Consider the following 121896-nt stretch of genomic DNA (forward strand, 5'->3'; position numbering starts at 1 on the left):
GTCTCTGAGAAAATGGTTTGTGGGTGTTACCCAGAACTACAAATATTTCAGTAACAATCATACAGCAAAATCTTATAATTTTACATGCAGTGATGTTATACACATTTCAACAGAATAATAATATTCAGCAGATTGGGTTTTCAAAAGATACCTCCCAAGGTGTACTTTGTACAAACTATATTGTAACCTTACAAAAGTGGTGAACATGAGGTATTGAGTGTCATATGAGGCAGCGGTTCTCAACCAGGGATCCATGGCCCCCTGGGCTCTGTGAGTCCTTTCAGGAGGGCCGTGGGGCCCCGTGGCAGAAACACGAGTCCCCTGGCACCCTCCTGCAGGCCTGAAGCTGGGAGCCTTGGCGCTCCCTCCCGTCTCAAGCTGGGAGCGGTGCAGGGCCCCCCCCCGGCCCTGGAGTTTTTATAGCATGTTGAGAGAGGCCTCAACAAGAAAAATGTTGAGAACCCCTGATATGGGGTATAGGGTGTCACATACATTTCCTAATATAGATACATCCTAGCTTGGGAGCCCTATTATTAATAAAATTTCCTTATACGGATGCAGGAATTGCCAGACTGGATCAGATCCATGGTCCATCTAGTCCAATACCTGTTGCCAAAAGCAGATGCTTGCAACAAACCCTACAGTGGACAGATTATCCAATATCTAATAGTTAGAGACTGGCATAAACCCAGAAGCATAAGAGATTTTATATCCATTCCAAAACATTGTAAATATTTGCTGTTGTTGTTCTGGGTATTCTTGTTACCCATATAAGTGCGAATTCCCTCTTTTAATTTTGCTAAATTTTTGGCTTCAACTTCCTGGATTAATAAATTCTAACGGCAAAAGAGACCACTGTGATCATCTTTCTAGTCTGATTTCCTGCGTAACACAGGCCACAGAATGCTCTAAAATAATTGCTGTTGCAATGAATTCCATGGTTTAATCAAGCATTGCGTGAGCAGTATTTCTTTTTATCATTTGAATTCCCTGCCTTTCAATTGAATTGAATGTCCCTTGGTTCTTGTCTCATGAGACAAGGAGAACAGAAATTCCTGATCCACTTTTATCACACCTCTTTTTATTTATCTTGGGAGTTTTTCAAATGTGTCAAAGGGATTTAGGAGCACAAATCCCATTGACTTTCTAACGTAAACAATTCCAATTTTTTCCAGTCTCGTCATATGAGAGTTTTTCCATACCCCTACTCATTCTCTTTGCCTGTGTCACAATCCTCTCAAATTCTACAATATCGTTGCAGAGATGGAGTGACTAGTACTGAACACAGTACTGCAATGATTTATATAATAGCATTATAACATTTTCCACATTATTCTCCCTCCTATTCCTGATGCATCATAAACTTTTCTTTAATTTTTTGAAGTTTTTGTTTTTTACAGCAGCTGCACATTGAGCTATCAATAATGATGCTCAGATCCTTTTTCTGAGTTGATAATTTGTTTAGAACTCATTAACGTGTATATTCAATACAGTGTTTTTCCTGAAGTGTGCCTTATCTTACATTTATCAATATTTAATTTCATCTGCCATCATGTTGCCCATTCACCTAACTTGGCTAGTTCCTTCTGACGTTCCTTATAATCCTTTCTGGACTTGACTTAATTAAATAATTTTGTGCTATCTGCAAATTTGCCACTTCTCTGCTCACCCACTTTTCTATATAGTTAATAAATATATTAAACAAAACCAGCTCTAGCACAGAACATTATGGAACCATTCTCTTGATTTTCTGCCATGATGAAAATTAACCATTTATACCTACATTACATTTTCAGGCTCTTAGCCAGTTTTTGATTCAAGGCAATATTTTGCATCTAGCCTCCTGACTACTTAGTTTATTTAATGGACTCTTGTAAGGGACTTGTCAACAACAGCCTTTTGAAAGTCTAAATAAATTATTGTGTGCCATCTTGTTGTAGCCATGTCAGTCCCAGGCTATTAGAGAGATGAGGTGGGTGAGGAAGTATCTTTTATTGGACCAACTTCTTGTGAGAGAGAGAAGCTTTCAAGCTTACACAGATCTTCTTCAGGTCTGGGAAACGTACTGAAAGCGTCACAGCTAAACACAAGGTGGAACAGATTGTTTTAGGATAAGTAGTTAACCCATAGTTCAAGGACCATTTAAGGTGAAATGGACCATTTACTCCCCTGCAGTCATAGGAGGGAAAGGAAAGCAGGAGGGAAAGGCAATTGGGGGCTTGTTAGTGGGTTATATATTGTAATAAGCCATAAATCCAGTGTCTCTATGCAGTCCATTACTTTTAGTGTTTAGCAGGGTAATGAATTGAAGCTCCCAGGCTTGTCTTTTGAAAGTGATGTGCAGGTTTTCTTTGAGGGTGAGGACCAGTAAGTCAGCTATAGCATGAGTTTTTGTGAGAAGTGTTCACCCACAGGTGATGTGGTGTTTCTGTCTTTTTATCATTTTTCTGTGTGAGTTCATTTGAGAGCATCGTGATTGTCTGGTTTCACCCGTATAGTTGCTAGGGCATTTAGTGCACTGGATGAGGTGGACCACATACTGTGATAAGCATGTGAAAAACTGTTCCACCTCGTATTTAGCTGTGGCATCCTCAGTATGTTTCCCAGACCCAAAGAAGAACTCTGTGTAAGCTCAAAAGCTTGTCTCTCTCACCAACAGAAGTTGGTCCTATAAAAGATATTACTTCACCCACCTTGTCTCTAAATAAATCATGTCAGTTTTCCTTTATCCTCTCCTTTATTTAGATATTCAAAAATGCTAATAGGCATGAATTTCCTTTGCAGGTGCTTCTGAGGTGTTCTATTATTCTATTTTTAACCAAAACTTATATTAATAAACCAGGTACAGATGTCAGACTTATTGATCTGTAATTCCTAGGATCACTCCTAGGACTTTTTTTAAAAAATAGGTACAATATTTAGTATCCTCACATCAGCCAATATAGTAGCTGTTTTTAATGAGATTGCATATTTTTTTCTAGCAGCAAAGTCACTTCATCCTTAAGTTCCTTCAGAATTTAATAGCTCTTCTTCGGAAACCTGAGTGTCTGATAGTGCCTTTTGACTTGAAGAATCTCCAAATGATGTATAAGCTATATATAGGGATGGCTACACAAAGAATTTGCACAGACATAACTAAACTGGTTTGTACAAAAAGTAGTTAAATCAGTCCAACCCCCTTGTACAGATACTCTTAAATCAGTGAAAAGAAAAGGAGTCCTTGTGGCACCTTAGAGACTAACCAATTTATTTGAGCATGAGCTTTTGTGCTCATGCTCAAATAAATTGGTTAGTCTCTAAGGTGCCACAAGGACTCCTTTTCTTTTTGCGAATACAGACTAACACGGCTGTTACTCTGAAATCTTAAATCAGTGTAGGCTAATATTGATTTAGCTTAATTTGGCTATCTAATTTCAGTTCCCAACCTGGGGTGGACAGGGCAAGGTGGTTAGTATCCTTTATGAATCCAACTGTAATTTTCACAGCCACTTCCAGTTTATGCAAGGTGTTCTTTCCCATGTTCACCCAGTTTCCAAACCATAGCTCTTGGTACGCTGCCATTAGAAAGAAGTAGGTTTCCTTCTTTTTTTATCCTTTGAATATTTGTGTACACTTGCATTGTTGCTGTCCTACAACCTCAGCAGGTTTCCCGTATATTGCAAGTCTGAATGAGTTTTTTATTTTCAACTAAAAGAAAATAACAAAATAAAGAACAAAACTGAAGCCTCATGAGAACAGTGTTTCCTATGTAACTTTCTGCCGCAATTTGTCTTACAAAATGGCAGCTCACCCTGGAGCAGGCAGATTCCTAAGAAAAGGATGAATCCAAATTATAGCTTTGAGGGATATGCACAATACAATGACGTGGACATTCTGTTTCTGAGGGGTTGGCATATACAGACACACTGCTTATTGTCACAGCAGTTCCAGTGTACTCTATTTACATCATTCCTTTCTTTGTGAGCCATTCTGGATGGTAGCACCGTTAACTTTCATGCGTCTTTTGCTGCACTGCCACGTTGGTGCACAGAGTGATTCCATGGTATGCAGGCTATGGGCGGGCGGGCATCCCTGCGTACCACTTGTGCTGGCTGTACCTGAGGGCTGAATTTCACCTTAAGGTCCCAATTCTGCAAATAATGAATGTGCTTAGTTTTAAGTATGTGAGTAGTTCTAGTGACTTAATTGTGAATGCCACCCCATATTCTTAAAGATATTTAGGCACCTAATTTCAATTGAAATCAGTGGGTGTTAAGTGCCTAAACACTTTTGTGAATCACACGCAAACTTATTTGCTGGAGTTCAGTTGTTACCTCGCCAAGTATCTTAGTCTCACAGTCCCCTCCCTTAAACATGAACAATAACTAGGCTTTAGTCATTTTTATATGAAATAGAGACTATGCTGCTACACCAAGTATATTGTAATAATGATTTTCTTTAATACAGCATCTTACAGGACTAGCTTGCAACACTCTCAATTCAATAAAAGTGAAAAATTACTCTGCTAACTTTCACTATAATTTCAAACAATAAATCTCTAACACCAGAGTGCTATAGGCTCTAATGCTGTGAATGGTTCCATTGTCAGTCTCACACAGCATTGAGATACTTATTTGAAATAAGTATAAGTAAGAAATACTTAGTTTTTAAGAGTAACAGCCGTGTTAGTCTGTATTCGCAAAAAGATAAGGAGTACTTGTGGCATCTTAGAGACTAACCAATTTATTTGAGCATAAGCTTAGGGTTAGGATGCATCCAATGAAGTGAGCTGTAGCTCACGAAAGCTTATGCTCAAATAAATTGGTTAGTCTCTAAGGTGCCACAAGTACTCCTTTTCTTTTTACTTAGTTTTTAAGAGACTTACTTTGCTAGGGTCTAGGGTGCCAGTCCTCAACTGCTTTTAAGGTCAATGGAAATATTCCCATTTTCTTTTGTAGGAGTTGGTGGAGGCTGGAAATGGCATGGACAATGTGGGGAGAGAAGGTTAATTTTAACTTCAACATTTTGTTGAAATCTGGCCCAGGTCACCAGCAAATGAAAGTGACCATCTTGGGCATGCTGCATCTGTAGGGGTTTGTGGTCAGAAACAGAACAGGTGTCTGCACCAAAAAAAGCACATGACAACCAGATCCTTGTTGGCAATATCAGTAAAGAGCCAAAGACTTAAGATGATCAAAAGAAGGTATAAGTCCACTGAAGAAACTGTCTATATAGTATTTAGGAAACATTATTCAATATAAGGTCATAGTTTTGCCAAATTTAAAGAGAAAAAAATTCTGTTTTCTGATCTTGCTCATGCTTCCCTTGGGAGAGTTTAGAACTCCGCACAGAAGTCAGCATTCCACGTAAAACATACAGCTCTGTGATGGCTTCCGTCAATAAATATGGGAAACAAGAAACTGTTCAATGTCCCTTTGTAGCATCTAAAACCATTCTTATGCTAGTGAGTAAAGGGATTAGGAATACAGAGGTGCTGGGAACTGCCAAATGATGCCTAGCAGGTAAAACTAAATGAAACTTCAGGAAGAGGCCCAGACAATCCTAGCAGTTTGCCCCCAGCAACTCCAAACGCTTCAAACAACATCCAGAATGAAGAAATCTGCACCCAGGAATGTAAGAAACCTGCAGATGACAAAGCTAATAGTGCCTGCTTCTTAAAAGTATATCACAATAAACTGCCATTGGCCTATTAGAAGCAAATAATTTATATAATTTGGCCCTGTTTCTGTTCATGTATTGCCTCTGACTAGATTATGAGTTCAGTGCTTTTTGTTCAAAATGATTTGATGAAACTTTAATGTAAAGTTTTCAGCCTGGGGCTTGCTCATTAACTGCTTGCTGCAAACACTGTTCTGGGTGTGGAAAAACAAACAACTTGAACTGTCTCTTGATTAGATGAGCATAAATTCTAGAGCCTCATTTCTGATGCAATGCTTGCAAATATGAGTTTATATTTGCATTTTGTGAATATTCTGCAGGAGTTGCTTTTTTCAAAGTGAACACAGGCTTTGATGAAGCAGATACCTCATACCAGCATGAAAAGGGTTAAAGAGAGCCCATGGGGCCTGCTAGCACAGCCCTGCAGCTAGTGCCAGGCCTGGAGGCGAAAGAAAAGGAAAGAGAATGTAGACTCCTGAGAGACGCAGGAGGTAACTTGGCCCCTCTACATGAAGGGAGCATCACAAGTCAGGCAGCCACCTGCAGAGAAACAGCATGTCCAAAACTGAGAGAGACAACCGGGGAGCATTCAGCGGTGTGTGAACTTTAATGTAACCCTTCTGCCAGGCCAAGTTGATAGCAGCAAGGGCCGGGTTCAGTACACAGGGGTTCCCCCTCATCAAAGCAAATGCAAAACTGGCTCGAGCCCCCACCCAGTGACCTGGGAAAATCTTACACACCCCCTGGGCGCCTCAAAGAGGCAATACTTCCCCTCCCGCAAGCACAGAGTCTTGGTGTAGCAGAGAATCTTTAATAACATGAGGTGAATGACATCAGCATTAAATTGGGGAAACACCACAACTAGTGTTCATTAACCAAACCATGAGCAAAGACCCACCCCAGCAAATTGGGCCACATCCTTTCCCTCGGGTTCTTGAGTCCCAGAACCCAAACGTCTCTTGAGTCCAGCAATCCACAAATCACCCAAAGTCCAAAAAGTCCAGTCCCAGAGTTCAAAAGTTCATCTGCAGAATGTTACTCCCCAGTCTGGCTAAAATGTGCCTGTGTGCGGGGGAAAGAGGTAAGGGGCACCTTACGTGTCCTGAAGCTGACTGCCCCACAGGGCTCCGCTCCGCTGTCTCACAAACGGCTCCACTCTGCACAGCTCGCCGTCTCACGAACGCTCAACTCCGCCGTCTCACGAACAGCTCCGTTCTGCACAGCTCGCCTCGCCGTCTCACAAACGCTCCGCCGTCTCACAAACGGCTCCGCTCTGCACAGCTCGCCTCCTCACGAACGCTCCACCAGCCTATCCACAAACAGCACCACTGCACCCTAGATCTTCCAGCTCCCCACTACTTGACAGTGCTCAGTGATTTCAGCTCATAGTAGTGGGAGCCTTAGTACTGGTGCACCATAAGGCCAAAGTGAATTCAGCACAGTACCTGTAGCAAGACTCTTAACAGACCCAAAATTAGCTCTGATATTCCACAGTGGAGAGATACAGAGATGCAATTGGTGTTTCAGGCCCTCACAAAGGGACCCACACCCCCAGGTACTAATACCCATCTCAAGCCTCTCTCAATTCACAGAGTTTTGGAACCCATGTCCCTTGCCTAGCGAGTGCTACTTAGTTGATGGTGAGTCCCTCCATCATAACAAAAGGCCAAGTGCAGTTCCAAGCACAGTTCCCATAATCAGGGTAATAACAATTTATTCTTCCCGCCCCAATAACAGAGACACTGGGGTTCCCAGAACAGCCAAAGTGACCATTTGGGCAGTTATGGCCTCATTCTAGGTGGGGTGGGTGTGCCTATGCAAATGAGATCGGCCCCTGAAGTTCTTTTCCACAACTTGCCACACCTCACCACCAGATGTCAGGGTGGAGCTCATCCTGACTCTGCTTACAGTAGTATTTGATTATAAAGACACAGTGGGGCTAAACCCCTCCTACCTTACATCCACCTTGCCCAGTGCGTCCTGAGCCCATGGCAGAATGCCACAAAAAGTTCACAAGCAGGAGCTACTTCTGGAGAGCCACTACGGGACTGTTTGGACTATAAGGGCGGCCATGCCACAAACTGAAGGGACATGGGTAGGAAGTAGATCAAGGCAGTGGTAGGGTAACAACCCATCCCGAATTGGGCGGGTCCTTCCCGAAATGAAGAGTTGAAGTCCTGGTCCAGGGCTGAATGACTCGAGGACTGCATTTGTCCCAGCCTGCCCCAGGCTCCGGGGCAGTGCTAACATCTTCCCGCTGGATGGGGGGGGCTGAGGTGGGCCTTAGCCGCCACCTTGCCACGAGGCCCTGACCCCTGATACCCTGGGAGGTGGGGACACAGGCTGGGAGCTGCTTTCAGGCACCCCAGCCCCCCACCCAAGGCAGATGGAGGGTCCAGGGCTCCCCACAGTGGCCTGGGCTCCCTTGATGGCTCTGACCATGGCCCAGCTCCAGCTTCCAGACTAACCAGGGGCCGGGACCTTGGGGGAAGAGGAGGGGCACAGCGTGGGGCCACAGAGGTGGGTGGGGCTCCTGCATGTGTCCTGCTTTTGCCTTTTGAAAAGGTGGTCACCCTAAGCAGTGGACTTAGACTCTCTGCTGGGAGGACTTTGGGCATTGCTTTGCACAGGGCCCTGTGCTGGGACTTGGTGGAGAGGGAGGGCATGGGTCACTCTACCCCACTGCTTTAAGGGCTGAGGCCCGGATGCAAGTGGAGGCCAGAAGGTTCCCAGCCTAAGGTCAGGAACCAGGCACTGCTGCCAGAGAAGCATGAGGGCCGGAAGTGAGGTGCACTAACCACTAGACTGCCTGGCCCTCTAAGCATCCTATCACACAGGCAAAGTGAATTTGTTTTCAAAAGTCCAATAACTGTGAATATTTTTTCACATGATCTCCTATCCATGTTGCCCCTGAAGTTTAACTATCTGTCCCAACTTGTATTTAGCTCAGACAGTCCGATTTCTTTCCCCAGACCTGAAGAGTTCTGTGTAGTTTGAAAGCTTGTACGTTCCACCAGCAGAAGTTGGTCCAATAATAGATATTACCTCACCTACCTTCTCTCTTTACATATATATATATATATATATATATATATTATAGTGTAATATTTGTCTAATTCTAGTGATATCATCACCCCGGGGGAGCTCCAGCTACGTGATTCAGATCATCTTCATTTGCATACTTAATATAAGAAGAAAGGAACACACACTTGGAGGAAAAGGCAGAACATTTTAAATTGACAAAAGAAAACTGTGTTAACACAATGAGTAATTAATCCATATAACTCAGTACTGAGGGAAATAATTTAACAGAAATGAAAAAGGAATAGATGTACTAGGATAAGAGAAAATATCCAGAGTTACTCATAAGATAAAATTTTACATGGTAAATCAATCTTTATACTGCAGGATTTACAACACATTGTCATTGGCTGAGACTTAGAAGAAATTTCCCTTTAGCCATATTACTGTATAAATATCCATTATGAAGATCTTACATCCTTCTCTAAAGCTCTGTTTCCGACCACTGTTGAAGACAGGATAGGGCATTAGATATGCTATTGACACTTCCTTTGTTCTGAGAAATTTTCTGCTTCTACTTTCTCTCTGTCCTCAGTTCCAAGTAAAAAGCAATTTATAACAAAGGATATCCCTGGAAAACTAAAATTAAAATACTGATACAGCCTGTATCTGGCTGATACTTTGGATGGAAGTTTGGTCTCCGTATCTGTTCCATTCCTGAGTCTATCGGTATGACTTCTTTTCTGGCTCATACCACTCAAGGACAGCTGCTAAAAACCTCATGCTGCTACAGTGTGTGCTATATTAAATATGGATGCCAGGTGTGAGCATTCCTCCACTGAACATGCTCCCTGGAACTCTAATTGACCTTCCTTTGATGGTCACAGTATTTTTGTCTTTGCTCTAAAGCAGAGGCGGGCAAACTTTTTGGCCTGAGGGCTGCATTGGGTTCAAAAAATTGTATGGAAGGCCAGTTAGGGGAGGCTGTGCCTCCCCAAAAAGCCAGGCGTGGCCTGGCCCCTGCCCTCCCAACGTCCTGCTTCTCGCCCCCTGATGGTCCCCACTGGGACTCCTGCGCCATCCAACCCCCCCCGATCCCTGACGGCCCCCCTGGGACCCATGCCCCATCCACACACACCCCTGCTCCCTGTCCCCTGACCGCCCCCGGAACCCTCATCCCTGACTGCCCCCCGCCACCCCATCCAACCCCTCCTTTCATTCCTGACTGCCCCCCTGGGATCCCTGCCCCATCCAACCACCCCTTCTCTCCGTCCCCTGACTGCCCCCTGCCACCCCATCCAACCCCCCCCTCATTCCTGACTACCCCCTGGGACCCCTGCCCCCATTCAACCCCCCGTTCCCTGCCCTCTGACCGCCCTGAACCCTATCCACACCCCCGCCCCCTGACCACCACCACCACCACCCTGAACTCTCCTGCTCTCTATCCGAGCCCCCCGTTCCCTGCCCCCTTACCGCGCTGCCTGGAACACCAGTGGCTGGCGGTGCTATAGCTGCGCCACCTGCCTGGAGCCAGTCATGCACTGCGCAGCACAGAGCACCGGCTCAGGCCCAGGAGCCGCAGCCCCCCCGCCCAGAGCATTGCGCCGCTGGTGCAGTGAGCTGAGGCTGCGGGGGAGCGGGAACAGTGGGGGAGGGGCTGGGGGCTATGCTCCTGGGCCAGGAGCTCAGGGGCCGGGCAGGAGGGTCCTGCGGGCTGGATGTGGCCCGCAGGCTGTAGTTTGCCCACCTCTGCTCTAAAGAATATGCTCACTGCAATTTGGGCTGACCACCAGACTGCCAATTAGTATAGTCTGTCTGGAAATAGACTATATCCTTACAACTGGCCTGATGAGTTCTAATTTAGAAATAACTGTTCAAAAGTGTACCCCCAGACCACAGGGAGATGGGGTACACTGTGTTATCATGACTGAACTTGGTACCAAGAGTCAAATATACATAACAGACACATGTGAACAAAACATGTCTTAAATAGCTAACAAAAAATCCTTACGGATTTGTAGTAAAAAGAAAAATTGAGTGTGTGTGTGTGTGTATATATATGTATATATGTAAATGGGATGCCAAACAAAAATAGTTTCAGGAGTGCGGTACCAAATTCTTTTGGGTCACTCTTAGTTTTATGAGGATATTGATATAAAAGGCATCATAGAAACTTGGTGGAATTAGGATAATCAATGGGACGCAGTAATACCAGGGTACAAAATATATTGGAAGGACAGAACAGGTTGTGCTGGTGGGGAAATGGCACTATATCATATATATCAAATGAAACAAAAATCTTAAATGAACCAAACTGTACCATAGAATCTCTATGGATAGTAATTCCATGCTCTAATAATATATAGCAGTAGGGATACATTACCAACCACCTGACCAGGATGATGATAGTGACTGTGAAATGCCCAGGGAGATTAGAGGGTCTATAAAAAAAAACAAAACTCAATAGTAATGGGGGATTTCAACTATCCCCATATTGATTGGGTACATGTACATGTCACCTCAGGACAGGATGCAGAGATAAAGTTTCTTGAGACCTTAAATGATTGCTTCTTGGAGCATCTGGAGCTGCAGCTAGCGAGAGATGTCAAGAGTAACAAGAAGGGTTTTTTCAGGTATGTTGGCAACAAGAAGAAAGCCAAGGAAAGTGTGGGCCCCTTACTGAATGAGGGAGGCAACCTAGTGACAGAGGATGTGGAAAAAGCTAATGTACTCAATGCTTTTTTTGCCTCTGTTTTCACTAACAAGGTCAGCTCCCAGACTGCTGCACTGGGCATCACAAAATGGGGAAGAGATGGCCAGCCCTCTGTGGAGATAGAGGTGGTTAGGGACTATTTAGAAAAGCTGGACGTGCACAAGTCCATGGGGCCGGACGAGTTGCGTCCGAGAGTGCTGAAGGAATTGGCGGCTGTGATTGCAGAGCCATTGGCCATTATCTTTGAAAACTCGTGGCGAACCGGGGAAGTCCCAGATGACTGGAAAAAGGCTAATGTAGTGCCAATCTTTAAAAAAGGGAAGAAGGAGGATCCTGGGAACTACAGGCCAGTCAGCCTCACCTCAGTCCCTGGAAAAATCATGGAGCAGGTCCTCAAAGAATCAATCCTGATGCACTTGCATGAGAGGAAAGTGATCAGGAACAGCCAGCATGGATTCACCAAGGGAAGGTCATGCCTGACTAATCTAATCGCCTTTTATGATGAGATTACTGGTTCTGCGGATGAAGGGAAAGCAGTGGATGTATTGTTTCTTGACTTTAGCAAAGCTTTTGACACGGTCTCCCACAGTATTCTTGTCAGCAAGTTAAGGAAGTATGAGCTGGATGAATGCACTATAAGGTGGGTAGAAAGCTGGCTAGATTGTTGGGCTCAACGGGTAGTGATCAATGGCTCCATGTCTAGTTGGCAGCCGGTATCAAGTGGAGTGCCCCAAGGGTCGGTCCTGGGGCCGGTTTTGTTCAATATCTTCATAAATGATCTGGAGGATGGTGTGGATTGCACTCTCAGCAAATTTGCGGATGATACTAAACTGGGAGGAGTGGTAGATACGCTGGAGGGGAGGGATAGGATACAGAAGGACCTAGACGAATTGGAGGATTGGGCCAAAAGAAATCTGATGAGGTTCAATAAGGATAAGTGCAGGGTCCTGCACTTAGGACTGAAGAACCCAATGCACAGCTACAGACTAGGGACCGAATGGCTAGGCAGCAGTTCTGCAGAAAAGGACCTAGGGGTGACAGTGGACGAGAAGCTGGATATGAGTCAGCAGTGTGCCCTTGTTGCCAAGAAGGCCAATGGCATTTTGGGATGTATAAGTAGGGGCATAGCGAGCAGATCGAGGGACGTGATCGTTCCCCTCTATTCGACATTGGTGAGGCCTCATCTGGAGTACTGTGTCCAGTTTTGGGCCCCACACTACAAGAAGGATGTGGATAAATTGGAGAGAGTCCAGCGAAGGGCAACAAAAATGATTAGGGGTCTAGAACACATGACTTATGAGGAGAGGCTGAGGGAGCTGGGATTGTTTAGCCTGCAGAAGAGAAGAATGAGGGGGGATTTGATAGCTGCTTTCAACTACCTGAAAGGGGGTTCCAAAGAGGATGGCTCTAGACTGTTCTCAATGGTAGCAGATGACAGAACGAGGAGTAATGGTCTCAAGTTGCAGTGGGGGAGGTTTAGATTGGATATTAGGAAAAACTTTTTCACTAAGAGGGTGGTGAAACACTGGAATGCGTTACCTAGGGAGGTGGTAGAATCTCCTTCCTTAGAGGTTTTTAAGGTCAGGCTTGACAAAGCCCTGGCTGGGATGATTTAACTGGGAATTGGTCCTGCTTCGAGCAGGGGGTTGGACTAGATGACCTTCAGGGGTCCCTTCCAACCCTGATATTCTATGATTCTATGATCTAGTCCTGGAACCCACAAGAGGAGAGGAAACTCTTGATTTAGTCCAGAGGTCAGCAACCTTTCAGAAGTGGTGTGCTGAGTCTTCATTTATTCACTCTAATTTAAGGTTTCACGTGCCAGTAATACATTTTAACGTTTTTAGAAGGTCTCTTTCTATAAGTCTATAATATGTAACTAAACTATTGTTGTATGTAAGGTAAATAAGGTTTTTAAAGTGTTTAAGAAGCTTCATTTAAAATTAAATTAAAATGCAGAGCCCCCTGGACTGGTGGCCAGGACCTGGGCAGTGTGAGTGCCACTGAAAATTAGCTCCCGTGCCACCTTGGCGCACATACCATAGGTTGCCTACCCCCGATTTAGTCCTAAGTGGATGACCGGATCTGGTCTAAGAAGTGATTCTAGCTGGATTGCTTGGTAATAGTGACTATAATATAATTAAATTAAACATCCCTGTGGTGGAGAAAACACCACAGCAACCCAACACTGTAGCATCTAATTTCAGAAAGGGGGATTAGACAAAAATGAAGACGTTAATTAAACAGAAATTAAAAGGTACAGTGCCAAAAGTGAAATCCCTGCAAGCCGCATGGAAACTTTTAAAAGAGACCATAATAGAGGCTCAACTTAAATGTATACCCCAAATGAAAAAACATGGAGAATCAAAAAAGTGCCACCGTGGCTAAACAACAAAGTAAAAGAAGCAGTGAGAGACAGAAAGGCATCCTTTAAAAAGTGGAATTTAAATCCTAGTGAGGAAAAGAGAAAGTAGTATAAACTCTGGCATATGAAGTGTAAAAATATAATTAGGAACGCCATAAAAGGATTTGAAGAACAACTAGCCAAAGACTCAAAAAGTAATAGCAATTTTTTTTAAGTACATCAGAAGCAGGAAGCTTGCTAAACAACCAGTGGGGCCACTGGACGATCGAGATGCTAAAGGAGCACTCAAGGACGATAAGGCCATTGAGGAGAAACTAAATGAATCATTTGCATTGGTCTTCACAGCTGAGGATGTAAGGGAGATTCCCAAACCTGAGCCATTCTTTTTAGGTGACAAATCTGAGGAACTGTTCCAGATTGAGGTATCATTAGAAGAAGTTTGGGAACAAATTGATAAACTAAACAGTAATAAGTCACCAGGACCAGATGGTATTCTCACAAGAGTTCTCAAGGAAATCAAATGTGAAACTGCAGAACTACTAACTGTAGGTTGTAACTTATCATTTAAATCAGCTTCTGTACCAAATGACTGGAGGACAGCTAATGTGACACCAATATTTTAAAGCGGCTCCAGAGGTGATCCCGGCAATTACAGGCCGGTTAAGCCTGACTTCAGTACCAGGCAAACTGGTTGAAGCAAAATTGTCAAATACATAGATGAACATAATTTGTTGGGGAAAAGTCAACATGTTTTTTGTAAAAGGAAATCATGCCTCACCAATCTACTAGAATTTTTGAGGGGGTCAGCAAGTATGTGGACAAGGGGGATCAGAAAGCTCTCACCAAAGGCTCTAAAGCTAAGTAAGCTGTCGTGGGATAAGAGGGAAGGTCCTCTCACGGATTGGTAACTGGTTAAAAGATAGGAAACAAAGCATAGGAATAAACGGTCAGTTTTCAGAATTAAGAGAGGTAAATAGTGGTGTCTCCCAAGGTCTGTACTGGGACCAGCACTATTCAACATATTTATAAATGATCTGCAAAAAGGGGTAAACAATGAGGTGGCAAAATTTGCAGATGATACAAAACTACTCAAGATAGTTAGGTCCCAAGCAGATTGGGAAGAGCTACAAAAGAATCTCACAAAACTGGGTGACTGGGCAACAAAATGGCAGATGAAATTCAATGTTGATAAATGCAAAGTAACACACATTGGAAAACATAATTCCAACTATACATATAAAATGATGAGATCTAAATTAGTGGTTACCACTCAAGAAAGAGATCTTGGAGTCATTGTGGATAGTTCTCTGAAAACATTCACTCAATGTGCAGCGGCAATCAAAAAAGCAAACAGAATGTTCGGAATCATTCAGAAAGGAATAGATAATAAGACAGAAAATATCATATTGCCTCTATATAAATCCATGGTATGCCCACATCTTGACTGCTGCGTGCAGATGTGGTTGCCCCATCGCAAAAAAGATATATTGGAATTGGAAAAGGTTCAGAAAAGGGCAACAAAAATTATTAGGGGTATGGAACGGCTTCCATAAGAGGAGAGACTAATAAAACTGGGACTTTTCAGCTTGGGAAAGAGATGACTAAAGGGGGATCTGATAGAGGTCTATTAAACCATGACTCTTGTCGAGAAAGTAAATAAGGAAGTGTTATTCACTCCTTCTCATAACACATGAACTAGGGGTCACCAAATGAAACGTATAGGCAGCAGGTTTAAAACAAACAAAAGGAAGTATTTTTTCACTCAACGCCGTCAACCTGTGGAACTCTTTGCCAGAGGATGTTGTGAAGGCCAAGACTATAACAGGGTTAAAAAAAGAACTAGATAAGTTCATGGAGGATAGGTTCATCAATACTATTAGCCAGGATGGGCTGGGCTGGTGTCCCTAGCGTCTGTTTGCCAGAAGCTGGGAATGGGAGACAAGGAATGGATCACTTGATGACTACCTGTTCTGTTCATTCCCTCTGGGGCACCTGGCATTGGCCACTGTTGGAAGACAGGATTCTGGGCTAGATGGACCTTTGGTCTGACCCAGTATGGCTGTTCTTATGTTCTTATTTCCCTGCAAACCAATGGGTAGTGAACGTTTTGTTTCAATGTAAGGCTTTAACATACAGAAGTGGAATGTTGATGTACTTAAAATTCCATTCCATTTTAAGTGACTTAAAATTAAGCAGCTAGAGCATATAGTGCAGATATTATGAAAATATAACAATGCAGAGAAAATTATTATCCCTTAAACTGTATCTATTTTTCAGTTTATTCCAGAGGCAAATCATCTTTCAACATGTGCACATTTCATTGCTGTCAAATCAAATTTGGTCTGGATTGTAAAATTCAATAAGAGTGGAAAATATGTCTTTAATAGCTATTAATTTCAGTCATGACTAATTTGAGAATATAATTTCTGTTCATTCTGTAAAATCACTAGGGTGGAGGATTTCATTTGGCTGTATTTTTCTATTCTCAGGTAAGTTTTGTCTGACTAAGGTAATATGAAAGAGAATAGTGTGTGTATCTGCACCACAGTGGATTCAGAACTGTTTAGCTGGATGTCGTAGCCTCGACAGTGCTACCAGTTAATGGAAAATTTTCTTTAGTGGTAAGACCTGAACGCACACAAGGAGTTAAGCATTGTGACATTGAGCATCATAACATCTAAGTTTTAGGTGCCTAGAAAATCACTGATTCACAATGCCTGAGTTCAGTGCCTAAACTCCTATGCAATCATAGAATCATAGAATATCAGGGTTGGAAGGGACCTCAGGAGGTCATCTAGTCCAACCCCCTGCTCAAAGCAGACCAATCCCCAATTAAATCATCCCAGCCAGGGCTTTCTCAAGCCTGACCTTAAAAACTTCTAAGGAAGGAGATTCTACCACCTCCCTAGGTAACGCATTCCAGTGTTTCACCACCCTCCTAGTGAAAAAGTTTTTCCTAATATCCAACCTAAACCTCCCCCACTGAAACTTGAGACCATTACTCCTTGTCCTGTCCTCTTCTACCACTGAGAATAGTCTAGAACCATCCTCTCTGGAACCACCTCTCAGGTAGTTGAAAGCAGCTATCAAATCCCCCCTCATTCTTCTCTTCTGCAGGCTAAACAATCCCAGTTCCCTCAGCCTCTCCTCATAACTCATGTGTTCCAGACCCCTAATCATTTTTGTTGCCCTTCGCTGGACTCTCTCCAATTTATCCACATCCTTCTCGTAGTGTGGGGCCCAAAATTGGACACAGTACTCCAGATGAGGCCTCACCAATGTCGAATAGAGGGGAACGATCACATCCCTCCATCTGCTCGCTATGCCCCTACTTATACATCCCAAAATGCCATTGGCCTTCTTGGCAACAAGGGCACACTGCTGACTCATATCCAGCTTCTCGTCCACTGTCACCCCTAGGTCCTTTTCCGCAGAACTGCTGCCTAGCCATTCGGTCCCTAGTCTGTAGCTGTGCATTGGGTTCTTCCGTCCTAAGTGCAGGACCCTGCACTTATCCTTATTGAATCTCATCAGATTTCTTTTGGCCCAATCCTCCAATTCGTCTAGGTCCCTCTGTATCCTATCCCTGCCCTCCAGTGTATCTACCACTCCTCCCAGTTTAGTATCATCCGCAAATTTGCTGAGAGTGCAATCCACACCATCCTCCAGATCATTTATAAAGATATTGAACAAAACCGACCCCAGGACCGACCCCTGGGGCACTCCACTTGACACCGGCTGCCAACTAGACATGGAGCCATTGATCACTACCCGTTGAGCCCGACAATCTAGCCAGCTTTCTACCCACCTTATAGTGCATTCATCCAGCCCATACTTCCTTAACTTGCTGACAAGATTACTATGGGAGACCGTGTCAAAAGCTTTGCTAAAGTCAAGAAACAATACATCCACTGCTTTCCCTTCATCCACAGAACCAGTAATCTCATCATAGAAGGCGATTAGATTAGTCAGGCATGACCTTCCCTTGGTGAATCCATGCTGACTGTTCCTGATCACTTTCCTCTCATGTAAGTGCTTCAGGATTGATTCCTTGAGGACCTGCTCCATGATTCCTGCAATGAATGGAAAGAAATTGGCACCATAGGGTATGTCTACATGTTCAGACTTGTGCTGCAGCCTGGGTTTCAGAGCCTGGGCTCCAGCCTGAACCTGAATGTCTACACTACTAATTTTAGCCCAGCAGTGTGAGCCCTGCAAGCCTGAGTCATTTCACGAGGCGGGCTCTGAGCAGTACCGGCTTTATAATGGCACAATGGTGGCGGGCCCACACTCAGAATGGTGTCTTCTTGGCCTCTTCGCCCTGAGGCCACACCCACTTCTCGCTCCTCTCTGCCCCTTCTCCCCTGTGTAAGTGGTGGGTGGGATCTCAGAGGGAAGAGACCGAGTAGGGTGGGGCCTTGGAGCAGGGAGCAGGGCCACTGTTGGGTACCAGAGCCCACAAAAGATTAATCTGTCCCTGGCTCTGAGACTTGCAGCTACAGCTGTTTTTTTTATTTTCTTTTTCTTTCTTTTTGTACCCTTAGTCTGCAATTCACAAAAGCCAGCATGCTAGGCAGGGAGCTGCCTAAGCTAGCCAATGGGAGATGGTGACAAGAGGGGTATGTGATAAGCCCTGCCCCTCTCTCAGCTGCAGGGAGGCATCAATCTGTTTTTGGGATTCTCAGCTATAAACACTCTCTTGGCATTAGGTGCTTATGCTTTTTAACAAGCAGCGGAGATGAGGAGGAAGAGAAGTTATTTGAGAGAAACGATAGGTATGAGATTGACTCTGTAGCCTGATAGTTTGAGCACTCAGCTGAGAAGGAGACCCAGGATCTGATCCCCCTGCTCCAATGCCTCTTTAATTAGCTATCCAGAGTGCAACAGCTTCAACAGGAGATTGAGGAAACCTCACAACAGAATATCCCATAGCTCAACAGTTAAAGCAGGCATGTGAGTGGTGATACTCATCTTAGGTGGATGGGGCGACTTGACCTGGGTGTCTCCCACATCCCAGGTGAGTATCCTACCCACTGTGCTAAAAGTTATAAGGGAGGTCCACCTTGGGCTGTTTTGTGTGAACTCACCTGAAGGACCTAATCAAACAGATGGCCTCTAAGCATGCCTATTGAATTAGGCCATGCATGCTGCTTAGGTGACTGAATACTTATCTTCCTCTGGTTTATGAATCACTCTGGGACTTAGGTGGGAGACAGGCACCTAGAGGGAGGCAGCAGTATGTGTGCTCAGGAGCCGAAACAAAGTCAGATAGGGAATTTTTATTGCAAAAACCTAGGTGTGTACAAGTTCAGAGGGAGTTTTGTGCATCAGAGTGGTTCCAAAACTGGGACTTGGGGACTTAGGTGCCTAACCCCTTTTGTGCATACAGGCCTAGGTGCTTATGATTTTGAAGCTAGAGAATCTGAGTTCTATCCCTGGTACTCCTATGAAGCTCCAAGCTGCCATGATCTGCAACATAGTGATAATCACAAAATCATATGTGGCTATGGATTTGTTTGCCTGTGAGCCATGTGGAAAAGCACATTTTGTAAGTTAATAAATAAACAAATTGTAAATACTTATTTGTATTGTCTGTGTAATGTTTTTATAGTAATTATGCTTTATAAGACTAAATTGTTTGATAGCACTGACTGAAAGTTGTACGTATTGGAAGACTACTCATTGGTTTTTGTGAAATGATTTGGGTATCTCAGTCAATTTCATAATGGACAGGTGGCCATATTCCAAAAAAATCTTTCATAACTTACATTTGTTGTCAATCTTGGCAAGAAAGCCAAGGAGACTGAATTTCTCTCTCATGCCTACTGATGGTCCTTCAAAACAGGGTTGAGATATATTACCCACTGTTTTAATGATCCCAGTAGAAGTTTTACTATGGGGAACTTTGAAAATTAATATATTTCACAATTTACACCCCCTCTTTTATCCCAAAGCTCTTCCCAAACCATATATATAAAATATCACCGAAGTGCAGCCATCTCTGAAGTGGAGCATAGAAGCCAACCAACACACAGAATGCTGCAATAGTATCCCTAAACTGCCATGTTGGTTTATATTTATGCAGATCAGCCACAACTTTGTTTTTTGAAGTCTTATCTGCAAGATCACCGCACAGTAAACTGCATGGTGCTAAAATTATCCACCTTGCAAAAATGAAGATTTAAATCGCATAAGTTGGACTGCACTCTATGCTTCTCTGGAGTCTAGGTATATCAAAAATGATGCTTAGAGCAACAACTTCTCCCTCTGGTTTTAAAGCATTGTCAATGACATGAAACAGAGGATTTCAGTCCCCTAGGGTATTAACCTAGAACATTTCATGAAACCTACATTTATAGTGGTCATCATTAAAAACTTTCTGATTTTGTCCTGTTTAATAAATAGTGTTTGAAATATTCTCCAAATACTCTCTACAGTAAGTGCCGGGAATACTGTAAATATTGAGATCAAATAATCTAAGGAAAACTGGAAAGTTTTTAAGGGAGCTCACTTAATTTTTTTTAAAAAGTGTAACGCTTACAAAAAATTACATATCTTCAAGTTTCCTTTAGAAATGCCTTTACAAATTGCAAAACAGAAAAATCTGTTTTTAAAATAATATTTTATAACTGTGCTACTACTGTAAATAAAGCTGGGACTGAAACTAGATTGTAATGTGAAATCAACAAATATAAAGGGATATAGAGTCTGATGGCTAACTCTATTGAAGCCCAAAGAGTTGCACCAGCAGAGAATTTGATCCAGGGTAATTTCTGTCTGTTACTAAAACTACCCTTCATTTTTTGCTGTATATAATATGCAAAAGACGTTAAAAGCAGACAGCTCTAGTTGATTCTAAAGAATCCTTGAAGATGTCAAAGCATAGTATTATGTGCATTTGAGACAAGTTTCCAAAAACCTTCATGTTTTCTAAACCAGTGAGAATAAAGAATCAACCTTCATTCAAGTTATTTAAAGACAAATATCAAGATATGTGCGTGACTTAATAACCATGACACTATATGAGGGAAAAAACAGGTGGAAAATGTAAGTATTGCCTTGAAATATATTACAAAATCAAATTTTCAGAGAAATAATTGCTCTTTCTCCCCTAAATGTGGAATTTCCTCTAGTTTTGGAAACAGGAGCTTTATTGTACTCAGAAGGGGAGATTTCCTGCTTCAATGAAATCTAATACTCTGTTCTAGACCAGTAAAGGCCTGAGATAACTGTACTTTAAAAGGAGAGTATTTTTATATGCATAAACTATTTTAGCCTATTTTTTTAAACTTTTTTTTAAATTACTTTCTCTTAGCCCCGTACAACTGAACTCATGACCTAGCTTTACAAGCAGAGATACAAAAATGGTTCCTGTAATAATCTGAAAAAACTAGTTTTTTCCTGTAACATGTGGAGGCAATCTTTCTCTGGTAGGTTGTTTTTATAGGTTGTGGCTATATGAAGCTGCTCCAGGGTTTGGAATATCAAAGTAAGTCCTGGGGAGATGGATTAAGGGGTGGAAAAGAAGATGAGGCAGTCAGAAACATGAAAAATACATGTAACACATGGTTCTGCAATTTGTCACATGTGTAAACACACAGAGCAATTAAGAAACAACAGGAACTGATTAAGCTGCATAGATAATTAACTGAGCATTATTATTAATAAAATAGTGGCATATCTATGAATAGTACTATATAAAAGATGAAGTACGCCAAATATATAATAGGTCCCTGTCTCAAGGGCTTGTAGATCTTCCTAAGCAGAAGAAAGGTGATTTTTTTTAGCAGTTTTTCTGAAGGATTTTGTGAAAGGCTGTTGCATATGAGACAACATCAGTAAGTCATGAATATATTGACCAAGTGGGGAGGGAAATAATAGATTTTCCCATTTATTTTAACTATTTTATTTCTGTATTGCATAAGTTAATATAAATCTTACTTTTTTAAATCCATGTTTGTTGCTATTTTGTTTTTTTATATGTCAACACCATCCTTTCTGAACAGATACTTCTCTTATGACTCTGTCACCACTGTTTACTCTCTTTCTAGCTCACTAATTATGCCGCCCTATTAGCCCTTAAAGAAAATGACTGAGCTTTGTATGACAGGGATAGGCAGGAAATGTGTCATATGCTGTGACCCAAATCCTGCTCATGGAATAAATTCCATTGGAGGTGATGGGGCCGCTCCTATGAAGTTAAAAAAACAAGATTTGGTCTTCGGGTTACATATCATGTGCATGTTTAGTACCATAAAAACAACAATACTTTTATTAAGAGGGAAGGTTCTCTCATGGATTGGTAAAAAGGTAGGAAACAAAGGGTAGGAATAAATGGTCAGTTTTCAGAATGGAGAGAGGTAAATAGTGGCGTCATCCAGGGGTCGGTACTGGGCCCAGTCCTATTTAACATATTCATAAACAATCTGGAAAAAGGGGTAAACAGTGAGGTGGCAAAATTTGCAGATGATACAAAACTACTCAAGATCATTAAGTCCCAGGCAGACTGTGAAGAGCTACAAAAGGATCTCACAAAACTGGGTGACTGGGCAACAAAACAGCAGATGAAATTTAATGTTGATAAATGCAAAGTAATGCACAGTGGAAAACATAATCCTAACTATACATATACAATGATGGGATCTAAGTTAGCTGTTACTACTCAAGAAAGAGATCTTGGAGTCATTGTGCATAGTTCTCTGAAATCATCCACTCAGTGTGCAGCGGCAGCCAAAAAAGCGAACAGAATGTTGGGAATCATCAAGAAAATGATAGATAATAAGACAGAATATATCATATTGCCTCTATACAAATCCATGGTATGCCCACACCTTGAATACTGCATGCAGATGTGGTCGCCCCATCTCAAAAAGGATATATTGGAATTGGAAAAGGTTCAGAAAAGGGCAACAAAAATTATTAGGGGTATAGAACGGCTTCCATATGAGGAGAGATTAATAAGACTGGGACTTTTCAATTTGGAAAAGAGGCAACTAAGGGGGAATACGATAGAGATCTATAAAATCATGAGTGGTATAGAGGAAGTAAATAAGGAAGTGTTATTTACTCCTTCTCATAATACAAGAACAAGGGGCCACCAAATGAAATGAATAGGTAGCAGTTTTAAAACAAACACAAGTAAGTATTTTTTCATGCAACACGCTGTCAACCTCTGGAACTCCTTGCCAGAGGGTGTTGTGAAGGCCAATATTATAACGGGGCTCAAAAGGGAGCTAGATAGATTCATGGAAGATAGGTCGATTAATGGCTATTAGCCAGGATGGGCAAGAATGGTGTCCCTAGCCTCTGTTTGCCAGAAGCTGGGATTGGGTGACAGGGCATGGATGACTTGATGATAACCTGTCAGTTCATTCCCTTTGGGGCACCATCCATTGGCCACTGTCAAAGGACAGGATACTGGGCTTGATGGACGTTTGGTCTGACCCCAGTATGGCTGTTCTTATGAATAATGTGTATTTACATATAAATCCACATGGATAACTGGCGAATCCAGGTTTATTTATAAATACATACTGTATTGAGGAATAATCTATCAGTGTCACCACCCTGAAACCCATCCTTAATTTCCTCATTTATTTCAAAGATGTGAGAGAGTTAACAGCAGTAGTGTTAGATCAGCCCAATCCACAGGGAAACCTTGAAAATTAAAGACAGAAAACATACCAGTCTGGGCATGAAACTGACTCACTCACCATTTGGGGCAGCAGCAAAGAAAGGGGGAACGAGGATGTTACTTTTAATATTTTACTTGCTCCTTGCCCCTACAACACTGAATTGCTTGCCCTGGGGTAGACAGAATTGGATGAAGTTGGGGGACTTAATCAGAGCCGCCAAGTTTGGTGCAGCTCCGCAGATGCCATTCTTCACAGTGAGAAAAAGTCCGTGATCTCTCTCACATCGCCCCCCCTCTCGCCCCCCCCAGCAGAGGGAGCAGATGGGGATGCTGGCAGGCACGGAGCAGGTAGAAGCCATTTTGGGGCAGGGACGGTGGAGCAGCGGGGTCCGAAGCCAGGCAGCGTGGGGAGCGGAGCTCAGGGGCTGAGGCTTCCTGGGGCCCCTCATCTGCCAGGCCCTCGGCTCTGGGGCTGCTGCTCCCTCCCCCCACAGCACGCGGCGGCGGCGGCCCACGCAGCCATGTGGTACAAAGGGCAGGGCCCGGTCCAGCCTCGTGCCCCCATCCCCATCCCTCGTGCAAATCAGGTCAGCATCAGCAGTCACGGGGCCGCCGCCGTGCTCCCTACGATGCGGGGCTGAGATGCGCGAGCTGCCCCCCTGGACACGCGGGGCCTGGGAGCAGGTGCTGCGGGGGACGCCGCAGGGCCCGGGAGCCGCTAGTGCGGAGGGGACGAGCCCCTCTCCCTCCCGACGCCTTATAGGGACAGCACCCCGCGCGTGGGACTGTCCCGCTGGAAGGCGCCCCTGCCGGGGCCACTTGCCAGCAGGTGCAAAGTCCCGGCTCCCACTTGCTCCAGTCTGACGGGGGAGCGGGGTGTCAGTCACCGACGGTCAGGGGCATAGCTGCCCTGAGAGCGCCGGAGGGGCCTCCTCTGCTGGCTGACCCACCGCCCCATCCAGCAACCCATCCTGGGGAGGCAGGGGCAGTGAAAGCACCGCGGTTATCACACAGCGGGAGGGCAGAGCCGCTCCCAGCCCTTTGTGTCTGCGCTGAGGGGCGTCTTCGGGTCAGGCATTGGAGTGGGCATCCCTGTTTTTCCCGGCATGCTCTGCGAGCACGGAGGGGTGGCTCCCGAGCTATGCCCTGACAGGGAGGAGGAGCTGAGGCCGCCACAGAGAGTCCCCTTCCCCCGCCCCTCCATCGCACTCGCACGCCACACACCGTACCCCGCGACCGGGAGGGGAGGGAGAGGCTGTTCCCCACCCCCAGCGCGCGGACCCGAGATGCCGCTCTTCGCCACCAACCCCTTTGACCAGGATGTGGGTAAGTGGCACAGACACGAGCGGCCCGGCCCGGCCCCTGCTGCCGGGCGCCCAGCCCCCCGCCCGGCCCTTGCTGTCTGGTACCCAACGCTCTCCCCGCCTGCCCCCTGGCGTCGGGCACTCCCCACTCCGCTGTCCGTCTGTGCTGCCTGCCCGCGGGTCTGCCACCATCCGCCCTGGTGCGCCCCTTCCCCACGCTCTGAGTTGCCCCCCGCTCCTCGCCTCAAACTTGTTTTGCCAGCCCACCCCGCGCGAGCCCCTGCTGTTCACGGCTTTGTTTTCTGGGGGAGGGGCAGAGACAGCTGGGACCAAGGGGCAGGCACGAGGGTGGGCTGTGCTGAGCCTTGCTGGCAGTGCCGCTGCGCTCTCAGGGGCCGCACTCCGTCACGAGGGACAGAGACACGCACACAAAGGGGACGGAAATGCTCACTGGTGAGAGCGCTGTGGACAGCGAGGCGTTGGTATCTGCCTGACGTGACTCAAAGGGCTCATCGGATGCATGTAGTGAGCTGTAGCTCGGGAAAGCTTATGCTCAAATAAATTTGTTAGTCTCTAAGGTGTCACAAGTACTCCTTTTTCTTTTTCCAAAATGTAAAGTTACATATACATGATCTGAAGTTATTTTCTGCCTGCCCATTTGATTTTTTGTGTAGTTGGTTTCTTATCAGTGGTTAGCTTCAAATTTTTCAGTACTATGTTACACAGATAAGTTAACGTAAAGGCAATTACACTTTTAAAGACAATGACACTGTCAGTGATCTAGCTGCTTTAAAGGTAGAGATCTCTGGTTCATCTTCTTTTGATAAGCAAGTAAAGCCACTCATGATCTAAAAAACCTGTGCTATTAAATATGAAATATATTTCAGGGATCAAGTTTCTTCAGTACTCATCACTTTTTGTGTTTAGGACTTATAAACTACAAATTAATGATTCATTTTGTATATATTAGTATGACTTCAAAATTCAAGGCTCCCATTAACTCTCCCACTTCCCCAGACACCTCCACCTTATAATCGGTCAGCTTTCTGGCAACCACAAGCAAATGTTCCACAGACTTCGGTTTTAGAACTAGAGAACTGAATTATTGATAAATGAATCGGTACCTTTATTGGTACTATTGTACTAACGGTTCAGTGTGATCACAGTCGTCACATTATTTCAGGTGCGATTTTTGCCCCACATCCACAGAGGCACTATACTCCATCATTACAGTTCACTTCCTTTCTAGGTACCTACTGGCACAGCATTGTCTTCTGGGAAGCTTTGAAAGGCCTTCTGGAATCAAGGGGGAATTATGGGAAAATGTAATTTTTTGGAAGGCAGTACGGTGAGACCAATTATTGTGTTTAGAAAATGAGCTTGGCGGGGCACTACATGCTCTCTGCAGATTTATATAACCAATAGCCTGAGAGACATGTTAAAAGTTCTCCCCAAGAAACCCTGGATTTTTCTGTCATGGCGTGTCCAAAGTTACAATTTGACACTATACTGACAAAGGGTTCTTGTCCATAACTTCATTAGTATTTGTCCTTTAAAGGCTCAAGTTGGCTGAAAACGATTGTAATGTATATGGAAATGGTATTAAAGGCAGAACTGAATGGACAGAGAAACTTAGAAGTCATACACAAGAAAAAAATATTGCAAACAGCCAATTTGAGTGAAAATTATTTATTTATGGGCAATAAAATATATGAAAGAACTAAAAATTCTTGCCCTGCTGGGATGTTTTATGCATCAATATTTTCTACAATTATCAGTCTACCAGATAATGTGCAATCAATTACCATGTCTATCTTTTGGTAGCAAGTATTACCCGACCCCCATAATTTGTTTTTCATGGCAATACTAACCTTTTACTGTAGGCTGGACCATTTTGCTATTTTCCCTTAAGAGAAGTGTTTGTATACCAACCTCACTGATACATTTAATGATAAATTATAAATTTAATACATTTGATGCATTTTTTCTATGCAAATACCTAAAATATTACTATTTTATTTGACAGCCAGTATATTTTTCTCAGCAACAGCACTGAGAAAAGAAAAACACAAACCTTTTTACTGGAATCCTCTTGTATATAACATTTGTTTCTTACATATTTTTAAGACAGTGACAGCTCATCTGGATTGGTATGAATTGATGTGATTATCTATATAAATCAACATTTTATTTTCTTATTCAAATCTAGTGTTCATTTTGAACTATGTATTGCTCTTGGCACTGTAGTGCTTATTCCCTGAGTAAAATACATTTTTATTTCCCACTCTGACAGTCTACTTACAAAATCTCTCTCGTTGGACACATCATCATTGTGAATGACAGGTTCAGCAGCATTTTTGTGAGTGTTCTCACACTTCTGACACTTACACAAGTCTGTGCAGGAAAACACAGCAGCAAGACAGGAATACCTCCCTGTTTGACTTTTCTCATGCCTGCAACATATTATCTGGTGCTGGACTTTTGTCATCCAGGTGCTTGCTGGCAAGCTCCTTGTTTTCTAAATGCCATCCATGATCAACTGGAAGAAACATACATCCTGTTAACAAAAGAGTGCCTCATTATAGCAGCCTTGTTATTTGCCCGCTTGCTCTGTTGGTGTAGCACAGACGTTCTAAAACTTCATTACATTGTGATCCCTATCTGGCAACAAAAATTACTACATGACCCGAGGAAGGGAGACCGCAGCCTGACCACACCCGAGCCCCACTGCTCCGGATTTGGGGGCAAAAGCCCAAGCTCCACGGGCCTGGGTGGTGGGGCTTGGGCTTCAGCCCCAGAGCTGTGGGTCTCGGGCTTTGGCCCCGGGCAGTGGGGCTTCAGCTCCAGGCCCCAGCAAGTCTAAGGCCAGCCCTGGCGACCCCATTAAAATGGGTTCACAACCGACTTTGGGGTCCTGACCCACAGTTTGAGAACCGCTGGTGTAGAGCATCTCATGTTTGTGGCATGCTCCTTTCAGGTAGTGAAGATGCTGCTAGGCAGCACACCTTGTGTCAGGCATGACTGACATACTGTGATGAAGTTTGGCCACACAGGTGACACACAAATTTACTTAAGCACAAGGAATCATCCAAAGCACAGGTCTTGGTGGTGATGGGGGACTTCAACTACCAAGGCTACTCATACACTTTAAGACCAGAAGGGACCATCATAATCCTCTAACTTGACCTCCTATGCATTGCAGGCCACAGAACCTCACCCACCCACTCCTGTAATAGACCCATAACCTCTGGCTGAGTTACTGAAATGCTCAAATCATGATTTAAAGACTTCGAGTTACAGAGAATTCACTTTTGTCCACTAGTTTAACCTGCAAGTGACCCATACCCCATGCTGCAGAGAAGGGTGAAACCCCCCCAGGGTTTCTGCCAATCTGACCTGGGAGGAAATTCCTTTCCAACCCCAAATATGTTGATCAGTTAGACCCTGAGCATGTAGGCAAGACCCAGCAGCCAGACACCTGGGAAAGAATTCTCTGTAGTAACTCAGAGCCCTCCCCAGCTAGTGTCCCATCATTGGCCGTTGGAGATATTGCTACTAGCAGATGCAGATTGGCTGCATGCTGTTGTAGGTAGTCTCATCATACCTTCGTCTCCATGAACTTATCAAGCTCAGTCTTAAAGCCAGTTAGGTTTTTTGCCTCCACTACTCCGCTTGGAAGGCTGTTCCAGAACTTCACTCCTCTGATGGTCAAAAACCATCTTATTTCAAGCCTAAAATTATTGATGGCAAGTTTATAGCCATTTGTTCTTGTGTCAACATTGGTGATTAACTTAAATAATTACTTTCCCTCCCTGGTATTTATCCGTCTCATGTATGTATACAGAGCAGTTGTTTCTCCCCTCAACATTCTTTTGGTCAGGCTAAACAAGCCAAGCGCTTTGAGTTTCCTCTCAAAGGTAGGTTTTCCATTCCTCTGATCATCCTAGTAGCCCCTTCTCTGCACCTCTTCCAGGTTGAATTCATCTTTCTTAAACATGAAGACCAGAATTGCACATAGTATTTCAGATGAGGTATCACCAGTGCCTTGTACAATGGAACTAACACTTCCCTGTCTCTCTACTGGAAATATCTCACATGATGTATCCTAGGACTGCATTAGCCTTTTACACAGTTGCATCACATTGACAGCTCATAGTCTTCCTGTGATCATCCAATACACCTTGGTCTTTCTCCTTCTTTGTCACTTCCAATTGATAAATCCTCATCTTATAGCAAAAGTTCTTCTTGTTAATCCCAAAGTGCATGGCCTTGCACTTTGCACTATTACATTTCATCCCATCTCTATTACTCTAGTTTTCAAAGTCATCCAGATCTTCTTATATGATATTCCAGTCCTCCTTCATATTTGCAATACCTCTCAATTTTGGGTAATCCACAGATTTTATTAACATACTCCACTTTTGTGCCAAAGTCATTAATAAAAATGTTAAATAAGATAGGTTCCAAGACCGATCCCTGAAGAACTCTACTAGTAACCTCCATCCAGCCCGACAGTTCACCTTTAGTACAACTTGTCTCCCCTTTAACCAGTTCCTTATCCACCTTTCAGTTCTCATATTAATCCTCATCTTCTCCTATTTAACAAATAATTTCCCATGTGGAACTGTATCAAATGCCTTACTGATATCCCGGCAGATGTCTGTTGGGAAATAATACAGCAGGGCACAGACTATTCAGTAAGTTCTTGGAATGTACTAGAGACAATTTTTTATTACAGAAGGTGAAAATGCAATGTGGAGAGACTGTTCTAGATTTGATTTTGACAAAGAGGGAGAAACTGGTTGAAAATTTGAAGGTGGAAGGCAGCTTGGGTGAAAATGATCATGAAATAATAGCGTTGGTGATTCTAAGAAATGGTAGGAGGAAAAACAGCAGAATAAGGACAATAGACTTCAGGAAGGCAGACATTTGCAAATTCAGGGAATTGGGAGGTAAGATCCCATGGGAAGCAAGTCTAAGGGAAAAAAGCGAGCCGGAGAATTGGCAATTTTTAAAAATATATTAAGGGCACAAGAACCAACTATCCCAATGCGAAGGAAAGATAGAAAGTATGGTAAGTGATCACCCTGGTTAATGAAGATATCTTCAGTGACCTGAAACTCAAAAAGAGTCATACAAAAGTGGAAACTAGGTCAAATTACAAGGAATTAATATAAAAACAATAACACAAGCATATAGGAAAGAAATTAGAAAGGCTAAGGACAAAAACAGACACCCCCCCCCAAAAGCACCCCACCCCCAATTAAATTAGCTAGGGACATAAAGGGTAACAAGAAAACATTTTACAAATATATTGGAAGCAAGAGGAAGACCAAGGACAGAGTAGGCCCATTACTTAACGGGGAGGGAAAGACAATAAGAGAAAACACAGCAGTGGCCAATGTATTAAAAGCCCCTTTTTTGTTTCAGTTTTCACCAAAAAGGTTAGCAGTGATCGAATGACTAACATAGCAAACATCTGTGTAAATGGGGTCTGAAACTAACTAGGGAAAGAACAAGTTAAGAATTATTTAGATAAGTTAGATGTCTGCAAATCAGCAAGGCCTGATGAAATACATTCTAGAATACTTAAGGAGCTAGCTGAAGAGATCTTTGAGCCATTAGCAATTATCTTTGAGAACTCATGGAGGATGGAAGATATACCTGAGGGCCAGAAAGGGGCAAATATAGTACCTAGCTATAAAAAGCGGAATAAGGACAACCCAGGGAATTAGAGACCAGTCAGCTTAATTTTGGTACCTGGAAAGATAATGGAGCAAATAATAGGTCAGTTTGTAAACAACGAGAAGAAAATAAGGTGATAAGTAACAGCATGGATTTCTCAAGAACCAATCATGTCAAACCAACCTAATATCCTGCTTTGACAGGGTAATGGGCCTTTTGGATAGGGCAGGGGTGGCCAACCTGTGGCTCCGGAGCCACATGCGGCTCTTTAGAAGTTTGTATGCGGCTCCTTTTATAGGCACTGACTCTGGGGTTGGAGCTACAGGCGCCAACTTTCCAGTGTGCCGGGGGCTGCTCACTGCTCAACCGTGGCTCTGCCACAGACCCTGCCCCCACTCCACCCCTTCACGCTCTCTTCCCTGAGCCTGCCATGCCCTCGCTTCTCCCCCTCTCCCCCAGAGCCTTCTGCGTGCCACGAAACAGCTGATCAGGAGGTGAAGTGAGGGAGGGGAAGGTGCTGATTGGCGGGGCTGCCAGTGGGCAGGAGGCGCTGGGAGGGGAGCTGATGGGGGGCTGCTGATATATTACTGTGGCTCTTTGGCAATGTACATTGATAAATTTTGGCTCCTTCTTGCGCTCAGGTTGGCCACCCCTGGGATAGGGGGAAGCAGCAGATATCTTGATTCTAGTAAGGCTTCTGATACTCTCTCACATGACCTTCTCACAACCAAACTGGGGAAATATAGCGTAGGCACACCTACTATAAGGTGGGAGAGGAGGGGAGACCACTGGTTGTAAAGCTCTGAGAGTATCAGTGATTCACAGTCATGTTGAAAGGGCATATTGAGGGGGCTCCCTCAGGGAGCTGTCCTGGGTCTGATTCTTTTCAGTATCTTCATAAATGATTTGGGTAATGGCATAGAGGGTACACTAGTAAAGTCTGCAGACAATACCAAGCCAAGAGGGATTGCAGGCACTTAAGAAGACAGCATTAGAATTCAAAATGATCTTGACAAACTGGAGAAACGGTCTGAAATAAATAGGATAAAATTCAATAAGGATAAATACAAAATACTATGCTTAGGAAGGAATAATCAATTGTATAAATACAAAATGGAAATGGCTACTGAGGAAGGAGTACCGCAGAAAAAGGATCTAGAGGTTATAGTGGATCATAAACTAAATATGAATCAACAATGTATTGCTGTTGCAAAAAAAGCAAACATCATTCTGGATATATTAGCAGGAGTGTTGTAAGCAAGACATGAGAAGTAATTCTTCCACTCTACTCAGCACTGATAAGATTTCAGCTGAAGTACTGTGTCCAGTTCTGAGTACCACATTTTGTGAGGGATGTGGACAAATTGGAGAAAGTCCAGAGGAGAGAAAAAAATTAAAGGTCTAGAAAACATGGTTTATAAGGAAAGATTGAAACACCTGCGTTTGTTTAGTCTGTAAAAGGGACCGCTGAAAGGGGACATAAGACTTCAAGTACTGAAAAGGTTTTTATAAAGAGAGGGTGATATACTGTTCTCCTTACCCACCGAGGACAGGACAAGTTAGTAATGGGGTTAAATTGCAGCAAGGGAGATTTAGGTTAGACATTAGGAAAAACCTCCTAACTGCCATCACTGGAGGTTTTTAAGAACAAGTTAGACCAGCACCTGTGGGGTATGGTCTAGAGATAATCCTTAGCCCTGCCTCAGTGCAGAGGACTGGACACGATGACCTAATGAGGTCCCTTGCTGCCCTACATTTCTATGATTTAATCAGTTCTGATTCCCAAAATGTGCAGTATCTCTTGATAGAATCTAAATGCTCATTTTTTGATCTGTCTGTACCTGCACCACCAACAAATTCAGGAGTATGTTAACAGAAACGGGTACTACTCAGTGCAGATGCAAGCCTTAGTAAATCATTGTGGGAGATTCCTGTATGAGTACACAGGGTGGCTAGGCAAAGTGCATGATGCCAGAATTTAAGGAAACAAAATTCTGGACTTGTACAGTGGGGGACTCTATCCCAATGAAAAATATTGACATTTATGTCTTTATGCTTACTAATTTTCTGAAGGATCTTAATATCAATTTTTGCTCCATTCCTGAGAGATGCAGATTCAGCTGTACATTTGGTATCTGCAAGACGGTAGTGGAGTGTGGTTTTTGGGAGATTGAAAGCAAGATGGTGATATCCAATTCAGCATGACAGTTTGGTTACTAGTGCAGCAACTATATCGATGTGCTGCATTTTGCTTAATAGATGGATGCAAAAGTGAGGTCCTTAGTGAACAATAGAGTGAGGAGCCAGTAGTTTGGACAAGGTGTTGCACTTGAGGCTGCTAACTTAAATTCGTATAGCATACTAGTGTGCTTGCTGCCCAAACTACAACTGCTCTTTGCTCTAATGTATGTTACTAGAGAAATTTCATGTTGTTTTGGTGGTTTTATGGCAAGGAGTTCTTAGAGGCTTTTTTACAGTTGTGGTGGGATTTTAGTATTGATGATCGCAGGCATTTATTTTTATCATGATTAAGTAATGACTTGTATTAGTTATGGTGAGTAAGTTTATGGATGAGTGAATTGATGATTTATTGACATTAAACAGTATGCTTGAAGTGTTAATTGTCCTTTTTCCAGAGTCTGATTTATAAACAAACATTCAGACCAGCTGCAGTTGCAAATCTAGATTATATATTCTCAATGAAAAGGCCAATAGAATGTTGTACTGTTTTACAAAGTACATTTATTGGGAAGTCATCCAGAAGTGAGTGTGTATATAATATATATATGACTGCAAAGTTTTAGCTGGTAAGTTTTTGAATCTCCATTCAGGAATTGTAGCATTTGAACCTCGCCAGCTCCTTTCCTTCACTTTCTACTTTTTAGTGCTCTTTCTAGTTCCCACAATGAAAGATCCATCTTCATTCCTCTACCAAAGATTAACAATGGTAGAGAATGTGAACACTGTCAGACTGTAAGCTTGATCGCACTGAACAATTATTGAAAATCGTTGGCACATGGATGCATCGACAACTAAAGACAAGAATTAGCAGAAGTTGGTTTGGTTTCCACTCAGGAATAGGCACAAGGAAGGCAGTTTTTGCCCTGAGGTTCATATATGAGTGTGCAATAGATGTGTAAAGGGAAATGTATATGTGCACTATAGATTTTGAGTAGGCATTTGATAAAATGGAGCTTGACAAGTTGATACATATTCTTGAAGAACGTAATATTGATTTCTGAGATCTATAGCTAATAAAAAGCCAGACAGAAAGCAGCAGTGTGAACAAACTGAAATATCTGAGTATTGCAGCATCAATAAATCTGTACACCAGCATTGCATCCAATCTTCGTAGCTATTCAACGTATGCGTAGAAGGTATGAGGGAAAGTTTAGAAGATGCCAAGTGGGGCAAACAGGTCAATGGCATATACATCAACAACATAAGATACGCTGATGACCTAGTTTGCATAGCTCTGAGTAGGGAAGAACTTTAGAAAATGCTTATTGCTGTGAATAATGCGAGGAAGAAACGTGAAATGATGATCAATGTTAGGAAGATAAGTATGATAATAAGTAAACACAGAAGTGTACAAGATAGGTAGCACCTATCGTGGTCAGGTGGTGAAACAACTGTATAGTTCTTCCTATTTCAGGAGTTTAAATAAAGTTGGACCAATGATACGTGAAGAAATCAAGAGAAGGCTATAGGTTGCAGAAAATACATTCAGCAACTTTCAAAGTCTTCTGTGAGGTTGAAAGAAAAATGTTCAAATTAGCTGGATAACCAAAAGTATGAATGATGAGGTGATGAGAAGGATGAATTTAAAAAAGAACACAATTACTTGAGACCCTAAGTAAGAGAATAACATCTTTCTGTGGACACATTGCTCACCAATCACAGAGTGACTCGATTCCACCACTCATGTTATCAGGCATGTTCACAGGCAAAGCAAGAAGAGGGAGGAGGAGAGCCGCTACATTGGAAACATCACCAGATGGATTGGTAGCCACAGGAGAGTGGAAATTTTACACATCTGATGCAACTGCAAAAGATGATGTGATGGTTGACAACCTCCATATCAGAGATGTCACTTGAAGGTATATTGGGAGGGATGGAATGCATGGGACATGGATGAGGGACCTGGAGAGTAGGGTCCAGTAAATAGTATTGTATTATGATTATTTGCAGGCATAGGAGCATGCACTCGACTTGATTCTTCTGTCTGTTGAAATTTTAAAATTATAACTTTTTTTCATTTCCCTCTTGTTCAGAAATAGTGCTGTGTTGGCTCCCTGTTCTTCTGCCTGAACCAGTCCAGTGTTTGAATCTTGCCCCTTAATTTGTGCTTCTTATTCTCAGTATTCCTCTAATTTTTTCCAGTCATGTGTGGAATACATTTTATTATGTGCACGAAGGTAATGTGCGGCTGTGCGCCACTAGCAGAAAGAAAAAAAACTAGATATAATATATATTTTTATAAAGTTACCAATAGGGATAATTACTCCAGCCAGGACAAGTTAGGCATTTTAGAACTCACTACCCAAAGAATTAAATTTAAGTGTAAGAGAAATAAAAATTATGAAATGCATAGACTAGAAAAAAATTAAAATAAAACACGTTGAAAGAATAAAATTACAGAGAATATGTGTGCATTGCAGGAAGTACCAAGAAGTAACAACAATAACTCTGTGTGCGCGTGTGTGTGAGTGAGACATAGACACTGTGTGTGCTGGCTGCTGGGGAAGTGGGAGATGCCCGTCTGCTGTCTCTTTAAGGCACTCACTGAAAGCTCTCCTCTTCCTGAACCATGTCCCCCCTCCCCCAGTCTGCGGAGATGTGATACATGGGAGGGGGGAAGGGGAGAGATTGTGTGTGTTTGTGTGTGTGAGAGAGAGAGGCAGAGGTTGTGTGCTGTCTGCTGAGGAAGTTTCTGAGAGACCATGTGCTGTCTCTTTAAGACACCATGTGCTGTCTCACCTGAAGGCTCGTTCAGACCTCAGAGCTGCTGAGAGTCCTGAGCCCTGTCCGCTCTACCCTGCTCTGTGGAGATGGGGTACAGGGGCTCTGGGAGGGGAAGGGGGACACCCTGATATCAGCACCCTCCTTCCCATCACCCCCACGCTTTGCACAGCCAGCAGGTCCTGGGAGCAGCTGTAGGAGCAACATGGCCGCAAAGCAACGGCGGGGGGGCGGGCACCTAAACACACGTGGCTCTGCTAATCAACTGCACAGCACTTGAATCTCTCCTGGGCGGCCGCCCAACCCCGCAGCTTACAGGGAACACAGCCTATACTGTATGTTCAGTCCAAGTCCCCATTCATATCTTTATGTCCAGGAATAAGTCGTAATTGATTTTTTCTCTTACTGGAGCTCAGGCATGTAAGAGTTTCTGTCACTGCATTCTGACTGCTGGTCTCTTGTCTGTTTTGGAATGTCCTTGGTGCTGCAATGATCCATACAGTGACAGAGAAGAAATGATAGTTAACCACAGTGACAGTCCTAGAGTTCAATTTTGAATTCCAGTGCTTTCTTGCAAGACACTTACTCTGTGGACTAGAGTTGGTAAAGACATCTAATTAGAACAACACGGTGAATGGGTGTGCTAGATTATTGTGAAAATGGGGTTTAAAAAAGGTTAAAGGGATCTGTTAGTGGTCAGTGTAACTGGGTTAAATAAGGTTGTTTATTGAGACAAACAGGATCCTTGAAAAACATTTAGTTATGGAAGGAAGGAGAAACATTATTCAAAAGGTAGGAGAGAGGCTTATACTAGCGTATTTAATGTGGATGGTACCAACAGTCAGCTGCATGAGTAGATAGGTTGTGTGACCTTCTGTGGGGGTTGTTGGAAATATGTAGTGACCTATACTTTGATACCACAACTCCCACTTGCTTTACTGAAAGGTTTTTGGACATTGTTATTATAGTGCCCAGTGGCCATCTGAGAATGGGACTCCATTGTGCTAGGCACCATACAAATACAGAGTAATACAGTCCTTGTCCTAAAATACTTATACTTACATAGACAAGACAAAGGGAAAGGACACCATACAAGTATAGTGATAGTTTGCAAACACTTGGTACCAAAATGTTGTGAGATCTTATCTTGGTAGCCAATAGCCTGATGATGATTTCATAACAATGACAGTACAGGGGATATGAGTAGCAGTGAAGAGGTCACATTGCTTTGACAGATAATTTGCAATCACAGAAGCAGAAGACAAACAAGTTGAATTCAAAAGTGACTTTGGATACTTTCTCTTTACTCCTCCATTTCCCACCCAAGACTTCAAAAGATTTATAATTACAACATCAGAGGCCTTTTTGGTGTCAAGATATCACAGTGGTTTATAGCAATGGCGGTATTCCCAGGTTGTCTTGAGTGTCAGCTGCTGTTAAACTGAGATTAATTTAGATTTAATCTAATGAGGGAACTTGAGTTGTCTTAGCTGTAAACATTTATAACTTTTTTGAAATGTGGAATAAGTGAAGACATTGTTTTAAGTGAGTTTAGTACAAATCATATCTTCTATACACAGAACCCATGCAGCATTAGCAGCTGCCCTCCAAGCTGCTTTATATTGCCAATGTCTCTAAATTCTACCCCTCCCCCAAGTTATGGAGGTAATTCAGTCATTGGTGCTGTGTTGACTGAGATACCATCCTTGTTTTAAAATGACCAGTGATAGGGAGTCTACTCTGAACAACCACAATATGGTGTTGGTCTGTAGTCTCTACTCATCGGAACAATTTAATTGAAGATGATTCTGTATTTCATTGCCAGTCCCTTGCTGTAAATATTTTGCAGGTTGGTTAGTGCTAGGAAAAACAACTAGTGTGACTTTTATTAACAAGGGGTCTCCTAGAAATACTGGCAGACAAATCTGCAAGTAAGTTTGTTCTGTGCTATATTTTGTTTATCACTTGGCCAGTCTGAAACTGTTTTTGCTTCATAAATTAAAATTAGCTGTGGCCTTGCAACTGTGTAGTTACCCCTTTGACTTGCTAATAAATGGCGCTGATGGATTCTGGAATGAGCTGGTGAGAAAAATAAGTAATTATGTAACATGCTGAAGAATTTTTAGTGGTCTCAAACTATTGGGTGTAAGGGCTGGTGTAAGGGAAAAATATATTGTTTCACTTAATAAAGCAACTGGAAGAGCAAATGTGTTGCCCTAAACTTTATAAACCCAAACACCCAGTTTATATTTTTGTATTATCGAGTATGTTAATCTTATGTTACTCCAAAGTGTATATATTTCAAAAGTGTGTGTGTATTTATATATATAAATAAGATAAATAGCTTTCATAAGAACTAATCTTTCTCTTATGTAGACATAGAGAGAGCGAGATTGGTTCTTGTGAAAGCTTTCAGATAGCACTGAAAGCTCTATCCAGAAAAATAATAGCATCGGCAAATGATGGACATAGTCTTCTTTGCATTAATCACATCAAATGGGATCTGCAAGTGCTCTGTTCAGTGCTGTATCCTCTATACCACCACATGCTAACATGTGTTTCTGTATGATATCCCACTGCTGCTTCTGGGTTGGACTCTGTCTTTTTCCTTCCATCTTGATGTGTTGTACTTTTACTCACATGGTTGTCAAGTCTGCACTTTATCTGTCCAAACCATCTGAGCCAGCACTCCTTCATTTTTTTCATTAATGGGTATTACTTGGAGCATGTGTCTAACATACGTGTTCCTCATGTGGTCTTTCTTGCTTACTCATCCATCTCAGCATTTGCATGTCTGTGGAACAGATAGCTTGTTCACGTTTGTTCCTTGTTGCCCAACATTCAGTGTCCTACGTTAAAACTGGACAGGCCACCATTACATAGGAAGATATCAGTAAGATTAAAAGAGAGAGTCTGTCACATACCTCTCACTTAATTCTCTCCATTTGAGCCAGACATTTATAATCCAAATTCTAATTTCATCCTTCACTTTTCCAGGATTCTGGAACCCAGATACTTGAAACTTTGCATTTTTATTATTGTCTGCCCATGTAGTTTCAAAGATGATTCTTCAGGGTTCACATTATTGATCTTACATACCATAAACTCTGTTTTTCCTCTGCTTATTTTGAACCTATGTCTCTCCAACACATCTCTCCATTTATCAAGATCCTTTTCTAGACTATCTTTCTCCTACTGCATATAATGATATCATCTGCAACCGGCATGCACCAAGATGTTTTCTTCTGTATATTCCTTGTGGCGGTATCCAGGATGAGGATATATAAGAAAGACCTCATTGCTGATATTTGATGCACTCTTTTACTGATAGTTCATTTGTTTCACCACTGGAAGTTCTGACTGTTGATGTTGTACCTACGTAGTTGGCTTGAACAAGCCGCACATAAGGTTTTGGTACCATTTTCTCCCTCATCCACCACCAGATGACTGCCCTTGGAACTCGATCAAAGACCTTGTCCACATGAATCAGCGCCAAGTGAATATTTTTCCTTTTCTCTCTTCATCTTTCCACTAGCTGCCTCAGTGTAACACCAGCATCTATTGTTGACCCTCCTCGCATAAATCCATATTGTTTTGCGCTAATATCTACTTCACTTCTTAATGTCTTATCAATGACTCTGTCCCCCAGTTCCATTGTATAACTCACCAGCTTTATACCTCTATAACTTGTACATTTGCCAGCACCACCTTTTCTCTTATATATTGCCAACAAGATACTTTTCCTTCACGCGTTTGATATCTTTTTCCCATCTCATGGTTGAAGACGGATGTCAGCAGATGGATGCTTTCTTTTCCAAAGTTTCTCCATGCATCAGTAGGGATTCCATCTGGGCCTAGGTCCTTTATTATTTGTCATTTCTTTTACAGCATTTGCCACTTCCATCTGATGTAATAGGCTCTACTACACCAATGTTCATTTTGAAGTCATAGATTCCAAGTCCAGGAGGGATCATTGTGATAATCTAGTCTGACCTCCTGTATAACACAGGCCATTAGAACTTCCCCCAAATACTTTCTAGGGCACAACTTTTAGAAAAAAAATTCAATTTTGATTTAAAAATGGCCAGTGATGGAGGATCCACCACAACCTTGGTAAATTGTTCCAATGGTTAATTATTCTCACTGTTAAAAATTTATACCTTATTTCCCATCTGAATTTATCTAGTTTCAGCTTCCAGCCAAAGGATTGTATTTATATCTTTCTCTTCTAGACTGACAAGCCCATTATTAAATATTTGTTACCCATCTAGATACTTACAGACTGTAATCAAGTCACCAGTTCTCTTTGTTAAGCTAAATAGATTGAGCTCTTTGAGTTGATTGCTGTAAGGCATGTTTTCTAATCCTTTAATTGTTCTTGTGGCTCTTCTCTGAGCCCTCTCCAGTTTATCAACAGCTTTCTTGAATTGTGAATATCAGAACTAGACATAGTATTCCAATGGTGGTTGCACCAATGCCAGATAGAGAGGTAAAATAACCTCTCTACTACTGTTTGGATTCCCCTGTTTATGCATCCCAGGGTTGTATTAGCTCTTTTGGCCACAGTGTCACTCTGGATGCTCATGTTCAGCTGATTATCTACCACAACCCCCAAATCTCTTTCAGAGTTTCTGCTTTCCAGGATGGAGTCCCCCATACTGTAAACATAACCTATGTTCTTTGTTCCTAGATGTATACATTGAATTTAAGCATATTAAAACTCGTATTGTTTGCGTGTGTGAAGTTTACCAAGCAATCCAGTTTACAACTGCATTAATCGCTTCTTATAATTACTAGAGCATAACTGTTATCGGTCTGCATTTTTGTGTCATGTCTGTACAGATCCACTCACTGACACATCACTAGTATGTATTTTCTCTCTCATAAATGTTCTCGATCAATTTACTAATTCCGGGATATCCTACGTGTCTGTAAGGATTGGCTTTTTAATACTGTGGTACGAACTTAATTATCCAAAATAAAATTATTGATCCCAGCATCTGGTAATTACATTGAAGATTCTCTAGATTGTCAGAAACCTGTCTCCCTTGACATTTGGGTAGTCAAGTTTGTACTCTGTGATTTAAAAGTATTGTAATGGGTGTTTGTTTGCACTATGCATAAAAATGAAATGCCTTTATGTGCATATTGAGCTTGGAGGCATCTGATAATTATTAAATCATACTTCCTAGTGAGGTGTTTTGATGCTGAACATTTGAGTGGTTTTGGTTTTACATGTTTGGGATTTATTTTTCATATATGTTGTCCCTCAGAAGGTTTGAAAACACTTGTCCAGTGTATAGGACATTGGTGCCTCTACTTTCTTCAAGATGTAATTATATGCATGAGATCCTGGATGGAGGGTTTTTTTGTTTTGTTTTTATCTTGGGTATGTTTAACAGTGTGTTTGGGGAAGCTGGTGGTGATGGAAAGAGTAGGTTTAAGTTGTCTATCCTTTTGCTTTTCTGAAATTTTCTATGGTTTGCTTAGCCTTAATATTGAGGATTATGGAGTATATAATGGGAGTATAAATATATATAGTGCTTTTCAGAAGGATAAAAATACTAAACAAATACCCTGAAGAGTTGGCAGTCCAAAGACTCAATGATTTCTTTAACTGTGTGTGGATTTTTTCACTAATAACCTTAAGGGTGTCAAGTAGTTTTGGAAAAATGACTTTAAGGAGATAAGGGAGGATGTTTGGCACATGTTAATTAGGAAACTTCTAAAGAAGCAACAAAGTTGGGAATGGTAAAAGTCAGAACAAGAAGGAGAGAAGTTTGGGAAGACCATAGGGTGTATGAAGAGTTAATAAGGGCAATTGTACAGTGCTTTGAAAACAGGGAGAATCCTAAGCTGTATATGAAAGAAGAGTAAAATATGCGAGAAGGGAGGAAACAGTGCTGTAGGGGCAGTGTGGAGGAGAATGATACACAGACTGAGAGTCTGTTTTCTCATTTGTAAAAGAAATAGCGATACAAGTATTTGTGTCGTGTTTGTTGCAGTTTCAATATAGTGGTAATATGCATATCTCCAATCTGTACGAGTACATCTAATAACTGGTTGAATTAAGTGATGGAGGTATGTTTATGGTACAGTCTTTATAATCCTTTGAATTAATTCCAAATGTAAGAGAGATACTGGCAGGCCGGGATTCATTTATGTCAGTTACCTTGTGTTAGGGTGCCATGTTCTATTTGTAACATTGGCATCCAAATTACCATGCATTCGTGTTTTTGATTGGGCTTTGTCTTAAGTTTATAAAGACATTTTTACAATGGTACATTAGGTATTGAAGGAGATGATATGTTTTCTTATTTTTTTTCTTTTGTTGGCAGGAATAATGGAAATTTGGAGGAAATTTCTGGAGTGGGATTGACTTGTATATTTCTAACAGGAGTCAAATCTTTTCTCTGAGGACATAGAATAGATTACTTTTCCTAAAAGCTTATATAAAGGGAGATTGTCAACTTGAAATCTCAGTGATAAAAATTGGATACTAATCTTGTCCTTGTGTGTTCCTGGCTGTTCCTTGTGTTACATTTCTCTCCCCTTTTGCTAAGATAAACAAGATAAAAAAATAGAGCAAATATTTTCTCTAATCTTCCAACTGTAGGAATCTTAGGCGATATCTATAACAGTAGCAGCTTTTTTCCCCCCCAGAAGGCTGATTTTTAGGTGGGCTGGTATAGTTTAATGGTCTGCCAGCATTTCTTAGTTCTGGAACTATAAAAGATTTTGGATATCTGTGTGGCACTGGCAGCCATAACTTATTAATTTTTTTCATAATTTTGTTGAACTTTATAAGTTTGTCAACAGGCCTACAAGACATGTCAAATAAGTTTCTGTGTTGTTGTCTGAGACAGCACAGATCTTGGGTCCCTTCTTCTTACTTGATCTGACGGGCACAATGATGAGCAGTTGCCATCTAGGATTTTTCTATATTCTCTTCCATTGCCGTTTGATTCTTGCCTTGTGGAGTGCAGCATGCAGAAAAGTGACTTCCACAGCCACATCTCGCACTATTTTGTTTGTCCTTAGACTATTCTATTTGAGAGCATAATACAGCCCAAGAAGGCTAAATTAAAAGAGGTGGTGTCACAGGGTGGATTTAATTTAAATCAAATTGATTTAAATCACTAGTCAGGAAGACGCGGTTTAATCATGGATTTCCACATAAAAGTGCGTTCTTGTTGGTTGTTATAACCTTCATACATATTCTTCACAACTCAGAGATAGATGTAGGTTTCATTTTTAGAAGATACACGCTATACATTTTTAAAGTGATTTTTTTTGAAAACTTTTCAGATTAGTTTTACAGCTATATCACAAAATGAATGATTGTTTGGTTATTTCATTTACCAAAGGGAATTGAAGCAGATATTTATGAAGTCATTGGGAGGTGAACTATCTCCAATTCAACAGGTTAATCATTAATATTTCGAGGATTTTTTTGCCATGCTGTATTACGAGGAGAACATCACCAGCCATTTACATTGTTTTATTTAACTAAAACAACAACAATATGTATTCTGGATTTTTTTTCTTCAACAGCAAACATATAATATTTTTACAAAACAAGCATATGAATTTTTGAATTTAGTTAAACGTTCAAGTTTTTTAAAATCAGGTTTGTTTTTGTTAAAACTTTTTTTAACTAAAATAGTTAAATGAAATATTTTAAAAAAACAACAACAACAAAAATTAAATAGACTATTTTAGCTAGGTCAACATGAGAAACTTAAAATATTGGCTTCTGCAGCTAACTCAGTCGTCTTCACCTTCATTTTCCTGTTTGTTCATAATCTGGAAAAGAAAAAGAAGCTTTTCTGCTTTTTCAGGTCTCAAATGATTTCTCAATTTGGAATGAATTGGTCCAAAGGAAGAAAATATTCTTTCTACACCAGCAGAAGAAGCTACTGCTGTTAAAAGTGAGATTATCACTTCAACAGTCTCCAAATCCAAGTGCTTAAGTGACTTCCACCAGTTCACTGGTGTGGCTTTCTTTAAAACATCATCAGCAAACATATTTCTTGGATGGTTCACCTGTAGGTCTGAAGTTTATTATAGTTGGCATTACGGAGGGATGATTGCTGAATGTCCATGTCATAGCCAACTCCTCTTTTTCAGCAGTTAAGATTTGACCCTGGAACCAAGCATTGAGAATATTTGCAAGAAAATAAACTGGAGATAGTGCTTGTCCCATTGATTTTTTGTTTTAATGCTTGTAATTTAACACTGTCATTGCATATTTCTCTTTTTAAGATCTCACTCAGTTCCTTCCAAATTTCAACAGCGTCAGCAATAAAACAGCGATTTCCCTGCATTTTGTTCAAGGCTACAGAAATAGACTTCAGGATACTCAGCATGCGTTCAACGTTTCTCTTAAGCCCAATGTTGAGAACTTTGGCTGTGACACAGCTATGGCACATCTATTTTTTCACGATTTAGTTCACAAACTGTCATCAGATTAGGCCAGTTCTTGATACAGTGCTCAAAACAGTCCACTACTGAGTTCCATCGCATGTCTTGTGGGAGAGTTAGCTTGGTTCCTCCCACTTTTTTCAGAACAGCTGCTGCAAAGTGGTTGTTACGGAAGTATTTTGCAATTTCAACACCATTAGCCTCTATTTCTGGAACACTGAAGTCTTTGGCTAGGAGGTGCATCAAATGAGCACTGCAACCGTATATTATTAGCTTGGGACTCTCTTCTAAATTTCTTCTCATCTTGGATACATTTGCAGCATTGTCTATGACCAAGCTGCGTACTAGACATTTGAATTTTTTTTCAGTTTGTTATAGCTTTTACTGCTACTTCTTGTAAGTATTCTGATGTGCGTGCATTTCCTGATGTATTATTTCTATAAGAGACATTCCTTTCTTTTGTTGTCACACAAGCACATACAACAGGTTTGTTGTGAACATTGCTCCACCCATCAAGACTCAGGTTCACAATTTTACCCTCTATACGTTTTGCACACTGCTCAATTTCTCTTTCATATACTTTATCCAGCAATTTGCCTGTGACATCTGCTCTGTTGGGTGGACTGTATCCTGGTTTTAATGACTGAACCATGTTAATGAAGTGTGCATTCTCAGTCATACAGAAAGGAGAGTTTGTTGCATGACCAAACCGGGCAATTTTTTCATCCATTACCTCTTTTTGTAATCTGCTGGTTCTTATCACAAACGTATCTATGGTTGTTTCTGGATGATGGAGATTTTTTTTTTCTTTTTGCTACAGGTGATATACTATGGTTATGTGACATACATGATGTGACTGAAACACTGTCATTGGCAGATAACTCTGAAACTATAGAAAATGATGGTGAACTTGAAGATGGATAGTCTTCAGTATCCTGTATGTTGAGGATGAATTCTCCTAAACAAAATAAGTCAATGCAGTTATTTAATTATTATTACCATACTGATCATTTAGTATTACTCATTGCATTCACTGGCACTCAGTACTACTTTAAAGGTTTCAGAGTAGCAGCTGTGTTAGTCTGTATTCGCAAAAAGAAAAGGAGTACTTGTGGCACCTTAGAGAGTGAGCTGTAGCTTATGAAAGCTTATGCTCAAATAAATTTGTTAGTCTCTAAGGTGCCACAAGTACTCCTTCTCTTTTTACTTTAAAGGTGAAATTGTAAAAGTAAGATCTGCCTATTTCAGCTATTTATTTTTTTATCACAACTGCATCTAAAATTATAGTACCATAGAGTAACAACTATATTTTTTGCTCAAACATGAGAACTCAAGAATAGTCCAGAAGGAAGACAGGAAGTTCTTAAGAAAGAAGTATGAAATAGAAAAGTTTACCAACCTGAAGATCCTGCATGTTCATACATGTTCCTTTCATCGTCTTCGACTTCAGTGCAGCTTCCTCCTGAGAAGGAACACTTCTCATGATGTTGTTTCATTCAGACAACCAGGCATTGCATTTATTTGTTGCACTGTTTGCATTTTGCACATGTGCCTGTCTTACCCACAGGTAGAGGAACTTCATTAAAATATTCGCAAACTGGGTCTCTTTTATGGCCTGCTGTCATTATAGATTTTCCCTTCTAGTGAGAGAATGGTATGGTAGATCTCAAATCAATGAAGGCTACACTCAGAAAGATCTCATGGCTTCTGGAATATATTCCTTAAACAGTTTCATTTTTCTTTCTACTGCCTGTCCCTCCCCTCTCACATTTATTTCCAGACTTCTTCTCCTTGTCCAGATCTGTTCTGCCCCCAACAATCTTCTATTCATTGAACTTTTTGAAATGTTGCACTTTTAGAGAGAGGTAAGGGATTGACTCTATGTACACAAATTTGCGGAGGGCCAATAGGGTTGAGGTCTGTTATTTCTCACCTCTCTCTCTCTCTCTTTATTTATTTATTTAAAAACATTTTTGCTGTTAACAAGCATGTTATCCCTGGAGACACAAATCCACAGTTCTCAAATTGCAAAACTAAGCATCTCTGGTGGTATCTTCTAGACTGAGCACTGAGTTCCATTGGGTAGATAGAAAGATTAACGTAAATAATCTATACAGAAGCCCCTGGAACTGCATTAAATCAGGTCCCTAATCCATGAACTAATGGAACTCGTTTACAAAACTTTTCTTAAACATTACATGAATATATTGTCTCATACTATAGAATTAGAATTTATAATCCCTATTCCATAATGAGATATCTTTAAGCTATAATGTATCTTAATTAAAACTATCTTTAGATAGGATTTTTCCTCAAAAAGCATTTTATCAAAAAAATCCGACAAATAAAAAAAATCCGTTTTTTTTAATTTTTTTTTTAAAAAATCATTACTTTTTATTTACTCTGGGTGGTGAGTGACGGGACCCTCAGTTGTTTTTCTTGCAGTAGAGCTTTATTCGGGTGTGTTATTTTTTTCTTTAAGAAACTTTTGCTCCCCTAGCAGAGTGAGACAACAACTGGCTTGCTCAGCTTGCATGCAGGACAGAGAAACTCACTTGCAGAAATTAGGCCCACAGCTTTGGGCTCAAAGATGGATATTCTACGTGACTTTTGGGAGACAGGAGGTTTCACTGACGCAGTCTCTCCGCTCTGTAGCCACTGAATTGCTAGAATAGATTAATGAGTCTTTCCCGGAAAAACTTTGCTTCCCTTCAGAAAATTATCTAGAAAGCCTCCCTGGGGCGTGGGATTATTTGCTGAGGCAGCTATTAAATTAAAAGACCAGAAATAAAGTTGGATGAGGCAGGGCCAGGAAGGGGGAACCAAGAAACCCTCTCCTAGTCTACTCTTCTGTTCACAGAATCATGGAAACTGTGCCTTCCCTGACTGCAAGCTAGGTTTTTTAGTGTCATCCATTGATGACATAAACTCCCTTAGGATTCAAATCGATTCCTCAATTCAGAATTAGAGGGAAAAACTCAGTTTCCTTGTTTCTCTTTTATGGTGTCGTTATCCACCGGCCGCCTAAGCCTGAACATGACCTGCTGTGGAGGGAGATGTCGATTTGTTGCTCCTGCTTGTCTGGCAGCTGAATCTGCTTCCTGCTTGCTCAGCCTCTTTGTTATTCCTCTCTGCTGCTGCTGCTTGGTGGTGTGGCCTAATCAGAGAGATGGATAAACTGGGAGGAAAGAGAAGGCTGAGCTATTGGACTCCTGCCTGGCTATCATGGGATTAGCAGACTTCTGTGGCTGGAAAGAGGCCACTAAAGAAATCAGCCAGGGCAGAGCTGAGGTTGGGGAGCTAAAAGTTGGGGTGACTTTTCTCTTTTTTAACCCATCCTTGAACCCATTGTGGATCCATTGCAGTCTAATGGAGGTCACAACCTACAGATTGTGAAAGTGCAGAAAACTATATTTACAAACAAGCATCAGGCAAGCACAAGACACTGCAGCATATTAGAATCATCGGACTGGAAGGGACCTCAAGAGGTCATCTAGTCCAGTCCCCTGCACCCATGGCAGGACTAAGTATTATCTAGACCATTCCTGACAGGTGTTTGTTTAACTTTGTCTTACTGAATATGTTGTGGCTGAATTGCTGAGGCACAAGGATGTATTGATGTGGCAAACAGTATACTAATGTCCTGGGAAGTGGTAGCCTTTGGAATTCATTTGCAGACCAAGAACTAAGAGTGCACAAAATTTTCTTGAAAGCTGATATATTTCTTTGAATATAAAAATAATTCTGAGTATGTATTGTTTGAAATGCAAACAGAAAAAGTAAAATGCTCATTAGCTTATTAATTCAAATACTAGGGCACCAAGTGAATGTTTGAATATTTTAATGTTTGATACAACAGTAAAAAATACATGTGTGTAAAATGCAAATTTGTAAGAACTACTTCAAGAAATTAATTAAAAGCAAGGTATGTCAAACATTGGCATTTAACAGCAATCTTACAGCATTAAATCTTGGTAGTTCTATGTTAAACTTTCACATATATGAGAACAAGAAGTTTATTCTGGTCTATTTACTCTCTCTCTCTCTCTTTTTTTTTTTTTAACCAGAGAAAGCAACTAGTGAGATGAATACTGCAGAGGACTGGGGCCTCATCTTAGATATATGTGATAAAGTTGGACAGTCGCGCACAGGGTAAGTGTTATGAACTGGGAGGATTTGCTTTTAAACTATGAATCTTTCATTTTTATCCTCGTAGATCACTCTTCATTATATTGATGTTGAGGGGGAGAGATGATGAAAATTTTGAGTTCAGACATTGTTTTGTCTTCTGTAGTTTAATTAACTTGGTTTAGAATGTACTTGCTATAGGAAGCAAAGGAGGGATATTTATTTTCACACACTATTTAAAAATCTGGGGTCTTGATTTTAGGACTTGCATTTGTGCATACAGCAGTTACTTTAAGGGTATGTCTACACTACGAAATTAGGTCGAATTTATAGAAGTTGGTTTTTTAGAAATCGGTTTTATATATTCGAGTGTGGGTGTCCCCACAGAAAATGCTCTAAGTGCATTAAGTGCATTAACTCGGCGGAATGCTTCCACAGTACCAAGGCAAGCGTCGACTTCCGGAGTGTTGCACTGTGGGTAGCTATCCCACAGTTCCCGCAGTGTTCGCTGCCCATTGGAATTCTGGGTTGAGATCCCAATGCCTGATGGGGCTAAAACATTGTCGCGGGTGGTTCTGGGTACATATCGTCAGGCCCCTGTTCCCTCACTCCCTCCGTGAAAGCAGCAGCAGACAATCGTTTCGCGCCTTTTTTCGTGAGTTACCTGTGCAGACGCCATACCACGGCAAGCATGGAGCCCGCTCAGGTAACCGTCACCGTATGTCTCCTGGTTGCTGGCAGATGCGGTACTGCATTGCTACACAGCAGCAGCAACCCATTGCCTTCTGGCAGCAGACGGTACAATAGGACTGGTAGCTGTCATCGTCATGTCCGAGGTGCTCCTGGCCACATCGGCCAGGAGCGCCTGGGCAGACATGGGTGCAGGGACTACATTAGAAGTGACTTGACCAGGTCATTCTCTTTAGTCCTGCAGTCAGTCCTGTTGAACCATCTTATGGTGAGCAGGCAGGCGATATGGATTGCTAGCCGTCCTATTGTACCATCTTCTGCCGAGCAGCCGTGAGATGTGGTTGGCTTGCAGTCCTTCTGCACCGTCTGCTGCCAGCCAAAGATGTAAAACATAGATGGAGTGGATCAAAACAAGAAATAGACCAGATTTGTTTTGTACTCATTTGCTTCCCCGTCTAGGGGACTCATTCCTCTAGGTCACACTGCAGTCACTCACAGAGAAGGTGCAGCGAGGTAAATCTAGCCATGTATCAATCAGAGGCCAGACCAACCTGCTTGTTCCAATAAGAACAATTACTTAGGTGCACCATTTCTTATTGGAACCCTCTGTGAAGTCCTGCCTGAAATACTCATTGATGTAAAGCCACCCCGTTTGTTGATTTTAATTCCCTGTAAGCCAACCCTGTAAGCCATGTCATCAGTCGCCCCTCCCTCCGTCAGAGCAACGGCAGACAATCGTTCCGCGCCTTTTTTCTGTGCGGACGCCATACCAAAGCAAGCATGGAGGCCGCTCAGCTCACTTTGGCAATCAGGAGCACATTAAACACCACACGCATTATCCAGCAGTATATGCAGCACCGGAACCTGGCAGAGCGATACCAGGCAAGGAGGCGACGTCAGCGCGGTCACGTGAGTGATCAGGACATGGACACAGATTTCTCTGAAAGCATGGGCCCTGCCAAGCATGCATCATGGTGCTAATGGGGCAGGTTCATGCTGTGGAACGCCGATTCTGGGCTCGGGAAACAAGCACAGACTGGTGGGACCACATAGTGTTGCAGGTCTGGGACGATTCCCAGTGGCTGCGAAACTTTTGCATGCGTAAGGGCACTTTCATGGAACTTTGTGACTTGCTTTCCCCTGCCCTGAAGCGCATGAATACCAAGATGAGAGCAGCCCTCACAGTTGAGAAGCAAGTGGCGATAGCCCTGTGGAAGCTTGCAACGCCAGACAGCTACCGGTCAGTTGGGAATCAATTTGGAGTGGGCAAATCTACTGTTGGGGCTGCTGTGATGCAAGTAGCCCACTCAATCAAAGATCTGCTGATATCAAGGGTAGTGATCCTGGGAAATGTGCAGATCATAGTGGATGGCTTTGCTGCAATGGGATTCCCTAACTGTGGTGGGGCCATAGACGGAACCCATATCCCTATCTTGGCACCGGAGCACCAAGCCGGCGAGTACATAAACCGCAAGGGGTTCTTTTCAATAGTGCTGCAAGCTCTGGTGGATCACAAGGGACGTTTCACCAACATCAACGTGGGATGGCCGGGAAAGGTACATGACGCTCGCATCTTCAGGAACTCTGGTCTGTTTCAAAAGCTGCAGGAAGGGACTTTATTCCCAGACCAGAAAATAACTGTTAGGGATGTTGAAATGCCTATATGTATCCTTGGGGACCCAGCCTACCCCTTAATGCCATGGCTCATGAAGCCGTACACAGGCAGCCTGGACAGTAGTCAGGAGCTGTTCAACTACAGGCTGAGCAAGTGCAGAATGGTGGTAGAATGTGCATTTGGACGTTTAAAGGCGCGCTGGCGCAGTTTACTGACTCGCTTAGACCTCAGCGAAACCAATATTCCCACTGTTATTACTTGTTGCTGTGCGCTCCACAATATCTGTGAGAGTAAGGGGGAGACGTTTATGGCGGGGTGGGAGGTTGAGGCAAATCGCCTGGCTGCTGGTTACATGCAGCCAGACACCAAGGCGGTTAGAAGAGCACAGGAGGGCGCGGTACGCATCAGAGAAGCTTTGAAAACCAGTTTCATGACTGGCCAGGCTACGGTGTGAAAGTTCTGTTTGTTTCTCCTTGATGAAACCCCCTGCGCCTTGGTTCACTCTACTTCCCTGTAAGCTAACCACCCTCCCCTCCTCCCTTTGATCACCGCTTGCAGAGGCAATAAAGTCATTGTTGCTTCACATTCATGCATTCTTTATTCATTCATCACACAAATAGGGGGATGACTACCAAGGTAGCCCAGGAGGGGTGGTGGAGGAGGGAAGGAAAATGCCACACAGCACTTTAAAAGTTTGCAACTTTAAAATTTATTGAATGACAGCCTTCTGTTTTTTGGGCAATCCTCTGTGGTGGAGTGGCTGGTTGGCCGGAGGCCCCCCCCCCATCGCGTTCTTGGGCGTCTGGGTGTGGAGGCTATGGAACTTGGGGAGAAGGGCGGTTGGTTACACAGGGGCTGTAGTGGCAGTCAGTGCTCCAGCTGCCTTTGCTGCAGCTCAACCATACACTGGAGCATACTGGTTTGATCCTCCAGCAGCCTCAGCATTGAATCCTGCCTCCTCTCATCACGCTGCCGCCACATTTGAGCTTCAGCCCGCCACTTACTCTCTTCAGCCCGCCACCTCTCCTCCCGGTCATTTTGTGCTTTCCTGCACTCTGACATTATTTGCCTCCATGCATTCGTCTGTGCTCTGTCAGTATGGGAGGACAACATGAGCTCAGAGAACATTTCATCACGAGTGCGTTTTTTTTTTTCTTTCTAATCTTCACTAGCCTCTGGGAAGGAGAAGGAGAATGCTTTGTTGTACAGTGATTCCCGAGTACGTGTTACTGGCCTGGAGTGGTAAAGTGTTCTACCATGGAGGATCCAATAAGGCTGCCCTCCCCAAAAACCTTTTGCAAAGGCTTTGGGAGTACATCCAGGAGAGCCGCAAATGCCAGGGCAAATTAATCCTTTCACATGCTTGCTTTTAAACCATGTATAGTATTTTAAAAGGTACACTCACCGGAGGTCCCTTCTCCGCCTGCCGGGTCCAGGAGGCAGCCTTGGGTGGGTTCGGGGGGTACTGGCTCCAGGTCCAGGGTGAGAAACAGTTCCTGGCTGTCGGGAAAAGCGATTTCTCCGCTTGCTTGCTGTGAGCTATCTACAACCTCGTCATCATCATCTTGTTCGTCCCTAAAACCTGCTTCCGTGTTGCCTCCATCTCCATTGAAGGAGTCAGACAACACGGCTGGGGTAGTGGTGGCTGAACCCCCTAAAATGGCATGCAGCTCATCATAGAAGCGGCATGTTTGGGGCTCTGACCCGGAGCGGCCATTCGCCTCTCTGGTTTTCTGGTAGGCTTGCCTCAGCTCCTTAAGTTTCATGCGGCACTGCTTCGGGTCCCTGTTATGGCCTCTCCTTCATGCCCAGGAGATTTTGACAAAGGTTTTGGCATTTCAAAAACTGGAACTGAGTTCTGATAGCACGGATTCCTCTCCCCATACAGTGATCAGATCCCGTACCTCCCGTTCAGTCCATGCTGAAGCTCTTTTGCAATTCTGGGACTCCATCATGGTCACCTCTGCTGATGAGCTCTGCATGGTCACCTGCAGCTTGCCACGCTGGCCAAACAGGAAATGAGATTCAAAAGTTCGCGGTTCTTTTCCTGTCTACCTGGCCAGTGCATCTGAGTTGAGAGTGCTGTCCAGAGCGGTCACAATGGAGCACTCTGGGATAGCTCCCAGAGGCCAATACGGTCGAATTGTGTCCACCATACCCCAAATTCGAGCCAGCAAGGCCAATTTAAGCGCTAATCCACTTGTTAGGGGTGGAGTAAGGAAATCGATTTTAAGAGCCCTTTAAGTCGAAATGAAGGGCTTCATCGTGTGGACGGGTGCAGGTTTACATCGATTTAACACTGCTGAATTTGACCTAAAGTCCTAGTGTAGACCAGGGCTAAGTGTGAGAGAACAGGAGATTTGATGTGTGTTTTAAACACTGTCATTATGAATCCAGTATGAAGTATATAGCATTCTAAATGTGATAAATGGTCATCTTGAATAGGGGATTAATATTTAAATTTTACACGTGTTAGCATAGGCTGTTCAATCTACTTTCCCAATACACAGTAGCTGAATTGCCTCTCAGTTACGTTTTATTCAGGGATCTACTATCAAGATGAAAAGCTGGATCCAAATCTGAGATGGTTTTTGTGGAGGGAAATCATGCCTCACCAATCTACTAGAATTCTTTGAGGAGATCAACAAGCATGTGGCCAAGGGTGATCCAGTGTACTTAGATTTTCAGAAAGCTTTTGACAAGGTCCCTCCCCAAAGGCTCTTAAGCAAAGTTAGCTGCCACTGGATAAGAGGGAAGGTCCTCTCATGGATTGGTAACTGGTTAAAAGATAGGAAACAAAGGGTAGGAATAAATGGTCAGTTTTCAGAATGGAGAGAGGTATATAGTGGTGTCGTCCAGGGGTCTGTATTGCGACCAGTCCTATTTAACATATTCATAAATGATCTGGAAAAAGGGGTAAACAGTGAGGTGGCAAAATATGCAGATGATACAAAACTACTCAAGATAGTTAAGTCCCAGGCAGACTGTGAAGAGCTACAGAAGGTTCTCACAAAACTGGGGGACTGGGCAACACAATGGCGGATGAAATTAAATGTTGATAAATGCAAAGTAATGCACATTGGAAAACAAAATTCCAACTATACATATAAAATGGTGGAGTCTAAATTAGCCGTTACCATTCAAGAAAGAGTTCTTGGAGTCATTGTGGATAGTTCTCTGAAAACAGCCACTCAGTGTACAGCGGCAGTCAAAAAAGTGAACAGAATGTTGGGAATCATCAAGAAAGGGATAGCTAAGAAGACAGAAAATATCATGTTGCCTTTATACAAATCCATGGTACGCCCACACCTTGAATACTGCATGCAGATGTGGTCACCCTATCTCAAAAAAGATATATTGGAATTGGAAAAGGTTCAGAAAAGGGCAAGAAAAATAATTAAGCATCTGGAATGGCTTCTGCATGAGGAGAAATTAATAAGAGTGGGACTTTTTAGCTTGGAAAAGAGATGATTAAAGGGGGATGGGATAGAGATCTATTAAACCATGACTGGTGTGGAGAAAGTAAATAAGGAAGTGTTATTTACTCCTCATAACAGAAGAACTAGGGGTCACCAAATGAAATGAATAGGCAGCAGGTTTAAAACAAACAAAAGGAAGTATTTTTTCACACAAAGCAGAGCCAACCTGTGGAACTCTTTGCCAGAGGACGTTGTGGAGGCCAAGACTCAGGGTGGATTTGATTTAAATCATGATTTAAATCACTAGTCAGGAAATATCGATTTAATCATGGTTTTCTACATAAAAGTGCAATCTTGTTGGTTGTTATAACCTTAATACATATTCTTCACAACTCAGAGATAAATGTAGGTTTCATTTTTAGAAGGTACACACGATACATTTTTAAAGTGATTTATTTTGAAAACTTTTCAGATTAGTTTTTACAGCTGTATCAGAAAAATGAATGATTGTTTGGTTATTTCATTTACCAAAGGTAATTGAAGTAGTTCACCTCCCAATGACTTCATAAATATTTATCTCCAATTCAACAGGTTAATCATTAAGGATTTTCCTTGCCATGCTGTATTAAGAAGAGAACATCACCAGACAGACATTTACACTGTTTTATTTAACTAAAACAACAACGTTAAGTATTCTGGATTTTTTTCTTCAACAGCAAACATATAATATTTTAACAAAACAAGCATATGTCGCTTGCTTCTCACATTTATCTCCAGACTTCTTCTCCTTGTCCAGATCGATTCCGCCCCAACGATCTTCTATTCATTGGACTTTTTGAAACTTTGCAGTTTTAGAGAGAGGTAAGGGATTGACTCTGTGTACACAAATTTGCAGAGGGCCAATAGAGTTGAGGTCTGTTGTTTCTCACCACTATATATTATTTATTTATTTAAAAACATTTTTGCTGTTAACAAGTATGTTACCTCTGGAGACACAAATTCACAGTTCTCAAACTGCAAAACTAAGCTTCTCTGATGATATCTTCTAGACTGAGCACTGAGTCCCATTGGGTAGATAGAAAGAGTAACCTAAATAATCTATATAGAAGCCTGTGGAAGCCCATAAGATTGGGTCCCTTATCCATGAACTATTGGAACTCATTTACAAAACTTTTCTTAAACATTACATGAATATATTGTCTCATACTATAGAATTAGTATTTATAATCACTATTCCACGATGAGATATCTTTAAGCTATAAAGTATCTTAATTAAAACTATCTTTAGATAGGTTTTTTCCTCAAAAAGCATGTTATCAAAAAAATCTAATTTAAATAAAAAAAAACTATTTTTTTTTTAATTAAAAAAAACATCATTGATTTTTATCCACCCTACCAAGACTATAACAGGGTTCAAAAAAGAACTAGATAAATTCATGGAGGATAGGTCCATCAATGGCTATTAGCCAGAATAGGCAGGGATGGTGTTCCTAGCTTCTGTTTGCCAGAATCTGGGAATGGGCGACAGGGGATGGATCACTTGATGATTACCTGTTCTGTTTATTCCCTCTGGGGCACCTGGCATTGGCCACTGTCAGAAGACAGGTTATTGGGCTAGATGGACCTTTGGTCTGACCTGGTATGGCTGCCCTTATGTTCTTATGAGATGGGTTTCACATAACTGAATATTCTGGAGAAATCTGTAATAGAAATAGTAGTTAGTGTGATGGAGTTTGGAGCTGTGTGCTGTGAAAAATGGAATGTGGTGACATAGCAATGTATTTTAGAAGTTGGAAATGCATGATCTGAATGTATCTTTTTACAAGCCCACTTAGCTGACAGTTCAGAATGGAGTGGCAAACTGAGACTCCTCATGCTGTTGTGTATGGTTCTGCTATAGATTATGGTCAGTAAGCAGGTATTAACTTTTCATATTTTTTTCTATATGTAAAACTGTATTCCTTCTAAAATAAGTGTGGTGGTGCTGCTCTTTACAGCTGCTGTTAATTTGGAGAGTTAAATGGTATTGCTTCTTTCCGCATAACTTGTGACATGAGTAATATCATTATAAGGAATTATCTGGGAAGATTTAGCCTAACAATTCACCATCAACAGAAAATGCTATGTAGCAAAAAGGGATCAGGGAGACAATCCTTAGTCCTGAGAGTTACACAGGCAAAGTTAGGGTCTATGCTGGTAATATAAGCTTAAATTTCTCTCAGGAGAACCTTCAAATTCTTTTACAATAGGAGCCAGCTAGAACAGTGGATTTGTTCTGTCTGTAGTGTAGACATGCCCGTAAACTTAAGTCAACCTATGTTAGATCGACTTACAGCCACTGCAGTAATTTAGTGCAATTTTTTGTGGCCACACTACACTCCTTTGTCGGTGGTGTGCATCCTCACTAAGAGTGCTTCCACTGACTTAAGAGGGGCAGTGTGGGAGCTGAGAGCCCCCCTCTGAGATCCAGTCTTAATGTACATACTTCATTGGATCAAACACCGTTACACCTTTAAGGAACTGCTATACTCGCTGGGTGAAATACGGTTTTCTTTCATTAATATTGTCATAGTTGGAAAGCTTATCTGAAATTTCAATAGAAGTTTTAATCCATGGGTTTTGAATCCCTGTGTCACTGCTGTGTTGCTAACATTTGAGTGCTCAATATGTGTTAAGTCAACTTTGATTGTACATTTGATGAATATGGATTTTACAGGATTACAGCCAACCTAACCCCTGATGTAGATATCGTTGGGTCGATGGAAGAATTCTTCTGTCAACTTAGCTACCTCCTCTTGGGGAGGTGGATTAACTACACTGATGGGAGAACCTCTTCCATCGTTGTACTGAGTGTCTATATTGAAGTGCTACAGCAGTGCAGCTGCAGCATTTCAGGTGTAGGCAAGCGCTCAATTCATCTCACCTGCAATGCTCACATAATAGACCTTGCTAATAACGTTGGGATGACCAATTTCCCATGTGCTGATACGCTAGCAGCAAGTCAAAAAGGTTTTTAAACATTGAGGAAAAAATTGCATTTTAAATCAACAAGCTCTTTGCCATGCCTTGTGATGAAGTCAAGTTTTATCTGTAAAATTTCTGATTTTTCCACCAGATGTTTCAGCTCTTCAATGCTTCCATGTCTGGTGTAATTTTCTTTTCTCCTCCACAAAACCGGAGTAAAAAGTAATAGACTGTATGATATTCAATAGCAACATACTGGCTTCCCCATCTCATTTTAAGTGGTTCAGGGTGCAATTTTACAGGAAAACTGGAACCCACAGCCTGGACTACGCTTTGCAGATACTGTTTAAAACACAATTTTCTGCTCAGACAACGTTGAAAATCCTTTTGACTATTACTGTTAGCTTGTCAGCGTGTGGGAAATTGGTCATCCCAATGTCTCGAGAAAGGTCTATTGTGTGAGCATTGCAGGTAAGATGAACTGTGCACTTGTCTACACTTGAAATGCTGCAGCTGCACTGCTGTAGCGCTTCAGTGTATACACTCAATACAGTGATGGAAGAAGTTCTCCCGTCAGTTAATCCACCTCCCCAAGAGTAGGTAGAAGAATTCTTCCATCAGCCCAGTGCTGTCTACTCCAGGAGTTAGGTTGGCTTAACTATGTTGCTCAGGTGTGTCTTAAATTTTGAGTGTAGACCTGGCCTGAGTTAGGCTGTAAGCCCTGAAGCACTTGCTTGTAAGCTTTTGACATGTAGGATGTGTTTTCAGATATAAATGCACTTACATAATCAAAATCCATTCCAAAGGTATTCATATACTTAACTACAATACCATTGCACAAGCTATTGCAAGCCTGTGAATAAATTGTATCAGCAATGACAGCTTTCAGGTCCGAGTCAGGTGTGTCTTCACCATTTAGGCCTTGCAAAACAAATAAATTATGTGACACATACTCATCTTGGCCACCAGTTGATTCATCTGTGTCCACAGACAACCTGACTGCTTCATGAGTTCCATAATCCTGCTTGTGACACCTCATCAGCTTCAAGTAAATATTCATCAATCCAGTTAAGATGTGAAGAAATCTCTCTACCTTTTGCTATATTCCATCCAAAGAATTCCCTTAGCTTGGGTTGTCCAGTTTTTCAAGAGGGATATTTGCGTAAACATACATCTCTGGTGGATCAATATTTATAGTTACACGTTTCACGTTTTTTGGTGCAGTTTTGAAACAAGGAAATCACGGGTGTTGTTTCTTAGCAAGTAAAGCAGCTGCCCATACTGCTTTGTATTCCTGACTTTCTCTTTTGGTGAATACGTGATTCAAGAGGTGTATTAGACTCTCTTTTTCTGTAATGACAACAATAATATTGCAGGAGGTACAGAAGAGCTTAACTCTATCACTATGTAAGATTCTTTGATAAATACTGCTTTTGTGTGATCATCTGCAGACACCGTTTTAACTTTTTTGGATGCATCATTCTGTTGTTGTCAGTGAGCAGTGTTTCCCACCTAGATTGCCTTTTCAGATTTCTGTAGTGCACCTCTGCTGCGCATGTGCATAACACTGTTCTTGCGCACATGGGTGCAACACTGTAAGCTAAAGGTCATTTTTCATATTAAATACTTTATTACAGACATTTTTTCCTTTTTAAAAAAAAATTGAAAATCATGGTTTTGGGGTATCTTCATGATTTCTGTGCCCTCCATGGACTCATGATTTATATAGGGCCCTAATCATAATAAATTCCAGATAAATAGATTTTGTACCTGGGCTGGCAAACTAATGACAATTTTTCAGAGTTGGCCAAACTCTTAATTGCCATCTCTCTAAATATTTGTCCTTGTAATGTTACTTTCTTGGGTCTACATACATCTTAACTTTAATGTTAATAACAGTTGTTATTAAAAGTTACCTATGCCTTTTCTCAGTTACATTGAAGCTTAACAAATTAATGTGTAATGTTTGTATGGACAACATTTATTCCAAAATGTGTGTATGTTTGTATTGCAATAACAATACAATAGGGCAGAAAAGTTTGACTTTGTTTATCTTATACTGATATATACTCAATCTGTTTTATGAAGACATGTACTCAGTAAAATAGCCATACCGTGTAGCAGCCTTTTCTATAATTAGTAGTACTACATATGAGAGAGAGGTTTATGTAAAACATGGACACAGCCAAATATAGTTTAGCCAAGCAGTAGTGTAACTTATACCAGAGTTTCATTTTAGTTGTCAGATATCTATGCACATTGTAAAACTATTTTAGGTGTTAGAGGGGAAAAAACGCACTGTAAAGTCATTTGAGAAGAAAGAAAAAAGCAATTTGGTATTAAGGGAACACAGCTAAGATTTGTTCAATGGAATATTCAAAAATTGTATGAGGGATGATACTTTTTCCAACCCCCATTCTTTCAGATAGAAACCACTTAGTTGTATAACAGGCCCACAGCATATGTTTGAAAATTCCAATGGAACTGCAGCATTTTCTCTTAACTTCAGTTTCTACATTATTGATACCTGCTACGATGCAAGTAAAACCTTTAAAATGTAAGGTCTGTGTTCAGATATCTCATCTGTTTGAAACTCAGACCTGGAAGATATAGCCATTGTTTAGCAGTTTGTTGCTGATTCACATCTTTTCTTCATACAAGTGGGGTAGGACTAGAATGGGATCTGTTTGAGAGGAAGATAATTAAAGCACTATGAAAAATGTGTTTAAGTGACTAAGTGATGAGTGGTGTTAGAAGTGCAGGAGAAATAGACTGTTGCATATTAAACTGTTTTAAAATCTGACAAGAAATTACCCGAAATTACTAAACAAGCATTAATTACAACTGTAGCTGTTCTTATATAGTGTACTACTTACTGTATTTTATTATTAGGGCCCTCCCAAATTCACGGTCCATTTTGGTCAATTTCACAGTCGTAGGATTTTTAAAATAGTAAATTTCATGATTTCAGCTATTTAAATCTGAAATTTCACAGCGTTGTTAACTGTAGGAGTCCAGACTCAAAAAGGATTTGCGGGGGGTGGTTAGTCAAAGGTTATTGTAGGAGGGGTTACGGTACTGCTACCCTTTCTTTTGCGCTGCTGCTGGCGGCAGCGCTGCCTTCAGAGCTGGGCAGCTGGAGAGTGGCGGCTGCTGGCCAGGAGCCCAACTCTGAAGACAGAGCTGCCACTAGCAGCAGCAGCGCAGAAGTAAGGGTTCCAATACCATGACCCCTAAAATAATCTTGCAACTCCCTTTTGGATCAGGACCTCCAATTTGAGAAAAGCTGGTCTCCCCCAAGAAATCTGTATAGTATAGGGTAAAAGCACACAAAAGACCAGATTTCACGGTCTGTGACACATTTTTCATGGCTGTGAATTTGGTGGGACCCTATTTATGATACAGGCACAGTGCTTAAAGTGGTATGAAAAGTGTGTATGGGAGTGTGTGTGTGTGTGTGTGTGTATGTGCCTGGCATCACCCCCATATCAGCCCGTACCCCTGCTCAACAATTCTGGCCTCCAAGTCAGTGCTGCCCACAATCCCCCATCCAGGCCCTGGGGTGGTGCAGTGGGTTCCCCTTCTCTTCCATGCTGGGGGAGGAGCAGCTGCAGGAGTTCTTAACTCCCTCTGCTCCTTTACAAGCCTGGTGCTGCTGAGGGGAAGAGGTGAGGAGGAGCAGAGGAGTCAACTCATTGGTCACAGGGCAGGAGGGGGGGAGTGGAGCTGAGCTGCTGCGCTCTTCTTCTTCAAGTACTTGCACATGTCCATTCCAATGTAGGTGTGTGCTTGCCCCAAGCACAGCTGCCAGAAATTTTTTCCCTCGGTGCTGTCTGTTGGGTCAGCTCTGGTCCCCCTGGAGTCGCGTGCTCCTAGTGCCAGTATGTATAAACAGTCGTGCTGATGCGTACCCTCTCACTTCCTTCTTACTGCCTGTGATGGTCGCTGGCAGTACTTTGTCTTTGCAATTCTGCAAGTACTCTCCCAGTGGACTTTTCTCTTTTTATTGTATGTAGTTAACTTTTACATAATAGTTAAGTTTTCTGTTAGTAGTTCTCCATTTAGCAGAGTTCATCTCTGCTCCGATGCCGGGGCATACCCCGGTCTCGGGTTTTAAGCCTTATGACTGGTGTCACAAGTCTATGCCTGTGAGCGACCCCCATTCCAGCTGGCTTAAGTGCCTGGGGGAAGCTCATGTTTGGGAGCACCGTAAGATCTATAAGGACTTCAGGCCCCTCACCAGAAAAGACAGGGACACTAGATTGGAGTTCATCCTAATGGAGGCAGTACTAATACCTTCCTCGGAGCCTGGTCACTCAGACTCTGCACCAAATATTTCAGCTTCGGCGAGGAGCGCCCTGATGGCTGTTTGGAATCCTCGGCGCTGTTCCTCATCACCAGTACTGAGGACCAAAACTTTGTCCACCTCACGAGTATCTCAGCATCATCTCCAGTGCCTAGGAAAAAGCAGAGGAAGACTGACAGAGGACACTCCCCGATCCTGAGGTTGACAGGGCATGGAGAGACTAGCAGAGTGTGACCTGCGTCGGACTACTCCATAGCCCTGGTGATCTGTGCAGCACCGTTGACTCTGGCCCCAGAGAGGGTACCACTGAGTCCGGCACCGATGGACTTGCCAATGCAAGAGAGCCACCAGAGGTACCAATGCTTTGGCATTACCATCTATTCCAGAGGCGTTCGCCACACCAAGAGACATCCTCTCAATGCTGGTCCCAGCATCCCTGGCTGTGTAGGAGCCTGCAGATTCCTTGCTGGTGGGGAGAACCTCTGTGGTGCCAAGACCCCTTGTGCCTTCCAAGGGGAAACCTGCTATGATGGTCCAATACCAATCTTCTTCCTCTCTGCACTGATCACCGGCACCGGTGAGCACCACTCCTCCCAAGTCTTCTGACAGGGAGTCTTTGGAGTCTGATTCAGAGGCAGAGTCATATACCTCACGCAGAAGCTGGTACCATCACTCCAGCCTGCACTATCCTACTATGGACCTGGCCCAGGGAATCCCACCCACGGCATAACCCCTGGGGCAATGGCAGATGCCAGTACAGTGGCACTTCTGGAACCCCTGGGCTTTTCCACTGATGCAGGGGCCCCAATCTGGAAGGTCGGACTCTGTGGCATCTGAGGCCAGAGCTCTGCCTCCATTCCGATCCGATCTACATCCTGGCTTTGGTACTGAAGTCTGTACCGAATACCCAGAGCCAGCTCCGCGAGACCCGTCTGGTGTTGAGGTAGAAATACAGTGCCCCCTACTGATACAGACTTCCTCTTCTGATTGAGGCAATGGCAGGAATGGACATAGTGCCCTCTCAGGATGACTATAGGGTTCATCAAGAGCTCCTTAAGAGAGTGGCTAAAAACCTGGGCATCCAGGTGGAGGAGGTCTGGGAATCCTCCTATGTCTTAGTGGACATCATAACATCAACGGGCCCATGAAGACTAGCACTGCCCTTAATGAAGGCATTATGGACGCCATAGAGGCATTGTGGCAGACCCCAGTGTCCCTTCAGTCGATGGCAAAGAAAACTGAAAAGAAATACTTTGTTCCAGGTCTAAGGGATATGAATGTTTGTATACAACCCCCACCCCGGGCTCTTTGGTGGTGTCAGCAGCCAACAGGTAGGAGCAACAGGGGCTACAAGGGGCAACCCCCAAGGCCGAGGATGCCAAAAAGTTAGACCTTTTTGGCAGAAAGGTCTATTCGACAGGCAGCCTACAGCTCAGGATCCCGAACCAACAAGTGCTCCTGAGCAGATACAATTTTAATTCCTGGGACTCCATGCTGAAATTTAAGGAACTGTTGTCCCTGGAGTCCAGATGAGAGTTTGCATCTCTCCTGGAGGAAGGGAAGTCTGTGGCAAAGGTGTCCCAACAAGCAGCCTTGGATGCGGTGGATGCGGCAGCGCAATCTATGTGCCCCGCAGTAGCAATGCGCAGAAGCTCATGGCTTCAATCCTTCAGCCTACCACACGAGGTCCAACAGACTTTGCCCTTTTGAGGGCATGTCGCTCTTTTCCAAGCAAACAGACTCTAGGCTGCACAGTGTAAAGGACTCCAGGGCTACCTTGAAGTCCCGATGCGTCTAAACACTGGCGCCCATGAGGAAGTATTATAAACTTCAACTGGCCTCTTGATTTTTCTCACCGCCTGCCAGGCAGGACTCTCACAGGAAGAGGAGCAGGGGCTTTAGGAGAAGATCTCCAGAATCCTCTTCCATGTCTGTCTACTCCCCCCAAACACTGGGTGGGGGGTGGGGGAAGGAGGGTCCAAGCAGGCCTTTTGATGGGATGCTTGGGGATGACATACCAGGACAGGACTCTGATCCAACCTACTCCGTATTTGCAAATCATTTCTCCCATTTCTGTCAGGCTTGGGCCCATATTATGACAGACCGCTGGGTGTTAAGCTCGATAGCAGTAGGACATACCCTTCAATTCAGTTTTTCCCCCCCTTCCCAGCCTCCCTCTCTGTCCCTCTTCGGGAACCCTTCTCACAAGAAAATTCTAGCCCAAGAGTTGTAGTCGCTCCTAAGGTTGGGAGCCGTGGAAGAGTTCCACCTGAGTTGAGGGGCCAAGGGTTCTACTCCTGATATTTCCTAATCCTGAAAGCCATTGGTGGTCTCAGACTTCTTCTGGACCTCCAAAACCTCAACAGATACATGAAAAAGCTAAAGTTCTGCGTGGTCTCCTTGGCTTCCATCATCTCCTACCTCCAGGGGATTGTTATGCAGCCCTCGATTTGAAGGAAGCTTACTTCCATTTTTCAATTTTATTTCACAGAAGATTCCTCAGATTCATGGTGAACCACATACAATACCAATTCACAATTCTATCTTTTGGCCTGTCAGCGGCCCTTGGGTGTTCACGAAGTGCCTGGCAGTCGTTGCAGTGTTCTTGAGGAGGCAGGGGATTCAGCTTTACCCTTACCTCGATAACTGGCCTGAGACTGCCTCCGAGCAGGGTGACTCCAGGCAATAGTGATGCTTATAGAGAGCCTCAGAGATCATCCCATCGCGACAGCAAGAAACTGCTTGAAGCTCCTGGGCCACATGGCCTCGTGCATCTGTGTGGTGCAGCATGCAAGACTTGGACTCCAACCTCTCCAATCATAGCTGGCGTTGGTATACTTGCTAAGCCAATACCATTTGGACACAGTGATCACAGTTCCCCTGTCAGTGCTTTCCTCCCTCAACTGGTGGCTAGACCCCCTGATGGTGCATGCAGGAGTCCTGTTCTCAAGGCTCCAACCATCAGTATCTCTCATTACAGAAGCTTCAGCGAGGGGCTGGTGTGCTCACTTGGATTCCCTCAGAATGCAGGGCCTCTGGTCTCAGGAAGAGTGCTCGCTGCATCATCAACGTCAGGGAGCTTAGGACAGTGCACTTGGCTTCCCAGGCATTCCAGCCTCAGGTGGCAGGCAAGAATGTGTCAATTCTCACAGACAACACAACGGCGATGTTTTTTATGAACAGGCAGGGAGGAGCACGTTCCTCTCCCCTATGTCAAGAAGCGCCACGCTTGCGGGAATTTTGCATAGTCCGTTCAATCCACCTCAAGGCCTCCTATCTGCCAGGATTGCAGAACAGTCTAGTGGATCACCTCAGCAGATCCTTCTACAACCACCACGAGTGATTCATTCACCCAGATGTCATGAAAACCATTTTCCAAGGTGGGGAACACCCAAGATACACCTGTTCGCGACAAAGCACAACAAGAAGCGTCTGCAGTTCTCCTCCCTCCTGTGCCACAGCCCCTAGATCTGTCGTAGATGCCTTCCTCCTCTCTTGGATAGTTCATCTCTTCTATGTGTTTCCTCCTATTCCTCTCATACCCAGGGTCTTGCTGAGAATCAGAAGAGACAAAGCGTGAGTCATCCCGGTAGCCCCTGCCTGGCCCCGCCAGTATTGGTTCACCACACTTCTAGGCCTCTCGGTGGACGCCAGTCCTTCTGCCTCTGCATCCAGACCTGATCTCGCAGGACCACGGCTGCCTGTATCACCTGATCCTCAAGTCCCTCCATCTGACGGCCTGGAAACTCTGTGGCTGAACCCCACAGAGCTAGCAGGCTCGGACCAGGTCCATGAGAACATAAGAACATAAGAATGGCCATACTGGGTCAGTCCAAAGGTCCATCCACCCCAGTATCCTGTCTGCCGACAGTGGCCAATGCCAGGTGCCCCAGAGGGAGTGAACCTAACAGTTAATGACCAAATGATCTCTCTCCTGCCATCCATCTCCACCCTCTGACAAACAGAGGCTAGGGACACCATTCCTTACCCATCCTGGCTAATAGCCAGGAATGGACTTAACCTCCATGAATTTACGCAGTTCTCTTTTAAACCCTGTTATAGTCCTAGCCTTCACAACCTCCTCAGGCAAGGAGTTCCACAGGTTGACTGTGCCCTGTGTGAAGAACTTCCTTTTATTTGTTTTAAACCTGCTGCCTGTTCATTTCATTTGGTGGTCCCTAGTTCTTCTATTATGGGAACAAGTAAATAACTATTCCTTATTCACTTTCTCCACACCACTCATGATTTTATATACCTCTATCATATCCCCCCTTTTCCAAGCTGAAAAGTCCTAGTCTCTTTAATCTCTCCTCATATGGGACCCGTTCCAGCCCCCTAATCATTTTAGTTGCCCTTCTCTGAACCTTTTCTAATGCCAGTATATCTTTTTTGAGATGAGGAGACGACATCTGTACGCAGTATTCAAGATGTGGACGTACCATGGATTTATACGAGGGCAATAAAATATTCTCCGTCTTATTCTCTATCCCCTTTTTAATGATTCCTAACATCCTGTTTGCTTTTTTGACTGCTGCTGCACACTGCATGGACGTCTTCAGAGAATTATCCATGATGACTCCAAGATCTCTTTCCTGATTAGTTGTAGCTAAATTAGCCCCCATCACATTGTATGTATAGTTGGGCTTATTTTTTCCAGTGTGCATTGCTTTACATTTATCCACATTAAATTTCATTTGCCATTTTTGTTGCCCAATCACTTAGTTTTGTGAGATCTTTTTGAAGTTCTTCACAGTCTGCTTTGGTCTTAACTATTTTGAGCAGTTTAGTATCTCCTGCAAACTTTGCCACCTCACTGTTTACCCCTTTCTCCAGATCATTTATGAATAAGTTGAATAGGATTGGTCCTAGGACTGACCCTTGGGGAACACCACTAGTTACCCTCTCCATTCTGAAAATTTACCATTTATTCCTACCCTTTGTTCCCTGTTTTTTAACTAGTTCTCAGTCCATGAAAGGATCTTCCCTCTTATCCCATGACAACTTAACTTACGTAAGAGCCTTTGGTGAGGGACCTTGTCAAAGGCTTTCTGGAAATCTAAGTACACTATGTCCGCTGGATCCCACTTGTCCACATGTTTGTTGACCCCTTCAGAGAACTCTAATAGATTAGTAAGACATGATTTCCCTTTACAGAAACTATGTTGACTTTTGCGCAACAATTTATGTTCTTCCATGTGTCTGACAATTTTATTCTTTACTATTGTTTCCACTAATTTGCCCGGTACTGACGTTCGACTTACTGGTCTGTAATTGCTGGGATCACCTCTCGCTCCCTTTTTAAATATTGGCATTATATTAGCTATCTTCCAGTCACTGGGTACAGAAACTGATTTAAAGGACAGGTTACAAATCATAGTTAATAGTTCTGCAATTTCACATTTGAGTTCTTTCAGAACTCTTGGGTGAATGCCATCTGGTCCCGGTGACTTGTTACTGTTATGTTTATCAATTAATTCCAAAACCTCCTCTAATGACACTTTAATCTGTGTCAATTCCTCAGATTCATCACCTACAAAGGACGGTTCAGGTTTGGGAATCTCCCTAACATCCTCAGCTGTGAAGACTGAAGCAAAGAATTCATTTAGTTTCTCCACAATGACTTCATTTAGTTTCTCGTCTTTAAGTGCTCCTTTTGTATTTGGATCGTACAGGGGCCCCTTAGCAGGCTTTCTGCTTCTGGTGTACTTAAAAAACGTTTTGTTATTACCTTTTGAGTTTTTGACTAGCTGTTCTTCAAACTCCTTTTTGGCTTTTCTTCTTACATTTTTACAATTAATTTGGCAGTGTTTATGCTCCTTTCTATTTACCTCACTAGGATTTGACTTCCACTTTTGAAAAGATGCCTTTTTATCTCTCACTGCTTCTTTTACATGGTTGTTAAGCCATGGTGGCTCTTTTTTAGTTCTTTTACTGTGTTTTTTTAATTTGGGGTATACATGCAAGTTGGTCCTCTGTTATGGTGTCTTTGAAAAGTGTCTATGCAGCTTGCAGGGATTTCACTCTAGTCACTGTACCTTTTAATTTCTGTTTAACTAACCTCCTCATTTGTGCATAGTTCCCCTTTCTGAAATTAAATGCCACAGTGTTGGGCTGCTGAGGTGTTCTTCCCACCACAGGAATGTTAAATGTTATTATATTATGGTCACTATTTCCAAGCGGTCCTGTTATAGTTACCTCTTGGACCAGATCCTGCACTCCACTCAGGAATAGATCGAGAATTGCCTCTCCCCTTGTGGGTTCCTGTACCAGCTGCTCCAAGAAGCAGTCATTTAAAGTATCGAGAAATTGTGTGTCTGCATTTCGTCCTGAGGTGACATGTACCCAATCAATATGGGGATAATTGAAATCCCCCACTATTATTGAGTTCTTTATTTTGATAGCCTCTCTAATCTCCCTTAGCATTTCATAATCACTATCACTGTCCTGGTCAGGTGATTGATCCATACTGTTATATTCTTATTAAAGCATGCAATTATTATCCATAGAGATTCTATGGAACATGTGGATTCATTTAAGATTTTTGCTTCATTTGATTCTACATTTTCTTTCCCATATAGTGCCACTCTCCTCCCCCCGCGCAGCACAACCTGTTCTGCGCTTCTGATATATTTTGTACGCCGGAATGATTGGGTCCTATTGATTGTCCTCACTCCACCAGGTTTCTGTGATGCCTATTATATCAATATCCTCCTTTAACATGAGGCACTCTAGTTCACCCATCTTATTATTTAGACTTCTAGCATTTGTGTACAAGCACTTTAAAAACTTGTCACTGTTTATTTGTCTGCCCTTTTTGTGATGTGTCAGATTCTTTTTTATGTGAACATTTCTTTCTGATCTGGCCCATACTTTATCCTCTTCCATCCTCTCCTCCTGACTAAAACCTAGATAATCTCTATCAATAGACTCTCCTCTAAGAGAAGTCTGTCCAATCCACGTGCTCCTCTGCAGCAATCAGCTTTCCCCCATCTCTTAGTTTAAAAACTGCTCTGCAACTTTTTTAATGTTAAGTGCCAGCAGTCTGGATCCACTTTGGTTAAGGTGGAGCCCATCCTTCCTGTATAGGCTCCTACTAGGGAGCAGGAAGCCATCCACCAGAGCTACTTACCTGGCAAAGTGGAAGAGGTTCTCTATCTGGTCCATGCAGAAGACAGTATCGCCTGCGCAATCATCGATACTATTCATTTTGGACTACTTACTGCACCTGAAACAACAAGGTCTAACTGTGGCATCTATTAGAGTCCATCTGGCCGCAATCTCAGCTTTTCACCCATGGGCTAATGGCTGATCTGTGTTCTTGAACATCATCTCTAATTGGATTCTTAAGGTTTGAGAGATTGTATGACAACCAATCTCTCTCTCGGACCTCAACCCTGGTATTATCAAAACTGACAGAACCCCCATTTGATCTGCTGGCAACACGCTCTCTCTTCTCAGTGTGTCCTGGAGGGTGACCACCAGGCCATTACTTTTGCCAAAAGGGTCTCGGAGATCCATGCCCTAACATGAGAACTACCATACACAGTGTTCTTCAAGGACAAAGTTCAATTGTGTCCTTATCCAGCCTTCCTTCCGAAAGTGGTTTTGTAGTTCCATAGTAAACAGGCTATCTTCCTGATGGTCTTTTATCTGAAACCACATACCCACAGGGAAGAACAAAGCCTCCACTTGCTAGATATTAGATGTGCACTGGCCTTCTACATCAAGGACTAAACCATTTTGGAAAACTACTCAACTATTCATAGCCATTGCAGACAAGATGAAAGGTCTTCCTGTCTCAGCCCAGAGAATTTCATCATGGATCACATCCTGCATCCACATATGCTATGACCTGGCAAAGGTTCCTGCTCCACCTGCCCTGACAGTACATTCCACAAAGGCCCGAGCATCTTGGGTAGCATTTGTAGCACAAGTTCCTATCCAGGACATTTGTAGATCGGCGATGTGGTTGTCAGTTCGCACTTTTGCTTCTCATTACACCATCACCCAACAGGCTAGGGACAATGCTGGATTTGGTCAAGTGATGTTGCAGTCAGCGTGTCGGTAGACTCTGAACTCTTCACTTGGACAACATCTTGGGAATCACCTACATTGGAATGGACATGTGCAAACACTCGAAGGAAAAATGGTTATTAACCTTTCCATAACTGTTGTTCTTTGAGGTGTGTTGCACATGTTCTTTCCAAGACCCGCCCTCGTACCCGTCTTCAGAGTGAGCCTGAAAGAAGGAACTGAGGGGGCATGGGTCAGTAGGACCCTTTTATACTGGTGCTATGAGCGTGCAACTCCAGGGGGGAGTAGAGCCGACCCAACAGATATCACTGAGGGGAAAATTTCTGGCATCTGTGCTTGGGGCGAGCATACGCATACATAGGAATGGACACGTGCAACACATCTTGAACAACAACAACAGTTATGGAAAGGTTAGTAACAGTTTTTTCCTCCTCCCTCTTTGGTGGAAATAGTATCAGCTCTTCAGGGGAGAGGGAGAGAGCTCTGCCTGTCTCTTGCAGCAGCCCGGATTGCTGTTGTTTCAGGAGGTGGGAAAATCAGCCAGTTTTCCCCAAGTGCTACTAAAAATGTGTGCCCCTCAGCAACCCAGTTCCCTTCTTGGAAATTTGATTTTACAGGTCTATGACCTGTATGTTTTATACACTTAAGAGTCCCCAAGAAAAATGGTGATTTAAAGTGACTATAGATTTACTGAAAGGCTTACTCTTGTCAATAGTGAATGAATTCACTATTGCTTAAAAAGTATAGGGAACTATCTTCTTTGCTTTGTTGTAGGTATTAGTGATAGGTGTAAAAAAAGCTAAAGATATATAAAACAGAACCCTAAACATTCAAATCTTCTTTTCACTTTTTTTGGGAGTATGGAGGTGTGTTTATTATGGAGTACTAGTACCTTCACCACAACCAATTTCTTATACCAATAATATATATACAGTATATATTCCAAACCACTGCTCCTCTTTCCCCGGTTTCATAAAAACCAAGGCAATCCATCTCAAAATTCATATATCAGATGTCATGCCAGAGTAGAATTTTTCTCAGAAGTATGGGGCAAATTGAGGGCATGTGGGGGTTACAAATTGTATTCTTTACTTTTAAAGAACACTTTCTAAACCTCTTTTGGCTTGGAATATCTCCAACAGAGATGTGAATAGAAATTTCATCTTCATTTCTCCAAAATCCCTAACAAATAGAATAGCCTAACATATGTTTTGAGTGGTTGCATATAAGAATTACAAAGACATGGTGTGAGAATCCAAAAACAGACATATATTCACTTAAAAATAATGTGCAATACATGATTATCTTTAGATGTATATACAAGGTGTTTCTTTTAAGATGTGTTATAATATAATATACCAGTGTTATGCACACGAAGCCCTTGGGTACTGTGCAAAGCTTACATTGTGCAGATATGGATCACCATGTTAGGAAGAGTGGCCAGATTGGGACCTGTGGGGTGCAGATGAGTCTAGTCTGTCAAGAGTGTGCGGAAGAGTATTTGCCTTTTGAGGAGAGGTGGTAGAGAGTCTAATAGATGAAATGGGTGGAGAGGAGGCAAGCACAAATGAATGTGTGACCCTGTTTGGGAAAGAATTAAGGTCCGTTCCTGCAGTGTGTAACACTGCAGGACTCCTGTCTGCAGGAAACTGTCACTGAGCAATTCTCTTACATTTTTAAAAAACAGACAAAACACTTGTAAGCGTTTTTAGGTTGGCTAATAAGATTTTTTTTTTCTTTCTGAAATATAGCTGTTAGCCTGGAAGTTCTAATTGTAGTTTCTATCTGAGACAAAAGCCATAAATGGACAAAATGAACAATTGCATTTGACCTGCAATATTCCATTCATATTACACCATGAAGTACCCAGGTACAGAATATGTAGCCAGCTATATATTATCATCAGATTATAATAACAGTTTTTGTTCATCTTTCTGTTTTGTGTAGATGTACACAAAGAAAGCTATTCCAAACTAAAATTGGATATTGATGTGTTTCCTGCTCAGACAGAAAATCTGAATATGCAGAGACAAATTAGATCTTGCTCGAAATTGGTCTTCACAGAAATTGTGCCATGTGTTTTACACAGTATATGCAATAGACAATGTTTGCTACTTTATGAATGTTTTTTAAAAAACAGGAAGTTTTTTTTCATAAAGGTAGATGAACTATACAAAACTATAATTCAAAAGATAAAATAAATTTAGCCTAATGGGAGCTCCTCCTAATTCAGAAATCTAACAATCTTTCATATAGAAATGTTTGGGAAGGTAGAACAGCTAAAGGTACAGTTCTTAAAATTGCAACATTGACAAAATGTTTTTTGTCCTTGAAGCTAACAAAAAATTATTTTCCTGATATTTATGTAAAGTTATTTATGTAAAGCTTGCGTTACTTCTGCCTTTTCCCTCAAAATGAGATGTGGTTTATGGACTGTAATATTTCAAAGTTGTGATTTTCCCCCTTAATTATTAGGCCTAAGGATTGCCTTCGGTCTGTTATGAAGAGAGTGAACCATAAGGATCCTCATGTTGCTATGCAAGCACTGACAGTAGGTGGCCTTTTGCTTCCTTCCTTTTTCCTCCTGCAAAGCTATGTTGTACAAATGCATGGCTGTTTTTTAATTTCTTTTTCTCTTCAGCTTCTAGGAGCATGCGTATCAAACTGTGGTAAAATCTTTCATTTAGAAGTGTGTTCAAGAGATTTTGCTAGTGAAGTAAGCAACGTATTGAATAAGGTAATGTATTGTGTTCCTTTGTAGGATTTCATGATAGAATCTGAATTAGATGTGGGAAATACCTTTCTGAGAGGTGGAATGGAATCTGTGCTATTGAGGATTGTGTGGGGATGTGAATTTTAACGGAGATGTGAGGGATGGCTGAGGCTATAGTGAGTGAGGGTTGGTAAGGAAATGGTTGCTTGCCAGGTTGTGGTGGGAACAGAATGTGTGCATTAGAACTCTTTTTAAAAAAAAGATTAGAGGGACTTATTTATGCATTTAGACTTCTATAGTAGCTATGAGCGTGATTCTCTCTTTCTTTAGATACTTAAGATGACGCATCTCATAGTAGTACATGTTTTTCTTGTGTATGTGAAACAGCAAATAGTAGGACTCCATTGCTAGATCTCTTAAAATTTTGACACAGAACTGAAAAATTGGTAAGAGATCAGTTACATTTGAATAAGTTCCTAAGGCTATGGCAGTGGTCGTCTTCTTCAACACTTAGCCAAATGGTCGGCCGTAGCAATCGTTCACCATTTGGTACGTTCTTGTGCGGATGCAGGGGGCTTGTTGGGCCGAAAGTCTAACGTTGAAACAGACTTGATGCACCCATGTACTAGGGGGGTCTTCCTCTGGGCCATCGCCACTCCTCAGTTGGTGGAATTTTAACTTGGATGTGGGATATGGCAATAACAAAATATGACCAGCACCTCCTTTTCAGTAACCTTGCATCTTTCCTTTCTCCTTACTCAAGCAGCAAGGAGTTTGTGTTATTCATAAGCCCCTACGCAAGTTGTACACCTTAAAGGTTCTTAAAGTACTATTTTAATGCTGATAGAGTCCTTACTAATTGTGATTATGTCACGGTTCTTCAGTATGCTCTTGTTATCAGACAACTTATAAGACAATACTAATGGTTAAACATTTGAAGAAACTTTCCACCTTAATTTTTCCTGTGTGCACCTTCGTCGGGATAGGAAATGAAGAGAATTAAGAGTGCATCAATTTGATTATTTTGTGTACTTCTTCAGATACTAAATTTAATTTAATAAGAAATTATTAGGAGCAGATTCCTAAATTATAGAACTTAACTTCTGCCGTTTCCAGGGTCATCCGAAAGTCTGTGAAAAGCTAAAAGCCCTAATGGTGGAATGGACAGATGAATTCAAGAACGACCCACAGCTTAGTCTAATATCTGCCATGATAAAAAATCTTAAGGAGCAAGGAGTTACATTTCCAGCTGTTGGTTCACAGGTATAATTCATATAATAATATGCAAAAGCTTGTGAATTTAAGTGATGAATGAATTCCTGGAATTTCATACAAATTCTGTTTATCTTCGATGTCTACAGTTTTGTAGGTTTATGTTTAAAAGTTATGTAATGCATTTTAGAAACAAAATGTCAACTTATAGAAACGTTAAGAATTCCTCTGTTTTAGACAAAATTTGAATGCTCCTTTAAAGAGCGCATGCTGTGATTTGCATTGTATTTTAAAATAAATGGCCTCAAGAAATTTGGCTGAGACAATGACAGAACAAAATAGTGTGTTTAATGTACTGCCATAAAGGCCATTGTAATTAACTTTCACTTTTGTGGTGTTTGGCTAGGCTGCAGAACAAGCAAAAGCAAGCCCAGCTCTAGTAGCCAAAGATCCTGGTACAGCAGTTAACAAAAAGGAAGAGGAAGATTTAGCAAAAGGTGACTATTTATTTTCTGATCTATATACTTTATGATATAGTTGTTAATATCTACTAAATATATACTGCTTAAGGGATAGCTTTGTTTTGCCTCTTTTCCTGTGTGTAGTAGTATATTTGTGAACTGCAGTGATGATTATTCAATTTTAAATATTTAAAAAACATGGAAAAGATTTTAAAAAAACCCTTTGTTTTACTTATAGGTATTAAAAATCCTTTTCTGCTTTTTACTTATAGGTATTTAAAAAAATCATTCTCTGCTTTTTTAATTATCCTCTGAAAAAGTGAAGTGACATTGTAATAGCCTGCTAGTCAAATGTGATCTCAAGGAGAGCTTCACTTTGAAAGACTTAGCGGAAATCCTTTACTTGGATTTCTCCCTCATTTGGGGGTAGATGAGGTACCTTAGTTGTCTGGAGTATCAAAATTTGATGGGATCAGCAATGCACACAGTGCAAGTGGTATGCAAAGCTGGCTTAAATTTCTTGCTTGCACTATCCCAATCATAGTGCTACTTTGTGCACTTCTCTTCACCATGCATTTAGAGCAGTCTAGAGGCTGCTCTAATTTACACTGGATGATAATTGCCATGATGGGCCCAAAAATCTAGTCCAGAATTGTGATAGTATAGTGGGGTCCTGACCAGCACCTCCTTTTCAGTAACCTTGCATCTTTCCTTTCTCCTTACTCAGGCAGCAAGGAGTTTGTGTTATTCAGTTGCCAGTTGTACACCTCAGCAGGATCATTCTTATGCTGGGCTGATCCTATCTGGGCCAATTATCAGTTTTTTAAACCAAAACATGCTAGCAGTGACAATACACCCAAAGATCTGGCCCTATATATTTTTAGCAAGAAGAATGGACTTTTGATTGAAGTCTGTAGCAGGATCTATTGACAAGTCACTATGGGTGTATCTACACTGCATTGTAAGCCCAGAGTTAGTGGCATTTGAGTCAGCAGACCTGTGTAAGAAAACCTGTGCTTGAGCATCTATACTGTTTCTTAACTCTGTGCCAAGACTTTTCTGACCCAGGCTCAAACCTGGGGCTCTGGTGTCCACACTGCAGTGCACAGACAAACCGACTATATCCTGGAGTCCTGAGCTTCCTTCTGAAATATGGCTGTTCTAGCCTTTGGACCATTATGTGCTGAGGGAGAACTTTAGTGCCCATCCAGCACATTACAGGAATTTTGAACAGCTTGCCAACACATCCTGCCAAGCAGCCTTTTTTATCCATGCATTCCCAGTGCCAGCAACATGGAGGCGACCACATTGTCATGCAGACCTGTGATGATGAGCAGTGGGTCCAAAACTTTCTCATGAAGAAAGCTACATTTCTGAAGCTTTGCGAGAAGCTAACCCCAACCCTCCAGCATAAAGAGAAACAACTGAGATCACCCTTGCCAGTCCAGAAGCGGGTTGCTATGACAGTCTGGAAGCTGACTATCCCAGATTGCTATAGGTCGGTTAACAATAAATTTGGTGTTGGAAAATCGACTGTTGCTAAAGTGGTGGCGGAGGTTTCTGAGGCAATCAGGCGTGTGGTTTACTCCAGGGTGGCGGACATTAAAGATATTCCGGAGGTAATTGCGGTCTTTGAGAGAATGGGATTTCCTAACTGCTCTGGGGCAATTGATGGAACTCATGTGCCATAGTTTGTCCTCCTCAAGGAGCACATGAATACATAAATCATAAAGAGTGGTACTCCTCACGTACCACAGAGGTCAATTTATCAATGTCAACATGGGCTGTACTGGAAAAGGTCACAATGCCAGAGTTTTTCACTACTTTGGAGTCTACATTCATGGACAGACTGTGATACTATTCCCACCAAATGACATTGACATAAGCGGAGTTACTGTCCCCACCATTTTTCTGAAGGATCCCATGTGTCCCCTTTTGCCTTGGCTTATGAAACTCCCGATTTCAGAGGCCCTGGCAAAAGAAGGTTTAATTACACTTTCAACAGGTGCAGAATGGTTGTTGAATGTGCTTTTCGCAGGTTGAAATTCTGTTAGAGATCTTTACAAACCCGTTTGGATGCCAATGTCATCAATGCTGTCAGCATGACTGTGGCATGCTTTGGCCTTCACAATCTTTGTGAAGCCAGAGGTGAGCTATTTCCCTCTGAATGGACCTATGACAGCAAGGGGCCGCTGAATTGGTGCCTTCAGCCAGGAAGTGCCGCCACCTGCGGGAGCTGGTTGCATCTGGACAACAGAAATCAGGGGTGCTTTGTGTTCTTACATTATGGACTTGCGTGGCCAGTGGAAGAGGGGGAATAGTACCTGTATGAATATGTTTGTAGGGGAAAAGTGGCTAATTTTTGCTGGATTGGGGGGTTCAGTTCTTGGGAGGGGTTTTGGATTGGTTGTCATGCATTATAGTTATGAAAGACATGATGAATTGAAGGGAGGTAGCATGGGTTTATATATGAAATTTATTGTAATGTGAATTGCTGTACCTGGCTAAATAGAAGAATAGTGTTTGCTTACTAATATATAATTGCTCCTGAATGTTTTTTTTATCTTTATCATCTCAAATCGTGATTGTATCATGTGACACAGTGATAGCAATAAAATTTCTCGATGACATAAAAGGGTTTAGTTATAAACATGTATTAAAACACTACAACAGTCACCAGTTGCTTGGCAGGCCAGCTGATATTACAACAACCCAAAAAAAAGACCAGAAGAATCATTTTTTTTAAAGTGCCAGAAACGGTGCAAACCCAACACAGACCCTCTACTATTACATGTTCTCTGGCCCCACATTCTCCTTTTCCTTTCTTTTCCTGTGTTCCATTGATTTAGTCCCAGAGAGAGGTGGCAAAGGTATTCACAGGGAATGGGTTGAATAAGGAAGGCTTCATGGGATTCAGTTGCTCTGCCCAGCTGCCCATGGTGCCTGACTGCATGGACTGCCCTGATATGAAGTTGTCCAAACTAGTGCTGGACTGTGGTTAACTTGCAGGGAGATCAGGCCATGGTGAGGGGGAGGCAGCAGGAGACAGTGCTCTTGCAGTCATGATAGAGATGACTTGCTGAAACAGTTCTCTGTTGAGCTCTGTCTTCCACTCTTAGCTGCTCTTCCTGTTCCAGGAACTGTTTTGCAATTGCCTGCTCCCTTGCTGAAACTTTGTCCTCCACCTGGGTGGCGAGCTTCAGTCTTCCCTCCTGCCTCTCAGCATACTGTTGCTCCAGTCTTGTGTCCCTCACCTTCGGGTACTGGACTTGCTGGTCTGCTGTGTCAAGAACTTAAACCATAACTTCATCACGAAATGCTTTCTTTTGAACAGTCCATGAAGGTGCTTGCCCCAGGGATTGAGTTTTTGATGAACAGAAGGCAATAGAGGTTGAGGGCCCAGAAATAGGAACAGAAACAGGATTATTGTCTAATGTAGCTCAATGGAGGAGCATAGAATTAATTCTTGTGGAATCTCCATGAGACAAATGTTGTTTAAAACTGAACCAATATATTTCATGATCGGGATGCTTCAGTCTACATTCTCTGGACACAGCCTGGTTAATTGCAGTTACAGAAGTGCAGAGACAATTGTAAGTGTAAAATTACATCTTTTTCTGTTTTACTAGAATTGCGTAACTGCTTGGCTAGAGAGGGGGTGGAGTGGTGGCAGATAGTGCCCTTGGTGCAAAAGACTTTTTTTTTTTTTAAATGATTTCAGGCCTTTCACATTTTGGAGGACATAACTTTTCTTATGGTGCCATATTGCTAAAGGGAGATGTTATTCCAGGTAGTTGGTGGGAAACCTGCAGTGTATGCAGTAGAAATATTCAAACATATAGTGATTGAACAGCACATCTGTGAGTGCAGTGGGCTAGTCAGCTACTGAGGTGGCCCTTGGAAATATGCCCTTTCCTGCAATGTAACTGCATATCTGGAGTTCCAGCTTCAGGAAAAGTTTGCAGCTATCAATAATCAGGATGGGGTCAGAATCCATGAGAGAATTAACAGGATGCAGCATTAGTTCACACATGGTTTACCCTGTTGTTGCTGCATGCAGACTTCTACAACCTTCCTCTTCCCCATTCTCGGCACAGTTCTATGCAAAAAATGTCATCCTACTTGTACTTTGGGAGAAATAATTTTGTGACCCAATGACAGCATGAACTATCTCTAACTGAAATGGACTAGATTTGGAAATAGAAGACAGTTTCTGAAAAACACACACACAGTTCACTCTTTCCAGATGGCTCCATAGATGGTTCAGTGATTTACAGAGTGGCAAATTTCAAGCTCTTACTACTGAAAGGAAAACATGAATGACCCTGGCAAACATCTGTGACATTACAGTTAAAAAACTGTTTAAAGCAGGTTTTTTTTACTGTTTTCAATTCCCGATTGCCATTTTGAACTCCATGTGATGGTGTGGGGGAGTGGAGGGAGGAAGGCGGCTTCCAAAGTGCTCTGAAACAATCTGCCATTAGTAGATACATGCTGCCTGCCAGGGCTTCTCATAACTTGTGCATTGGTTCACAGAGCGGAAATCCCTTCCATTATTGTAGTAATAAACTTTTACTTGGAGTCAGAAACGTAACAGGCTCTGGGGAGGCTTCCGTCTCTACCACCTTTTCTGCAGGCTCGCAGTGGGATGTTCCTCGGTGTGGGGGAGGATAAAAAAAGCTGTTCTGAGTAGGGACCTAGAATTTGCTGTTAATCCCGTTCCACAGCCTTCTTTGTGATTGGTTTCATAAACAGAATCACCTGCTGCTGGCTCCCATCAGTCCCCATGCTGGATTCAGGGACCAGCAGGGCACCATTCTGGCTGACCAGATCGTCATGCACCATGGTTGACTCCTTGCTGGGTACAGTGCCCAGCACTTGGTCAAACTCCTGATAAAACAGCCATGACATTGGTGAATTGCCCAAGATGTGGTTCTTGTCTCTCGTCTTCTCGTACTCACTCTTCATTCAGTCTCTTAAATGCTTTCTGCACTGATCACATGTCTGGAAAAATCTGCAAAGCTGCCAGCTTTTTAGCTCTTTGCTGGTACACATGGTTATTCCTGGTACTTTTGCTGAGGTCCACAGTTTTAGTGGCCTTGCACTAGAGAGTCACCAAAATCAGGCTATGCTTCCATGGCCATGAAGCAGCACAATTTACAAAAGGCTTGTTCTGTTCGGTATCCATTTGAAACTCAGGAGTCTGTCCGATGGTGTGCTTGCCGCTCAGTGATCAGAAGAGAATGGGTTAACGCTGACTCACTGAGCTGGTGTTGTATGTTAAGAAAGAGGGGGTGGGGTGGGGTGGCTTCTGTTTTCAGTTGAGTCGATTGGAGATTGTTGAGATAGAGAGGACAGAGGAAGTCGGCCCTTGGAATTGTGGGATACTTCTGGAGGACTCCAGGACACGAGTCAAGCAAGGCTGCGTCTACACTGTAAAACAATAGTGTTCAAACTCTGAGTGTCCCATCTTGACTTGGGCTGGGACCCTGGGTCCGAGCCCTGGGTTAGCATAATTTCAGTGAAGATAGAAGGGGGGTTAGTCTTGAACCTGAATTTAAGCCTTGGTTTATGTTGCAATGTAGACATATGCTGTATGACTTAGCAGGTTAGCAATGGATATATAGATTCTTTGTATTAATTATATGTATAAAGTTTTTGCACTAGTAGTTGGTGGGCATTTCTGACCTTTGACAGATGACAGCTTCAAGGATTTTTGTATTATCAAATGTAACTTGTAACCATAAACTGTTAAAAGTGGATTTTTTACAATAGCAATGTTTTTTTTCCTTTTTAACACTTCAAGCAGCTTTTAGTAAGAATTTAAATTACATTTGCATATGTCCAAAGAAAAATATTCATTGAGTTGCAAATGTTTGGATCAAACCCACAGGTACATAAACCTATGGGAAAAACTTCCCCTGACTTCTTTGGACCGGGGGCGTTTATGTTAAAGTATTAAGTACTGATCCTGTTCCCACTGAATGCTATAGTAAAGCTCTCATTGACTTTACCTCAAGCAAGATTTTAAGATGATGGAAGTTAGTATTTTTGCTCAGTGTAGTTATTTCTAAACGAAGGGAAGAAATTGTGTATTGTGCAACAAATGCAGAATTATACTACAAAACTTTCATAGAGTAAAATTTACAAATTGTTACATCTGCCCCTTTTTGTATCTGTGAATTTTAAAGGAAATTATTTACTTTTTGTAGCCATTGAATTGTCCCTAAAAGAACAAAGGCCACAGCAAACAACACTTTCCAGTTTGTATCCGAGCACGTCAAGCCTCTTAACAAATCACAAACATGAGGGCCGAAAGGTTCGCGCGATCTATGATTTTGAAGCTGCTGAAGATAATGAATTAACATTTAAAGCTGGAGAACTTATAACTGTACTTGATGACAGGTAACTTACATAGATGTTCACAAGTAGTGCATGCTAGAAGTACATTTCTCAGACAAATGTTAGAGATTAAAATACATACTAAATCCTCAAACTCTATACTAACTAGTGTTGTCAAAAATATAGTAACTATAATCTACATTATGATCATGTATAATGTTGTGATCTTGTGTTGCACTACTCCAATGCTGGTATCTTTTATTCCTCTTTTGGAGGTTTATTGTTTCTCAGGATTGGATTTTATTTTCCTTAATTAGCTTCTTGTACGCAGGTTGCTTTAATTATAACGTTTGTAGACCTGCTTCTGAGGAAGAAATAGATCCAGGATTTAGCTATTTCAAAGTTCTTAGATATCTTCCAGTTTGTTTAGCAAAAAGGTTTTTATTATACACAAATTTAAATTTTCCAAGAGCAATGTCAGTGCTAATGAATAGTAATTATTAGAATTGTTTGACTACTTCATATTTATACTATGGTAGCATCTAGAGGTCCCAAGCAGGTTCAGTGCTCCACTGTGCTATGTGCAGTATAAACGTAACAAGTTCCTGTTCTAAACAGCTTATTCTCTCGGCGTTAAAATTTAAATGTCCACAATTAAGTACTGTAGTTCTATCGATGAGCAGCATTTATCTTTAATTCTTACTTTAACTCATAGAGAAAAAAGTAACCCTTCTTCTTCTTCTCCAGGGATCATTTGCTTTCTAAGCAGAGTGTCTGGTTTCTTTTTTGTTTATCCAAACAAAAACACATACACTTATCCTCAAAACTCTTTGGATTACTGTCCTTCTGCTTCCCTTCTGTTTATTTCGCATTTCTACTACTGATCTAACTAGTAGGATTTTCACAGTTTTCAGCTGTACTACGGTTTCTGGCTTTTTAGGTTCACAAATTGCACAATTTGCATAATTCACAAATTATGATCACATTCCATTCTCCCTTAGACATCCTATCTGTTTTATATGGTCTGTTGTATGCCACCACTGAAAAGTGAAGGAGCATATAGGATTCCTAGGGAGAAGGTAAATCTGTTTCTGTTAAATTTTGAGCTGTGTTCTAAGATTTTTCTTTTATTCTTGATATAGTAAGGCCTTATCTACACTTAAAAGTTTTGCTGATGTGGCTACACCAGCACAACGCCTTTTAGTGCTGAGTAGCAAAAAAGTGCTTTTGTGGTAGAGCTTATTTTGCTCACCAATCCAAATAAGGTATACCAGCAAAAGTACTTTTTTGCTGATATAACTGCCTGTACACTCTGTCTTTTGCTGGTCTAGCTATGTTGTGTGTGTTTAGGTTTGTTCGGGTTTTTTTTTTTTTTTTTTGGTTCGTTTGTTTATTTTTTAAACAACACTAATCCACGTAGCTATGCTGCTAAATCTTTTAAGTATAGAGCAAGCCTAAATTGAATGGGATGATGAGATTTTAAAATCTGGCTAATATGCACAGCACAAATTTTCTAAAAATGCCATGTATATATCACTGAAATGGTATTGCCCATTTTTTAAAAAAGCATACACTTCACTCTCTAGACATTTATGTTAGAAACAATAAATGAGACACTAATGGTTGGCTGTCTAATTCATATTTTAAAAAATTGTCTCACCTACATTCTCTAAGCACATGTACAGCTTTTAAACTGGTAACGAAACAAAAGCATTTTACAGATTGGTTTAGCGCCAACAAGAACTCTGCCTCGAATGGTCTAGTTTTTCTAGCCAGTTGTTAATCACAGTAAATCCCCTGTGCCTCTGTTGGTACTATGAAAGTAGTAAAACTTAACTAACAGCTCAATATTAAATAATATTAAATAAAAACAGACATAACTTTCTATCTCAAGTGACTGTGCTGGAATCTCTCAGCAATGCAGGAAGTCTGTCATTGTGAGGATGAAATATGGAGAGTAAAAAAAACTTAAACAGTACGTTGGGATTTCCTCTGAGACCTTTTCCACTTGGCTTATCCAGAACGCCTTGTCCAGTTCTGGGAGAACACTTGGTCCAGTTCTCTGGGATCCAGAACCCTCTGTTTGACTTTGGATTTCGTCATTCAGGTTCTTTTGTTTGTCATACAGCAAAGCTATGTTGAGTTGATCAGACTCAAGCGCACGGGGTGGGTATATGGCATACCATACATCCAAAGTTACACAAACAACTTCTTCCTATACGTACATTTATACATTCCATTCCATTTGCTGTACATTAAATCTCACGTTTTTGGATTGGCTTGGTTACTTTGCGGGAACTAATCCCTGTACAGCATGCTCTGTCCATGTGCTGTTCATGTGGAACCTGATCTTTACATTCCAGGTTTATTTTGTCTATAGTTTATCTTGTCTAGCATCAGGGTGTTGTTGCTTATCCTAGCTATCACAAACATCCTGATTCCAGTATACTGTTTGCCAAGCCCCTGTTTACAATTTAACCTTCCATTCACCTTCCCTATGGTATGATTCCTGATGTCAGAGTTGTGTCCATTTATTCTTTTGCGTAAAAGAATAAATGGACACAAATCTGACATCAGGAATCATAACATTCAAAAACTGGTAGGAGAACACTTCGACCTCTCTGGCCACTCAGTGAAAGATTTAAGGGTGGCAATTTTGCAACAGAAAAGCTTCAAAAACAGACTCCAACAAGAAACTGCTGAGCTTGAATTAATATGCAAGCTAGATACCATTAACTTGGGTTCGAACAGGGACTGGGAGTGACTGGGTCATTGCACATATTAAATCTATTTCCCTGTGTTGAGTATCCTCACACCTTCTGATCAATTGTCTAAATGGGCCATCTTGATTATCACTACAAAAGTTTTTTTCTCCTGCTGATAATAGCTCATCTTAATTAATTAGCCTCTTGCAGTTTGTATGGCAACTTCCACCTTCTCTGTATGTGTGTGTATATATATATATATCTTCTTACTATATGTTCCATTCTATGCATCCGATGAAGTGAGCTGTAGCCCACGAAAGCTTATGCTCTAATAAATTTGTTAGTCTCTAAGGTGCCACAAGTACTCCTGTTCTTTTTCCGGATATAGACTAACACAGCTGCTACTCTGAAACCTGTCATTATATAAACATAGCCTTTCCAGAAAGAAGAAATAGTGGAATGCACAAAGATTTAGCTAATTAACTAATATGAATATACAGTGTGGACCAAAGACTACTTTTGGCTTCTGCAATACTCGGCAAAATACCTGGCTTCCTGCCTATCTATTTAAGGTCTGATCCTGCGAGGTGCCAATTGCCTTCTGTTCCAGCACTTTCTGTCTAGCACTTTGCAGGATCCAAGCCCTTAATGCAGAAGCTTAAAATCAATAGAGAAATGTTAAATTGTCATACCAGGTTAGATCAGCGGCCCTTTCAGTCTAATATCCTGTCTCCAGCGTTGTCCATGACCAGCTGATTCAGAGGAAGGTGCAAGAAATCCTGCATCAAGCAGTTAAGGAATAACTTGTCCATAGGAAAAGTTTCTTACTAATCTATATCAGTTGGGGGTTGACTTCCATCTTTTAGAGGGAGAGAAACCTTCATGTTCTTAAACTCTTCTAAGCCTTTAATCCTTACGATAATTATGGATGTATTTATATAAATATTTAGTCCTTTTTGGATTCTTGCTAAGTTCTTATCTTAAAGTTTCTAACAGGATACTGTGAAAAAAGAGAGGCACACAAAGTCCATAAAAAGCTTTTGGAAATATCAGGCTGCTCATACTCAATATTTGGACACATACGTTAGAACTCCATGTTTAAATTAACTTATTTGCATGTTGAATGTTTTTATTTAAATGTCTCACATTTTTACTTGAATTATGCTGTAATGTAGAACATTTTATATGAAAACTATTTTTTAATCTTCAGTGATCCAAATTGGTGGAAAGGTGAAACTCACCAAGGAACAGGATTATTTCCCTCTAATTTTGTAACAGCTGACCTTACTGCTGAACCGGAAATGAGTGAGTAACACTATGTTCATTCTGAAGAATATTTATGCAACACAATGCACCCAATATTTGTTTTGGTATTTTTAGTTTGGGCATACAGTGGTAAAAGCATCATTAAAAAAGAGAAATAAACTGTTCTGAATCTATTCCAAGCAAAAGAATAATAATCTCAATAAAGTTCAACATACAGCCTCCAATCCTAATGTTCTTGTCTGCATCTAGGTCAGTGTAGATATGACTGTTCATATTATCTGTCACTTCACTAAGGGACTTATAAGTTCTTGTCCACTGAGGATCCTGCTACCAGAGCGTTCTGCTCTGAGACACAAGAAGGCAATTCTAGCAGTTAGCATGGAATGCCCATCTGTCAAAGAGGGACTGCTAAACTATAAGATGCAGATACTAGCACCAGGGGACCCTACAGAGAAGAAGATAGGAGTCAGGATCCTACAGCCAATAATATGGACAACCCTTCCTTCCCAGATACTCTGCAGAGATGGGTACAGCTATGATGCTATACCTGGGCTTGGGGTTTATTCTTGAATAAGGGATCTCCCAATCAAAGGACTGTGTCTTCTTGATCTGCTTATGAGCATGTGTGTCACGCTCTGGACTTCAGAGTCACTCTAGAATCCACTCTAGTCCTTTGAGCAAAAGAGAGCATGAAAACGTCATTGTCGAACCAACGAACTTGTGAAGAAGAAGGGTTCTCCCAGATAGACTGTTTCCCTTCAGACATTTTCATTAAAGGATACCCACATTATTCTACTTTGTAGCTCATTTACAAGGTTAGAGATACAGCAGTGCTTTTAGTGGAACCAAGGATCCTCTGCTGCATCCTTACAAACAGTAGTGGTATCTGCCTGTCTTAGAGAAATATTCTGTAAAGGATCCTTGATCCTACAAAAAGACATAAAAATAAAAATTAAAGCTTACCAGGGCAGTGACTGGGATGAAAGTAGAAAAGGCTAGAGCTCCAGCAGAAGAAATCTCTAAATTGGCCGTTGCATCCACCTTTCCTAACTTCAAACTTTTTACCTCCAAGAATCCTAATGTGCAGCTTTCAGTTGGAAACAATTCAATGCTATGGCTGAAGTTAAAGTTAAAAGCAAACCAACCGTAACACTCTTATTTGTGAAGGTGCTTTTTTCATTTTTTTTGCCCTATTAGTTCTGCTCTGACTCCTTCAGAAAAGTATAGGATTGGTGGACATGTACTGAATGAAAGGAACAGTTTGCTATGTTAATTGCTTTTAACAGAAATAACATCCTTCAGTCTGACCTTCTTTGAGCACTTAAGTAAAAAGGATAAATGTTAAATATTCAATAAGGCTTTCAGGGTGACAAATAATACATTTAAATCTGATTTAATTTTTCATTAGACTTATTGGTGGGTTTATTAGGTTGGGTACTTTTGTTACCTTTGACAAATTTATGTTGAGATGGGAGTGGATGCAACCAAGAAATGTTTTTTAAAGTACGCATGTGCGCGCGCATGTTCGTGGTCACACACACGTCAACAACCTTAATAGGTGGTGCGTCCAACTTATTTTATATATCTGTAGATCAATCTATATATAAAATTACAAAATATGGCTTATTTCTAAGTAGTTATTGATAATGAAAGAATTTTCCTCTGCACTTTAACCTCAGGGTATCTGTTTGTTTACTTCCGCTTGGAGGACGTTCCAGCTCCTAAGAGAGGCTTTGGGTAAAATTTTCAGAAGCACCTAAGTCCTGTCTTCAAAAGTGATCAACCCTTGTCTTTAAGAGCTTCGTAATAAGATTACAAATATAAATATATGCCAGAAGGTTCAGTTTTGTTTTTCAGAAAACAAATATTTCAATTGCTTAAACTTTTTCTTTTTTCAGTTTCAAGTTTACAGTTTGTTTCGACCGCCAAATAATTTAAATGGCAGACAAAATGTTTTCAGCGTAACATTTTATTTTTGCAGTTGAGATTTACTTTTTTTTAAAAAGTCCATGTGTTTTACAGTGAAAACGGAGAAGAAAACAGTACAGTTCAGTGATGAAGTTCAAGTAGAGACAATAGAACCTGAGCCTGAACCAGTTTATATTGATGAAGTACGTACAATAAAAATATTGATTTCAGCATTTAGTACAACTAAACCAGTGGTGTCCAACCTCCTCAGTACAAGGGCCAAAAATATTCCGAAATATCAAGGGGACCACAGTCTAGAAGGGGAGGCACTTCAGACTTGCCATTTTTTTAAATTATTTTTTTACACTTCTGCAGACCTTTTTTCCTACTCACTTCTCTCATATGTTCTTATTAAATTGAATTGGGAGCAGCTTCCAACTTGGGTTCTGAGCCCCAAACTGTAGGTTCAGACTGCAAATCCACTTTCAGAGCACCAGCTGGACATGGAGTAGTGGCTTTCTTTTCCCAACTCTACTTTTATTGTCCCATCTCTCAGAAACACCGTATCTTGGCCCTCTTCTCCAACATGTCCCCTGTGTAAACACTGCCTTCTGCCCCAGTCCCTGAAGGAACTTTTTCTTTCATTACCCAGGAATCTCAGCCTTGCCTCATCATAAGCAGCCTCAAGGATTCAGGCCATCTTTCCTTCAGTACCTTCTCATTGTTTCCAAGAACACACACTGGCCCCAGATCTTTCCTGCCTTCTCTCTGTTCTTCAGGAATACCCTCACTTTCCCAAATCCCTCCCTTCTGCCCATGACCTGCCCCTTCCCAAAATTTAAGTTACTGAGGCCCTACAACTCTTCTAATATCAATTGCACCTCTCCCTAATTCTGTGAGACCCCTGGCTCTGCTGCCCCCTTCGTAGTGTTCTCTTTTCTGGGAGCCCCCGCTGCTATTGCATTTGTGGTGTGCTGCTGTTGAGCTGCTTGCTTGTTCCCTTTCCCTCCTGCTCTTTGGAAGACTGTGTGGTTCCCCGTGCTGTCTCACTACATGCTGCTTTCCTCTTAAAATGTGCCTTGATGGGCAAAAGGGGTGTGTGTTTAAACTGAATTAGCTTAACACAGTTGACATGGCTTCCAGCATGTTAGACTACATCTTAGTGGGGCTTTTCAGCTGTACCAAGCTAACACGATTGAAAAGCATACCTTTTTGCCCATCAAAACAAGACTATAAAGGCCAAGCCACTCAGAACCTGCTTTGCTCTTAGCTTTCTCCTTCCCTTCCGGCAGTGGAGGTGGCGGTGGGGGTGGAGGAGGGGAAAGAAGCTGTTAGAGAGACACATTTTCAATTTGTATTCAAATACAAATTTCTGTAGCACTGACACCTTGAGTGCCACTAATTAGACACCACTGAGCGAAACTGTAGTTTTAATTTTTTTCAAAGACTTTGTGCCCAGTCTTCTCTTTTAGGTGCCCATATAAATGGTTTGCATCTGAAATCAGTTAAAAGTAATTAGGCCCAAGTACTCTGAGGCTAACCATATGAAAACGTCATGTCTTCCTGCGTGTTAATAAATACTTTATTTAGGTGCTTATGGACTGCTAGTTATACTTTCAAAATATGGCTTATTTTTTAATACATATATAGTTGGAGCTATATTTATGCATTTCTTTTAGCATACTTACTATGTGCACTTTGTAGATACTTACATATCCCACTGGGTGGTAGCATTGCTTATGTATTTGAAGTAGAATGAAACGTAGAAGCTGCTTATAAAATAAAATTCTGAGGAATGACTTTTATATACGAGGGACAGTCTACATTTCACATGTTATTAAACCATTTTTGTCATATTCATTGCTTATCCTTTTTAATTTTCTCCTGACTTTCTTTTAAAGTTACATTTGCTTTGTGTGCAGTTGAAACTTTCAGGTGGATAACTGTCTCCTAGGAAATAAGAAATTCAATAGAAACGTCTTAAAATAACACTTTTTCAGGAGAGTAAATGGAGCATTCTTGCTCTTTTTGTGTGGAGGGGATGTGTTTGGCCCTGTGATAATTACCATTATTAGCGAGGAAAATCTTAAATAAAGGCTCATACTGTTGTTCATATCTGCTGAAACTAAGTGTGTTAATGCTGGTAGAATCCCTATCTTAGAGGATCAGAAAGTTAGTGTATATTGTGTGTGTGGGGGGTGGGGTGGCGAAGAGGGTAAAAAGGAATATTGCATTACAGTAATCTTACGGAATCCAATGTAAAACCCAGCTATTTTTCCCCATACTAATTCTCTTATTTTCATTATAGGATAAAATGGACCAACTGTTACAGATGTTACAAAGTGCAGATCCAACTGATGATCAGCCGGACCTTCCAGAGCTGCTTCATCTTGAAGGTAATGAAACTTTGTACTTTTTTGAATGATTGTCCACATGAATTCCATTGTGGTGCACTTTAGGCTCAGCCTCCTAAGCGCCAGAAGCCTGAAAAGGCCAGGCCACCTGAGGTTCCCTGCTACTGATTGCCAAGACAGCTCCCCATAATTCTCAGATTGCACCTGGACTCCTGCGTGCCCCAACACCCAAAGCAAATACTGCACTGAGTGACTTAACTGTGGACCCGGTACTGGAGTCACCTCTTCTTTGCAGGATTCAGGGTGGTGATAACCATTCAACCAGCTTCTGAGATATTGGTACATCAAGTTGAGGTGGTATCCCCAGTACCACCATCTCCTCTCCAAATGCAGGGCACTCCCAGTAGACTGGCTTTTGTGATACACTTCCTCCTTTTCTTTCTCATCTCCCACCCATCCACTTTCCCCTTCTTGGGTAGCACAATGGGAATCAGAAAGGGATTCTAGAGAAGATTTCATGAGGTAGCAGGAAGAGGCCTAGGACTCGTAGGACACCACTCTGTTGGTAGCCCCCCTCCTCCATCCCTCAACTAGTGCAGCCTTAGATCCTAGAAAATGAAGAAGAGCATCAAATGCCAAGGAGAAGAACAACTACTCCCCTATGCGACTTTCCTCCACAGGTAAGGCAGTGAACCCCTCTACATCTGCCTCAGTGGATGACTTCACAGTATTCCAGGACCTCATTAGGCACATAACAGAGACCCAGGATTTTTTCAGATAGATAGATATACATCTATGTGGGTCAAGCAAAACACAAACTTTTGTACATCTTACACCCTTCCACACACGGCAGGCTCTCCATGCCAAAAAACGTGTGGCATGCAACAGCGTCCATTCCAGCCTCAAAGCAAACTGATGGGGCTATCAGTTCCCTCCTAAGGGATCAGAATATTTGTACTCCCATCCGGTTCTGAGTTCTCTTGTAGTGGTGGCTGGTCAAGAAAGGTCAAAAAAAGGGACCTTCCAAATCCATGTTGAGAGAGAAGAACCTAAACAAATTAGACTTATGTGGGCATAAGGTATTTTTGTAAGCCATCTTCCAGATGCAGATGTCTAACTGTCAGGCCCTTCTTTCAGAGTATTGCTTCTTAAGCTGGGTTACTTCATCTCAGTTAGTACGCTGTCTTCCAAAGAAATATCAAAAGAAGATGAAGACCATCACGCAGAGGGACAGTTGGTTGCCTGCATTTCCTTACAATCTGATGAATCTGACATCACAGCATGTAATACGGCCATAGTATTGGTAATGGTGGGGGGACCTTCCTGACTCCATTACTCAGGTATCCCCAGGGAGGTCCAGACAGCAATTAAGGATCTTCCCTTTGAAGGAAATGAACTTTTTAATTCTAGGTCTGATGTGGCCCTCCAAGAGTGACTTTTTTTGTTTGGGCCTCTAAGTTCCAGCCCTATGAAGGGAACAAGCACATCAACAATCTTAGTTCAAGAAATCTTCTTTTTGTACCTGATACTATCGTCAGTCCCCTGAGGACCTTGTTGCTGCCAAGGAGAAGACGCAGAGACTCAACCAGACATAACCCTCTGCCTTATCCTCTTCTGCCCCATAATCTGTGGCTTCCACCAGACAGCAGGTTTGATGCCAAGGTCAAGAGCCTGACAGAACCAGTCAAGGATCTTTTTCTTTCTATCCCTCTTGGTAGCTGCCTCTTATTTTCAGGAAGCCGGGACTGCGATCACCTCAGACCAGTGGGTCCTGGAGATTGTAAAGGAGTATTCTGTCCAGTTCCAGTCCCCTTCTACCGTTTTATCCCTACTTTCCTTTCTTTTTACAGGGGCTCTTCTCAAAAGATACTATTAAAGCTAGAAGTAGATTCCCTTCTACAACTGGGAGCAGTGGAGGAGGTGCCCTTAAAATTTAAGGATGGAGGGTTTTATTCCCATTTTCTCATCCCAGAGAAGAAAGGGAGATGACATTCCTTCACAGACCTTTAATGTCCCAGATTCATCCACTGTTTTAAGTTCAGGATGTTGACTAGTCTCCATAATTCCATTGTAAGGTTCTCAAGACTGTTCATGGCTCTTGACCTGCAAGATGCTTATCTCCACATTCGTTCATCCAGCCTGCGGAAAATACCTCATATTTCACATAAGAACATGTTCCCTACAGTGGGTCCTGCCCAAAGATCTTTCCACTGCACCAAGATTATACACCAAGTGTTCGGCCATTGTGGGAGCTCATTTAAGGAGACCAGAGATCCAGGTGTAACAATACCTCAACAACTGGCTGATATCATGAGGAAGATCACACCAACAGGTGACCAACTTGGTTCAAAAAGCTCTTCTCTCTTCCCTCAATACCCTACATACTTACTCCGACTAGAAGCATAGAGTTCATAGGAGCAGTGTTAGATTCTAGGTCAGCAAGAGTTTACCTTCCACAGGAAAGATTCCAAACTATAGTGAACCTCATCAACTAACTTCAGGCTCATCCAAGAACATCAGTGAAATCAGGCCTCAGACTGCTGAGACTCATGGCCTCATGCACTTACATGATGCACGTCACCTACATTGCATGCAAGGGTGGTTGAAACTGACATATATACCCAGCAGGTAACACATGGACATGATCACAGTTCCACAAGAAGTCCTCTCTTCGTTCTGTTGGTGGCAAAAATATTTCTCTACACCTCTACTTACCATGAGTGGTGATGAGGGTTCATGTAGATCACCTTCATATTCAGGGTCTCTTCAATATACTTGACTCCACATAAATGCCCTAGAATTCAGAGCCATCTGCCTGGGCAAAGCATTCCTTTCTCTTCTCCTGGGATCCACAAACCAATTATTGACCGACACCACCACAACTATGCTTCATGTTATCTGAAAAGGGGGAGTGAGATCATCCCCACTCTGTCAGGAAGTCATGCAACTCTGGAGTTGGTGCATTCCAAATCAGATCACACCAGTGGCTCTACACCTTCCTAGCGTTCCCAACACCTTTCAAGATCAAATCAGTAGACAGTTTTCAGACAGCCACAAGGGGTCTCTGAAAGGCTAAGTCCTGTAGAAAATTTTCACAAGTGGGGTTGCAAAGAAATAGGTTTGTTTTCCCCTACACCAGTAAAACAAGTAAGGCAAGACCCAGCACTGATGATTGATAGTCCCAGCATCAACTAAGCAGTTCTGGCACTTGGATCTGATGGCTCTTTCAGCACAGCCACCTTACCTGCTCTGCTGGACATAGTCTCACAGAACAATGGCTGTATCCAGATGCAAAATCTGACCTCCTTAGCCTGGATGCTGGCTAGATGACATTCGTTGTAGGAAGCTGTTCAGCTGAAATTCAGAACATTGTGCTCCAAAGCAGGAAAGCATCAATCCAAATGATTTATAAAGCTAAGTAGAAGAGGTTTCCTATTTGTACATCTCAGCACCAGCTGTCTCCCTTGACAGCACCCATTTCAGCAATATTGGAATGCTTATTAGCCCTGAAACTATACAGGTCCATCTAGCAGAAATGTCTGTACATCACCCTTCCATCCAAGGGTTATACTGTGCTTTTCCCTCCCTTCACTGGTAAGGTTCTTTAAGGACCCCATTCATGTTTTTTCTCCCCGTTTGGGAGATCCATCGCTAATAGTTGATGGATGTCCCCCCTCCTCCCCCCCCCACACACACTTTGAACTCTTAGTAATATGTGTCTGTTTCACTTATCTATGGAGACAGTTTTTTTAGTGGCCATTAAATCAGGTTAGAGGGTAGGGGAAATTCAGGCCCTCGTGGTAGGTACTCCTTGCCGTATTTCATAAGAACAAGGTTTCTCTCTGTCCTCATCCCAAGTTCCTGCCCAAGAATATTTCAGAATTCTATGTGAACCCACATGCTTGTCTCCCAGTTTTCTTCCCCAGCCTCGTTCAGTGTTGGGGAAACTAAACTTCAGGCACTTGGTATAGTAAGGTCACTGTCTTTTTACAGCGACAGGACAAAATTATTCAGGAACGCATCCAGACTGTTTATGGCCTTTGTAGAAAGGCTTATGAGTCAGACCAGTGGTGGGCAACCTGCGGCCCACGGTTCACACGTGGCCCGTCAGGGTAATCCACTGGTGGGCCACGAGACCGTTTGTTTACATTGACCATCCGCAGGCACGGCCTCCCGCAACTCCCGTTCGCCATTCCCGGACAGTGGGAGCTATGGGAAGCAACAGCCAGCATGTCCCTGTGGCCCACGCCACTTCCCACAGCTCCCAATGGCCGGGAACAGCGAACCGCGGCCACTAGGAGCTGTGGGCAGCCATGCCCATGGATGGTCAATGTAAACAAGCTGTCTTGCGGCCCGCCAGCAGATTACTCTGGTGGGCCACAGGTTGCCCACCACTGAGTCAGATAGTATCCTCTGAGATTATCTATGAGGGGTCCCCAGCTATATAAGGGCACATCATGAATTAGCCAGATTAGATCCACCTAGTCAAGCAGCCCCTGCTGCCTTTTTGAAGAATGTCCCTGTTTCTGAAATCTGTAGCACAGCAACATGGAGCATAGTCCACACTTTTACAAGACATTGTTCTTTAATAGAGGTTTCCAGATCAGATGCCCACTTTGGTTGGGCTTGTTCTGTAGTCGCTGTTTAAGTAGGACTCCTACTGTCTACCTCCAAGCAAACAGATACCTGCTGGTTAGTCACCAAGAATGGACAACCACTTGAAGAAAGAACAATTACTTTCCTGACAGTGACTATGGTTCTTTGAGACATGTTGTCCACATAAATTCCATGACTCGCCCTCCTTCCCCACTACTTATGGGTTTGTACTCCTCTGGGATTCTGTATGGGTGGAGAAACTCAGGGACTGGGCCTGCCCTGCTTTATGCCCTCAGTTTGGGGGAGGAATAGGCTTGAGCCACACAGGATGCAGGCCTGGCGCCAGTGAACACTGCTAGCCAAGATCCCAGTCTTGTGCATAAAGGGCTCGTTTGCACCAAGAGTGGAATCCATACGTACAACACATCTTGAAGAACCACAGTTACTGTAGGTAGCCATTCTTTTTTAAACTTGCAAAAATAACTTGGTATATTTATAGAAGTCAGAGGCTAGAGGTTAATGACTAATTTTTTTCTGTCACTGGCCTGCTCGGTTACCTTGGGCAAGTGACTTCACCTCTCTGTTCCTCATTTTCTTCATTTCTAAAATGATGATAATGATATTTACCTTCTGTGTAAACTGCTTTTGAGATCTAGTGAAAAATAAGAGCTGTGGCAGTTCAATGATGAGACAGAACACAGCTTTATGCAAGCAAGCAGGCTGGTCAGCTGAGATGGGCTGTTCTGCCCCCCGCCTTCCACCTTCTCCTTTTATTATATTTCTCCCCCCTAAGCATTACACACTGCTACCGCAAAAAGATACACAAAGGAATGTATGACGTTGATTAATATACTTATTTACCATCTTTTATCTACTACAATCCTGGTTCTCAGGCCTTGAGCCCAGGCTAAGAAAGCTTCCCACAGTCACTGTCCCAACAATCAAGTTCTCATGGTTCATATCTAGCCCTTGTCCTTGGATAGAGCAATGTGTGCATTGCTTCTACAAAACAGTCAGGGTGTACCCTGCCTGCTTCCAGGTGGAATAACTAAACATGAACCCTTCAAAGAGCTAGGTTTTGTTTTTGTTTTTTTGCAACAGTCTACTAATATCTATTGACCATCATCAGAATTGCTTTATTGATACAAATTCCAAGATTGCAGTACTTTGAAGGAACAGTGAGAACTGCAAAAGCTTCTTGAGTTATTCCACTTCCTCAGAAATGTAAGGGGAAGTGGGGGATTTATGCTGGGTTCTGTTGCTTCCCAGTTTGCAAAATCTAACTTGGAGAAGCTAGGCCTTAATCTGTAATAAAAAATACATAACCAACTTTTACTCTAGCTTTTATGAATCACAAGTTAAATTGTATTTATGATCTTAAAAATTTCTTTTGATGTTTAAATATTTCAGGTACCTTTTTTTTTTTTTTTTTTAAAGCACTTACAACCATGATTACTTTCTGATTTTCAGTACAAACAACTGATACCTTCGTGATTCTGATTATATATATTTAATTCTTTCCTAGCAATATGCCACCAAATGGGACCTCTCATTGATGAAAAGCTGGAAGATATTGACAGGTAAGAAAGTACATATATATGCTGATACTGATTATTAAGGCTCAGACTCTTTTGAAATAATAGCAAAAGTACCAATCATTTACATTATAGTTTGCCATCAATAATTTCAATATAGTACGTGCCAGAGAAAGTACAAGTAGTTAATAAAGTCCTGCTCCATGTTTATGGCTCCTGGGCAGTATGGTAATATAAATAAAAGCGGTGTCCCTCATGGGAAGATGACTGAGGGGTTTTCTCTCAAAGAAGTGCTAGTACTTTTAGTGTGAATGATTTCTTTTGCTAACTTTAGAATGCTGAAATATTGTATCTCCTGCCTATACTCAGGAGTAACATTAAAATGTCTTGCTTGTCTATTTGATGAAGAATTAATATTTCTGACTACTAATCATAGTTATGACACTTGATCAGTCTGTCTAGGCATCACTTCCCATGTAGTAAGAGTAGTTTGCTATGGTACCTCATCATGTACAGATCCACTGTATTACACAGTTCATTATAAATATCTAAAATGTACAGTAAGCCATATGATATAATAGATGATATATGAAGATATTTCTATAAAAGGGAACTTCAGTTTATATTAAAATATTATTAATTATTCCAGGAAACATTCAGAACTTTCAGAGCTCAATGTTAAGGTCATGGAGGCTCTTTCATTATATACCAAGTTGATGAACGAAGACCCAATGTATTCCATGTATGCAAAACTACCAAACCAACATTATTATATGCAATCTTCTGGTGTTTCTGGCTCTCAGGTACATATTTGATTTTAAAGACCTGGAAGATATTGAGTTTTTATTGAGCTGATTATGGCTAAGTTGCCTTGTAAGTTATCAGTGATGCACTATGATTAATCATTGTACAAAGTTCGCCGCTATGAGAAAAAATTGTCTTACAGCAGTAAAATGACTATACAGTAACTTTTTAAAGCAGCAGATCACAGAATCTTGGAAGCCCTATTGTTTGAGTGTATATTCTATGCAAGCAAGTGACCCTTATCTATATTCTTTGGTACCTTCTATGGCTGCAGCCTCTCCCTTATTTTCCCTAGTTACCTTTAGACCAGTTAACTTAATCTCATCTTTTTTTCCTGAGGTGAGGATGTTTTGTTGTCTCCAGATCTAAACCGTACTACGTTTCCAGCATTAGCAGTCAAATACAAATTATAGTTGTATTTAAACAAAACACTGTTTATGTAAAAGACAAAAATAAAGAGACTCTTGAAACTTGTTCATGTTCAGTTGCAGGCTTTGAAAAGATTTTCTAGCACAGACTCTGACTTAATTTAGCTCTGTTTTGTTTGTTTCAATTTATAAAATTTACAAAAAAAGTGCTTATCCTGTGCCCTTGGTGCCGGTGTGAAAAGAAAATGAGCAAAAGGAAAGCCAGCAGTTCCTTCACACATTCAAGCCAAAAAGTAATTAGCCACAGTAAAGTTTAAGTTCAACCATATGTTCTTTCCATCACAAACAACCTCTTCTATTATCTTCCTTACCCAAAACCCTGTATAGGAGTTGTTCTTAAATTACAGAAGTACATGGGTTGCAGTACGCTTAAGGTACATCTGCATGCTTCTTGGCAGTAGCATCTAGTCTTGATATAAGGACATCAAGAGATGGAGAACCTAATATTTGGTAAACTGTTCTGTTGGCTAATTATACTCGGTAAAGCTATGCTTATTTCCAGATTGAATTTTCTGTAGCAGACCACCTTCCCTCCCATTCACATAACATCCCAATGACAGCCTCAGCAGTTACTTACATGAAAATGTTAGCTAAAAATATTATCTTTGAATTTTCGATTAGCAGCTGGATACAAAGGAAAGCCAGCACCATATTGCTAGACCACAATTCCCCTACACTGTCTGTTCTCTGATAGTTGAAATTTTGAACTTTTATTCAGAAGGAAAAAACTACAGTAATATTTTGAATTACTACAACTAAAACTATATATTTTTTAAATTTAATGACTGTCCTGTTTGGTATACAGTGTCTCAAACAATTCCTAGAGTATTTGAAATTCCTAGAGTATTGGAGTCTTTTTCCTTTTGAGAAAGAGAAAATTTATGGTACAATCCTAGTACTCTCCACTGTTTATTAGAACATCATGGCACAGTGCAAATTAGCCAAGTTGCTTTTAAATACACAGCTTTTTGTGGGCAAAGGCTTGAGAGACTTTTCTTTAGATTCTGAACTTAGCAATTAACTAAGTAGCAATAACATGTTCTGGTATTTTATCTATGACCATCTTTTGTTTATTTTTTTAAGGTTTACCCAGGGCAGCCTCAAAGTAGTACATATCTGGTGGCAGGGAGTGTGCAGATGGGCCATATTCAAGGCTATAATCTTCCCCAAGAGCAACTTCCTTCTCTCAACCAAGGCACAGTTCCTCAATCGGCAAGCTCAGGACTGCCTAGTCAGCCAGCTCAGACATCTTATGCTAAGTAATTTTAATATTTACCTATTCTAAATAAACTTAAATTTCATCCTAAATAACTAGGACTGACTTTTAAGGGGAAATCTGGTTCTGGACAACCTTTATTTTAGTCATAATTGACTGAACTCCACAGTGCTGTTGCTTCCAGTGTGTATTTACTGATGTTTAGATAACAAAAGTATTTTTAGCAATTGTATGAAATTTGTACACAAAACATTCTTTGATTGTGAAACACCTATTGTATCTTGTGCTCTTTACACAAGAACAATATGAAGAAACCATGGGCATGGCTGGGTTCCAAATAACCATGTTCACTGAATATATACAACATGCAAGGCAGCTTCATGCACGTATCCTGCTGCTCTGACTGGTTTCTAGTACTTTCTAAAACATGAAGTATGATGAGTGCCATTAAGGATGATTGCCCTTCCTTTGCTTCAAATACCTTGCTATGTTGGCAGGTACTGATCATATTGGAAAAGGGTTACATAGATTTCTCAGACTCAGCGAAGCTTGTACGTTTACCCAGATACAAGGGGATTGGGAGTGGGTCTCTGTAGAGAAAGTATCTAGGGAGCCGCCTATAAGGTCAAAAGTTTCAGCTGGACTTAAATTAACTTCAAGAAAAGGATGAATTTTTGGCTTTCTGCAGTGACTTTGTTTTAAAGTAGGTTGGGAAAGATGTCTGCCATGAGTTATTTTAAAGTATTCATTTTTCCTTAGTTAAATTACTTATTATTAGAAGATGTGGTGTGAAAAATATATGTGTTGGTAAAGCTTTTGCATTCTTTGCATAATGTATATTACCAGTTACAATATGTAACTTTTTGTTAACAGAATAGAAATAGGACTTGAATCATGTGTTTATATACAGTTGAAAATAAAAGCATAGATTTATAATCCAGAGTTAAATTTATGAATATGAAGCTTGGGGGTGTGGCACATCTTCAAGATTTTCTTTGAAATTGAGCCCAGGAGAGGTGCTTTTCATGCATATATATAATACATCTAAAAAAACTTGCATTAATTTTGCAGTCCTATTGACTTGTTTCCTACCTTCTTTCTTATACAACTTTTCATTTCCCTTTCTCTCAGTGCAATGGTCAGCTCTGTTCCTGGAAACACATATTCCAACCAGGCTTCAATGTACAGTCCACCTCCTGCTGCTGTTGATGTTGCTGCTTACCAGAATGCTGGAACTAATGTGTCCCAGGTGCCAAACTATAACTTAGCATCTTCAACTCTGCCTCCACCAGCAGGCAGTCAACAACCACCGCCACCACAACCACATACTTACTCCCAGAAGGCACTACTATAGGACCCAGAACTTCTGATTCCTAATCTCCTCTCATCTCTGCTAAATGCAGTTGACAACGTTATAAGCTTCTTCCTTTAATCTCTTAAACATTGTTTATCCTCAGTTTAATAGGAATCTACCCTGGTGAACAGGTTCAATGATTCAATTTGCACTGACTTTTTAGGATTTTTTTTAATTTTGCAGAGGAGCAAAAATATTTAGGACACTTAATTCATTTTAAAAGGCCTAAAATTGGTACAAGATTATTTATGTCTGGTAAAATTGGCTAGTCTGTGAAAACTCAATTTGCAAACTTTTGTGGCATAAACGTTATGTACATAATAGTGTGTGATTGCAATAGTGGCCATTTGAAATAGCGCTGGTGATCATGTGAATATATTTAACACACTGTTAAAATATTTTACATTACTATTTTATTTTAATCATGAACAGATGACCATGTTTCATAGTTGTACTTAGTTTTGTGAAGGATGTGATATCCTTTTGCAATGCAGGAAAAGGCTTAAATCTGCATTTCATGGTTAATATTTATGTGCTAAGGTCTACATGTTAATTTCCAAACGTAACTACATCTAGGTGTCATTCATTGTGAATTGAACTTAAGTATATCATGGCTTCCTGTAGTCTGCAGACACTATTAGCTGGCATTATCTACCAAAGTAAATTAGTTAACCTTTTAAATGGTCTGGCGAGGTCACAGCAAATGATGATTCTGTTTTAGAATAATAATTATTTAAAACACCTATTTACAGGCTGCTAAACATATCATGGGACCATGAAACTGATCAGAATCTTACAACTTATTGTTTAAAGCCTATAATGATGTACTTTTCCATACTAGCGTTGTATAACTAGGGTTCTGACCTGTATTGTGTGTTTATTGGTGAAGATTACACCAAAGACAGAGAAACTGAGTTTGAGTTGAGGGAATGAATGGAATTTTTAAACTGGAACAAAAACATGAATACACTACATTATTCATGACTCTTGTAATTATTTAGCTCACACATGAAGAATTGTGGACAGATATAGTCACTTGGCTGAGCAAACCTTTACATTTTTATTTTAACTCTTCTGGCCCTGCTTAGCAAAATTGTTCTGTGTACTATTATTACACAAAACACTTCAGCCTTAATCCAACATCTCTTCTTAATTTCCTGATTTTTAGTTGTCTGATGCCTTGTTGTTTTTTTAATACCTTCTCTAGTATGAATAGTTTCTCATTTCACTTTCTCAAAACTCTTCATAATTTGGTTAAAATTTTAGATCATTTTACATTCTGTTCTGTAGTGATGTGAACTTACACAGGTTGTCCTGTCTCTCACTCTTTGGGGCACGAAACTCTCTGTATGCCTCTCATAAACTCAGTGAAAGGGTAACAATAACTGAATGAATCATTTTAGAGTGGTCTAATCAATGCATCTTATACAAAAGAATGTTTCTTTTGATTTGTATTCTATTTCTGTTGTTGCACGCTAGCATCCCGTTTGCCTTTTTTTTAATTCAGCCCATTTTTAGTAGGTAGCTTTACAGATCTCTGAGTATAAAACCCACATTCTGGTTTTGGTTAGCATACATGCCATAATTGGTCAATTTAATATTTATTTTCCATTTTAATGTATTGCTTCTTATGTATCATTCTTGTACACGTGTTATTGCTCAGTTACCTTGACTATCCAATACTTTCTGAATCTGTTTGCAGTGTTTATAGTTATTTGCCATGTCTTTAGGTTTGCTATCATTCGCAAACATTGGTCGATATTTTGCCTGTGAATGCTGTCAACCAAATAGATTGCATAAATACTAAAAAATAGGGTTGCAAACCCCAATGTACTGCATTGCAGCATAGTGATATTCTTTTCAGCTAGTGAAAGTACTATCTTTTGCTGTTTCTTATATTTTCTCTCCAACAATCTGATTATCCTCATAAGTCATGACTTCTTAGTATAGCCAGTTACATTTGTGGGATTTAAGGGGGAACATAAAACAATGTCTTGGAATCTTTTGTACCTTTAAGTGGTTTATGTCTTGATGAAGGCATGCAACTAGGATTATGGGCTATCCTCTGTGTGTATTGGATAATTTATTCCAAAAGGAGAGAAATGACTTTGATGGAGAAGAGTAGAATTTCTACACAAACAAAAAACCCCTTCTAATTCATGTTTCCTTAGGCCCTGATTCAGGAATATACTTAAGTAAGCCTATGCCTAACTTTAACCATGAAGATAGTTCCACTGACTTCAGTGGAACTACTCATTTGCTTAAAGTTAGGCACATGCTTAAGTACATTCCCAAATAAAGGCCTAAGGCTTTTGTAACTACTAAGCATCAGTGGCATTCTGTATGGTCCAGTAAAACTCAATTTTTATTATGCCTCTTGCTAATAACTGATACTATTCTATTTTCATAAAATCTGTAAGTACATCTGGCATCTTTTGTCTTTTTTCTATTCTCAATTTAAATTTGGCCATTTTTGTCTAAGATTGAAGATTCTCTAAAATCATGTTTTGCATTAGAATTTTCAGACATTGGAAAATCTAGACAAATCTATTCTGAAAACTTTTAGTGCAAGTCTGCATTTTGTTCTTTGTATTTACTGAGCATTTAAAATCTATTATATGCATCTAAGATGGTCCCATCTTCCACCTTATGTATCATGCATATTTATTCACTTTTAAGGTTTAAAACTAAAATAGCTTCTGGCCAAGTGTACACTTTGTCCCCTCCAGGTGCAAAACTGTTTCCAAAATGGGATCTTTCAGATCTGTCACTCTAAACTCTACCAGTGTCTGCTCCTTAACTGCTAAGTTCCTATCTTTCTCCATTTCTTTTACTGTTAACATCATTGTCCTTATCTATGTTTTGTAATGACAAGTTTTGTGAACAACTTAGAATCATATATTTTGTCCTAAATTGCAGCACAGATTGTGGAGTAAAACTGCGGTACATTAGATGACTGATTCAGCAGGATCAATGTCATTCTTTACCAACATTCCTATTGCCTCATGCCCCTTTTCATGTCACTTGCCAGTATTCTTAAGTAGAATTCTAAGCTTTTCACTTGCCTGTCAAACTTAGTAATATCCGTAAACATTTCCTGTTAAGAATAACTGGTACACTTCCAGCTCAGACCTCTTTACAAACATGATTGTCTGTTAAGCTCACATCACACTTCTTATGTTTACCACTACTTCTTGCTTCTCTCCACAGTGTCCTAAATTGGTTATATTTTCTCTTCCTCAGGATAGACTTTTCAGTGATAGCTAATATCTGTAACATGTTGGACACCTTAATTACACTAACTCTCTTATTCAACCTCTTTTCCTTTCCTACAAATTACTTGGCCACTGCCCTTCAGTTCAAACTACTTCCCGCTAGTTATTTTTAGTGTATTCCGTCTATGAATCCCACTACTGATACTTTGTTGCTGTCACTCCTTCAGAGTCCTAAACCTGCCTTGTACTATATGGAGAGCAGTTTCACATTTCTTGGTTTGTCTTCCTGTGTGAAATGTGAATGAAAAGAGTGTATCTCTCTACAGTTTCTCTAACAAACAGTTAAAGCTGAGATTTTAAATGCCAACAAGTCAGGCTGTTCAAAAGTTTGTTTCCTTCAAAAATACTATCTACCATATTACACTATAGAAAGCTCATTCTTTGAACGTCTTGATTTCTTTGCGTGTAAATTTTGAATGTAATACGAAAGTGTTTTTAAAAAAATCTTTCTGTATCCATGAAGGACTAGAAAAACTGTTATCTGACTTTAGATAGGGTGTTGTAGTGCTTTGCTTTCTGTGACCAACAGGCGCAAGTTCTCCTAAATGATTTCTGTTCACTTAATTTTATAGACATTTTGTCCGTGTTTATCAGTTCAATGCATATAGGCACAACAAAGATAGCAAGTATTATGGTGAAGCATCCCAAGGAAATTGATTTTTCCAGAGACGAAAACTAAGGTGTAGTCCAAACTGAAAAGATTGCTACATTGATGTTCTGGAGGAGACTGCTACCAGAGTTTGCCACCATCTAGCTTTAGGATTGGAAAAATGTGTGCCCTGGCCATTCTTGCTATTGGTGCTTCTGTATATAAGTGTTTAGTGTTACCAGCTGGAATATGCCTACTGTAGCATTATACATTATTAATATAGTGTAATTAAGCCCAAATAAAGTACAAAGGAGGCTTAGAAGACAACAATATAAGGATCACTGAATGTTTTTCGAAAGTCTTACAGCAGTGTACTGTCTTCCACAACGTAGTTTCTTTGTGGCTATTACCTTTGATTTCTGAAACGAAAATGAGTTTGGGTCATCAGAACTTCAGAGAATTCTATCTGTAATTGCAAATATTGAAACTTATGTGCAAAATAGAGAACTCTGCTTCTAATGAGAGCTATCTTTGATTATCTGACTGAGGTTGACCCATGGTTCTCAGATTTCATCCAGGTGGTAGGAACGTTGATTTTAGGCTGGAGAGCTGATATCTTATTCTGCAGCCTAAAATCAATGGTCCTACCACAATGTTTAAAAAAAACCTGGGTTTCTTTAAGTTCGTTCACTTGACTCTTAACTACTTTCACTTGGCTTTCAAAGATTTCTGTGTAATCTTCACTTATATTGGTTTTAACCTCCTTCCCCAGTCTGCTGGGTTTTACAGGCAGATGGGCAATAACAGTATGTATTACAGCAGCTGCCTGGCTTCAGTTTGGTACTTACCTTCAGCGAAAGCAGCATGTATCCATTTTTAGGAGCAGAGAAGGAAAATGTCTCCTTTAAGTTTTTCTTGAGTTTTATTTCACTCTAAGTTTTTTTTTTTTTTTTCACCTCATGCTAATTTTGCTATGAATAGCAGCAGGCAGAATCATTTTTTCTTTTGTTCAGTCTTCATACAACTGACCAACTTCACAACAGAGTTGTCCCTATTGCCCCTGTTGCAACTATTAAAAATACTGGTCACTTCAATATGTATATTATAAAGTACAATGTCCACAGTCAGACACCTAAAAAGGCCTTGATATGAAAAACACAAGAAAATTGTTTTAAAAAATTCATTCATATCTTATATTAGGCTCTCTTTGTGTCTGAGAAACATTCAACTGGCTGGATTCAGAAAATATATATATATATATAGCTGCAGGTCCAAAGCTCATTTTCTTCCTGATGCCTCAGCCTGAAGGTGGCAGGAGATTTCTTTTCTATTCCTCTCTCCTGCATGTACTTCTGGAAAGCTGAATAACTTGTCTCTCATAGAAAAGAGAATGTTAAAGTCTGTCTTGGTTTTAATGGCGTATATGCGGTAGTCAAGTACTCTTTTATTTTTGAAATTCCATTTAATGTTGGCATATGTACATGGATTCCACTGTTGTAGAAGAGTGTAATTTAGTAAATAACACTATTTGTAAAAACTGTTAATTGTTTTTGGTATGAATGTAGAATATTAAATTCGAAGCATTTAGTACATTATGTTGCAAAGTTATTTTATGCATTTCATAGTATAAAATGATCAAGAAAGGAAATACTTTGAAATGAACTAGAGGTCTTGTGGACACACGCTAACTTAAATTTCCAGACTCAATTTTTTGCATATTGCATATAGGGAAGAATAGTATTGTTACACTACATTTTTCAGCTGTGATCAAATTCCCTGAGTTAAAATCCAAGTAACTAATTGTATGCTGTTACCATATTTCAAGTATGTTGCATACTATTTGTTTTCTGTAAGGCATACAGTATAAATATTTTGTGGTGATAAAGTGCAAATGAAAGCGACTGTATTTCTGGACATTCTGTTCATACACCACACATCAGTTTACAAGTCAATAACCAATACTACTCACAGTTTAACAATCAGAAATGTTTTCTTGCCTTTATTCATGTGAAACTGTTTTTTAAAAGGAAGAAAATGTCTGGGAATACAGGAGTGATTGTTTGGTAACAATGTTTATAGCAAGCAAAATGTGATAGGAATATGATTTTCTGCTTTTTGTGTCTAGGTCACTGGAGGGTTGTATATCTACACTATGTTTTCTTGCCAACTTTTCTCACTGTTAGTACTCTCAAGTCAGCTTCACCTTCTGGTAGCAATGGTCAGAGCTTTTATAGATATGGCTTCAGGCACTATTCGTGTTTTCTAAACATAATCTAATCCTGCTCAGAGCAGGTCCACATAATACAATACTTAAAATGCTTCAGGGGGCCAGTGCATTGTCTACACTAGCACTCCCACCGCTGCTGCCAAAGTAGTAAATTTATTATTAGATAAATGCCTACTGTGGAAAAAGCTATTTCGATTCCAGCCTAGGATGGCAGTGGCCCACAGTAATTCACAATTTAGAGGCTGTGCGTTCTATGTGAAATGAGTTTGTCAGTCTAATTCTAGTGGACAAGTGTCTACATTGTCACAGTTGATGTTAATTGGGACCCCTCTTGGAAGTCTCAGCAGAGATACTAAATTTTGGAAGGGATACTAAACTTCATGCTTTCAGGGCTTAAGCCAATCTATCTGTTGGAGATTGGGGAGACCTAATGTGGGCAACATCCTGCATTTGCCTACTCTAGGTCTCATACACCTTTCCTCTGAACATCAGTAAGTGGTCACTGTTGGAGACGGGATGGGCTAGATGGACCTCGGGTCTGATCCAGTCTGGTGATTCTTTTGTTCCTATGAATTTAATTGACATGAAGAGTGAATACAAGTCCACCCAGTTTAGAGATGAAACATGTTGGAAGGTCTCTGGAGAAGGAGGAAGAGGTTTATTATACAGCACAACATGTGTTAGTGTGTATATTTTGTTCATTTTTATATACAGAGAACATTTCAGCTAAGTTCTATGTAGGAAGCGTGGTTTGAATAGCATTAAATGAAAGTGTGTTCCACATCTTTTAGGGTCTAAAGAAGATCTGCCAGTGAGAGTCTGCACTCTTCGGGTAAAATCTATATCAATCTCTGCTTAAAGAAAAAAAGCAGCAAAGTATAAAATAACACAAATCATAGTAAGGTCAGTTGCTTTCTCATTTGAAAGGGGCAATGTATGTTCTAAAAGAATAAGTGGAGTGTCAAGAACTCTGGTTTTAACTGTGGTTGTGCTACTGACATACTTATTGGCCTTATGCAAGTCATTTAATCTCTCTGAGCTCTGGATGGAGGATATTGTTCCTCCAACTACTTTTGTCTTCAGTGATTGATGAACTGGCTTGTAGGCAACTCCTCCCTCAACTGCGTCTTCACTGGTCACCTTTGTTTCTTCTTCAAGTGATATCCCTCTGGGAGCTCCACTTGTAGGTGCGGCAGCACCCCCCCGCACATGGGATCAGAGATCTTCATCAGCAGTGCCCGTTGGACTGCACATGTACACCTCCCCCATCCCGTGCTGTAAGCAGGACATATATAAAGTGCTGGGCAGGCCAACTGCCCCCAGTTCCTTCTCTACCACCTTTGGTCTGGGATGAATCCGCAGCAGAGTCTACTTCTCCTGTTCCCTCAGTAGATAGTGCCTTACCTGTTAGTTGTAGTGTAGTTAGTATTTTCTTCTTCTCCTTCTTCTTTCTTCTATTTAAAAACAATTTTTTTTGTTGTTTTTAACTTCGTCTTTAAAGTTATTCATAGCTTAAGTTTCTGTTTTTCTGCTTCCCGCCATTCCTAACTGGGAAGCCTTTTTCCTCACCCTTATGCACAGATCCCCTGGGTTTAAGAGGTGCATCTCTTCCGGGGCCGCCTTCCCAGTAACTGCCAGCCAGCAGCAGTGTATTTGCTCTCTGGGAGAGGGACACATCCCACAAGTGTTCTCGCTGCCACGGCCTGATGGCCAGAGTCAGAAAGGATTGGGACATTTGATTAAAACTTCTCATGGAAAAATGAATTCAACTTGCATCGGACCCAGGCTCAGACTCTCCCTGTGAGGCCCTCATGCACTGCCAGGTCAACTGCCGATCCTCACTCTCCATGTCCCTCAAAGAGAAAGTAGTCTCTCTTTCATTCAGATGAAAAGAAATGGGCTCCCTCCTCACACTTTGAGGTACAGCCCACCAGAACGCCATCCCTTGCAAAGTCAGTTATCTTGACATCATCTGACAGGGGACACAGCTCCAGGGCCCATCCGGGTACCTCCAGTACCAAGACAAAGAAACGGTCTTAAGACCGTAACCAGGCAGACCCACAGCCGTCGGCACCATCTCTCAGCTCTGGAGATCAAAACAGGCTGACTTCAGGAGCTACAGCACCAGCAAAACTGCCAGCACCATTGTCCTTTTTGACACCGAGGAAGCCTTTGGCACCATTGAAAGCATTGGCACTGGCCAAGTCATCAGCACCAGCCAACTCTCTGGCTCCATCTACTGACTCTGCAGAGAAAACGTATCCCTCCTTCGGCACCGAGTTGTACACTGGCACCGATGATGTGTTTTCCCCCTCTTCAAGATTTCAGATACCCTAAAGACCTGCTGTTATCTGATGCTGCTGAGTCACCTCTACTTCAATGTGACCTCTCTCCCCAACCCCCCCGATTCCACCCTCCTCTCCAAACTCACGACACTCCTCCCTTTGTCTCTTGAGGACGGCACCTCCCTTCCCCAGCGATGAGGAGGAGGGCTTCATCTCACCCTCGTGTCCTAGACAAGTTCCAGCTACTGATCCTCACTATGCACAATTTATATCTGGTCTAGAGTCTTGATACAGACCACAACAGATTCAACCACATGTTCCACTCCCTTCATACTGGCCATATTGGGACCCTTGGGTCATGTACAGGGCACAATTTGGGAAACCTGCCATGGAGCAAAGCCGGAGACCTACACTTCTCCCTTCTCCATCAGTCTCCCACCCTCTGGGCTGAACCTCCCTTGGAACCACTGTTACCAACTGAGGAGGAGGAAGCTGCGCTAGCATTACATTTTTCCTCCTCTTCCCATGACGAGGCTATCATACTTCCACCCCCTACAACTGTCGACGACTTCAGACATTTTCAATATTTATTCTGCAGGATAGCAGACTACCTGCAGATTCCTTTGGAAGAAATCAAGGACCAGAAGCATAAAATGCTTGATATCCTCCATACATCCTCTTCTTCCAAGATCGCACTACTGATCAATGAAGCTCTTAATTCTGCGCAAATGCTCTGGCAGACCCCCAGTGTCCATTCCTTGGACTTGAAAATGCGCCGACAAAAAATATTATGGTCCGGCGAAGGATGCAGAATTTCTATTCTTGCACCCCAAATTCTCTCGTGATCAGTGCAGTGCAAGAGAGGGCTGTCAATACAATCCCATTCTAGTCATCCAGAGACAGATTGGAAACACCTGAATTTATCTGAACACGCATATTCATCAGCTATGCTCCAATTTCAGATTTCTAACTGTGAGGCTCTACAGCCCTACAAGCCTTGTTAGACTTGGCAGATACCACCACCTGATCCATTGCAACTGCTGTAGTCATGAGACAGGCATCATGGCTCCACCTCTTGGGTTTTCCTAAGGAGGTTCGAACCATGGTGGAAGACTTACCTTTTGAGGGCTAAAAATATTCTCGGAGCACACAGATGATGCCCAGAATTCCTTTAAAGACTCCAGAGCCACCCTCTGATCTCTCTGCATCTACATGCCAGCGCCAAAAAGATGTCCTGGCCAGTATCATCTCTCCCCTGCAATCCTGACCACTGCAGTATACTCCTCAATGGCACTATGACATCCAGCATTGAAAACAAAGGCGTCCCTCCAAACATAGACAACCCACTTCTAAGGGGCTACCTCTGAGGCACCCGGACCAAAACAATTTTGAGCATGTGGTCGAGGCCCCAAGAAGCCTCCCCACTCTTTCATTTCCGCCATCTTTGACGACTCTCCAATTTGGCAACCAACCAGCTCCGTTTTTCACAGCATGTAGACTAATCACCTTGTACAAGTGGGTTCTAGAGATAATCAAAGAAGGATGCTCCATCCCCTTCCTATCCATCTTGCCCCACCAGCCTCTATCCCTGTCCCTCTTTAAAGATCCCTCTCACAAACCTACTGGGAGAAAAAACCAACTTCTGCAACTAGGAGCCATAGAACCAGTCCCTTTCCAATACATGGTTTTTACTCCCATTATTTCCTGAACCAGAAGAAATCCAGTGGCTGGCAACCTATCTTGGATCTTCACAATCTAAACAAGTTTGTCAAACTATAGCACTTCAAGATGGTTACCCTCTCCACTATTATCCCAGTACTGGTACAGGGGGACTGGTTCTCAGCCCTCTACCTCCAAGATGCATACTTTCATATCACAGTACAACCTGCCCACAGGTGATTTCTCTGACTCATCATGGGTAACGACCACTACCAGGTACTGCCTTTTGGACTGTCAATGGCCCGTTGGGTGTTCTCCAGGGTCCTTGTGGTAGTCACCGCCTACCTAATGAAATAAGGTGTTGTCATCTTTCCATACTTGGATACCTGTCTTCTCAAGGTCCCATCTGAGGCTGACGCTCTCTGAGCCATCCACATAACAATGAACCTGTTTATGAAGGTAGACCTCCTTGTGAACCTAGAAAAGTCCCCTTTAATACTGGTACAACACCTGGAATTCATCAGTGTGCATTTGGATGCTGTACAAGCCAGAACCTTCCTACCACCTCACAGATTCTTGGCTATACTAGATCTGGTATCTAGCATAGGGATCTGCCCCCAGATCTCTGCCAGAACATGTCTCCAACTTCTAGTCCACGAGGCAGTGGCCACTTTCCTGGTCAGACATGCAGGGCTACATATGCAGTGTCTTCAGACATGGCTCCATACTGTATGTCTCCCCCACAAACAGCCTCCACAAACTCTTATCCATGCCAACGAGAGTCAGAGGACTCACTGCTTTGAAAGACGCAGCCCAACAATGTCAGTGTTGGAGTTACTTTCCTCCAACCACCACGAACCATGATTAAAGCTAAGATTTTGTCATGGTTATTTTTAGTAAAAGTCATGGACAGGTCACGGGCAATAAACAAAAATGGAAGCCATGACCTGTCTGTGACATTTGCTGCTGTGGCTCCATGGTTTCCCCCACCACCGTGGTGGCGGGAGCTGTGGGGTACCCCCTCTCCCCATGAAAGGTGGGAGCTGCAGGGTGACCATATTTGCCAAAGAGAAAACGGGACACCCCAGCTGCTTGCCCGAGGCGTCCCCCTCTTCCCACGCGAGGCTGTCACTGGAACCCTAAGGAGGGCCCCTCTGGAGTCTGTCACCTGTTGCTTGTTGCTGGAACCCTGCCAGGGCCCCACTGGCTGTCAGCTCCAGAGTCTTGCAGCCCCTTGGGCTGAAGCAGAGAATGTTAGGGGGGTCTCTGGAAGTCACAGATTCCATGACTTCCATGACATAAACATAGCCTTAACCTTGATCCTAACAACTGATGCCTCCCTAATTGGTTGGGGAGTGCATCTCTACGATCACACAGTGTAGGGTAGATTATCATTAACCAAATCCACCCGACACATCAACCTCCTAAAGCTATGGGCGGTCCGCAGCGCCTGCCAACATTTCTTCCCCCTACTTGAATATCGTACTGTCAGTCATGACGGACAATCTTTCCTGCATGTTTTACATCAATAGACAAAGCGGAGCAAGGTACCACTCTTTATGCTCGGAGGCACTCAAATTGTGGAACTGTTGTATCTAACACATTAGCATTTCAGCCGCATACCTCCCTGGACACTAGAACACCACTGCGGATGCACTGAGCAGGAGATTCTCCCATGATCATGAGTGGAAACTGGATATGCGAGCCCTTTAGCTCATCTTCAACTGATGGGGATGCCCCCCCATATATTTTTTTGCCACACCACAAAATGTCTTTTGCCCTCAGTTCTGCTCCAGAGTGGGACTGGGACACAGATCTCTGGGAGATGCATTCCTCATCACATGGGATGCACCACTTCATCTGTGCCTTTCCTCCCTTTTCCCTCCTATTCTGAGTACTTCACAAGACACAGGAGGACTGATCTCATGTCATACTTATAGCTCCAACATTGCCACAACAGGTCTGGTATACTTACCTCCTTCACAGAATGGTATGCCAACCAATCTCTCTCTGTCCAACACTGCGGCTCCTTTCACAGGACACATCTTCCATCCCAATCCATAGATGCTCCATCTCAAAGCCTGGCTCCTCGTGGTTCCGGGATTTGGAAATAACCTGTTCGGACTCAGTCCAACAGATACTTTTGAATAGCAGGTGTGACACAACTAGATGCCCTTATGTTCACAAATGGACTAGATTTTAATCCTGGTGCACCTGCCAGCAGGTCAATGCAACACGTGCTCCACTACTACTTATCCTGGACTACTTGTTACACCTTAAACAATCAGGATTATCCACCAGCTCTATTTGGGTACATTTGGTGGCAATCGCTATATTTCATTGCCACATAGACGGCAGTTTTGTTTTCACGCACCCACTCATGAAATGTTTTCTAAAGGGTCTCCAAAATCTTTATCCCCACATACGAGACCTGACCCAGGGTTGGGACCTTGGCCTCATCCTGTGTTCTCTGACTAGAACCCCTTTTGAACCAATGGCATTTCTTGTTGCTAAAACTTCTGCTGAATGAGTCAGCAAAATTGCGGCCCTTATGGCATATCCCCTGTACACGCTTTTTCCCAAGGACAGAGTTACACTACTCCCACATCCAAGGTTCCATCATCTTTCCATCTCAATCAACTGATAGACCTTGTTTGCTTCTTCCCAAAGCATCACAGTAACCAATAGGAGGTAGCTTTACACACCCTAGACATGAGACAAGTATTACCTTTTTACTTGAACAGACTAAAGCTTTCTGAAAATCACCACAATTATTTCTCTCAACCACCGAAAGATCCATAGGCACAACTACCTCTAAACAATGCCTTTCAAAGTGGATCCTGCAGTGTATACATTTATCTTATGAACTCCACAATAGACAGTCTCCTACTACAATTAAAGCACATCCCACACATTCATTATCCACCTCCATAGCTTTTCTCAGTAATGTCCCCATTGCTGACATTTGCAAAGTTCTCATCACATCAACAGACATCACTACACTGGGTTTCTTCCCCCCTCTGAACTCTGGGGTACAGATGTGGGGACCCGCATGAAAGACCCCCTATGCTTATTCTTACCAGCTTAGGTTAAAACTTCCCCAAGGCACAGATTTCTTTCTTGCCTTGGGATTGCTGCCACCACCAAGTGATTTAACAAACAATCAGGGAAAGGACCACTTGGAGTCCTATTCCCCCCAAAATATTGCCCCAAGCCTACACCCCATTTCCTGGGGAAGGCTTGAGCAATCCTCACCAACTGGTTACAAAGGGACTACAGACCCAAACCCCTGGGTTTTAAAACAATGGAAAAATCAGTCAGGTTCTTAAAAAGAAGGATTTTATTTAAAGAGAAAAAGGTAGAAGAATCACCTCTGTAAACTTAGGCTGGTAGTAAGCCTTACAGAGTATCAGAAAATTCAAAGAGCACAGAGGAACCCTCTCTAGCCTTAGTTTCAAAGTTACAACAAAACAGGGATAAACTTCCCTCTAGCAAAGGGAAAATTCACAAGTTGAGAAAACAAAGATAAACTAATACGCTTTGCCTGGCTGTTACTTACAAGTTTGAAATATGAGAGACTTGTTCAGAAGATTTGGAGAACATGGATTGATGTCCGGTCCCTCTTAGTCCCAAGAGCAAACGGCCACAGAAACAAAGAACCCAGAACAAAGCCTCCCCCCCCCGCCCCCCCGATTTAAAAGTATCTTTTGTCCCCATTGGTTCCTTTGGTCAGGTGCCAGCCGGGTTACTTGAGCTTCTTAACCACTACAGGTAAGGAGGAATTTAGGCTACCCCTATCGTTATGACACACCCCACAACTCACAGATGGTATCAGACAGCCTGTATCACACTGGCTGTGATTTCTTCCTGGAGCTTGAGGAGAAAACAGAGTTAATAAGACACATGCACCTCTAGACATACTACTGATTATATAAAAACTAACAATATGTCCCACATTTCAAGAACAATTTAACCAGTTGATTCTGGGAAACTTTCACAGGATAGTGCATCGGCCACTTTGTTAGAAGTTCCTGGAATGTGTTGTATTTCAAAATCAAAATCTTGGAGAGCTAAACTCCACCGAAGAAGTTTTTTGTTATTGTCCTTGACGGTATGAAGCCACTTCAGCGCAGCATGGTTGGTTTGCAGGTGGAAACACCATCCCCAAACGTATGGGCATAGCTTTTCCAGAGCGTATTCAATGGCGTAACATTCCTTTTCACTGATTGACCAGTGGCTTTCCCTCTGACAGTTTTTTGCTGAGAAACACTAAAGGATGGAATTCTTGATCTGGGTCTTCCTGCATTAAAACTGCTCCCACACCACGCTCGGATGCATCTGTGGTTACTAGGAAAGGTTTGTCAAAGTCTGGGGCCCTGAGCACAGATCAGACATGAGTGTTGCTTTAAGCTGGTTAAAGGCCTTCTGACACTCCTCATTCCACTGAACTGCATTTGGCTGGTTCTTTCTGGTTAGGTCTGTCAGTGGGGCGGCAATTTGGCCGTAGTGTGGTACAAATCGCCTGTAATATCAGCCAAGCCTGAGAAGGACTGGACCTGTTTCTTTGACTTTGGGACAGGCCACTTTTGGATAGCAGCCACTTTGGCCCATAGGAGGTTGATAGTTCCTTGACCCACCTGGTGTCCAAGGTAAGTCACTCTGTTTAGGCCTATTTGACACTTTTTAGCCTTAACAGTTAGTCCTGTCTCCCTTATGCACTCAAAGACTTTTTGTAAATGCTCCAGGTGTTCTGCCCATGAATCAGAAAAGATGGCCACATCGTCAAGATAGGCAACTGTAGATTCTCCCAATCCCGCTAGGAGACTATCTACAAGTTTCTGGAAGGTGGCGGGTGCATTTCGCAGCCCGAAAGGGAGCACATTAAATTCATACAGCCCTACATGAGTGATGAAGGCTGATCTTTCCTTGGTGGATTCATCTAGCGGTACCTGCCAGTACCCCTTGGTTAAGTCTAAGGTAGAGATGAACTGGGCCCGTACCAGTTTCTCCAATAGCTCATCTGTGCGAGGCATTGGATAGTTGTCTGGGCAAGTCACAGCATTTAGCTTCCAGCAGTCCATGCAAAAGCATATTTCCCCATCTGGTTTGGGGATTAGAACCACTGGAGATGCCCATGCACTGTTAGAGGGGCGGATTACACCCATCTGTAGCATATCCTGCATCTCCTGTTCTATAGCAGTTTTAGCTTGAGGAGTCACCCAGTAAGGTTGGGCTCTAATTGGACGAGCATCCACCCGTGTCAATGGAGTGGTAGGACCATTCCGTCCATCCTGGAGTGGCTGAGAACATCGGCACAAAACTAGTGCACAGCTCCTTGATTTGCTGGCACTGCATGCGTCTGAGGGTCAGTGAGAGGTTTACCTCTTCCACGCCCCCGTCACTTTTCCCTTCATAGTAGACACTTTCAGGCCACGCAGCGTCATCTCCTCCCTGGGCTGCAAACTGACAAACCTTTAATTCTCTGGAATAGAAGGGTTTTAGAGCATTAACATGGTACGATTTAGGCTTGAGGGTTGAAGTGGGGGATGCTATGAGATAGTTAACAGCTCCCAGGCGCTCTTGGACCGTAAATGGCCCTTCCCATGACGCTTCCATCTTATGGGTCTGAAGCGCCTTCAAGACCATGACCTGGTCCCCTACTTTAAAGGAACGTTCTCTGGCATGTTTATCATACCAGGCCTTTTGCTCTTCCTGAGCATCTTTTAGGTTTTCTCTAGCAAGAGCTAAAGAGGTGTGGAGGGAGTTTTGTAGGTTGTTCACAAAGTCCAGAATGTTGGTTCCTGGAGAAGGCATAAACCCCTCCCATTGCTGCTTCACCAACTGTAATGGCCCCTTAACCTCACGGCCATACACAAGTTCAAATGGTGAAAACCCTAAACTAGGATGTGGTACAGCCCTGTGTGCAAAGAGCAACCGCTGTAACACTAGGTCCCAATCGTTGGAGTGCTCGTTTATGAATTTAGGTATCATGGCCCCCAAAGTTCCATTAAATTTCTCCACCAGGCCATTTGTTTGATGGTGGTAAGGGGTGGCAACCAAATGGTTCACCCCATGAGCTTCCCACAGGCTTTTCATGGTCCCTGCCAGGAAATTAGTTCCTGAATCCGTTAGGATGTCGGAGGGCCAACCTACCCTGGCAAAAATATCTATTAATGCCTGGCACACACATACCCCTATGGTTACGACAATGCTATTACACATGATGACACAGCAGATGCCCTTATAGGGCCACATCGGGGAATAGAAATTGTATGGCGGACCATGAATGCTCACAAAATTGGGGTTGGAGTTCAGGCTGGGGATGAATTTGGGGTGTAGGAGGATGCTGGGACTGAGGGGGTTAGAGGGCGGGAGGGGGATCAGGGCTGGGGCAGGGGGTTGGAGCGTGGGGAGAGGCTCAAGGGGTGTAGGCTCCAAGCAGCGCTTACCTCAAGTGGCTCCCGGAAGCAGTGGCATGACCCTTCTCTGCCTCCTATGTGGAAGTGCAGCCAGGCAGCTTTGCTCGCTGCCCCATCCGCAGGCACTGCCCCTGCAGCTCCCATTGGAGTGCATAGGAGTTGGAGCAGGGCCATGCCACAGCTTCTGGGAGCCGTGTGGTGCAGCCCCGAATCTGTGCCCTGGCCGGAGTGGGGCCAAGCCACGTGGTGCGACCCCGACCCAGCACCCCAGCCAGAATCCCGGGAGCGGGGCCAAGCCAGATGCAGCCCGCAGGCCATAGTTTGCCCACCTCTGCTTTAAAACATGAGAGAACCTCCACACCACAACTAGTGTAGTGCTTTATGCCTTGACTTTTTAAAAAGACAATAAGCAGGAGTTACTGTGGACAAGTATTTCCAGAAAACCATAGATTACCTTTCAAATAAAATATATGCTTATTATGCTATTCAGTAATGCATTAAAATGAGCACACAAGTTAAAAAAGCTAAAACAGAATTATTGGTAGTAAAGTACATTACATTATTGATTAGTCACATTTTTACTGTGTAATTAAACTAAAGCCCAGATTTTTAAAGATATTTAGGCATTGTTTTGCTAAGTCTCATCAAAAGTCAATAGGACATAAGCTAAGTCACTTTTGAAAATGAGACTTAGGCATTGCAATGCTAAAAAAAGCAATGCTTAAAACCTTTAAAAATCCGGATTTACATTTCTTACTACACTTTTCCAATAGTGAGGCCTTATTTATTATCACTGCTGTTTGGACTAACCTCTTTTACGCTTACTAGAAACCAAACTACTAGAGAAATGTTCTGTTGCATTATGAAAGCTGTACATATATAAATCACAATTTCAGTTCTCTCAGCAGGTTTGTTACTACATATTTATGCTGCACTCAATATAAGACTATTTCAGTTATTTTGATTATTTCTGTATCATAGCTATCCTGTACAATACATAAATTACATTGTTACATTTACAGGAATTAAGCACTTGAAAAGTGAATCTTTTTACAGTATTTGGAAGAAGGTGTGCTAGGGTAGTGGTTCTCAAACTTATTTGATCATACCCCCTTCTTTTTGTCTGCAGTAGTTTACATGCGCACACACACACACCCCGCCTTTCACACAAGTATATATACCGATTATGTGCGGCGGCAGTGCTTCACTTGAATCGGGTGTGGCTTCTTTGTTTTTCACTTGAGTTGGGTTTTTTTTCTGTTGCATGAATGAGCCAACGGTCCATTGTAATAAGAGCAAAAGCAAAACTGCGATTGTGGCCTATGCATACATGTGCACACCATGTCGTAGCAAATGGATTAACGTACAGATATCAGTGACTTTGTATAATGCTGTGCAAGCTTAACAGAAATCTGTCAAAATGCACAATGCCATCTGAGGACCTGATATGTCTGGAGGAATCAGCTTTGTTAGTTATTCATTGCTGTGGGTAAAATGTGTGCTCTAAGTTTTAGGGTTTTTTCCCCTAAAGCTTCTCATGTTGCCACAGAATACATTCTCTCTCTGCCACTGGGCCTGTCCCCCAGTTTGAGAACCTCAGTGTTAAGGTGTGGTGTGATGGTAAAGGCATTCTCAATATCAACTTCAATCTTCCTAATATGTTAGCCCAGGCTTGCTGATAGCCAAACTCTGTGGTAGGTCCCGTAAAGAAGCAGCTTCCATTGAAGTATAATCTGATGAATGTGTTTTTAATTGTTCTACTTCAATCTCTGCATTTTTGTAAAATAAGCTCTGTTTCTAGTCTCTGATTTTGTTTCTGTACTTACCTGTGGTTTAGTGCCGGGAGTGTCTGTAATGAGAGAGAGGAAATTTCATAACTTCATGAAATCAAATACTTTTAGTTAGAGGTCAGCAATGGAAGCAAAATGTAGTTAATTGAGGAAGTGCACACCCTGAGTTTTCATCAATCATAAGATAAACAATCACTTCTTTCACTTACCCTCTTCTTGAGCTTCCTGGGAGGAAACTGTACTCTCCCCGCTTTAGTTTAGTTTATTTCAGATTCAAAATTTAACCTTTAATTACACCCACACTATGTGGGCCTCCTAGACAAGGACGTCGTCAAATTTCTCCCAACCTTGGTGGAGGGAGCTGCCATTTTGTCCCACCCAGTGCCCATTCTGCATCCTGACTCCCATATTTTCCCTTGATTTTTTTCCCTAACAATCTCCTGCCCCTCATATTCTCTCTGCTCCCTCTTGCCCTGCTCCCTCTTTCTGCAGTCCAGCATCTCCCACAGTTCTGAGACATTTGAGCTGTCCCCTCCTGTGTAGTTACCAGAGGTGGTTCAATGTTACAGTGTGGCCATGCCTCATCTCATAGGTTGCTAGAACTCCCGCATCCCTGGTAGCAGTCCATGGTGGTTTGCTTTGCCTCCTGCCCATTTTCTTTTCCATCTTTGATTTTTAAAATGGCTTTAAGCAGTAGAAAACCATTTAAGATCTCTCTCCCCCTCTCCAGGATTAGGTAATTGGCAATGTCAAGGTTCCTTCCCCACTCTGAACTCTAGGGTACAGATGTGGGGACCTGCCTGAAAGATTCCCTAAGCTTATTCTTACCAGCTTAGGTTAAAAGCTGCCACCACCAAAGTGTTACACAAAGAACGGGGAAGTGCCCACTTGGAAACCTCTCCCCCCCAAAATATCCCTCCAAGCACTACACCCCCTTTCCTGGGGTAGGCTTGATAAAAATCCTCACCAATTTGCATAGGTGAACACAGAGCCAAACCCTTGGATCTTAAGAATAATGAAAAACCAATCAGGTTCTTAAAAGAGAATTTTAATTAAAGAAAAAGTAAAAGAATCACCTCTGTAAAATTAGGATGGTAAATAGCTTACAGGGTAATCAGATTCAAAACATAGAGAATCGCTTTAGGCAAAACCTTAAGTTACAAAAAGACACAAAAACAGGAATATACATTCCATTCAGCACAACTTATTTTATCAGCCATTTAAACAAAACAGAATCTAACACATATCTAAGTAGATTTCTTACTAACTTTTTAGTTTTTTAGTTCTGAGTTCTGACCTGCATTCCTGCTCTGGTCCCGGCAAAAGCATCACACAAACAGAGAGAACCCTTTGTTTCCCCCCACTCCAGCTTTGAAAGTATCTTGTCTCCTCATTGGTCATCTTGGTCAGGTGCCAGCAAGGTTATCTTAGCTTCTTAACCCTTTACAGGTGAAAGGGTTTTCACTCTGGCCAGGAGGGATTTAAAGGTGTTTACCCTTCCCTTTATATTTACGACAGGCAGCATGATCTTTTCAACCACTTCCATCTGCCCCTGCAGCATCTCTCTTTGGGCATGCCTCTGCCTCTCCACTCAACATGGTAGATCAGTCGCACAAACACCAGGCTAAATGATGCAGGTAGCTCCTTAGAGGGCTAGTTACGCTATTCCTGTTCACACACAGCTGACCCTCACACTGCCATGGCACAGGACTCGAAGTTGGATCAGCATGTCATGGCATCCCCTCCCTCGGGAACCACATCTCCAACTCAGAAAAGCCTGTTCAGCAGCTTCTGAGCATGGCATGGAGAATGCCATTCAGGCACAATGGCAAACTCTCTTGATGCGAAGGAAAGATAGGAAAAATAGTATGATACCAATATGGCTCCATCAGAAGCTTTTTAATGACCTGAAAATAAAAAAGGCATCCTACAAAAAGTGGAAATATCAACAAATTGCCAAGGAGGTGTACCAAAGAATAGCACAAGTGTGTAGGGACAATATCAGAAAGACTAAGAGGCAAAATGAGTTATACCTAGCAAGGGACATGAAAAAAGCAATAAGGAGCAGTTCTTTAAATACATTGAGCAAGAGAAAGACAAAGGGAAATGTAAGTCCTCTGTTTAGTGGGGAGGGAGAGCTAACAGTTGATGTCATCAAGAAGGCTGAGATGTTTAGTGCCTATTTTGTTTCAGGCTTCAGTCCCAGAGGACTGGAAAAGGGCACACACAGTACCTATCAGTAAAAAGAGGAACAAAGAGGACCGGCAGCTTAACTCTGATACCTGGAAAGACACTGGAACAAATTATTAAACATTTAAATTGTAAGCACCTTGAGGATAATAGGGTTAAAAGGAATAGAGTGAATTTGTCAAGAATAAGTCATGCAAAACCAACCCAATTTCCTTCTTTGACACGGTTACTGGTAAACAAGGACTCCTGCAAAGTGGGTGAAAAGAGCCAAAAAAAATCAGGAAATACAAAAAGATTGGTCCTAAGACTTAGACTCTAGTGAGGAGAGAGATCTTTCTCATTTGGGCTCAGAGCAGGATAAACAGCAGGAAAAACAGGAAATGTCCTCTTCTTCCTCCCTCAACCCTAAATTTGTCCTTATGTGCAGGAAAATGGCATCTTCTATCCAGATTCATCCTGACAATGCGGCTTTAAATGAGAAGCCTCTGGGCAAATCTCAGCCTGAGAAAGCAATCCCCCCTTCACCCTTCCTTTGAAAGGTAATCAGGGGAAAATGGTAATGCCCTGACAAGGGGAAGTGTATAAGTGGGCACAGATTTTATAAGCTGCAAGAACCAACACTTTTAGAGCAGAGGACCTCACCGATATTAAAGATAGATGCTGCTGTGGCATCACTAGCAAAAGATATGTTAATTACCCAAGGATATGACAGACAAGAAGATGGAAGCCACCCTCAGTAGGGATTTTGAGGCTTCGACAGCCGTTCTCAGAGTGTCCCTGGTCACTGTCTGCTTTTGATAGAGTAACCATATCCTGGCTTGACCTAAAGGCCCTCGACCAGAGGTTCTCAAACTGTGGTCCGAGAACTCCATTCAGGTGGTCCATGGATAATTCCCTCTAAGATGTGCGCATGAAAAAATGAAGGGCCACCCACCTAATTAGTGGAGCTGCGCAGGTGTGGTTTCACTAATTAGGTGCCTGGACCATGGAAAAGAAGCACATGTAAGGTGAGGTGGTGGCCTTGGGATGGAATGGGGGTAGGTGGAAGGTGGAAGTGGGGTGAGAAGAGGGGGTGGAGGGAATTTTGGATGTGCAGGGCTGCGGTGGCCAGAGAATGAGGCAACTTTCCCCACATCTAGAGCTGCAGCTGCTGGGGAGAGATTGCCCTCTTTCCCAACCTCAGCTCTGTGGCAGGGGAGAGACACCCCCCGCTTCTTTCCAGCCCCAGCTCGGGGGCTGCTGCAGCAGGGGAGAGAGGGAGAGACCCCCCCCCTTCCCAGCCCCAGCTTGGAGGCTGCTGCGGCGGGGGAGAGAGGGAGAGACCCCCCCCTCCTTCCCAGCCCCAGCTCGGAGGCTGCTGCGGCGGGGGAGAGAGGGAGAGACCCACCCATCCTTCCCAGCCCCAGCTCGGGGGCTGCCGTGGCAGGGGAGAGAGGGAGAGACCCCGCTTCTTCCCAGTCCCAGCTCAGAAGCTGCTGTGGCGGGGGAGAGAGGGCACATCCATCACATTAGAAAGGTAAGACTACTGATATTAAAATATGAGTTGTGTGCTTTTATTTGTAGAACAAAAGTTTATTATTAATTTTTTTTAAATAGCACTTTTATCCAAAGTGCTTTACAATAGTTAGTTAACGGTACAAACAACATTTGGAAAGATCATTGAGTGGTCTGCCAAGACTCTCAGCAATTTGCAAGTGGTCCATGAAAAAAAGTTTGAGAAGTGCTGCCCTAGACAACAAGGACCAGCTAGACTTACAGGTATATTCTTAAAAAAACAATCCTGGCAACAGCTTTTGTTGCAGATGCTTCAATGGGTGCGATGCGGTTTTCAGCCAAGACAATGTTATCCAGCTCAGTAGTCGAACACCATGTCTGTTTACATCCCTGAATGGAGGATGGCCACTCCACACAATTTTATGCACCATCAAAAATACATTGGATGAGATAGTGGCAGACCTCCAAAGTGAAGCAGTCCCCTCCCATCTTCATCCAGTGCTTCAAGAAAGAATTAGAAGGTCAACAGCAGAGAAATAATCCTGGTCATCCATTCTCTTCACAGAAGTACCAAAGGAAGTATAGTAAATATGCCAGAGGAAAACCCTGAAAACTCTGCATCTGGCAGCAAAACCAGAGGTGGTAGAAATACCTCTCAGAGCTAAGTATGACAACAAAAGACTGTCACTGGTCCAATCTGAGTCTGGGAAGCAGAATGGTTTCTCTTGACCACAGACACGTGGCTGCAAGAGGTAATGAGCCTTGGCTACTCTTTTGAATGAAGGTTTCCACCCTATGCCTTCTTCATCCAATCACCCTTCTCTAGAAATCCTACCAAACACAAGTTTATATTGAAAGAGATCTCACACCTTCTGGCAGTAGATTATAGATTCTGAGGCCAGAAGGGACCATTGTGCTCTGACTATTGTCTGTCCTCCAGTATTATACAGGTCATAGAGCTTCCCCAAAATAGTTCCTGGAGTGTATCCTTTAGGGAAAAAAATCTAATCTTGCTTGAAAAATTGTGGAGAATCCTGCTCAAACCTTGGTAAATTGTTCCAATGGTTAATTACTGTCATTGTTAAAAATGTGTGAATGGAAACAGTTCCCTAAAAAGAAACATTCTTAGTAGAGCTTGTCAACAATCAGAATTTCCATTCGCTGGGAAATTCTAAGTTATTGAAATTTCCTTTTGTCCCAAATGAAAATGAAAAGTCAAGATTTCAAAATCTCCCATGAAACCAAATTTCCCCCCAAAATTGGTTTAGAAATATCAAAATGACCATATTGAAGCACTATGGTTAACTTTATCATTTTGACTTTTATATTATAATATTAGTAAAAATGCTAAAATTGAAATGAAGTTCTTCAACTTTATTGAAACAAAGCACTTCAGTGCTATTTCGCTGAAACTTTCAATAAAGTTAATACATGCTTGCAAAACATTTTGTTTTATTCAAATCAGCATTTTCCAATTGAAAACTCTTCTGTTGGAATTTTTTTTGACCAGCTCTACTTCTTTGGTCTATTCTTCCTATTTTTCATCTTGCAGGAGTGCTACTGAGGGGATGGTTTGGAGGTGAGTGGCTGGAGCGAGGGGATCAGAGTCATCCTGGACCTCAAATGGCTCGACAAATAAAAGAAGAAAATGAGATTTCAGGTGGAAACCCTAGCCTGAACAAGTAGCATTTCTTTAGCAGGCGCATATGTACACATTCCCATTTGACCACATCACCATCATCTCTTAAGATTTGTATGTCTATAGAAAACACTACTATTGAGCCTCTCATTGACGCTCCCCGCTCCCCTAAGTCTTCACCACGATGATGCTGGTGATTGCAATAGCCAGTCTCAGAGCTCTGACTAAAGTGTCACCCAGAGAACCGTACAAGGTGAGTGCCCTGAGCACAGTGTTCCTTCGCAGTTCTGTTCTCCCTGATATGTCTTCAGTAATAGCCAAGGGGAACTTATTTTTATCTTTGAGCTTTTGGGCTAATCATATATTGTGAGTTTCCACACCGTTTTGGAATTAATCTTCTGGTGGGCAGCAAGAAGGGGCCTGGATTGGCACCATGGCCATGCTGCAAAGCTGAAATGCCTCTGGAAATTGCAGAGAGGAAGGGAGAGCCCTGTGTTATGCTTATAAGAAGCA

The 121896-nt window shown here is 42.0% G+C and overlaps 1 protein-coding gene across 4 annotated transcripts; it reads left to right on the forward strand.

The window, feature by feature from the left end:
* Positions 1 to 24547: 24547 nt before the first annotated feature.
* On the forward strand, positions 24548 to 103581 carry STAM (signal transducing adaptor molecule). Of its 4 annotated transcripts, XM_077808178.1 has the most exons (14): positions 24548 to 24717; positions 47834 to 47918; positions 71398 to 71473; positions 71564 to 71659; positions 72752 to 72898; positions 73254 to 73344; positions 79521 to 79713; positions 83566 to 83660; positions 85644 to 85732; positions 87838 to 87925; positions 94005 to 94059; positions 94664 to 94817; positions 96330 to 96505; positions 97594 to 103581. In XM_077808178.1, the coding sequence occupies exons 1-14, from the start codon at positions 24678 to 24680 to the stop codon at positions 97814 to 97816; spliced, it is 1608 nt and encodes a 535-aa protein (XP_077664304.1). In that variant the 5' UTR covers positions 24548 to 24677; the 3' UTR covers positions 97817 to 103581. The 4 variants fall into 4 exon arrangements, with proteins under 4 accessions (XP_077664304.1, XP_077664305.1, XP_077664307.1 ...); XM_077808179.1 differs by having other exon boundaries at positions 24560 to 24717; positions 71398 to 71659; XM_077808181.1 differs by lacking the exons at positions 24548 to 24717; positions 47834 to 47918 and adding an exon at positions 54389 to 54479.
* The last annotated feature ends 18315 nt before the right edge of the window (positions 103582 to 121896 follow it).

Source organism: Eretmochelys imbricata, chromosome 2, assembly GCF_965152235.1.
Source record: "Eretmochelys imbricata isolate rEreImb1 chromosome 2, rEreImb1.hap1, whole genome shotgun sequence".
Taxonomy (NCBI): domain Eukaryota; kingdom Metazoa; phylum Chordata; order Testudines; family Cheloniidae; genus Eretmochelys; species Eretmochelys imbricata.

Bases quoted from the DNA above. Each gene is read 5' to 3' on its own strand.
- STAM (XM_077808179.1), top strand. From the start codon at position 24,678: ATGCCGCTCTTCGCCACCAACCCCTTTGACCAGGATGTGG. The intron at 94,060-94,663 runs GTAAGAAAGTAC...TAATTATTCCAG, and splicing joins AAGCTGGAAGATATTGACAG to GAAACATTCAGAACTTTCAG. The intron at 94,818-96,329 runs GTACATATTTGA...TATTTTTTTAAG, and splicing joins CTGGTGTTTCTGGCTCTCAG to GTTTACCCAGGGCAGCCTCA.